Below are 121,896 nucleotides of genomic sequence, written 5' to 3'. Positions count from 1 at the left end.
AGTCAGATTCATCATTCCTTCCTTCATCGGGGCACCCCACAAATACAATAGAATCGTGCCCTTTCCTTGGATAAACTCCTGGGGTCTCGCTGGGGAGACTTTAAAGCTAAAAACGTGCTCTAATGAAAGGCACCGAGAATGAGGGGGCTGTAAAGCGCTTCCCAGCACTTGGAGGAGCTGCCCGGGCTCCAAGCATCGCATCCTCACCAATTAGTGCCTAATGAACAGCACGGCGTTAGCACTGGGGTGGGTTTATCCCTGAAAACCGGGACTGTCCGGAGCTCAGCCGGGGGCGATGCTGGGGCCAGCTCCGGGACCTCCCAGTGTGCCTCCTGATCCACTGCGAGACACAAATTCCCCTGCTGTCCTGCCCTGGGCTCAGTCTGCATCTCCTACTACGTGACCCGAGCAGCTGCTGAGTTTCCCTGCTCCTGGCCGGGCTCTCGGGCATCCCGGTGGGCACAGAGGAGCGGGATGTGGGCACCCAGAGGAGCGGGATGTGGGCACCCAGAGGGAGGAGCGGGATGTGGGCACACAGAGAGGAGCGGGATGTGGGCACAGAGGGGACCGGGATGTCGCTGCTCCTGTGCCTCGGGGGTGCACAGTGTCCCTCTCCTTCTGCTTCCAGCCGCTCCTCCTGCTGGCCCTGGGCTTCCAGCCGCCCCTCCTGCTTGCCGGGGCATCCCTCGGGCGCTGCCTGTGTGCCAGCCCTGAGGACAGCGGGATGCACGCAGGCTCCCAGCCGGGACAGGGATGCGGGACGCGGTGGGGACACAGCCTCATCCCGCTGTCTCCTGGCTCTCTCGGTCTCCTTGCAGAGGTTCCTCAGGGCCATGCTGTCCCTTCGTTGGCGGCTGTTTTATCTCGGTGCTTATCTGCAGATGAAGCCGCAGTTGCTCCGGGCTGAAGCCGGACCGTGCGCTGGGAGCGCTCCGGGAAGGGCCGATGGATGCGGAGCGTGGCTTTGGCTCGGTGTGGGGACACGGGGGACGCTGTGACCCCACAGGATTCCAGAGCCTCTTGCTCTGCGATTTTGGCCTCCCAGGAGCTGACCTTGAAGTGGCAGCAGTTGCTGGTTGTGAAATGGTGACGCTCCTTGGTGACTCGCTGAGCTGTCAGTGAGCTCACGGAGCCGAGTCGCTGGCTGTTCTTAGTGCCATCCACACATTTCATATAAAAATATATCGATGTAGCCTTTAATCTAGACCCAAAGTAGATTATTGAGCATGTTTTACCGATGTGTTTCCCCTTCTGTGCCTCCATAGCAGCCCAAGGCAGCTGGAACATTAATAATGACCATGTGTTGCTCACACACTCCAACCCCAGAGTGCCAGGGTGGAGAGGCAGCCTGGGACCTGTTTCTGCTCTTCTCTGCTCCAGAGACTGGATCTCCTTTCAGTGAAAGCTCTTCTCAAAAGGGAGTCATAGCCCAGTGTCCCCAGTTGGGGTCCAGTAAGGTGGTGAGGGCTGGAGAGACTGTCAGAGTGGGGGGCTGAGGGCAAGGCCGTAGCTGGTGGTTTAATCCACAGAAAATACAAAATTATCCTAACTCACAGCATCCTTGAAGTTTCCTCTCTGTGCTGCTGGCCCCTGGAGCTGTGAAACAACTCAAACCAAAAGTGGTGCTCCTGGGGTAAAAACGTGGAATTACACAGTTCCAATTAAAAGAAGTTTGGCCGGTTTAAAAAAACCTCTTTGGGAAAAGTTGCATCCTTCTTCTGCTGCATTTGTAGGACAAAACTTGCATTTTGGAGTGGTCAGGTGGCTGCTGCTTGATGGAGATCCCTCTGCTTTCCTCATTCTGGAAAACCAGAGGTTAGGGAATGGCAGCAGCTTGGCAAACATGAGTGTCCCTAAGGATCTGAAACTGCCTCAGGTGCTGAGAAAAGGGGATCCTCCTTTCCTGACTGGGTATCCTGGCAGAAAGGCCACAAGCCTTTTCATTTAAATAGACAGAGGACTCTCACATCCTTAATTACATCTATAAACAGAAAATAAAGAATTTCATGGATAAGAGAACACAAAACTGCCATAGATAATCACGTTGCTAGAAGAGGGTTCTTCTATCACATAAAAAACTTGGACGAAAGTGATGGTTGTGCAGCTGAAATTGTTAAATGAGTAATACAAACTCATTCTGTCTCATTCCCAGAGGAGTTGTTTTATCCCTAGATGGAGATACTCTTCACCCTAATTTTGTTTCTACACAAGTTAATATTCTCCTGGGAAAAACATAAAGTCTGTAAAATCAGTGATGAAAAATAATAACCAGCCCACTGCCTTACACACACACAAAGGACCAAGAAAACGCTGAGAACTTGCCCAATGACAATAAAAATCCCAAAATGAAGCTTTGAAGCATCTCAGAAGTAGCTAAAACACACCAGGAAATGATCATTTGGCCTTTGAAATGAACAAACTACCTAAAGCTGCTCCTTTCTGTGGAGCAAAGGGTTCTCAAGTCCATAATCGCATACGCAAATAGAAAATCAGGAACTGTATTGATAAGAGACTTTTTCTTCCTTCCTTTTAACCAGAGAGGTAAAAAAAAAAAATCTCACCTCCAAAATCTTAACTCGCCTTAGAAATAGAGGTTAGGGAGTTGCCACTCTGCCATGAACTCTCCAGTGTGGAGGAAGCAGCTACAACTCCAACTATTCTGTGACTCCAAGACCTGGTTATCTTGAACCATCAGTGTTTGTTTAACTTAATTTAAAGCTTCTTTAAAACCTCAACTGCAAAACATGCCAGGATGAATAACTGTGCTCAACACTTGCGTGGGATGAAGGTTTCCCATCCTCAAGGGATTTGCCCACCTTCATCCTCCTCTTCCTCAAAGCCAGCTGAAGCTGCTCTGCTCTATTCCCAGCCAGGTGTGAGGAATCCTCATTTTCCTCCTCCTGAGGCCCAGGGCAGGCACCAGGTGAGGATCGAGGGTGGTTCCTGCATTTTCCTGTCTCTACCTGAGCCACACGTGCCCCATCCGGCCGTTTTCCACCCTGAGCCTTTCTCTTTCCATCCGGCTGCTTGTCAGACATTCATTCTCACTACTGATGCTTTTCCCTTACTCATTCACAGCACTTTGACAGGAGGAATCCAGGAGTTGCCTTCCAGGCTGAGTTCCTGCCCCTGGGACAGGTTCTACAGTGGCAGGTTTAGAGGAGGCAGGCAGAGATCCCTCCTGAGGAGCCAGCTGTGTTTGATCCCGAGGGGAACTGTCTTTTCCTTCCTTGATGACTTCTTCCCTCCTTTGGCTGAAGGGAGATGTTACTCCCGTTTGGGGCTGGAATTTTCTCTGTCTTGCCAATGACTTTGGTTCTGGTCTTCTCCAGCTGTGACTGGCGGGGGTCGGTCCCCAGCATTTGGGTGTGACCCGAGGCTGACCAAGCCTCGGGGACTTGGGGGGACCCTGTTCCCCCACACGCTTCCCAGTTGCTTGTTGGGAGCCATTCCTGAGGGATGGACCCTACGAGCAGAGCAGTACCACTGTGCGAGGAATCCTTTATTTGGGGATCCGTGGCCGATCACAGACTGCTCTCAGCAAGCCACGGCCACGAGGAGTACGGAGACCACTCGGCGCCCTCGGCGTGCTCCTGGATCACCATCAGCACCCCGATGCCGGCCGCGTGTCCCTGCGCCGCGGCCTGGCCGTGCTGGGCCGCTTTGGGCCCGAGGCGCCCGGGCCGCGCCGCGCTGCCGGAGCAGCGGCAGGCCCGCAGCAGCCTGCGGAACAGGGACAGCCGCTGCCGGCGGCGCGGCGGCTCCGGCTCGCCCGAGGCCGCCCTGGGGGGCAGCGCCGGCGGCTGCGTCTGCGTCTCCCGGTCCATGAACAGCCGCACTTGGGAGACGCGCCGCTCGCGGGCCGGGCTCTCGGTCTGCGCCTCTCGCTCCACGCGTTCGACGCCACCCCAGAGCTCGGGTGCCGCGGGCTCCGTCTGGGTGAACTGGTGGACCACGACCACTTCTGTCTCGATCGGGGCGGGGGTGGAGGGCGTGGAGGGCACTGTCGAGGCGGTGTCCGGCGTGGCCTTGCCCGAGCAGGCCACGCAGCTCCTCAGGCGCCGGCACTGCCCGCGGGCCGCGGCGTTGGCCGGCGGCGGCACGGGGCTGGGCACGGCGGAGCGCTGTCCGCGCCCCGCTTTGGCCGAGCTGGGACGGCTCCTGGAGCTCTGCCGCAGGCGGGAATGCCGTGAGGGCTTGTCCCCACGGGCGGCTGGAGCCGGGCTCTGGGACAGCTGCACCTGGAGGCGAGAGGAGAAAGAGACGCGGGAGGCGTGGGATGGAGTGCTGGCCCAATCCCCGCCTGTCCATTCAGCCCCATCCTTCAGCAGGTGCCTCTTGGACGGCCGAGGGCCGAGCTGGCCCCTCTCCCTGGGCATCTCCATGGCAGCTATCCCGGCGAGCTGCGGCCTCCGGAGCGCGGTGCCCTGCGCTGCGGGAGGGCCCGGCCCGGCATGCTCCTTCCGCAGCCCCGGCAGCCGCAGTGCCGCACGGGCTTGGGGACAGCAGTGTCACAATGGCCCCGTGGCACCGCGGGGCCCCGGCGTCACAGCCGGCCCCTTTGTGGCACAGCCCCGCGCTGTGCCGTCGAGGCTGCAAGGGCAGCTCCCGGGGAGTTTGTCCTGAGGGCAGCGTGTGGGGATCCCGACATCCCCCTTTTGTTTGAGCGTCCCCTCTCCGTTCCTCTCCTTTTCCCAGGAAAAGGGCCGAAATCTCGGCCCGGCTCCGCTCGGCCGTGCCGCCCACGAGGTGGCGCTCTCCGCCCGCCAATAAGGCGCAATTATTATTAATAATTGTTAATTAGTTTCCCCTCCCCACCCCAGCAAGGACTGCCTGGCCCCTTGGCCGCAGGGATGCTTCCAGTCTGAGGATGGGACAGCGCCGAGCCCGGAGGTTTCCAGCCACACGTGAAAGGCTGGAGGCACAGACACGGGGGTGCAAATCACCCTACCACCCCCACATCCGTGAAAGACAGAGACGCTGCTAATTGATTTTTCAACCCTTAATTTAATACTCTATCTACCGATCTATCTTGTCCTCCGGCTCAGATGCTTTGCCCTCTCCTTGCCCTGCCCTAGCAGATCAGGGAGTCTGTCCCTAAAGTCGTGGCACAAGATTCCATGGGTTGGGATGTGGATGCTGAGGGGTTTCTGAGTGCCCAAGGCCTGGCTGTGTGGGCTGAGAAAAACCCCCTCCCCTTTTTTCTGCCTGCAGCAAGGGGCTCCTGAAATCCCTCCTTGGAAACAAGAGTGGTTTGGGAGGGAAATGTGATAGGGGAGCTGATGGTGCCCTTTGCCAGCCGGCATTAAAAATTCATGTGCGTGATGGGCTCTTCCAAATAAGTCCAGGAAGGATGAGTTCCTCCCTCCCTGGACAAGCTGGCAGAGCACTCCGGCTGCCTCCCCGCTCAGGTGGCACCAGGGCCCCGGTGTCTGTGCCTGGGGACAGGCTCTGCTCCCTCGGGCGTGGGATGCAGTTTGGGGTGAGGGACACCGGCTGTCTGGAAAGCTGCGTGTCCCACAGGATGGCGGGGCTGGGCTGGCATGTGCTGGGGGCTGACCTGGAGGGCAGGGAGCCAGGAAACCTGGTGGGAAGGGGTGTGGAGTCCTGCACGGGGAGGGATGCTGGGTGGGATGTGCGGCGCCCCAGCCATGAGGTACGCGGGACAATCTGGGCAGGGAAGGATGGAGGGAGGCGTGCAAGGTGCCCAGGTGCCAAAGTGGGGGTACCCAGTAGGGGAGTGCTGAGGGTAACACAAACTGGAACGTGGGGTGAGGAGAGAGGTGGGATGCTGAGTTCCCGAGGCGGGAGGAATGGGATGCAGAGCTCCCGGGGGGGCCAGGCCGGGATGCTGAGGCGCTGCCGGGGATGCTGAGCCGATGCCGGGGATGCTGAGCTGCCGGGGGCCGGGCCGGGCGGGCCGAGGGGCGGCTCCACGTGGCTCATTAGCGGGAGGCAATTCAATATTTATGAAGTGCTCTTGTTTGAATCCCAAGTCTTCGGCTCCAGTTACAAGGAGCTGCGTCACCCTGCGATCACATGGTAATTGTTGCTATTTCCAGGATCCCAGCCTCGCAGAGTGGCACAAGAGCTCTTTCCCCTTTTCTCGTCCTTTTTCCCCCGCCGCCTTTTCCCTCGTTGGCCGCTGTTTTCGGGGCGGTTTCTGCCGGCCCCTGGGCCGGCTGGGCTGGGCGGGGGGCGATGCCGGGGCCGCTGCCCTGAGCCGGGCGGGCGCAGCCGCTCCCCTGCCCCGGGAGCCGCTCCATGCGAGCGGGACCGGCCCGGCAGCCCCAAAATGACCGAGCTGGAAGGGGACTTCACCAAGCTGCTGCTGCTGAAGGAGGAGCGGATCAAGGAGCTGGAGCGGCGCCTGGGGGAGAAGGACGAGGAGATCCAGGAGCTGCGGCGGCGGCTGCACAAATGCCAGTCCGTGCTGCCGGCCCCCAGCCCGCACATCGGGCCCCGCACCACCCGGGCGCAGGGCATCTCGGCCGAGCCGCAGACCTACCGCTCCTTCCACGACCTCCGCCAGGCTTTCCGCAAGTTCACCAAGGCCGAGAGGTAGGGATGGCACCCCTTTTTTTTCCCCGCTCCCCAGCGGGTTAGCCGGGACGCCGCGTCCCCCCGCCTGGCATCGCCGGCACGGAGCGCGCCCGGGGCGTGGAGCGGCTCGGAGGCGCCGGGAAGGAGCCGTGCGGGGCATCGGACAGCCCGGAGCTCCCTCCCTCCCTGGCTTCGCCGTTCCCTTGCCCGCCGCGGCTCCCGGGGGATGCTCGGCCGGAGCGCGGGGGGGCGGCGGTGCCTCCCCGGCGCTGGGAAAAGTTTGCGGCGGGGCCGGGAAGTTGTTCGGTGGCTGCTCGAGAGCCGCCAGCACCCCCGGCAGCCTCGTTCCGCGGGCAGGTGGTACTCCTCGCCCCGATCCCCCCCATTCTCCCCAAAAACGAGCCCACGCAGCTCCAGCCGTGCTTTGCCTCCCGTTATCCCGGTGGGACTCGCTGGTCATGAAGGGCTTTTCCACATTAATAATTCCGTGTTTCTGTTTCCCCGTGCCGCTGTCAGGCACCCACGAAGAGGTTTTTTTGGGGGAGCATGGGGTCTGCATCACTCAAGCCGGGGTCTCGGGGGTTGTCCTTCTTCCATCCATGTGGGAAAAATGGGGAGCGTGGTGCTGTGCTGGCTGCTGGGGAGGCTGATGTGGTGGAGAAGTTGTGTGTGACCACAGTGTGACCCTGCTTTGGGCAGAAGCTGTGCCTGGTGCTTCTCGAGCAGGGCACGGTCCCGTGTCCCCTGCGAGGAGTGATTTGTTTCGGCAGAGCCATTCCCGAGGGGATCTGTGTGTGGGTGTGAATCCAGAGCTCTCCCCAAATGTGCCCAGACCAAACTCCAGCCCTTTCCTCCTCTCCTGTGCCCTGCCCCTTGTTATTGCTCAAACAGGGAGCACTTGGCTTTGGGCTTTTTTAATTCAGTATTATTCTTTTCCCTGCCTGTGGTGATTTAATAAAGCAAACTGCTGTGCCCAGGGAGCTGACCGTGTCCGTTTGTCCTTCCCTGGGGCAGCACATCCCTGTGCACCAAGGCAGAGGCCAGGTGTTGTGGATGGAGGAGAAACCGCGTCCAACTTTTCCTTTTGCTGTTGATTTTTTTGAGGCACTGATCATCCTGAGCCTCAGGAAGGTGACAGTGACCTGGCACCTGTGGTGAGGGCAGGACCCAGTGTCCCCACCCTGAGTAATCACTTATTGAGAAGTTGTTAAACCTGCTCACGGCTCCAGTGAGGTTTAGTCCTGGCCTGAGGCTTTCCCGTGCTTTTCCCAGTTTGGGCTGGCAGGCCAGCTGCAGGAAAAGCTGTGTCCATGCAATTCAGTGAAGGTCGTTTGGCCCATCCTGCATCATTCCCGTCATCCTCAGATGATGTTTCAGCATGCAGGAAAAACTCCTGGTGGGGCCTGCGGACAGTTCCAGGCTGGAACTCCGTCCCCTGGCATCCCCCATGCCTCAGCCTCGCTCGTGGTAGCCATGACAATGGTAACCAAGCCGGTCTGGGATTGCTTTTGGGTTTTAATTCTTAATTCTTCCTTTAATTCTGCTTAATTCTTCTCCCGTCTCGTTGCTGGGAGAGCGGCGGGCGGCTCCGTGGTGTGCTGAGCACGCTGCACCCACAACCTCCCTTTTCTCCCCGTTTTCCCCCAAATCCCTCCCCGCCACGGGCTAGATGGAGGTGCTTTTTCAAAGGGCAGTGTGTGGGTCCTTGATCCGGCTCCAGGGTGCTGGGCTGGGGTCAGGGAGCACGGGGCTGTGCTACAGAGCTGTGCCAAGGGCATGACGAGCTCTCCCCGCTCCCCATGCTGGCTGGAGGCAGGGATGGCTCTGGTGCCAGCTCCCCTCGGTGTCCCCGGGGCTTTCTCTGCCTCTGGCATCTCAGCACTGCTGACAGCACTTGGCTGATTTATTTATGGGGAGCTCATGCACCTCCAAGAGCCTCCTGCCTGTGCTCCAGTGACAGCAGCAGCTCCCAGCTCTCCATCCCTCGTCCCTGGCAGGCTGAGGATGGGGAACACCTCTTTTCCAAAACCCACAGACAACTTCCAGAGCAGAAAACCCCCAGGGGGATGTTCAGGCCCACCTGTTTTCAGTTGAATGCCAAAAAAAGAAACCTTTTTACCTGGGATCAACCTCCAAGGAGTTCTCCACCCCTAAAGGTGTAGTTATTTACAATATAATTGGATTTGTTTATTATCTGTAACGTACACCGACAAGTAAAACTGTCAAGGAGTTGAAAACAGCGAACTATGGGACAGCAGGAACTCAAACAGGGCTAAATCCCAGCTGAAAGTGGAGAATGGAGTTGGATTAAATATGCTGTGCCTCTTGTAATGCACCCCTGTCACATGCAGCAAGGGCAGAGTTGAAAAGGCTTGCAGAGATCCAAAGAATAGGGATGTGTAAATAGAAAGGTGGTGAAGGATGTGTTATCTTTGGTGTGGAAGTGTGTTTTTATGCTGTTGTTCCTTCTGAAAACATGGAAATATAATTTTTAATGGCAGAAAACATTGTTGTGTAGCTGGCCAGGTGCATAGAGCTATCCATGTATCTATATCCAATCTGTAAATTAGATTTTCTTTCAAACTAGCCGCTTTCTGTGCCTGTCTTCAAAATAATTCTTCCCTCTTGTTCCTTGATCCGTTGCTGCCAGCAGAGATTTGAGTCAAGAGCAGAGCTGCACTTCTTGTAAATGATTCCTTAATTTATTTATGGTCAGTGAGTTTTGATTCACTTTCTCCCACAGCCAGTGAGTGTTTTGGATCACACAAGGCCTCGGGGCTGTCTGATCCAGCACCTGCCAGCCCCTTATGGCAACACAAAGAAGGAAAACCTGTTTGTCCCTGTTTTTCCTGGCAGGATGGGAGCCATCCATGGATAATGCAGCAATCCAGGCACTTTGCTAAAGTGATGCCCAGTTGCTAAGCAAAAGCACTGCAGATGATCAATGATGCAAAAAAGTAAATGCTGAGGTGTGGCAAAGCCAGGACTAAGAGCTGGATCAGCCCTGCCTGTCCCTGCACCCAGAGGTGCTCTGTGTCCTGGGAGCAATCCACCTGAGCCCTGAGCCCATCTCCAGATCATCCTCCCAGGAAATTCCAGCTGCTGCCTGCCTTAATTCTGAGGTGCAATGTCTAATTCCAGCTAAATCCTGCTTGTTTGGGGTGAGAAGCCTCCTTCAAACCAGGGCAGCGTGAAATGACTTTGGGAACTCTGGAATACTTTTGGAACTCTGACTGAATCTTTCCTGAAGCCCTGGCCCTGCAGGCAATTCCACGTCTGGTGTGTGGTTATATCCTCAACTCCCCAAATCCAGCTCAGACAGTGCCATTCCTGGGTATTTCCATGCCTGTTTCAGTCTGACACAGTGCTGTAGGCTCAGCCTCAGCATCATTTAAGACAGATGAGTTTCCTCACTCTGTTCCTGGTAATTTACCCATCCTTCTTGGCTCCCTAACTTTTTCTGCAACTTTTTAATGGATTTTCCCCCTTTTAAACTTTATTTCAGGAATATTTTGCCACAAGATGGCAGTGGGGTCTAACATTTTAGGCGAGGTATTGGGGTGTATTGTGGTTTCAGCCTCCCAGTCCTGGACCAGTCCTCCTGCCTGTGGTTTTCCAGGTAAAATCAGGCATGAATCCTTGTTTCTCCTGCTTCCACCTTCCCTGAGGTGGTGGGAGATACTTTGCTGAGGGCGTGTGTTCACCCAAGGTGTTTAAACTCAGGATTAAAGGCTTTGGGTGGTACTGGGGATGGAGAGTTGGAGTGGACCCTCTTGACTTGATGCTGCAAAAGCATAAAGGGATTGCTCATGATTGGGATAAGCTGATGTTTGCTGATGGCCATGGCAGGATCAGTCCATCTCTGGGGTTTGGGTATTGCTCAGACCAGGACCAGCCATGCCTGGCGTAAAAACTGGGCAGCCTGGGAGGTCTCCAGTCCAAAACTCACCTTCAAAGCTGGACTGGGGCTGTCCCAGGCTGAAGCAGAGATGTCCTGCACAGCCCTGTATCCATCACTATTCCCCCCCGTAACACTTCTGTCTCACATCTCCTCCACCCCTGGAGCTGCTCTGCGGATGGGCTCCAATCCCCTGAGCATGGCAAGGGGGAGCTTCCCCCTCCCTGGAGCCGTGTCCTTCCCCTCTCAGCCCCTTTCTGGGAAGTGAGCTGCGTTAATTTAGCCATGATCTCATCAGCTGCCAGCCACTAAAGCGATATCGATCCTGCGCTCAGCCTGCCCGTGAAAAACAACCCAGCTGCTTCCCCACTACCTGGAACCACCCTCCCTCAGGGCCTGGCCAGCCTGGAAAAGGAGCTTTTGCCTCATTTTTTTTACTGGTGGGAGACCAGTGTGTGACCTGCTGCCTGTGTGTGACACTTCAGCCTTTAAGCTGAGGAAGGGCAGTTTGGGACTGTCCCCGTGCAATGTGTGACACCACTCAGCAGCTGGGTCTGAAGTCGTTCAAGCTTTTGCTGGGCCTGTGGCTGCTGGTTTCTCTCTGTAAGGATCAGCATGGCTTTGCAAAGCTCAGAGGAAGGACAGCAGTGATTTTGCCATTAATTACGACTCTAAAAACGCCTCTCTTCCTCATTTACCCGTCCCCAATCCGGTCCCATCCGCTTCTCATGCACTGCAACAGCAAATTCCTTGGATGCTTCATCCCTGGGTGATCCTCAGCAAAGATCAGAAGGATTTTATTAGCTGGAATTATATTGGCAGAGGAGGAATTAACACTGACCTCATTGCTTGTTGTGTTGGGAGAGCGTGGCTGCTCCAAGGGAGAGAAATACAGAGGGAAGTTTGACAGAGGATTGCTTAAATCTGGGGAGAGCTGGAAAATATTCCAAAATATTCCCAATGAAAGTGGGAGATGGACTCTTTGCTTGGTCCTCTCTGCTCATTTGGATGGAGCAACTTGTGGCATGAAGCAGTGGAGTGAAGATGGGGGGGTACAAAGTGAGTTGTCACTGCAGGCAGAGGTGTGACATCAGCCCCCCGAGAAGCCCAAGGTCAGACAAATAAGCACAGAAGGGTTTTAGAAAGGGAGAGAAGCAAATGTTTATGGTTAATCAATGGAAATAATTTCCTGTCTTTTAATTTTTAATGGGCTGAACTCACTGCTCCCCCCCTTTCCCTGGGCATCGCTTCCCTTTGGTTTACAGGAGACCTGAAAATTGAGCCAGGATGGGGGGAAATTTGGCTCCCAAAAGGCATCAAATGGTGCCTTTCCACTGGGTACATCCTGGCGTCTGTCTGTCTGTCACCAGCAGCTCTGGTCACCCAATCCACCTTTTCCATCCTATCCCTTTGGTGCTTCCTTGTGGGCCAGAGCAGCACAGCAAGAGCAGCTAAACTCAGCTTGCCCTTCCAAAAATAGTACAAAACAGGTATTCATTTATATGCAAACATCTGAAATGAAAAAAAAAAAAAAGGATTAATTTATATATAAACATGCAAAACTTAAAAAATAAAAATTGATTATTTGACGTGATCCCTGGTCCCGGTGAAGAAAGGAAGGGCAAGATGACAGGATTTTTTTTTTAAATTTTAATTATAAAAATGATCATTTTTCTGCACGGTTTGGGATGAAGACTTGGAATCTTTGCAGTGTGTTTCTCAGGTCTGCCCTGAGGAAGGGCACACTCGTGCCAAGGGAATGGGGCAGTGCCCATCCCTGGCTGACGCAGGCTCTGTCCCAGCGGCGTCATCCCAAATTCTTCCTTCAACCTATTTTTAAATGCCTCAAGTCGGGAGGTTTTTGGAGCCTCCCTTGGGGCACCAAACCACAGGCCCAGAGATTTCAGGGCAGCTGCCAGATCTCCATGTCCCCCACCTTCCCTCTGCCTGGAGCTCTGCTTCCCAATCCCTGAAAACCTGGTTGCATGTGGGCTCTAAACCTCAGCTGTGCTCCCAGGCAAAGCCATCAGAAACTGCTTTTCCCTGCTGGATCTTTGGTGTGAGTGGATTTATAAAAATACAAGGGTCTGGGAGCTGGGATTTTCTTGTTTTTCTACTTGTGGACATCTCTTGGTTTGGAGGAGAAAAAGGGTCCTGTGTCCCTCTTGCTGCTGCAGTTTTAAAAGTGGCACGTGGATGTGGTGGTGTAAAAACGCTTGGCCTCACTCATTTGGCTTCTTTATAATTTCTGTCAGGCTTTTTAAAGTGACTTTCTTCAGAATTGTTGTATCCTTTTCTTCAGGATTTTTTGTGTCACTTTTGTCAGAATTGTTCTGTCATTTTTATCACAATCGTCCCTCAGGATGGAAAAGGTAATTCTCCAGCAAAAAAAAAAAAAAAAAATCCCCCTGGATGATGAAATCTTATCAGAGGAAAATGGGATAGAAAGGACAAAAATAAAACCCTGAGTGCCTCTTTCCTAACGAGAAACTTCAGGAAAAATCCTTCCCAAAGTTTCCACTTGGTTGTGGAGCTGCTGGAGGTCCTGGAAAATCTCTGACAGAGCTTTGGCAAGGGGCTTCCTGAAGGGCTTTCCCCTCTGCTGTGACCTCCTGAGTGGAAAAGATGAGGATTGCTTTTTTTTTCAAATAGATTTTTTTTCCTGTGTCCTGCTCATGGGTATTCTCAGAGCATTTTTGTTCCATTAGTAATAAAACCCTGTAGTCACAAATGAGGCAGAAGATGCTAAAAAAGGAGGGAGGGAGGCAGAGCTCAGTCCCATGGGTGGTGGCAGGAGCTGGGATCATCCTGGGGATCCACAAGGATAAAGGATTGAGATAATTTTAAATTCAAAATTCAATTTTTGGGATTTAATTTATGCTGGGGGCTGAGCCTGAGCATAGTGGGAATTGCTACAGGAGAGGGAAAAAGCTTTCCAGTAATGGGATCAAATCTCTTCTGTTTGACTCAAAGGAGTGTAAATAGATTTGGCTGTGATTTTCTTGTTGATTCCTGGTTTTGATACATTTTAAGGTGTAAAATGAGATGAAAATATCCACCTCTTGGCACTAAGTTAATGACAGGCCAGTGGGGTGATGAAAACTCAAACAGCAGCTACAGGGGGGGAAAACAAAGAATTATTTAACTTAAAATACCCAGAAGGAGACTGTGCAGGTGAGAAACAGGTTCAGGAGAAATATCTTAATATTTGGGGTTTCTGGCATGAAGTTTGCACTAAAGGAGGCTGCCCTTGATTGATTGATTGATTGATTGATTGATTGCAGCAAGCACAGCAAATTTGGAATTTTGAGTTGTTTTCATTTGCATCTTTCTTGGGAGTTTCTATAAAATCCTCCCAGGTAAAAATAATCACCAGGATTTTAAGTGACCAATTAGTATAATAATTCTGCTTAAAAAAAATTTTAAAAATATATTGAGCTGTTCGTAGTAGGGGATCAGATCCTATATCTGGGAATTCCACTTTCTATTTATGTATCTGCACTGTATTGTCAATAAAACTCTTTAATCCATCAATTTCTGATGAGCTGTGCTCTGTATTATTTTTCCTGTGGTGTGTGGAGGTGGGAAGGAAAACTAGGAATAATTCCTTGAGACCCCAAAGAACTACACCCAAATCCCCTGAGTGAGACAGAATTTTGGTGCTTGCAATTATTAAGCCAAAATTCAGCTTTTAAAGCCTGGAATTGGTGGGAATAGCAGGAAGCAGTCCCTTCAAAATGCATCCCAAAGGTGGCTTCCAGCTTGGCTGTTTGTAAGGAATCCCAGAGTGACTGTGGGGCAGGGAAAGAAGCAGGGAGAGACACCTGGGGAGTTGCTACACTTCCTAAAAATGGATCTTAAAAAAAAATCAAGAAGCTGGAAGGAATAAATACATCCAGTGTCCCCTCTTGCTCCAGCCCATGGGGGTTTTTTGACATTCAAAAGAAAACAAATCTGTGTTTGTAGAAATACAGAAAGGTTCTGAAGGTTTGGAAAGGCAGAGTGGAGAAAATCTGGAAAGGAATTCTCTGGGAAGGTGGGAAAAACACCAGGAAGTTGCTTCATCTGGGAAAATTTATATAAAATATTATTTTTTTATATTTATTTAAATACCAGGGCTGCATCTCCAAGCTGGTTTTGCTTCTCATCTTCCAGCCCACCCAAGCCAGTCAGGGATTCTGCTTTTTCTGCATTTGATGTTTACTCTTTTCACAAAGCCTTGGGGGCATTTCTGAGGCCATTTCAGCCTGTATGGAGGCAGGGAAAAAAAACAAAAACACCCCAAATCAGCTCTTAGAGGGAAAATTTTCATGGAAGGACACTGAGAGGGTATTTTATCAGCAGACAGCAGCCCCCTCCTCAGCTACTTTATTTCTGTCTGCTCTGCAGTTCAGAAAAGAGCTGTTCAATATTTAAAAAAAAAAAAAACTAAACTGAAAGCAGCATGAAAGGTGGTGGTTGTGGGTTGGTTTTTCTTCTTTCTCCCCCCACTGATTTTCATTCTGCTTTATGAAATCCGTGTCAAGTAAAGGGTGAAATCTCTGCCTTCCCTTTCATGCCACAGTGCAAGGCTGGGCTCTCCCTGCCAGGAGCATGTTTCTCACTTTGATCTGCAGCTTTATTATCCCATGTCCCATCCAGGGAAAAGGCTGCAATGCCTTTTGGGAAGCACACACCAGAACAGTTGGTCTCCCCTGCAGAAACCCTGACATTTTAAATCTTTTCCCCCACATTCCTCAGCACTGCTGGGGCAGAGAGACTTGAAGCTGGATTGAAATTTATCCCTCCCTCTAAAATAATCACCTTGAAAAAAAGAATTTCAAAGTGTTTTATCTTTTGATAGGAGAATGCTCGTGGCAACTTCAGCCAGGAACTTGTTCTTCTGTGGGAACATGCTGGAAAAATATAGGTTGAGCTGGTGGTGTATTATGAATATTAAATTTTTTATTCCATTATTCCGTATGTTTGGAGGCAGAAAAGCAAAAAAGGAAGTGGTGCTGTGGATCAACTGAAGGCTGGTTTTAGGGAACTTTTGGGGTCTGATTAATCTCTCCTGAGTCTGTGCAGTCAAATCCATCCTAAAGCATCAGTGGCAGGGACCATTTGATTTTGGGACAGTTGTGTCTCACACTCCCAGTTCCTGCTGCTCATTGCACCTTTTTGACTGGGTTGACCCCTTAAATTGTCGTTTCTACTCTGAGATTAAAAACAGGTACATCTGATTCCCATCTTTTATGTTGAGCTGGTGGATTTCTGTTTGGGAGCCTTCTCCTTTGTTTTGCTGCCAAATATCCAGTTGTGGTGTTTGTGAGGGTCCCGGGACGAGGGAAGAGATGAATCTGACTGCATTTTCTCAGAAGGCTGATTTATTATACTATGATATTATATTAAAAGAATGCTATACTAAACTATAGAGAAAGGATACATCAGAAAGGTAGAAAAGAATGAATAATAAAAACTCCTCAGAGTCTGACAAACCTGGCTGTGATTGATCATTAAGGAAAACAATTCAATAGAGAAAGGATACATCAGAAAGGTAGAAAAGAATGAATAATAAAAAACTCCTCAGAGTCTGACACACCTGGCTGTGATTGATCATTAAGCAAAAACAATTCACATGGAACCAATCAAACAATCACCACATTCCAAAGCAGCAAAACAGGAGAAACAAATCAAATAATTATTATTTACATTTTTCTTTGAGATTTCTCAGCTTCCCAAGAGAAGAAATCCCGGCGAAGGGATTTTTCAGAAAATATCGCAGTGACATCCAGCAGCTAAAAATCAACTCTCTTTTAAAAAGCTTTCAACCAAATGGGAAACTTCCTATGGAATGATGTCACAAATCTCCCCAGCCAGCGTTTCTGTGATGTCTCCAGCTCAGGCAGCACATGGAAAAGTCCCCTGGAGCTGGTTTCCCCCACGGTGACTCCTCTCCTGACCCTGCTCCCAGCCTGTGATTCCCTGGGAACTGGAAGCAGCAGCTCCTTGCGTGGGTGTTGTGCTCGTGGTGTTCCCATTGTGAGGGAGAACAGGGAGCTGATAAATCCCTGCATCCCTATTCCAGCCTGCTGTGTAACCCAGGGGAAGGGGATTAAAATTGCATTTGTGGGGCTGGGGGATGCTGGGGGGCAGAGGAGGAATGGGAAGTGCTCCAGCTCCTGAGTGGGAATCTCAGGAAGTCAGCTTTGCTCATCCAGTGTTGGAATCCTGGACGCTAAAAATGTTAAACTTTCTGTGCTTAAAGGCACAGACCCACAAGAGAACACCACAACTGACCTAAAGCTGTAGAGAAGACTTCCAAAAATTAATTGTTAGCACTGAGATTACAAGTGTGGAGTTAGTTAGAAGTGTGTAATATCACAAAGTAGAAAACTTGAGTTTAAGGTTTTCGAATACAAAAATAAATATGAAGCAAGATAGAAATTTTAAGATAAAAGCAAGTTATTCTTCTTTGCCTTCTTCATAAGTTGAGTGATGCTTTGTAATTAGACAGAAAAGTCCACACTGCAAGCTTCAAAAGATCAGTTACTAAGTTAAAAAATAAATTTTCTTTCTCAATTAGATAGTTTAGTCTTAAAAGACCTTATAACAAGAGATAGTTATCCATTTTGTGCCTTGCTAATGAAAGACTACCAAACTCACAGTTATAAAGCTGTTTCACTTATAAAAACCAGCAAACACCTAAATCCAAACACAAACTACCATCTCAAATTCCTTCAATCCCAAACTCAGAGATTATCCAGCCCTGTTTGCAGATGTACCCTTGCCCTCCGTGAAGTTTTTTTTTTCCACTGGTGCATTTCTGTCATTAATAAAATCCCGGCTCCAAGCCCTGCCCCGCGAGCTGCAGGGTTGATTAATTGCGCTAATTGCTCTGCTTTCAGTATCCCTTCTACATTTCCAGCCTGGATCTGTCTCAGCCTCCTGGCCCAGCTGCTCATCCTGCCCTGGCTGTTTGCTGTCCTTCCCACGCTTCTCCCAAGCGCTTTTCCCTCACTTTTAACCCTTCCTGTGCCAGGATAAAATCCCCCGGAGCTGGAGATGCTCCCAAGGAGCTCGAGTTTGTGACTCAGCCTCTTCACAGCAGCCTTTTAATTGCATTGCACTGCTTTTTTCAGCCCAGTTTTGGAGGTGCTTTAATAAAGCTCATTCCAGGAGATCTGTTTTCCATAGGGTCCTATGGATTGGCATTGTTGGCTGCTTTAATTTTTCTGGAGGGTTCGCTTTCCAGCCCATGCTGCCTTGGCCAAGCTGTGCTAACACTTCCATTTAATTATACAAAATTTTTTATTTTATTTTATTTTATTTTATTTTATTTTATTTTATTTTATTTTATTTTAAATTCCTTCAATCCCAAACTCAGAGATTATCCAGCCCTGTTTGCAGATGTACCCTTGCCCTCCGTGAAGTTTTTTTTTTCCACTGGTGCATTTCTGTCATTAATAAAATCCCGGCTCCAAGCCCTGCCCCGCGAGCTGCAGGGTTGATTAATTGCGCTAATTGCTCTGCTTTCAGTATCCCTTCTACATTTCCAGCCTGGATCTGTCTCAGCCTCCTGGCCCAGCTGCTCATCCTGCCCTGGCTGTTTGCTGTCCTTCCCACGCTTCTCCCAAGCGCTTTTCCCTCACTTTTAACCCTTCCTGTGCCAGGATAAAATCCCCCGGAGCTGGAGATGCTCCCAAGGAGCTCGAGTTTGTGACTCAGCCTCTTCACAGCAGCCTTTTAATTGCATTGCACTGCTTTTTTCAGCCCAGTTTTGGAGGTGCTTTAATAAAGCTCATTCCAGGAGATCTGTTTTCCATAGGGTCCTATGTATTGGCATTGTTGTCTGCCTTAATTTTTCCAGCAATTAAACGGAGGCTTGAACATCCCAAAGGATGTGCAGGATTTGATGTCAGGCTGACACAATTACATATGAGATTTCATTTACCTGCTAAAATCCTGGTGGAGTGTTCTCTTTCCTCTGGCTCTCCAAAATGTGTTGTTGTTTTTTTTTATTTATTCTAGAACTCAGTGACCCTCTGGCCCACCTTTTAAGGAAAATTAAAAACCTCAGTGTGCAAAGACCTGAACCACTCTATTTTCCAGTATTTTACCTGTCCTTATCATGTCCTGCTCTAGGTTTTATCTGTTCAGGTGCTGACTCATAAGATCATTTTTTAGCCAGGTCTTGCCCAGTATTTTCCGTCCTAAGGCAGCTGTGACCATGAGTTTACTGCCCCATCATGTGTGACTCTTCCTGTCCCCTTCAACTAACAGGAATGAAGTGGGATTTGGGCAATTGTAGTGTGATGTTGATGGGCTGGAGGTTTCTCTTTCCAGCCCATGCTGCCTTGGCCAAGCTGTGCTAACACTTCCATTTAATTATGCAAAATTGATTTTATTTTATTTTATTTTATTTTATTTTATTTTATTTTATTTTATTTTATTTTATCTCAGTCTGAGCTGCCTGGCCCTGTGAACAGGGGTAGTTTTTGGCCTGGAGAACACCAGGATTGCCCCAAGTCTCTTGCTGAGGATGTTCTGGTGAGGTTTCTTCTGCCCTTTTCTCTCTGCTGGTCCCATCCCAAGCATTTCTCTCCCAAATCCTCATCCTAAGGGGCAGATTTAAGGAGCGGGATTTGAGGGAAAAGCTGAGATGCTGTTTCAAGCTGCTCCTGCTCACAGCAAAAGCTGCTTGAGCCTCTCCTAATGAAACCATGGAGGGAATGATTCCCCAGTGTGGGGGAAGCGTTTTCCACTGACATTATCTCAGTTTAGCCTTCAGACCTGACACGAGGATAATGGGATAATTACAGCCCAGTTTGATGTGCTCAGGCATCGCTTTCATTACAGACAAATGTTCCTGGAGACAGGAAATGTCATCTCATTACTGGCTGATCTTTAAAACCTCGAGGTCCTCGCTCACTTTTACCTTCCCAAATCTACTTTCCGCTTGTACACATCCCTAGCCATACCCAGGGTAGTGACTGTGGTTATCAGGCTGATAAAGCAGGCCTGGAGACTCCAAGAAATGAGAATTTACTGGTCTCCAACCAATACAAGTGTCCAGGAGGTTAAACACAGATTTGTCTTTTTAAGTGGGCTTCTCATTCTGGAGCACCGCAGGGAAAAGATCAGGCTGGAAATGAGGAGTGGCGCAGGTTTTTTGGGACTTGGAACTTTGGCATCTTCCCAGTAAGATCAAGCCCTGTGTGGAATTTTATTGCTCTCCACAACCCCCTGACAGGACGGGCAGCCAGGGGGTTCAGGCTCTCCTCCTGGGGAACAGGGACAGGATGAGGAAATGGCCTTAGGTTGCTCCAGAGGGGGTTTTAATGGGATATCAGTGGAAATTCCTTCACCAAAAGGGTGCTCAGGCCTTGGAAGGGGCTGCTCAGGGAAGTGGGGGAGTCACAGCCCTGGGAGTGTGCCCTGGTGGCCAAGAAGGCCAAGGGCTCCTGGCCTGGATCAGGAATGGTGTGGCCAGCAGGAGCAGATCATTCTGCCCCTGTGGCTGGCACTGGTGAGGCCACACCTGCAGTGCTGTGTCCAGCTCTGGCCCCTCAGTTTGGGAAGGACGTTGAGGCGCTGGAGCGCGTCCAGAGGAGGCAATGGGGCTGGAGAGGGGCTGGGAACACAAACCCTGAGAGGAACCACTGAGGGAGCTGGGGGTGCTCAGCCTGGAGAAAAGGAGACTCAGAGGTGACCTTGTCACTCTGTACAGCTCCTGTAAGGTGGCTGTGCTCAGCTGGGGTTGGGCTCTTCTCCAGGCAGCACTGACAGAACCAGGGGACACAGCCTCAAGCTGTGCCAAGGGAAATACAGGGTGGATATTTGGGAAAAGGTTTTTACAGAAAGGGTGATAAAGAACTGGAATGGTCTGCCTGGGGAGGTGGTGGAGTCACCATCCCTGGCTGTGTTTAAAACAGACTGGGTGTGGCACTGGGTGCCAGGGTTTAGTTGAGGTATCAGGGCTGGGTTGGACTCGATGATCTTGGAGGTCTCTTCCAGCCCAACCCAGAGATTCTGTGATTCTGTGAGTGTTCCAAGACTGTGGAGTGGGTGCCAGGGTTTAGTTGAGGTATCAGGGCTGGGTTGGACTCGATGATCTTGGAGGTCTCTTCCAACCCAGCCCAGAGATTCTGTGATTCTTTGAGTGTTCCAAGACTGTGGATGTGGCAGCTGGGGACGTGGGTTAGATGTGACCTTGGCAGTGCTGGGGAATGGTTGGACTTCATCTCAGAGGAGTTTTCCAACCTTCAGGATTCTCTGTGGATCATGAACCCCAACCCCAGCCTGATGCAGGAGATGTGGGTGAGCCTTTCCCAGAGATTTTGTGCACCTGGATATTTGTCCTTGTTCAAAATAGGTGCTTCATTTTTCATATGGATTCACCCATCTTCCAGTTCTTGTAAAGCCTTTTTCTGCTCCTCCTAAAGAGGAGGTAAAAGAACTCCAAACCTGGGCTATTTCTCCTGCTTTTTTTTTTCTTTTTAAATGCCAACCTCTCCCTAATTTTTCAGTTTAAAAGAGCTGGTGGTGCAAGAAAAGAAAGGTTTTGGTACCATGTGGGAGAACCAGGGCTGGATTGGGTTTGGTCAGGGCATTAATGGAAATTCAGTGTAAGGCTGAGCTGATAGATGGATTTTTGCCACCTCCTTCCTGCCCATGGCTTCTGGGAGGGAAAGGAGATCTGGGAGAAAAGTGCAGTTTTAACCCTTGGATTATTTGAGCTTTATCTTCCACATGGCTGGAAATATTTGATGCTTAAGGCAGTGACAGAGCCATATCTTGGGGTAAAACCCTGACAAAATGCAGGGTACTGTGAGAAATAGATCTGTAGAAAATTCTTAAAGTTTGACAGAAGGTTCACATAATGTGTATTTGTATATAAATTTTGAGATAAGAAATATTGACTTAGAAATCTTACAGAATAAGATAGATGTTGTTAAGAGAGAAATAGAATTAGAAATAAGTTTTAAAGGATAGTTTTGTAAAAAAGAGTAGATATTTTGGAGAAATAGGACTGTGAAAAATGTATTGTAGTAAGACCCACGAGGTGTAATTTTAGATTATTAGTTTTAAAGCATTTACAACATAGTGTGGCAAAACCTAATAAGCTAAAAAATGCTTATAGTATATTGTAATTAGGAAATAGTTGGCTTCTGACTGTGATAGTGTCACATTCATATTTTCTGAAAAATCCCTTCACCCAGGATTTTTCTCTTGGGAAGCTGAGAAGCCTCAGAGAAAAAGGAAAACAATATTATCTCATTGCTTCTCCTGTGTTTTGCTGCTTTGGAATGTGTTTGGAGACTGATTATCCAACAGGTGATTGTTTCATTGGTTTCATGTGAATTGTTTTGACTCATTGGCCAATCAGTGCCAAGCTGTGTCAGACTCTGGAGAGAGTCACAAGTTTTCATTATTATCTTTTCAGCATTCTGTAAGTATCCTTTCTGTATTCTTTAGTATAGTATAGTATTCTTTAATATAATATATTAGCATAAAATAATGAATTAGCCTTCTGAGAACATGGAGTCAGATTCATCATTCCTCCCCACAAATACAACATGATAGCGTGAATTATGACATTTATATTGTGTCACCCTTCTCATGAGACTGAAAACAGAATAAAAGTTTTTAAAACACCTCTCAGTTGTCCCATCTCTGAGTCAGAAAAAAGCACAGTCCAGCAGGGGGACAGCCCTTAGTTAAATTCTGGGAAGTGATTAAATAAAGCTCCCAAAAAACTGATGCCAGGGAATAGAGGGAGGGAAAAGCTGCAGAGCCCCCTGGCTTTCCTGGGAATGAAAAAACGCTTTCAGCTCAGCCTCCCCACCCTGTGCCCCGGTGAAGGGCCTCACAGAGCAGAGATGTCTCTGCAGAAGGTTGGAATGAGGGCTGTGCACGGCGCTGCTGCCCTGTGGGTAACCACAGCACCCTCCAGGAGCTGCCCATGGAGCCGGGGCTGGCCCCGCCTGGGGGAGCCTGAAAGGCTGCCCTGTTCCCTCTCCGGGCTTTTGATCAGGAAGGGTGCCTGGGGGGAGGCTGCCAAACCCCCAAACCCAGGGGGAAGGTGGGGAGAAGCCTCTCCTGTGTGCTGGCATCCAGGGCTTGGCGGTGGAAATATTTTGGCACAGCTCTTTGGGGTTGGAGGGGACAGGGGGTGGCAGCAGAGACTGCAGAGGAGATTTGAGGATAAACACACTTGGGGAGGAAAAATCCGGGTGGTTTGGGGGTTTTAGAGCATAAATCTGCTCAGCTGGGGTGGTGATGGGTACTGCTGCAGGTGGAGATGTGGGTGAGCCTTTCCCAGGGATTTTGTGCACCTGGATATTTGTCCTTGTTCAAAATAGGTGCCTCATTTTTCACATGGAAAAATGGATTCACCCATCTTCCAGTTCTTGTAAAGCCTTTTGCTGCTCCTCCAAAAATGCCACTTAACACTGAGCATTTAATAAATTCTAATGTTAATATAATGTAAAATAAGATTTTTATTCTGTTTTTTTTTTTTTTTTTTTTTTTTTTTTTGTTTTTTTTTTTTTTGTTGTTGTTTTTTTTTTTTTCATAAGCCCCCTCTGCCCTTGACAAATACCAGCTCCCAGGTATTTGTTTACCTTCTCCAGCCGCATCCTTTGCCACGGGGGGGATTTTAGCTCTCCAAAAAAGCAGTTCAGCCTCAGCCACCAGGAGTTACAGCTCCTTCTTGGCCTCTGGCTGTATCTTGTCCTTTGAGTTCATGGTTTCCTACTCACACACTGGGCAAACTTCACCCTTGTTGGTTTTTTTTAGTTTTTATGGGGCAACTGAGAGGTGTTTTAAAAGATTTTATTCTGTTACTGGTCTCGATGAATAGCGAGACACCAGAGATGTTAAACCCAACACTGCTCTATCAGAAGCTAGCCTATTTCCTGGTTACAATACTTTACAAATGTTTATTTACCTTATTAACTTTTGCTACATAATGTTGCTATTGCTTCTAACACTTTTTTAAACATGACCTTGCTACAATGTATCTTTCAATGTTAATTTTCTGAAATAGTCTTTTTGCAAGGCTATATTTTGAAACTCGTTTTTGAATTTCTAGTTCAGTCTCTCTGTCAACAATGTTACCTCTATTCTATTCTAAAGATGAAGCAACTGAGAGGTGATTTAAAAGATTTTCTTTTATTATTAGTGTCAATGAATGGTAAAACAAAAGATACAAAACTTAACACCATTCTATCAAAAGCTAACTTATTTCTTAGTTACAATACTTTATAAATATTTTTTGCTTATTAACTTGTACTTTACAAAACCACTATTGCTTCTAACACTAATCACTTATATTTTTTTACATAATCTTACTAAAATACATCTTTCACAGTTTTAATTTTCTAAAATCTTTAATCTTTTTACAAAACTTTGTTTTAAAACTTATTAAAACATTTCTAGCTCAATCTCTCTCTCTCAGCAATGTTATCTCTATTATATTCTAAAGATGAAGGAACTGAGGTGTTTTAAAAGATTTTATTCTAGTATTTGTCTCAATAAAAGGCAAAACACAAAAGATACAAAACTTAACTCCATTCTATTAAAAGCTAACTTATTTCTTTATAAATATACTTCGGCTTACTAACTTTTACCACACAATATCACTATTACTTCTAACACCAATCACTTCTATTTTTACATAATCTTACTAAATACATACTTCATAATTTTAAATTTCTAAAATATTTACTCTTCTTACAAAACTATATTTTAAAACTCATTAAAACTTATTTCTAGCTCAATCTCTCAGCAATGTTATCTCTATTCTATTCTAAAGATGAAGCAACTGAGAGGTGTTTTAAAATATTTTATTCTAGTATTTCTCAATAAATGGTAAAACAAAAAAGGTATAAAACTTAACACCATTCTATCAAAAGCTAACTTATTTTTTTTATAAGTATTTTAGCTTATTACCTTTTACCACAAATATCACTATTACTTCTAACACTAATGACTTCTATTTTTTTACATAATCATACTAAAATACATCTTTCACAATTTAAATTTTCTGAAATATTTAATCTTCTTACAAAACTATAGTTTTAAACTTGTTTCTCACTCAATCTCTCTCAGCAATGTTATCTCTATCCCATAACTTCCCTAAATCAACACACCTCATCCCAGTGCTTACACACAAATATACGAAACCCTATAAACTTTCTGTTAAAAGTTCTTTACACATCCATTCCCACCCACCCTCTGGGTTTGTGTTTTCTTCCCTGAGGCCCCACCAAAGCAGAGGATGGAGGTGGAGAGGCTCTTCCCAGCAGGAGGAGAGCTCCAGCCTGGCTTTTCTGGGGCGGGCACAGGTGCCACTCCTGTTTTTTGGAGGTCCCAATGCCCATTTTGTGGCTGTAGGGTCCTTCCCTACCTAAACCAAGCACCCACCCAGGCAGGAGAGCAAATCATGGCAGAGATTGTAGGGGAGCAATACCTGTGCCTGGCACTGTTCTCCTTTCCAGCACATTCCATCAAGGATCCAAAAGGAAAAGGTGATTTTTTCCCCTCCCCAGATTCCTTTGGTGTCACTGGCATCCCTGATAAATCAAGTACTGGACGTGGGGAGGTTTAAAACACGATTTTTGGTGGCTAAATGCAACCCCAGCCCATTTTCCCTGCTGTGAGTCCCGGGATAAAGCTGAGCTGGGCACGGTGGGGCAGGGCTTGGCTCTGCCTGCCAGGTCCAATCCTGGCACCGACTGCCTTCTGAAGAGCTCCAGGCCATAAATAATTAATACCTGCTGAATTATTCAGCCTGGGTGTGCAGCAGATGAATGCAGGGAGCTGACCAGGCTAGGAATGAGTAATTATGTTAATTAACCCGTGCAGCTCACTGGAGGTGCAATTAAGTTCATCCTTCGGGCTGCTGTGATTTTTCAGGCACAGAAATGAGATAAAAATGAAACAAACTAAAGCTGCAGATCCAAGAGACGGGTTAAACCATGTGGTTTCAATGATCAGCAGACGAGCTGTGCTCTAATTCAGGTGGATTTATGTTCCAGCAGCCCTCTTTTCCTTCAGGGGGGGATCAGGTACATTTTTTAAAGCTTTAATCACTGCTCTCTGCAAGAACTTGAAGATGTTTCTGCAGACTTAGCAGTGTGATATGCCAGTCTCTTCTTTTTATTTCCTGTGTGTTGCTGAAGAGAAAGAAAGAAAAATGAAAGAAAAAAAAAAATTAAAACCCATTAACATAATGAAATGAGTCCTAATAATGCCCTACAAGTGGAAAGCTTAATTTTGCAAACACATCACTTGCCATTCAGTGGCCAGAAAAACCTGAGTTCATGATTAAAGTTTTTTATGATAAAAAGAAATAAAGAATTTAGTTACAAGCAGAGAATATTCCTATTTCTCCCCTGCCCTTGGGTTGATAATAAACATTACTTAGGGTTGCACTGTGAAGAACTGGAATAACCCTGCTGGAATTGGGTTCATGAGAGAGAAGTTTAAGGAATGCCTGAGATTTTTCCCAAGCTGACATGGAAAGGGTTTGCACCGACCTTTGCCTCTCATCAAGGAATTACCCAGGTGAGGTGAATTCTCCACTGAAGAGCTCCAAATCTGCTCCAGCTGTGGGAGATTTGGTGAAACCTTTAAATAGGAGGAGTGAGGGGATAAAATCCATAGTTTTACCTTCTTTTGGAAGAGTTGAGCTGGCAAAATGTGGTTCATCCATAGGCTGGAATTTGGATTTGGGGTTCCCACCTCCAATTTCACCTCCTCATAGGGATTTTATGCTACTAAAGAATTGGGTACTGGGAGGTTTCTCCTGAGTGATTTATTGGATTGAATATTGGAATTTATTGGGTTTGAGGACTTATATATTTTCCTGAATCACTTAATCTGCTTGGGTTTTATTTGCCTTTTACAAACTTTATTTACCCCCTGTCCTGGGTGTCTCCTACAAAAATATAGAGAAGCTTGAGGGATAAAAAACCACATTTACTTAAATTCCCTATCCTGTAGGGCTCCTGGATTGATTTTTCTCCCATAATTTACCCCTCCATGCTCAGCATTTGCTGTTCTGCTGCCCAATCAATACTGATCCTGCCTGGAAATTGCATTCATGGTTTTTAAAATCAGAGTTCGCTCGCAAAACTTGATTTTATCTGTAGATCTGAGCAGTTTGGGAAGTCAGGGTTTGTTGTGAGGTTCTGGGGAGGTGACGGATTAGCTGCAATTGCAGTGAAATATTTGTGGTATTAGCATGAGCTATTTAAATTTAATTGACTTTTCTGGGAGTTTACAAGAGAATATAAATGGAGAGTAAAAAGAGCCAGACTTCTGAAAATGGAATAATTTAAAATGCAAAGAAATGAGACAAAGCTGTGGCATGTATAGAGGAAATAAACGCCCTTCATTTTGTTCAGATTGGTCATTAATACTAAACAATAGGGATGGTTTGGGTCTGTGTGTCCTGAATTTTGTGTGCACACTCAGAGTGGTTGGGAGTTGAGCCAGGAATGGGTGCAAATCAATGCTTTAATGTCCATTACTGCATCAAATCATTGCTTCCAGCTCACACCAGATCAATCTTTTGCCTCTCTTTAAGGGGGAGCAAAGAGATGGCAATATTTAAGTCTGGTATGATTTACCCTACCACAGGAATGGAAAAGAAAACCTACCCAAAATGTGGTGTCTGCAGGCAGAGCTGTTACAGCTCTGAAATAATTTGTTTATTGGGCAAAATGAATATTAAGCAGAAACAGGCTGTGAGTTTGATTGCTGTAAGGGACCTACAGGCTGTGCTGTGGGTTTATAAATGCCCATTTTTATCTAAATAAGCTCCTTAAGATGCCACGTGTTCACTTTTTGGAGAGTTGTAGTGGGTAAGTAAAAAAAACTTGATTAAAAACTTGTGGTAGCCCCTTGCAGAGAAACCCAATAAATTACTGTATTAAAGCTGGGCTTGAGCAATAGTATTGCTATTTTTTTTAATCCAATGACTATTTTTTTATATTCTATGTTGCATTTTGGTTGCTTTGGGGATGTTTTTTTTTTTTTCAGTAGCTGTTCTGTTTTGTTGGGGTTTTTCTTGTGTTGCCGCTTGCCCAATGTTTGGCGCAGGGCAGCAGAGGGCGGCCTTACTCCTTGTGTTTGTGTTGTCTCCTGCCGAGGGAAACGGGGATAAAAAGCAGGGAAAAAGGGAAGAATGCGGGGAATGCTGTGCCTGCCCGAGCTGCGGGCCATGTAAGGGAGCGGAGGTGGCACGGGAGCCGCGGCATGCCCAAAGCTGCAAAATCTCTTTGCTGATAGCCCTGCCTGGGAAGCAACAGGAAAAAAAGGAAACGGAGTGCAAAGCAAAAACAAAGTGAATTTTGTGTGCGTGGAAAGGAGCAGGGGTGGTTTGGAAGCAATCAGAAGCCAACTATTTCTTAATTACAATACATTATAATAGTTTTTTAACCTATCAACTTTAACCACACCATAGGATAAATAATAATAAACTTTAAAACCAATAATCTAAAATTGCCCCTAGGTAAACCCTACTACAATACATCTTTCATAATTTTATTTCTCTAAAATACCTAGTCTTTTTTTACAAAGCTACCTTTTAAAACTTTCTTTTAGTTCTATTTCTCTCTCAACAATGCCTGTTCTATTCCATGGCATTTCTAAGTCAACATTTCTTATCTCAAAGTTTACATACAGATGCACGCTATGTAAGCCTTCTGTCAAGCTTTAAAAATTTTCTCCAAATCCATTTCCCAAAGTTTGGAAGCAGGCTGTGAGTTTGCTCTCCTGCTCAGAGTGCAGGGGTCTGGAATGTGTTGTCCTCCTGCTGCCTATGCAGGGTTTGTGCCTGATATTGATCCTTCCTCTTCTGCCAGACTCTGGAGATGGGTTTGGACGTGGGGCTTTGTGTGTTGGGATTGCAGAAATTTGGGAAGGGGGAAAGGGCCCTGTTGCCTGGGCCAGGTTACTCAAGGAAAGCAGAGGAGATAAAGCTGCAGCACAAAGGGTTCTTGCAGAGAAATCACCTGGGCCCAGCACAGGAGGGACCTGGAGCTGCTGGAGAGAGCCCAGGGAGGCACCAGGATGAGCAGAGGGATGGAGCAGCTCTGCTGGAGGAAAGGCTGGGACAGCTGGGGGTGTTCAGCTGGAGAGGAGAAGCTTTGGGGAGACCAAATTGTGGCCTTCCAGTGCCTGAAGGGGCTACAGAAAAGAGAGGGAGGGACTTGGGACAAGGGATGGAGGGACAGGACTGGCTTCCCACTGGGCATGATGGGGCAGGGCTTAGCTCTGCCTGCCAGGTCCAGTCCTGGACATTGGAAGGATGGATGGGATATTGGGAATTAGGAATTGTTCCCTGGCAGGGTGGGCAGGCCCTGGCACAGGGTGCCCAGAGCAGCTGTGGCTGCCCCTGGATCCCTGGCAGTGCCCAAGGCCAGGCTGGACAGGGCTTGGAGCAGTGGAAGGTGTCCCTGTCCGTGGCAGGGGTGGCACTGGATGAGCTTTCAAGTCCCTTTGGACCAAAACACTTCTGTGGTCATATAAAAGATCAATACCAGCTAGGAATCTCTTTCCCAGCCACAGAGAAGCAGACCCAGAACACTTTGCCTTTGCAGCAGCATCACTTGCAGGAGATTTTTCCCCTTAGGTTTAAGGAAGCTCCCAGTAGTTGGTATCACAATTCCCCAGAAGTGACAACTGTGCTGTTTTCCATGCAAACCAAAGACTGGGAGCTGGGGGGAAGAGGTGCATGGGTGAACTTTGCTGGCATGTTTGAATTCTCTGCCATGCAGAGGGGTTAAAGTCAGAGCAAAAGCAGCTGGGAATGGAACTGGAGTGAGGACCACCAGGGCAGGTGAGGAGGTGGAGCAGCGCCAGCCAGGAGGGAGCCCTGCACCTCAGCCAGGGGTTTGGCAGCTGATCTGCACCAGCAGTGGAAGAAAGGAGAGGATAAAAGCTCTGCCCACCCCTGACTCACCCAGGGCACTCAGCTGAGAGATGTTGGCGGTGCTGAGGAAATCAGGCGAGTGCTGGTCTCTAATGCTCTGATGAGTAGAGCAATCAGTCCCTGCAAACACTGACAGAGAAAACGGTGAATATAAACATTTTACACACTCTGAGAGCCCAACCTGATGGAGTTCCCCCAAGCATAAATAAGAAATCGCTGCAGAAGTCAGTGGAGCGCTGTAAAACCTTTGTGAGGCCTGATGTGAGCCCTGTTTGCAGACTGTGCCTGGGTGATTCATGGATATTTCCTTGGTACTGTAACAAGCCTGGCCCTCTGTGGGGTGCAGCCATTGGTTCTGAGCCTTAAATGATCACAGGGCTCAGCTCCTCTGGGCAGAGCTTTTTGGGAAATGTTTTCTGAGAGGAAGGGTTTAGCACTGCTGGAATTGTGGCCATAAACACCTGTAGATCCCTAAATAAGTCTGGTGCTCCAATGAAATATTTCTAGTTGCTCGGGACATGCAAATGTCAAAGACCTCAGGATAATTTCTGCCACAAATCTGTTTTTAAAAAAGAAGGCAAATCTCAGTGCAACTTAAAGAAACACCAGCCTGCTCTCCAGGCATGTAAACCCCACATTTAAAATCTGTGGTTTGTGTTTATTATTATAAATACCTGAAACAGCCAAATGATATTTTTTAATGAGCAGGGGAATTAAACTGATTGTATAAAGAGGCAGAGCACTTGTTCTCAATGCATCATGAAATAATGGCAACACACTGGCTATTTTCATATCGGGGGAGCGGAATTTGTGTTTATTTCTAATCCAATTTCAAATATAAATGAATTGTTTTGAAGGCTGGATAAATCAACCCAACAGACCAAGGCAATTATGGGAGGTGAGTGGCACATTACTGGTGAGGAGAGATAAGAAAACTGCAGGGTCTGAAGGGGTGAGCAGAGGGAGCACCCAGAATTGCAAATGCTCAGGGCTGCTGAGAGGTTTGTCACTGTGAAACCCCCAAAGTGAAGGAATGGCATCAAACAGCCTCAAAATGAGGCTGGAGAAATGAGCTGCTAGCAATTAATATAATTTGGGGCAGGGGGGTGGAGAATGAGCTTCTTGCTGTTCTCACCTTCCTGAGGGTTTTGCTTTCCACCTCTTGCAGCCAGAGCACCGTGACTAAAACAATGAGCGAGGTGCAGGTCAGAGAGGGGAAAAGCTGAAACTGAGGAGTTCAGCTGTCGTGGTGTTGTGTTTTAAAGGGAAACAGAAGAATTGCAGCTGTCTTATGGAAGAAATCTCTTTTTTGGTGAGCCCAAGTTTTTTGCAGCATCTGACAAAGACCAGTGCTCTGGCAGAGTTGGGATTGTTGAGCCTGGAGAGGAGAAGCTTTGGGGTGACCTCACTGTGGTCTTCCAGTGCCTGAAGGAGCTACAGGAAGCAGAAAGAGAGACTCTGTACAAGGGATGGAGTGACAGGACACAGAGAATGGCTTCCCACTGCCAGAGGGCAGGGATGGATGGGATATTGGGAAGGAATTGTTCCCTGGCAGGGTGGGCAGGCCCTGGCACAGGGTGCCCAGAGCAGCTGGGGCTGCCCCTGGATCCCTGGCAGTGCCCAAGGCCAGGCTGGGCAGGGCTTGGAGCAGCCTGGGACAGTGGAAGGTGTCCCTGCCCATGGCAGGGGGGGGAATGAGCTGAGATTTAAGGTCCCTTTGACCCCAAACCCTTCTGTGGTTCCAAGGGTGCCCTGGGAGTGATTGTTGCTTGTTGGAGTCCCAGATGAAGACAAGCCCAGAGGTGATTTAACATGGAGAAGGTGTAGAAAATATGCACTCCAAGGAGGAATGTGTGGGGGCAGTGAATGTCACAGGGTCACTGAGCACGGGCTGTCCCCACCGTGCAGCTCTGGCTGATGAGAAGTGGAAGGAAGCTGGCCTGGCTATCCCTGTGGAAACCAGACCCAGCACATGGCTCCCACCTTCCTTCAACTGTTCCAGCTTCCCCCAGTCCAGCAGAGATGTGTGTGGGAGCAGAATGAACCTGTTTTCCCAGCAACATCAACTGAGTTGATGTTTTTTACAGACTTCACCTCCGTTGCATCCTGGATCCTGTGGCTCCACGACTAAATCTGCTTCCCTGTATTTCATTTAATTGGTCCCTGGGTTCATTTGCTGGTTGCTTATGGCTGAAAGCAAATGGAAATCTGCATTTCCAGGGCCTGCCTTGTCTAAATACTGCTTTTTGCTCTACATAGTCAGTGCCCTGGGACTGCTGGAAGAAGCAGGGCATGGCCAGTGTCTGATTGTGGTAACTACAAAGAGCACTGAGTGTTTATTTTGGCAGCTTACAGAAGAAATTTCTGCTTAATCCGAGCCTAAGGAGACTTCTTAAGGCAGCTGAATTGTTTAGAACTGGTTTCTGGCTTAAATCAGCCCAGAGGAAGAAGTGTTTAAGCTCTGCCCGTGTCTGATCTTGCTGGGCAGTCCAGCCTTTTTTGGAACGTGGGGAAAATGAACCAGTCACTTGAGGTGTGTCTGGCCAGCAGGGATCAGGATCGTGGCACTGGTTCCTACAGGAGGGGCTGGGATCATGTGTGGGGTCCTTCCTGGAGAAAGCCTGGCCCCAAGGAAGTCATTCAGGCTGAGGATGTGAGAAATGCTCCCAGGAATCCCACAGCATTCCCATAACCCTGAAGGGGACAGACAGCCACCATGTGCACCCAGCTGGAGGGGCGAGCTGCTGAAAATCCAATTTTCTGTGTGGTCATGGGAGAAAATCTTCCTGCTTTTGGGGGCCAGAGGTTTCTGTAGATGTGTGGCCAGAGATGGTGGCAATAGAGTCTTGTCAGCGGGGAGAAGTCAGAGGGATGGTTTTGGTTGTTCTGATGGAAGGAACAAGCTTTGGAGGGCTTGTTGAACTTGTGGCTACTGAGAATGATTTTCTGATGCCATTTTTCTGTAGAGCTTGTAATGAGACGAGTGATTCTCGTGTTGTTTCAGCTCTGCAGCCCACCCGGCAGGAAGCACAGCCCAGGCTTTGCTCCAGCCTGCAAAAACAATGAGGGGAGGCAGATCTCTCACCTTGTACTGACAGGAGGTGTCTTGTGCCATCCATGTCTTCCTACCAGGCCAAGAACCCACACAGGAGAATTTAAATCTTCCATGTGATAAGACATGTTCTTGAAACCACTGTGTTCCTGGAGAATCCTCTGCTATTCCATGCTCCCAATGTCTCCTCCTTCAGCTTTGCATGGCACAAACATTCATTTTGGTGTTCTGTGTGTCCCTAATGTGATATAAAAAGCTAAATGCATTATAACTGCAGAACAGCACATTGTTATTTTTTCCTTCAGCTTCTTCTGCAGCGAGCAATTTTTTGTTCCATTAATAAGCCTTGTGGTATTTTTCTTTTCCTTCTCGTGCTCTCTACCCCAAATTCATCCTGAGAGGATTTCCTGGAATGGCTGCATGCTCTTCACACTTCTCAATATTTCTTACTGAGCGTGGAAAGAACTGATGCCCTAAAGGAAAGTCATCAGGATAATCCAGTTCAGGTGCTGCTTTGACTTCCACCATGCAGGAATCAATGGGGTTTGAATGACAGTGCTCAGAGCTGGACACCTCCACCCCTTTGTGGGCAGGAACAAATGGCTTTCCGTTTTGTTTTAGGGGCTCTGGAAAGGATCAAAATAGGGAGGAAGAACATCCAGTGTCATGAAAAAATAGGTCTTGTTTTCCTAGAGAAAAGAGGCTGAAGCACTCCCCAGATGTTCAATTCCTTCTCCTTGATCTTGGCAAGGCTGCTTTGACACAGTAACTTCAGCTACATCCCCATTCCTGGGGGCTGAATTAGTTCCCAGGTACCCCCTATAAATCTGTAGGGCCCTGTGACCTCAGAAGGAGCTGCCAGAGGTGCTTCAGGGCAAAAGGAATGGCCAGATGTGCCTTAGGGAGGAGCCAGGTGTGCCCGTGTTTCAGTAGGTGGCACTCCTTGCTCTGCCTTGGGGACTCTGTGGATTTTGGGGATGTGGTGGAATAGCAGGTGGCATCCCATGGATGAGATGTGGCAAGTCCCAGGTGTGACCACGCCTTGAGGTGCTTTTTGCAAGGGTTCAGCTGCTGTGCTGCCTCCCTCGACATTTTCCTGTATTTTTGTACTTCCTTCTCATCATAAAGGTGCTGCTGTGACTGTGCAGGTAGGGAAGGAATTTGGTTGTGCAGGTCACAGACCTTCCCAAACCTGCACAAAGCAGGATAATCCAGCACAAAATCCAGCTGGTTCAACTTTCTGCCATGGGCTGATCTGCTCCTGCAGATCTTTTGGGAAAAGAGTAGAGTGGATTAGGCAGAGAACAAACACCACATCCAGGGGGAGGAAGATGTTTATGTATGTGGTCAGTGGTGCATGTCCAGCCTCTCTGTCCCTGCTGTCCTGGCTGGCTGGAGCAAGGTGACATTTTCCTGTCAGGGATCGTGCCAGTTCCCTCAGCCTTGTCTCGGGAATCCGGGAGGTGTTTGCAGGATAGGCAGTGTTCAAATACAATCTCAGCTTGAAAAATGGCAGCTGAGTGGGTGCATTTGGTGACAGATGATCCCTGAAAAGGTTCAGAAGCAGAAGGTATCAAAACCCCGGAGCTGTGCAGAGAGGAAATACTGTGAGTGCAGCAGAGAGGAGAAACATCCCTGCTCCGTGTGATTCCCACCAGCCAGCCCTGGTGTGCCGTGCTCTGGGGCAGATCTCTGCAGATGCTCTTTTTTTGGCTTCCCACTCGACATCCAGGCACATTCTGGCAGTGGAGGGAGCAGGATAAAGCTCGGGGAAGTTCATAGCTGAAGGTTTTCTTAAGCTGTGAGCAGCTTCACCCAACACCAAGCCAGTCGGTGCATTCCTGCCATTCTTCTCCCCAAAGCTGTTTCTTTCCATTCCCTGGATCAAGCAGACAAAGCAGCTGCTCTGTTGAGCCTGGGATTTATTTATTTATTTTATTGGGAGCTTTAATTTAAAGGAATGGGACCAGAGGATTTATTTTTATTGGAGCGGGGTGGTGCCGTGGGATCCCCGAGATCTGTGCTGGCCTCGTGGTTTCTGTATTCTGGTTTCTTTGGGAGAGCAGGAATAGCCAGGAAGAGGCAACTGCAGGCCGTCTCCCCATGGCAGAGCTCTGCTGTTGGCTTGTGAAGCCCTTTGGGCTGCTTTGGCCTCATCTTTAAACCAGGGAACACTGGCCTTGGGCTTGACAGCTGCTGGTTATGGTCCCAAATCTAAACCTGGGCCATAAAAATCTCTATTGAGACTCCCAGGGGTGTAATGAAAATCTGCTTCCTACCTGGAAATAAATATATATTTTAGGTACACTCAGCTAAATTCCTTGACAGCTTTATGTGCCATAATTTCTCATGGTTTTCTGTGAATCCTTTCTGTTCTGGGGCACTGTTGTCTCAGTCCTGGATCGTGCCCCTTTCACATGTTATTTTGCTGCTTGTCACTGAGAAATTATGCACCAGTTTTCCCCAGGGGCTTGATTCTTTTGAAGCCTGGTGGGCTTCAGGTAACTGTATCACCTCTCCCTCCTGCAGATTTCACTTCTGCAGGGAGAAAAGCAATAAAACTTACAGCGTGTTGGCTGAATGCTGTTAAAATATTTTATTTATCACTGATTCCCAGTTTGTAGGCAGCAGGAATGCATCTGTTTAATGCCTGTTGTCTTTAAAATGGAAATGTTCAGCAGATATCTGGTACTTTTGTTCCCAGTGAGTTATGTGAGATGGAAATAGGGGGAATAGACAGTTAAAAATGCTGTCTGGACTTAAACCTGTGGAAACAACTGGGGGACTTTGCTTTGTGCCTGGCACAAATGTATCAAGGGGACTGAAAACTAAAGAATTTTGCATAGCCCAGATTTTTCCCCCCTTTTCACATGCATCTCAAAAAATGCAGATCAAATGCATGAAAAACCTGCAAAGCCTCAATGTCTGTGAGCAGAGGCCAGGCCCTTTCCAGCAACAGTGTGGAGCAGGGAGCAGTTGTAATTCCTCATCTTTTATAAATTTATTTTATAAAGACCAGCTGCAGGTTGAAAGCTGGAGCCAGTGTGTAACAAAGGAAAAAAAAAAAAAAGGCAAGACCAAAGGAGCTCAGCCCCACACTTAGGAGCTGGATGTCTGGCACTCCCAGCTCATGCCTGGTGTGGGAGTTCTAGACACAAACACGTAGGTGCCACCCACCTCCAAAAAACACACTCAGGGCTGCATCCTCCTCCTCCAATCAAACTTCCAAGAGGGAACAGAAACAGCTGCTGAAAACCTCTGAGCATGAAACCCTGCCAGTGCCCCAGTGCTGCGGAATCTTTGGTGAGGTTCCTACGCTCTGAGGCTTTCACCACTGGCTCTTCCAGGCTGGATGATTTTTTCCAGGAGCCCCCAAAACAGCCCAGAGCCCCTTGTTTCTTCCCCGGAGAGCCACGGCTGGAGCTGTGCTCTCAGGGTGGGCATTGCTGATCCTTCAGCGCCTGGCAAATGGAAGAACCCAGAATCATTTGGCACCGAGGACTTGGCCACTGTGGCACATTTATTTGATTTTGTTATTTCTGTGCTGCAGCCCCGTGGGCTGCATGGCAGAGGTAGGGCCACACAGAAAACCTGAGCGCATGAAGGAAAACCCTGCACTCTGGGGAAGTCTGATCGGTTTGGTACAGCAGAAACTTGGGCTTTCACACGGATATTTGGGCCAGGCAGAAAATCTCCCAGATTTTAAGTTAAGGCAGTTTTTTTTTCAGTGTTCTGAAAGCCAGATGCCCTGCCTCCAGGCTTTTCCAGTGCAGACATACTTGACCGATATTCCCGTGAAAATCTGGGTTTTTGGAGCCCGGAGCTTGCTGAGGCTTGAGGAGGAGCCATGCCAGACGCAGGCTTGTGCTTCCACTCGGAGAAGACAACAAAACCCGGCTCTTTAAAGGCAAAGTAAAGGGGGCACAAGTTCTTCAAGGAGAAGCGGAGCAGAAGGAGGGAGGGCGAGCAGCACGGCTCGGACCCGTGTGCTGGCCCCCAGCAGAAAGGCTGGGAGGGCAGGCACCGGGAGCTGCTCCGGGCCGGCCCCCTCCCTGCCGGGCAGCCCGCGGGGCGTGGGCGGCGCGGGGCGCGGCGGGGCCGGCGGGAGGGAGCGGGGCGAGCATGTGCATCCTCCCCGCCGCCCCTGCCTCCCTCCCGCCGCCGCCTCCCCTCCCTCCCCGCTCGCCGCCGCGGGTGTATGTGTGTGTCTCGGCTGCCTCGCCAGCCCGGCCTGACGCAGGCGGATCCACATCGCCCGTGACAACACCCCGGCTCCGGAGCGCCGTGCCGGGGGTCCGGCTGCGGCGGCGGCCCCGCGGGGCCGGGCCGAGCCCAGGGGGGCGGCGGGGGCCGGGGTGGCCCGAGCGCGGCGAGGCGGCCCCGGGCGGGGAAAGTTGCCCGGAGCGGCGAGGGGCGAGCGCGGCGGCAGGACCATGGGCACTTTGCGGGATTTACAGTACGCGCTGCAGGAGAAGATCGAGGAGCTGCGGCAGCGGGATGCGCTCATCGACGAGCTGGAGCTGGAGTTGGACCAGAAGGACGAACTGATCCAGAAGCTGCAGAACGAGCTGGACAAGTACCGCTCGGTGATCCGGCCCGCCACGCAGCAGGCGCAGCAGCAAAGCGCCGGCACCTTGCAGGGCGAGCAGCGGACCAAGCGCCAGGCGATCTCGGCCGAGCCCACCGCTTTCGATATCCAGGATCTCAGCCACGTCACCCTCCCCTTCTACCCCAAGAGCCCGCAGTAAGCAGGGGGTCGCCCCGCCGCTCAGCCTCCCCTCTCTCCCTCGCCCCGCTCCATCCCCGGCCTCGCCGCCGCCCGCCGGGCAGGGACCGGAGCTCGGCATTCCCGCATCCCGCATCCTCCCCGGGTGGCCCCGCGGGGTGGGAAAGTTGCGAGCGCTGGTGGGGGAAGAGCGGCAGGAGTGAGCGCCGAGGTGCCAGCAGAGCCCGAGTCCCGGACAGCCCGTCCCGGCCGCTCCATCCCTCCGGGGGACGGGGACAGCGGGGGGAACGCTGCTGCGGGCGGGTTGAACCGGAGGCGTCCTGGGCATCGCTGCGGGAAGGCAGCGGGAGAACCCCGGGGCTCGCTGCGGGACCCCGCAGGGAGACATTCCCAGCTGGGAAACTTGGAGCCCGGCGGGGTGCGGTGCCCGGCTCTCCGGGAGGGGGCTGGTGTTTTGGGGAGAGGGTTCGGCAGCAGCAGGAGCTTATTGCAGTGTCCTGGTGCGCCCGAGGGCGTGCGGGGGACAGGGAAAGTTGCGGGGATCCTCAGGTGCCGGCGCGCCGGGGGATGCGCTGCCCCGCTCTCACACCTGCCGCAGGTTAGGGAAATTAGAGCGCCTTAACGGGGAAACGGAGCCCTCCCTCCCTCGCTCAGTGCCTTTTCCCGGCCGTACATGGCCGTGCCTTGGGTTCGGCGCTCCTCAAGGGATAAGAACGGAGGAGGGAAGAGGTGATGAGCGGATGCTCGCGGGGCCGGGGCGCAACCTCCCCGTCGATGGGCAAACACGCCTCTCCTCCGCGGCCGGCATCTTCCTCCTATGAGGAATTCCTCGGGATGATAACGGGGAGCGCTGGCGGACGCCCGGAGCCATCCCGGTAGCGGGCAGCGTGTGCGCCGGGCGGGCTGCGGGGACGGCGCGGACGGTGCCCGGGCGGCGGTGCCGGGGCACGGGGATGGTTCCCGGGGAGGGGTGCAGGGCTACGGGGGCCCTGCCGGGGCACGGGGACCCTGCCGGAGTGTCCCCTGAGGGGCCGGGCCGGGGCCGGCCCGCTCCCCGCGCAGCCTCAGCCCTTTCCCGCCGCCATGGCGGGCCCCGCCGTCTCCAGGCAACTGCCCTCCCTCAGGGCGGCCGCCATGGCCGGACCCCGCCGGGCCGGGCCGGGCCGCGGGTGCTCCTCCTGCCGCTCCCCATTCCCGCCACGCTCCCATTCCCACATCGCCGTTCCCGCCCCCCATTCCCACCGCCACAGATATTTTGTCCTTTTAAGGCGTCTGGCCGCGCGTTCCGGAGGGATGTCAGGGGAGGAACGGCGGTGGCGCGTGAAATGCCTCCCCTCCAGCCCCAAAACGAGTAAAACACCACCCAAAAAAAGTGGGCTGAGGGTGCAGGGGGTGGCTGAGGCCCGGTCTGTGAAATCCCTGGGGTGCGTGGTAACCATCCGAGGTGGGATAAGGCATCCCGCGGTGTTAATTTCCTCTGTGTTAATTTCCTCTGGGAATGCAGAGCCCCACACGTGTGCTCCCCATTCCCGCCACGCTCCCATTCCCACATCGCCGTTCCCGCCCCCCATTCCCACCGCCACAGATATTTTGTCCTTTTAAGGCGTCTGGCCGCGCGTTCCGGAGGGATGTCAGGGGAGGAACGGCGGTGGCGCGTGAAATGCCTCCCCTCCAGCCCCAAAACGAGTAAAACACCACCCAAAAAAAGTGGGCTGAGGGTGCAGGGGGTGGCTGAGGCCCGGTCTGTGAAATCCCTGGGGTGCGTGGTAACCATCCGAGGTGGGATAAGGCATCCCGCGGTGTTAATTTCCTCTGTGTTAATTCCCTCTGGGAATGCAGAGCCCCACACGTGTCGCTTTCCTTGTCAGTGTCACTTTCCTTGTCAGTGTCGGTGCCCCCTCGGCGCTCCTGAAGTGCGAGTGGAGCTCCCAGAACTCCGGGAAGAGCCACAGGTTCCAGCAGAGCGAGTCCGCAGCCTCTGCCGCGTCCCGTGGAATATGTAGGAAGCCCGGCAAAGTCTTGGATGAACGTTTTCCAGCTGGAATTTTAATTGCTCCTTGTGTAAATGCCGCCCTGCAGTCTGGTGTAATGCCCAGCTCCTCTGGGGGGTTGTTTCATATTGATCATCCGTGGCAAATATTCCTAATATTATTTATAATATTGAAGTCAACTCGTGGCTGCAGGTTGTAATTGCTCAGGTGGTGCATTCCAGTGGGATAGTGGAAGGTGTCCCTGCCCAAGGCAGGAGGATGGAATGAGAGAAGCTTTAGGGTTCCTTCCAACCCAAACCAGTCTGTGATTACAGGAAAAGATCCTTGGTAATGGTTTCAGGAGTGTATGTGGCTCTGGGAGGAGTTGAGTGCTCTGTGTCAGCCCTAAAAGCCCAGTGGCCAAGATAACTCATGGTGGTGCTGAGAGTTAAGGTGGTGAGGACCTGGGAATAATAAAAATCTGCACAAAAGGGTTGTTTTTTTCCCCCTGTTCATGCTGAACCTCAGTGACTCTTGAGATGATGGCACCCAGCCTTTGGTTTTGTCAAGCCACCAGGCTTTGTCAAAAGACAGGTGGATGTGGCACTTGTGGATGTTGGTTAGCGGTGGCCTTGGCAGTGCTTGGACTTGATGATTTTAGAGGGGTTTTCCAACCAAGATGACTCTAAAGTAGCCTCTGGGGGTGTTTTTTGTAGGTAGGTGGTGCTGGATTTGCTCTCCTGATCTGGCAGAGGTGGCTGGAGATTGGTAGGATCAATAGCAGCAGAAAATCTGTTGTAATTGAATTGTCATGAGGATCACGTAGATAGTTGAGGGTCTGTGGTGGTGGAAGCTGCTGTGATGGCACACAGAAGATTCTGGGTTATAGAGTGGCTGAACTCTGAATGAGTGTAAGGGAGCTGGAGAGGGACTTGGGACAGGACACAGGGAATGGCTTCCTGCTGGCAGAGGGCAGGAATGGATGGGATTTTGGGAAGGAATTGTTCCCTGGCAGGGTGGGCAGGCCCTGGCACAGGGTGCCCAGAGCAGCTGTGGCTGCCCCTGGATCCCTGGCAGTGCCCAAGGCCAGGCTGGACCCTGGGGCTGGGAGCAGCCTGGGACAGTGGAAGGTGTCCCTGCCCATGGCAGGGGTGGCACTGGATGGGCTTTAAGATCTCTTCCAACCCAAACCAAACCATTCTGGGATTCTATGAATGGTTTTCAAAGTGTGAAAGCAAATTTAATTTCCTTGTGTGGACAAATACCATTAAATCTGCAGGATCTTCCTTTACACACACATCCTCCCTCCAGTTAAGGATGCATATGGTTAAATAAAATTGCTTTTTCAGAGCTGTAAGAGTTTGAGTTGCTGTTGGAGGCTTGGGCTTGTTTTGCCTCTACAATGTTTTTAAAAGTGAAACAGGACTTTGTGGGCTGACATGAGGAGCTAAAATCCATGGAGGAACACGTCCAGCCATTCAGCCATTTTCTTCTGAGTTATGAGTGAGAGGAGTGGGGCATTAGCATATTTATCAGTCCCCTTGCTCAAGCAACTAGAAGCCAGTTATTTAAAATAAGTGACTTTTTTCTTCCCTCTCCCTCTCAAAGAACATAACTTGCCAGAAGTGCCCGAGTAAGAGGGCACAGACTGGGGAGGAAGCTGGCTGGTTTTCCGCAGCAGAAAAAATGCAGTGACAGATCGTTCTCTCCTCTTCGTCTTCCCAAATTGCTGCTCGTGTTTGTTTTTCCACACCTTTGACCTCTTGCAGGGTATATCCTGGCTGCTAACAGCCTGTCAGCACCGAGGGAATACTGGGAGACCGAGTTTGTACCAACTGCCTTTGCAGTTAAAACTCTACAGAGCAGCCAAGCAAAGAGAAGCCTTTTCAACCAGCAAAGCTGCAACTCTTCCCTTCCCCTGCCTCCTTCTTGCCATGGGAAAATACCCAGGACTTTAATTTTAACAGGCTGCTTTGTTCAGGGATCTGCAACAGCTGTTTGCCTTTTTGGAAGCTCTGTAATCAGCATGTTTTCCTTTCCAGAAGGGAGAAAAAAAGAAATGTAGAAGTAGAACACAGAATAAAGCGTGGAGCTCGTGAGTGCGAAGGGCCTGATCTTTTGGCTGAGGTGGTACGAGCTCTGTTTTTAACAGAGACAGCAGCAAAGTGCTGTGTCATTTGTAAGAAATGTTGAGTAAAACGAAAAATAACTTGGTTTGGGGAGTTAGCAGACTTTTGGGGAATCTGCCAAAATCCCAGAGACTCGTTTGTGAGGGGAGGAGCAGCCTGTGAGTTGTATTTAAGAGGTCTGGTTTAAGAAATATAAAATACTTGGTTGCGTAGCCTTAGGGAAAGTACAACAACCGTACAAGAGGTTTAACAAATCCCTGCAACGGCCAGATTGGTTCTTTGAAGGAGAATGTGCACGTCCTCTGAGGGCTAGAGGCGTATTTGAAGTGATCATAATAGTCATAAAACCCCCAGAAATACTTGAAAACACTTTCTATTTAGGATGTTGGTACAAAATGCTCTTCTGGTGTTTATCAGTGCTATGTATGCTGCAGTTTCATCTAAAAACCCCTGAAATTACCCAAACCCCTCTCCCTTCACTCTCTCCTCTTCCTACAGGAATTTGGGGGGGTGGTTGATACATGGTGAAACCACTGGGAACTGGTGATTGAGGTGATGGGGGAGGAACTGAGGTGTTGATGTGTTCGTGGGTCCCAGGACAAGGGAAGAGATGAATCTGACTCTGTATTTCTTAGAAGGCTGATTTATTATATTATGATATTATATTAAAAATGCTATACTAAACTATATAGAGAAAGGAATACATCAGAAGGCTGGGAAAGGAATGAATAATAAAAACTTGTGACAGTCCGAAACAGCTGGACTGCAATTGGTCATTAAGTCAAAACAATCCACATGAGACCAAAGATGCACCTGTTGGTGAACAACCTCCAGACCACGTTCCACAGCCATCAGGTAGTTATTGTCTACATTTATTTTCTGAGGCTTCTCAGGAGAAAATCCTAGTGAAAGGATTTTCATAAAATACCACAGTGACACTGAGGCACGCTCCTGCAGTGATGGATTGCTGGAATGTGGGGCAGGGACTGGGGTGGCGGTGGCCTCTTGAGTCCTGTCACTTTCTGGTGAAGCATCTTGCCCCGAGCAGTCAGCAGAGATGAGTGTAGTGCTGCAACCTTCTTTTTTTTTTTTTTTTGCCGTCAGTCCACTCTGATGTGTCCAGCGAGCAATTAATTGAACTGCATTTACCATTTGTGAGAGCTGTTAAATGCTGTGGTTGCTTTCATGTGCTGCAATGTCGAATCCATCTGAGCGTGGTTTAAGCAGATGCTTGATGGACAAAAATCCATTAATGTCACTGGGGTTTTTCGGTGCACCTGAAGGGTCAGGGTTTAGGGGCAGGATTTTGGGGCTGTGCTGTGAGGGGTGATGCTCTCCCTGGCAGAGCTGTGAGCACGGGAAGGGGAGTGCTGGAGCGAGGCAGCCGAGCGTGATTTCGCCGTGTTTTGACAGGTCTGGCTCGGCGGTGGTGGCAGTGATGGGGCTCCCCTCTGTGCACTCGTGTGACTCACGCTGCCAGTGCTTTAATGCCTTGGCAAGTGACAAGGGGACATTGTGACAGCTCAGCTCCTTGTGTAATACATTACAGCCCTCTGAGGTTTGGGTTACTCGCAGTAGTAAGGGGTGGCTGAGTGGTGTTAGGCTGTTAAGCACAGAACTATGATTTTTCTCTACTGAAGCAATGTTTTGGGTCATTTTTCAACACGCTTGTTCAGGCTGGTGATGTCTGCGCCGAGTGTAAGCTCCAGAGGGGTTTGACTCAAAGGAAGGTAAAAAACAAATCTCCCAATAAAGCTATTAAAGCCACGTAGTTGTTTTGTCATCTTCTGACTGGTTCTTGCTGAGATGAGTTTAATTGCAAGATAAAACATCGCCGCAATGTCACTTATTCTTAGTTCTGTTCAACAAGCAACACAGACTTCTCTGGGTTTTTCTGCTGCTTTTGGAGATTAATTTTAGCAGTGTGGTGTCAGTAAACTGTGTTTTAAAGCAAAGTAGTTCTTTTCAGAAACTACAGTGACATTTTCTCGGTGGTTATATGCAAAACAACACTGTTCAGCAAGTACAGTAGCTCTGAGCACACTAACAGCTGGTAATTAACATAGAGACTCTTTTTAAAATTGTAATACAGCTCCATAATTTCATTTTCTGCAGAACTAACTTTTTTTCCCTTTTATCTGTACCACTGGAATAATTACCTATACTCGTCTGAGCTGTTTTACATTCATCCTTAGCTGTATGAATGCTGTAGGTGGAGAGTTTTAAAGTGCTTCAACACAAAATGAGGTCCCCAGGCCACGGACACGAATTCCTTCTCTCCAGACTCCTCTGTGAAAGCATTTCTGAACTTTGGCATCCCACGTTCCTAAACACAGGATGTGTCTTCTGTTTCTGAAATTAACAATAATAATAAAAAAGCTGGGTCAGAGTTCTGAAACTGAACAGAAATGGACATAGTAGCATGGAATTTAGCCCGGCCAGCTGCCTCTGGAAGGAGCGAGGACTCAGTGAGTCCTGAACTTGCTGAGCACCAGATGGAAAATAGGAGTCAAGGGGAAAATTTGTTTCTTTCGAGAGTTAAAAAGGATACAGTGAATTGTTACATATCAGTTTCTGTGGTTATCCTGCTTGAGCTAGATGCTGTAGGATGATAAGAGTTACTGAATACAAACATCTTCCTGAGGGAAGGGGTCCAGGAAAGCTGAGCTGGAGGTGGATTAAACATCACTTGCTGCCATCAGTGACAGTCCTTGCTGCCCATGCTGCTGGTCTTTGCTTTTGCCTTTTCGTGGGGCCCAAATCTTTGCACATACATCAGGAAGAAGCCTAAATATTTCTGTAAATGTTTTTCATCTGCTGCTCTGCCGTTTCTAGCGGGTACGTGCAGGCAGAGAAGTGCCTGACATTCGCCTTTTGTGTTGCTTGCCTTTGTTTTGAAGGGCAGAGAGAACAGGAAAAAACAAAAGTATTTGTTGCTACACTGGAGCCTGAACCATGACAATAATACCTTTCTCCTCTCAGCAGCTACAGAAAGTGGTTTGGTTGAAGTGTGCAGCCACTCAGGTATGTTCTGTGCATCCTGACATCCTGAACGCCTGGAATTGCATCCAGGGGCTCTGGAAACGCTGCTAAAGCCCCTCCTGGCAGGGCTGGTGTCAGGGGAAGCTCCTGCACAGGGTGCTCCGAGCAGGAGCACAGGACCGGCGTTTTGCAAGGCTCTTGCAGCCACTGGTTTCCTTGGAAACCAGAGCCTGAGCAAGGAGAGCCAAACTTCAACAGCAGTGCCTGCTTTCCAAGTCGAAAATGGGCTGTCAGACTTTCTGAAGTCTGGGGTCTTTGGGCTGTGTTTGGACCTTGCTCATTAGGAGAAAACTTGAAGTAGGGTATCAGTGAAAAAAAGCTCCTTGTCAGGCTGCAACAGTTCCTGCTTGGAGCAGTGATTCTTTCCCCAAATTCCCTTCTTTGATTCGGTTTGTGAGCACATTTATTGGAGGTGTTTCCTGTCAAACACCCCAGCTGTGTCAGGAAAGCTGCACAGCAGCTCTGTGACTTGGGCTTGACATGAATTTAGAAACTGCCCAGGCCAGGCCAGCTCATTTTATTCGCTTACTTAATGTTCTCTGAGGTGGTGGCTGTGGGTGACGTGAACAAAGAGGAGAAATCATAATGGAGCTGCCTGGCTTGATGGAAAATTGAATTGCAGTCTCGTAAGTGCACACATACTTTGTGTTGGATGTGAACAGAAATATATATATATGTAATGACATGTATGTGCACTCTTGTGTTTAGCATGTGTAGGGGAGTATTGCATTCATGCAAATTTACTTTTATTAGGAGGGAAAACAGTCAGGCTTTAAGTTCAGTGGACAGGAGGCAATTTTGTACAGAACCAGCAGGACTGTGGGAAGGCATCCTGGTCTAGTGGAAGGTGTCACTGCCCATGAACGAGGTGATTTTTAAGGTCCCTTCAAATCCAAATGTGGAAAAGCTTTTGGTTTCTGTGACCGCAGAGTATCATTGAGATTCAGGAGTAAATAACATGGGTGTGATGGAAATGGAGAGCCAGTGTTCCCTGCCCCCAGTGGAAGTGGGTCCCTGGGCTGTGTCAGTGCTTGTTAGGATTTAAACTGCCTATTTGATGTCATTTGTGTCCAGAGATCCGGCGGCTGAGGGGAATTCATTACTGCTCTTGGAGTCCACAGGCTAAATGAGGAAAATAACCTTCTTGGTGGGTGATATTTCTGGTGAATAGAGGAAATCAATGGCCCTGGGACTGCCAGCAGCACATCAGGGCAGTGGCCAAGCACTTCAGGAAAGTGTAGATAAAGCAAATGTGATGCAAATAGTGCCACTCAGCTGTACCTTAAGGCTTGTTGGAAATGATACCCGGCTTCAGCTATAGAGGCTTTCCAAATCTGCCTCTTACACTCCTGAGAAATTCCTGCAGGTGAAATGGAAGATCAGGCATTCTGGAAATGCAGAGTTAGCCTCCAGCTCTTTGCCTTCAGATTGCAGTATTGCCCAAGTGAGTAAAGGTAGGGGGTTCTGTGAAGCTTTAGGGTGGGCATGGTCATCTGGAGGAGATGAACATCCTTCAGCAGCTCCTGTGTTCTGTGGCGTGGAGCACCATCCTGAGACCTTTGTTACTTCCCTGGATGTCTTGTTCCTGCTCCTCCTTCTGCCCAAGATTTTTCTCTCTTCCCATGGATGCTGTTTATTCTCTTCCCTGACAATCCCGAAGCTCTTCCTCTACACAGCTGTGCTATCCAGCAGGGTCCAGACTTTGCATCTCTGTCAAAAATCAGCCTTGTTTCCTGTGCGCATCTGGAGGCAGAGAACCTCCAGTGACTGCAGCACAAGATCCCACAGGAGGCTGGATTTTCCTGCCAGTCCAGCTTTTCTGGTGTGCCAAGGCCTTTTCTGCTCCTCACCTGCCCCACCAGCCAGCAGGCAGGGGCTACACAAGAAATAGGGAGGGGACAGAGCCAGCTGATCCCAACTGCCCAAGGAGGATTGCACAGGATGGAACCCCACATTCCTGGGAATGGCTGAACACCCCCCTGCCCATGGAAAACACAGAATGCATTCCTCGTGGCTTTTGCTTTACCTCTTCAACTGCCTTCATATCAACCCATGAGTTTTTTCCCTTTTGCCCTTCTGACTGTCTCCCCCATCCCAGCTGGGCTGTGAGTGGGTGGTGGTGCTGGGCTTCCACCTCCAGCAGGAACATCTCAAAGTGTCTGTACCTCCAAAGGGATTGGGGCCTGAGGAGAGATCCCAGAGCAGGAACACCTTGAGGCATCAGGAGACCATAGATAAGCTCATGGCACAGCAGGGTAAGATCCATATTGGAGCGGGTTTCATTCCTGCAGGGGCTGTGGATAAATCCATGCTGGAGCAGGTTGATTCCTGGAGCAGGTTCATTCCTGCAGGGGCTGTGGGTAAATCCATGCTGAAACAGATTCCTTCCTGGAGCAGATTCATTCCTGCAGAGCCTGTGGCTCCTAGAGAAGGCCATGCAGGAACAGGAACACCTCAGAGTAAGTGTGGCTGTGGATAAATACACCACAGCAGGTAAACCCCTGGAGACACTGGCTGGTGGATAAGTTTCCAGCTGGAGCAGGTACATCCCTAAGGGTGTCTGGATAGGTCTGGACATGTTGTTCAGGTGTCCACAAATACCAGTTTTTGTTGTCACAATGGCATCCTGGGCACCTCCATGCCCTGCCCCAGCTCCAGAGACTCCGTGTTTGGCATTGCTTGTCTTTATAACAGTCCTGCCTGTGGACCAAACAACAGCCAGGTGTCACTGCTGGGGAATATCCAGGGATAAATCCATTAGAAATGTGGGATTGGGTGTGTGCCTCTGTACACAGCTCGTGTCTGAGTCCTGGAAAAGGACACAAATAGGGCAGATACCTACAAACTAACCAGGGGGTTTGTATAATACCTGTTGTACTGGGGGTGTGTAATTCCTGTTGTACTGGGTATGTATGTGTAGTACCTGTTGTTGCTCCTTACACCTCCTTGCACATTTAATCACTGTTCAGACAGTGACTGCACAAAGGGGAGAACATCTCTTGCCATCAGATCCATGATTTCTTTCTGTTCTCTTGGTGGAATCTGAGCTCTGTGAGGCACAGGAGGGAAACTGTGGAGTTTTTGTGGGTTTTTTTGTTAAGGTTGGGATTAAATGCGTGAGATAGCTTTTTTTTGTGCTTGGGTTTAGATGTTTATTCATTTTTATTTATATTATAGTTTTATAATATTTTATTTTAATAAATATGAAGTTGTGTTTTTTAATAATGTTTGTTAAGGATAAATTGTTCAATTAAGAAATGATATTGAAATTATTTTTAATTTTAATTGAATAACTAATTATTTGTGGTCTGTAATGCATATTTTTTTAACATTATATAATACTATTTAAATTTGTGAAGAAGGAGGACTAGCTTTTGTTTTAAATTTTTTTATTTTGTTATGTATCCATCTCATCTCCCTCCATTCCTGTGCTGGCTTTGATACTGTGCCTGCAGGGGGGTTTCCAGCAAGATGGGACACCTGGGCACAGTGACTGCCAGCACAGGAGTGTTCTGTGTGCCAGAGCTGTGTGTTGGCATCTGGCACTGGGAAAAGTGATCTGGGGCTCTGTGGGGTGACAGACCTGGGCTCTCTGTGGGGTGACAGACCTGGGCTCTCTGTGGGGTGACAGACCTGAGCTCTGTGGTGTGACAGACCTGGGCTCTCTGTGAGGTGACAGACCTGGGCTCTCTGTGAGGTGACAGACCTGGGCTCTCTGTGAGGTGACACACCTGGGCTCTCTGTGAGGTGACACACCTGGGCTCCGTGGGGTGACAGACCTGAGCTCCGTAGGGTGACACACCTGGGCTCTCTGTGAGGTGACACATCTGGGCTCTGTGGGGTGACACACCTGGGCTCTGTGAGGTGACAGACCTGGGCTCTCTGTGGGGGGACAGACCTGGGCTCTCTGTGGGGTGACACACCTGGGCTCTCTGTGGGGTGACAGACCTGGGCTCCGTGGGGTGACAGACCTGACCACTGCCTGCTTCACCCTCTGTTCACCTTCACCACTGTTATTTTCTCCCCAACCACCCTGCCAGGTGCTTCATGCCTTGTCCATGGCTGGGAACAAATGATCCCTTCCTCCATAAATCCCCAAGTTTTCCCCTTTGGACTTTGTGCAAGGATGATGTTAGTGTGATCTACGTAGGCAGAGCTGCTCCAAAAGGGAGATCATCAAACAAATCTCAGCTTTGGGTTTGTGCTGTTACTCTTGCACAGACAAAACAGATGTTGGGAATCTTCTGAAATGGTTTCTTAACTTGAAAGCCAAAAAGAACTCAAATGGGAACCCACTGGTATGGTGCTAAGAGCATCATTTGGGCTGTACAAATCTGGGTTAAGAATTATCCCACTGTTTGGGATAATTCTTGGATGGAGAAGCTTCCCTAGGGATTGAGGCTGTTTGGTGAGGCCAAACACATGGGAGACCTGCTGGAGATGGGGCAGAGCCAGGGACATGTCACAGGTCACCTCTGGAGCACAGTGGCTCTCCACCTTCTCCTTGTCCAGCTGTGAGCTATAAAGGACTTGTTCAGTGGCAGGCTTACTCTATAGCCACGTATTTTTTCCATGTTTTTCACCACAAAAGATTCTTGCTGTGCTCTGTGATGGGCAAGTGTTGTAAGCTGGAGTCAAATTATTTGTTTAAGCTGGCTGGGCACAAACATTTTGGCTGTAGGGTTTTGAAGGAGGCTCCTGTTTAATAAATACAGCTGAGCAACGTTCAGAGCATTGTGGCAGAGTTGTTATTGATGGAAAATCCATGAATATGTAGCAACCAAATGGTAAAGCTCAGCAAAGCTGTGCTGGCAGGGTGAAGGATTGGGAAGGGTGACTTGGGACGGCTGCCTTGGGCACTGGAGCAAAGCAGAAGCGTTGTGGAAAATATGGATGCTTGTGGAATGTACCCAGAATGGGATCTTCACAGGGATTTGGAGTTTTAATATATGCTGGAGGAGCCTTCTGAGGCTTAGGTGCTTCCTGGGGAGCCTTGAGCTCTGTTACCTATCCTGATTTCCTTGGTCAGCAGCTGGAATATTTTGTGCCTTTGCTCATGCTGAAGAAATGATCTATCACGGCGAGATAATATTGCATGCTTATTGCAAGCTTCTTAATGGAATTTTTATCAGTTCCTCTGAAGAATAGGATGCACAAAAAAGCTGCCTGGCTGTCAGGCTGTTTGCTCTGTGGCTCCTTTAGAGCTGCCTTGGCTCTCTCCGTGTGGCTTCCCAGTAAAATGATGAGAGGGACCTTCCCACCTTAAATTCCACGTTTGCAACCACCAGGTGACATCAAATCCCTTGGACACTGAGGGACGGGCAGGACTGCAGGATGAAGACCCTGAACATCCCTTGCTGATGCTTCAGACCCATCATGGCCATCTCTCACTGCTCAACAGCAGGGTGTTTTTTTCCTTCCACCAATATCTGCTAATTTTAAACCTATCTTGTGCTCAGTGGTTTCAGAAGACTTAAAAGCTGTTTTTTTTGTTTTGTTTTTTAATCAGTTTGGGCTGGGGAGCCTGAGATGGCTCAGCCACAGCCACTCGGTGCCTTGACACCATTTTCTCTGGCATTGCTTTGTCGACTCAAGTGCACTTTGCTGCAATACAAACATTGAGGATAAAAGGCAGCCACCTCAGCAAATTAGCGTGAAAGCATTGCAGAGGAATTGTAGATGTGTATTTTGGTGTTTTGGTCTTTATTTTAGAGTGAAGATCTCTCCTTCTGCCCGTGGCCTGTGCTTTTTAAGGAGCATCTGTTGTGCAGGGAGGGCTTTTAGAAGTTAAATTAATTGTCTGTTTGTGGACTCATCTGAAGAGTAAATCAGATGCTGCATTGACAGGGATCTGTGTGCGTGGTAAAACTTCAGGCAAGGTTGCATTTAAGTGAGTCTGGAAAAAAAAAAATCAGTCATGGATCATTTGAAACCTCTCCTTGGATGAAAGGCAGGGAGAGCTGGGGATTTAGCCTGGAGAAGGAGGCTCTGGGTAGACCTTAGAGCCCCTTCCAGTGCCTCAGACGGTGCCAAGACAGCTGGAGAGGCACTGGGGACAAGGGGATGGAGGGACAGGACACAGGGAATGGCTTCCCACTGCCAGAGGGCAGGGATGGATGGGATATTGGGAAGGAATTGTTCCCTGGCAGGGTGGGCAGGCCCTGGCACAGGGTGCCCAGAGCAGCTGTGACTGCCCCTGGATCCCTGGCAGTGCCCAAGGCCAGGCTGGACTTTGGACCTTGGAGCAGCCTGGGACAGTGGAAGGTGTCCCTGCCATGGCAGGGGTGGAATGAGATGGGATTTAAGGTCTCTTCCAACCCAAACCATTCTGGGGTTCTATGATTTCATTCTAATTTTCATAATGGAAAAAGTTTTCCTCTACATGCTACAGGTGTCCAGGTGTGCAGTCCTATTACAAAAAAAAAAAAAAAAGTAACAAAGGCAAAATAACCCCTGAAAATGCTCTGAAGGGTTATAATGCTTTTTAAACAAGAATCTCAAAATGCCCAATCTTATTTTTGGTTACTGTCCACGAAGGCTTTTCTGAGCAGCAGGCTCCACTCTGAATGCAGCTGGTTGAGAAACCTCTCTTTTAGCAGCAACTGGGTTGTGTGGAGTGAATTAATTAACCTGGTGTGGAATGAGAGAACTTAATAAACCTGGTGTAGAATGAAATAATTAATCAGCCTGTGGCCAGCCTGGAAGAGCAGCCACCTGATGTGTCCTGTTTGATTATCAGGGGCTTGATTCCCAGCCAGGCATGGCTGAGCTGAGCTCCTTTGTCTAAGGCTGAGGTGAAAAGCTCCTTCTGCTGAAACTGGGGCTTTAGTAGAAAACTGAATTTTCATACCCAAGACCCAGGAGAGTGGTCAGGGGCACGTAGTGGCAGAAATTTCTGCTGAGGGACAAAAGCAAATTCCTCATCAGAGAATGTAATCAACTGGTGATGCTGCAGCTGGTTCCTTGCAGCCTCTGCACGCAGACAAAATAGCAATGTAGTAGAGAGAAAATGTTTGCTGAGTTAACTGGGCTATATTTAGGTGCCAAATAAACAGATTGCTGCTTTTGACCCTCCCCCTCACACCCTCAAAACTGCTTCTCGGGCTGTCTGCAAACGTCTTGGCTGTTGGTGGCTTCTGTTCCCTGCAAGAAGAGTGATGGGGAGCAGCAGGGGAGGGACATCTGTCCCTGCTGGACATGGGAAAGGTGAGTGCTGGGCACACAGTCCCCATCTCCAGCCTTGTTCCCTCCTCTGTCCTTCCTTAGCACTGTCTGCACAGGCTGGCTCAGGTACAAAACCCTGAAGTGCTGGGCACACAGTCCCCATCTCCAGCCTTGTTCCCTCCTCTGTCTTTCCTTAGCACTGTCTGCACAAAAGGTGCAGGTTCAGGTACAAAACCCTGAGCCCCCCAAACTCTTCCTCATGGGGGCCCTTGGGAATCCCATGGGTTCAACCAGGCCAGGTGCTGGTGCTGCCCCTGGGTCAGGGCAACTCCCAGCATCAATCCAGGCTGGGGATGAGCAGCTGGAGCAGCCCTGGAGAAGGCCCTGGGGGTGCTGGGGGTGAGAGCTGGGAGCCAGAAGCCCCCCGTGCCCTGGGCTGAGCCCCAGCCTGGGCAGCAGGGCAGGGGGGATTCTGCCCCTGTGCTCAGCTGAGACCCCACCTGCAGAGCTGCCCCAGCCCTGGGCCCAGCACAGGAGGGACCTGGAGCTGCTGGAGAGAGCCCAGGGAGGCACCAGGATGAGCAGAGGGATGGAGCAGCTCTGCTGGGAGGAGAAGCTTTGGGGTGACCAAATTGTGGCCTTGCAGTGTCTGAAGGGGCTACAGGAAAGATGGAGAGAGACTATGGACAGGGGATGGAGGGACAGGACACAGGGAATGGCTTCCTACTGGCAGAGGGCAGGGATGGATGGGATATTGGGAAGGAATTGTTCCCTGGGAGGGTGGGCAGGCCCTGGCACAGGGTGCCCAGAGCAGCTGTGGCTGCCCCTGGATCCCTGGCAGTGCCCAAGGCCAGGCTGGACAGGGCTTGGAGCAGCCTGGGACAGTGGAAGGTGTCCCTGCCATGGCAGGGGTGGCACTGGATGGGACCCTTCCAATGGGTCCCTTCCAACCCAAACCCTTCTGGAATTCTATGATCACTGTGGTCTTTTTGATCCAGATAAATCAGGAGCTGAAAAACCAGCATCTTCCCTTCCATGCTGCATTTTGCATCCCATTTTTCCCTTGCAGCAGGCTCTTTTCCTGGCACTGCTCTTGGGACTGATTGTACAGTTAGCCCTTTATTCATGTGTGCATAAATTTGACTTCTTTTAAAGGAAGCAGCTCCTGTAATCGCCTTGCCAGAACAGATTAGGAGAGGGAGTGTGCAGATCACAACACTCCTCTGCTGCCTTTGACAAGGAGGATTTCATCAGCCTGCTTCAAGTGCTGCTTGCAGCCTCAGGGGTGGCCAGAGAGCAGTAGGAAGTTCATTTTTTCCTTTATTTTCTCCTCTTCAGTTGTATTTATGCTGTTCATGTGTTTTTGTCTCCTAATTTATGATATGTTTGGGAGTTTGGGGTGTTGGACCTGAGGAGGAGAGAGTTGTGGTCAGCACAAGGTTTGCTCTGCCCATCACTGCAGGCTTTCATCTGTCTGGCTTTTAGTGCTGATGAGTTTTTCTATCCCAGAGAATGCCTTAACTGTAATTGCTTCATAAGCACGGGCACTTGGTGATTAGAAATTACTTTTCATTCCTGATTAAATAGCAAGGCACGGTCTTTAACGAAAACAGGACACTTAAAATTCCAGTGTTCTCATTTCAGGGACATTGATTTTCACAGGCAGAAAAGCTTTCCTCAAATTTCCACCTAAAGAACAAACATTAATGCAGCTATAGGTTAATTACAGGTTTGTTTAAGGCTTTCTTTTCCTAGTAACCCGAGACTAAACCACACAGCAATCTTTAAAATTGGGTTTATGTCTATTAGAAGTGTGCTAATGATGTGAAGAATTTGGAATAGTTAAAGTTCAGATTAGAAACTTTAAGTGGGGGGGTTTTTGGTTTGTTTTTCTTTTGTTAATCTAAAGGGAGTGCAGTTAATCTTTGTGGAGCCCAGCTTGATTGTCGTGGGGCAGAGCTGGTCACCTGGGGTTTCTGCTGCTGAGCTTCCAGCTGGCAGTGCTGGGCATATCTGTCCAGAAAAATGGAATTGGAGCACCTGCAGGGAGTAATTCTGCCTGGCACTTCTTTGTCCTGCCTTTACAGACTTCTCTGAGCTGCTCTGGGGGAGAATATGATAACCAGCCTGGGGAGGTCCCTTGCTCAGCTCTGTTTTGTTTGTGCCTGTGTTCTTTGATGTTGGCTTGGTGACACAGGACAGCCCTCAGCTCTCAGCCACCCACCAGCCCACGGTGGAGATCACCAAACACAAAATGCCATCAGGAATTCAGGTTCCTGTGCAGGTCCAGCTGAGGAATGTCTCCTGTGCTGTGCTTTCAGTGCAAGGCACAGCGTTCAGCTGGGAATGCTATGATTGGGATGGGCTTAGGTGGGATTTCTGAGTTTGCTCCTTGGTTTGCTGTGCTCCTGGGGGCCTGCCTGGCCTTTGTGCAGTGCCAGCAGCTCCACAGGTACTGCTACCTTGGATTTAAGCAGTCTGCCCCATTTTGCTGTACCATAATCACCACTCTGACCACTAAAAACCTGTTTATTTGCAATTGTTGTTAAGCGGATAAAGATTAATCCAGTGTGGTTTAATCACAGAACTAAGGAAGATTTGAGCACTGGCAGCTCTTGAATCCTTGTCTGACCTGATGTGAAATTCATGTGGAAGTCCCAGTGCCCCAGGACATCATTCCAGTACAGGAAGATGGCAGAGATCTGTCCAAAGGCAACACTTTTGTCCAGGTTAAGCCTCTTAAACCTTGTGTAACCCACCTCAGCCCCAATCCCCTTTGCTGTTCCTGGCAGCTTTTCTCTCTGCCAGGCTTTTTCCTAGCATGACAGCCGAGCAGGATTTATGGCTGTGCCTTATCCAAACAACCTGTAAAAGTGTTGTAGAGTGTTTAAAAAATAATAGTTGTTATAATTCAAGTGAAGAACAAACAAACACTTGCATTTTCCTCTGAGTGCACAGACCTTAACTCAGAATGGAGGGGGGAAGAGATATTAGTGGGAGAAATTTCTTTTTCTCTCTGAAAGGGGCTGTTTAAATGAAATATTCTGTTTTAATAACACAGAGTGCTAAGGCTCCACAGACTGCACACAATTTACTTGACCTTTATAAATAGAACAGCCTTGTCTCTCTATTGGAAAACAAAAAAAACCCCTGAAAGCAGCATGCAGATTTATTAACCAGCACAGAGAGGAATTGTTAGACTTTATTCCTTGAGCAGGAAGGCAAATTATCCAAGTAGGATTTGGAGAGAATAGCTTCACATATACCAGCTTTTTGGGATGACTGCCAAAAAAAAATAATGAAAAGCAGATCTATGAAACTGGCAGGTGGAAAATCTTGTATTCCTGAGGTCTCCTGCAAGAGTTACAGTTTGGGAGGAACGAAATGCTGGCATGGTTGAGCACCTTGTGAAGTTGGCCTCAAACTGTGCCGGGGGAGGTTTAGATTGGATAAAGGAAAAACTTCTCCATGGAAACGGTGGTCAGGCATTGGAAGGGGTTGCTTGGGGGGGTGGTGGAGTCCCTGTCCCTGGAGGTGTCCAAGGAAGGCGTGGATGTGGCACTTGGGGACATTGGCTGAATGTGGTGTGTGGGGTTTGCTGGTTGGACTCAGTCTTGGAGGGCTTTTCCAGCCTCAGTGGTGCTGTGGTGGGAAGTGAAAGCTGCCAGCTGCTGGAATCACAGGCTGGAGAGGGAAAAGAAGGGGAATTTAAACCTTAATGTTGCTTTTAGCACTCATTTGGAACTGCTGCACCTAAAGGACATTTATCAATTATCAAACTCCTGGTAATTTTATTCTTGGAATAGATGGGGAAAATCATGGAATTCCTCAGGTTGGAAGGGATCTGAAAGCTTATCCAATTCCTCCCCATGCCATGGACCAGGACACCTCCCACTGTCCCAGGCTGCTCCAACCTGGCCTTGGGCACTGCCAGGGATCCAGGGGCAGCCACAGCTGCTCTGGGCACCCTGTGCCAGGGCCTGCCCACCCTGCCAGGGAACAATTCCTTCCCAATATCCCATCCATCCCTGCCCTCTGGCACTGGGAAGCCATTCCCCCTAGTCCTGGCATTACAAATTGGGTCCAAGCAAGCAGAATGTCCCAGTTCCCCGAGCTGGAAGAGATGGATTCCTGTTCTTAGTGCTCCATAATGGAGAATCCCAAGAGTTCTCATTGCTGGAGGGAAACTGTCTCATAGGGACACAGTTAAAATACTTTTCCAAAATCTGCCTGTGCAACACAGCTGCTGAAAGGCTTTGTTAGGTGAGGAGAGGTGTTTCATTTCAGATAAGGTGGATCTTTGTGGGTGCAATAGGGTAAATAAACTGAATTCCAGTGAAAAGAAAGGACCTTTCAAACCTGCTGTACAAGGAGGTGTGCAAGTGCAGGCCTCAGGGTGAACACAACCCACACAGGGTTTGGCTGCTTTTCTTTGGGTTTGAGTCTTCCATTCAGCTCTGGCTGCTGTTGCTCTTTGGAAGAACAGGCTGGATTTAGATTTTGAAAAAGAATGCTCAAAGTTGTGCTGATTTCTCACTGACTTGAAAAGCTGGATTTTTTTTTTTTTCTTAAACTCACTAAAGGAAGGTGTGTTTTCCAAGAATTCCAGTGCCAGTTAATTTCATTTTCCAGTATTTAACACAGGCTTGGACTAATCTTTCCAATCACCTGCACTCCTGAATATATGGGATATTAGCATTTATGCAAACAGCTAGTGCCTGCTTTTGACTTTAATAAATGTCATCTTTAAAATGCACTTAAATTTTAAATGACACTTTTTGGGCCTGTTGGGATTAAACTGGATTTGAATTATTTCAGTTCCCTCCAGTAGTTCCTGTTTCCTCCACGGAAATAACTCTGCTCCTTGGCAGGCACGTTTTCTCCATCTCGTTTTAGCTCTTTCTGTGTATTCCTTCATGTAAATATTTCCTCAACACAGCCTGCGGAGCATGGAACAGACTCAGAACATGAGGAAGAGTTGGAGCAGTGCTTTCCAGAAAGTGAACAAGGTTTCTTTGCTAGTCCTGTGAAACATTTGGGACAGAGGAAAGGAGCCGTTTCCCTAGAACCCACATGTGCTGTATTGGAAGAAATGCTGTTTCTGTCTCTTTGTGAGGCTCCTGTTCTGCTTTTTTTGTGGGATTTTTTTTCTTCATTGTCATGGAATCCCAGAAGGGTTTGGGCTGGAAGGGACCTTAAAGCCCATCCAGTGCCACCCCTGCCATGGGCAGGGACACCTTCCACTATCCCAGGCTGCTCCAAGCCCTGTCCAGCCTGGCCTTGGGCATTGCCAGGGATCCAGGGGCAGCCACAGCTGCTCTGGGCACCCTGTGCCAGGGCCTGTCCACCCTGCCAGGGAACAATTCCTTCCCAATATTCCACCTAAATCTCATCCAAGGCACATCTGCTGTTTCCTTCTTCCTTTTCTCTTCTGCCACATTAAACCCTTGGGGTCCTTCCAGCTCCTTGCAGCCCCATTCCTACCTGAGTGTTTCTCCTGGCCTGGGGCTCAGCTTTCTCATTTGTTTTGCTGCTATTTGCTCAGCTACCCCATGAGAGCAGTGAAGCAGCAAGGGGCAGGAACCTGCAGGAGGGGAGAAAGCGTTTGGGAGGATGGTGGAAGGAAGGGAAAGAGAAATCCGTGGTGCTCTGCACTAGGAATGTCAAATGAGGCACTCAGACGAAAAAGGAACACGAGCCAGAGTTGCTGCGATGGGAGCAAGAATTTTGGAGTTGGGAGATGGTGTGGGAAGGTGATGAGACATGAGGGAGGTGGAAAAGGAGAGAGTTAAGTGCAGGATAGTAGTGCAAGGGAAGGAGAGCAGTCCCAGCAGTACATTATGGGAGCAAACTTCATTTTCTCATGTGCTCATGTGATGCAGATAAAGGTAACTTAATTCTCTGCCCTCCTCTGCCTTGTTTTTTTCTGTCACAGTTTTCAGCCTTGAGATGTGGTTGGTTCTTGTCTCTGGTGCCCTGTGTGGAGCTTTCCTGTGAACCAAATGTTTTCTGTTGAGGACCTGGGCAGCAGCATGGCAGCACATTTGAACTGTAAATTTTGGGACTTTCCTGGCTTGCTGAGGGAGGCAGAAGGGCTGTGTGCCTTAATGCCTGTTGCTGCCTGTCCTCAGAAACAAGTGCTGCTCCTGATTCTCCTTGGAATGGCCATGTTTGTAAAGGGGAGAGCCTTTCCTTGGGAATACCTCAGCAGATCCCACACTGGGATTCTGGCTTGCCAGGCTCCAGGAGGTCACAGTGCCTCCTAAAGACCAGAGTGGGTGACCTCCAAAACTTGATCAGAGTCTGGAACATGAACCCTCTGAAGCCTTCTGACCTGGTGAGGTGTTACTGTGTAGGGGGTGAAGATTTTTGATACTGTCTGTGATATTCTGTGTGTCCTGGCTGTCTCAGCTGTGACGTGTGCTGTGACAGGCACTCAGTGCTCTGGGCTGGGGACGAGGGGGGCATTGGGCACAGCTTGTACTGGATGATCCTGGAGGGCTTTTCCAGCCCAACTGGTTCTGTGATTTCAGACTCTCCATGCCATTCCTTAGCTTTCCTTGGGCAGCACCTTTCGTGTTGCTGCATCCTTCTTTTACCTCAGTATGTCCATTCCCATTAGCATTCCCTGAGGATGAGTGATGCCATGAAGTGTGAGGTTACTACTTGGTCAAAAATATCTTCCCATTTCCCACAAATAGGACAGTTGCCCTTCAGTATCTTTCCAGGCTGAAATTCCTGGAAACATTCAGTGCCTCTGGAGGATAGTTACTTTGATCAAAGAAAAGGGCTGTTTCCTAAAGTCCTTCAAATTCAAAGCTCTTCATCTTTTCCTTGCCTTCTATCAGAATTGGTGCCTGCTTTTTCCTAGCACATTTGTCACAATTATTGTTCAAAACATTTCCTTTAAGTTCTCTCTGTCTTGTGCTTACATGCAGCTGCATGATTGCAGGTATCCCTGGAATTTGTCTCATATGGTTTATGGGAATTAGGGAAATTTCTCTGAATTCCCAACCCACCACCCATTGCCCCCTGCAGATTGTTCTTTACAATCCAAGATTTTATGAAGACTTGAAAAGCCCTGAGACTGGAGCTATCCATGCCTGGGGTTGTGTGGTTTTTTTTTTTTTTTTTTAAGAGGGTTTTTCTGGAGGTGTTTGCCTTGTGCTGCTCTCAATCCTTCTGTGCTGGGCATCCTTCTGTGGCTGTGGGATCTCCCCTCCATGAGGACAGTGCTGAGGGCTGTGTGCTCCTGCTTCAGAGTTGGGGTTTTTTTTTGGTTACAGCCAAAGGCAACATCAGAACCAGGGGATTCGGAGTGGAACTCCTAAAACAGGATGAGCGAGAGCATTTCTGAGCAAAACCCTGTTTTGTTTTAGTACCACAGAGTTGTCAAGGTTGAGAAAGATCTCCAGGGTCGTTGAGTTCCCCACCTTGTCCCCTGATGCCTTGAGAAGGCTGGCCTAGAGCAGAGGGTGGACAGAATTAAAGAATAAATCAGGGATTTATTGAAAGGATCTCCTCCATGGATCCACCTTGGGCAGCACAAGAGCCCAGCCAGGGCTGCACCCAAGGTGAACCAAAATGGTCACAAAACGGACACCCGGTGACGGGGTCTGTCACTATGATCAGTTCTGCTCCATTTGCATACTGAAGCTAATTGTCCAATTATAGCTTTAGATTATGAAGTCCCATAATTTTGTTTTTCTCTTTTCAGTCCACCATTGTTTATGCTCTTGGGCCTGAAATTTGGTTGCCAGGGCTGCACCCAAGGTGAACCAAAATGGTCACAAAATGGACACCCGGTGATGGGGTCTGTCACTGTGATCAGTTCTGCTCCATTTGCATACTGAAGCTAATTGTCCAATTATAGCTTTAGATTATGAAGTCCCATAATTTTGTTTTTCTCTTTTCAGTCCACCATTGTTTATCTCCTGTCCCTGTTGTTCCCTGGATTTAGGAGTTGTGCAGAGCAGTTGTTGTTGGCATATTCTTCAAAATTCAGTGGCATTGTCACGGTCAGTGCTCATGCAGTAGAAATAGGAATGAGAAAATAATATTTGGGATGTGCCAACCTCTCCCCCACCTGCCTTTGGGCGGAAGGAAAGCAGCAGCACTGCCCTGCTCCCAGCCCCATCCCCCTGCTTTTCCTCAGACACCTCCTGAGCTTCCTGCTGCTGCTCTTTCTCCAGTTAAACGTTATCAAGTTGTGTGGCTGCTCAAGAGTTCATCTTGCTGGCCACAAGGTGCTTGTCCAGCTCTAATCTGGTTTATTGGCAGGCTAGACAGAGCCTGCAGGATGTGCTCCCACGGCTGTATCCCAGAGTGACCCTTCTGGGAGGAGGCACATCTTGCCCTTCTGTCTCCCCTGTCTGCTCCTTGGTGCTTGTCAGTGGGGAGTTATTTGGATGATGCCACACATTTTGCAAATATTTATGTCCCAAAGCTTCCCTGCAAATGTCAGGCCTCCCGCTGACTCGTGAAGTAGGAAGAAATAGTTCTCCCTAAAATCCTCGGGAATATTTATTGGAAGACTGAGGCTCCAAGCAGCGTCTGCATTCCACTGCCACACGCCTATGGCATTTCAGCCAGGGACTTCTCCAGGCTGGAGAGAGCTGATGGAACTTCCCTGGTGACAGTCCCATCCATCACGAGCGCTGGGTGAATCAGAGTGAGGGATGTGAAATCTCTGTCGCTGTTCTCCCCTCCCCATCCATCACAAATCCTGTGAATCCCCCTCCTGAACTTTCACTGGGGCAGCTCTATATTTCCCTGGCTGTGACAGCATTCCCTGTGGATGTGTTTTGTCAGGGAGGAGCAAAGTGTTTTTGCAGAGCACATCCATCTCTCCTGGCCCACGGTGCACTTGGAGGAGCTCCTGACGTGTTCTCAGCCTCTAATCCAGGAGAGCAGAGTGAGCTGTCTCTGCTCAGAGGATCTCTAATTGGATTTCTGCATCTGTGTAAATTAGGTTATCATCCCCTTGGCAGATTTCCTGCCCGTTGCACCAGGGTGAAGCCATCTCCCTGGTGGCCATCAGTACCTCCCTTCTCCAGTGAATCTGGGTGCAGCTCACTGCCCACACCTTCATTTATCCCCAGGGAGCCACACAGGCCTCCAAAGGCACTGACAAACTTGGGGCAACTTTGGAGCTGCCATTTAGCTCCACTCCTCATGCCTGCCTCCAGTCAGGGGTCGCTGCTTGGAGCTGCCAGGACTGGAAGCCCACATGGACAATGGTTTGATGGATGGAGAAATTCCTGCATTTCAACTCCATGGTTCTTTCCAAGATGGATCATCATGACCTTCAGGATGTGTTGTCTGGGTCTCTGTGACTCTGTCTTGCTCACCAAGCTCCTTCTGGAGGAAGTTGGGTTGTTTCTGGGTTCCTGGGTGTGGAGACATATGGGGGCATGTGTTTTCTCTGCTATTTTTGTAGGTGCAAGAAGGCTCCAGCACAGCTGTGCTGGATGTGAGTGCTGAAACTCTGAAATGCACGGGGTAACACCCCTTAGAAGTCTGCTTGGTTTTGGCCAGGCATCTCTGAGAGACACCCATCCCCCTCTACCATGACTTTGCTACATGTTCTGGAAAAATTCTGGAATAATTTCTGCATGGAAAGGGTGCTCAGGCCTTGGCAGGGGCTGCCCAGGGAGCTTGGCAGTGCCCATCCCTGCAGGTGTCCCCTGCAGGTGGCACTGAGTGCTCTGGGCTGGGGACAAGGTGGGCACTGGGCACAGTTGGCACTCCATGGCCTTGGAGATCTTTTCCAGCCCAAATGTTTCTCTGATTTTGTGTTTTCACCTCTCATTAGCTGCCCAAAGCTTCTGCTGTTTGCTTCAGGTAATCAAGGAGCTGCTTAATCCTGCTCCGAGGGCTTGGTAGTGGTTTCTCCAAATGCAGCTCATGTGGGAGTTCCTCAGAGCTGTCAGAGAGTGCAGGAGGAGGCAAATTGTGTTGGCAAGAGCCAACTTCTTCTCCTGCCTGAGCCTGCCAACATTTCTGGTATCTAAACCTGGGGCTTTGTAGGATGGAAAATAGGAGCCTAAAAAAGGGCGGTAAATTAAGATCTGTGGGGTGAGACATGTTAAAATGCAAGTTAACCAACTCTTGCCTACAGTATTTTTGTACCAACAACAATTTTCAGCGTAGGTGAAAGGGGATTTGAATATTTTTTTTGCTGAAATGATTTTTCTTTTTAAATGTCGAATGCCAAAATATGATATAATGAACAGCAGTGTACTGATATATTTAGAAATCCTAAGTGGAGCTGTCTGAGCAACATTCTCTGCAGAGGAACTCGGTTCTGCAACTCTAAGTTGTACTGAAGTGCAGGAAAACCTGGAAATGTGGAAGCTATTTTCCTGGCTTACAGGTTTAGATCAGGGCAGAGTTGCTTAACCTCTTTTTAAATCGGCATTTTGGTTAAAAATTTGAGTGGACTCTTGTGAGGAACATTCTTCCATCCAGCTTTTCAGGAGCAGCTACGCTGGAGATGCTTAAGATCCTGCTCAGAAATTTCCCCTAAAAGCTGAAGATGGATTGTGTGTTGTGGGAATGGGAAACCTTGTAAAGAAAATCCACAAGTGTATTTAAAGGCCTTCATGTTACTCGGTCCCAGACTTGAATCCTACTCCTATTCCCAGTTACTGAGACAAGAATAGCTCTCTGGAGTTATATTTAAAATTCCCTTGAAGGAACATCCAGAGTGGGCTTTATCCAGAGCCAAAACAAACAGCTAATGCACAGTTATCAGCTATTAATGGTACTGGAGCTCAAACAAGCCCCAGACCTTACCCAAAGGTCTGAGCTTTCCTCTCCTGCTCTGCTCCTGAGAGTGAGTTATGAAGAGATCCATTTGTTCCCTTGCAGGTTTTGGGATTTGAAGGCATTGTCCAGCGTTTCACCCTTCAGGAATGCCCTGTGCTGGGGGTTTGTTCCTGCTCTGGGAGCTTTGGCACTCAAGGCCCTCAGGGAGGACCCTCCGCCTTGCCTTGCCACCAAGAATTTCACTTTGCTTGCAAAAGCAGCTTTGCTGAAGGGTGTGGGCTTCAGGCTGGTGGTCGAGGGATTGAATAATCATCCTGGAAGTTCTGCTTCTTACCTCTGGTTCTTAGATGGGAACCTAGGAGCTGACAGCAACCCTGGGAAGGGTTATGCTGGGAAGGGAGGAGTGCTGGGAACAGGTTTGGACTGCTGTCTCTTGCTGGTGCTTTTTTTGGTATCACTGAAGGTTTTGTGGTTCTCAGCTGCCAGTTTGGGACCTCTGGATGTGTGGCCAGGCCACAGGAGATGAGTTCTGCAGATACTTCAGTGTAAGGAGGATGTGAAGCTGTTGGAGCAACTCCTGAAATTGCTGAGGGGACTGGAGCACCTTCCGTGTGGAGCCAGGCTGGGAGAGCTGGGAATGCTCAGCCTAGAGAAGGGAAGGGTGTGTGGAGACCTCACAGTCCTTCCAGGGCCTGAAGGGACACATGGGAGCTGGAGAAGGACCCTGCATCAGTAACTTGAGTGCCAGGACACAGGGAATGGGTTCAGAGTACCAGAGGGGAAATTCAGTTTCCATAGACAGAATAAACTCTTCCCTGTGAGGGTGGGCAGGCCCTGGCACAGAAGCTGTGGCTGCCCCTGGATCCCTGGAAGTGTCCAAGGCCAGTTTGGACAGTGGAAGGTGTTTGGGACAGCCCAAAGGGGATGGAAGGAGGTGATTTCTAAGGTCCTTTCCAACCCAAACCACTCTGGGGTTCTACTGCAGAGCTGAGTGTGTGTTTTAGTGTTGCCTACTCTTTGAACTGCACAAGGGCTTAAAACAGAGTTAGAAGCTCACTAAGGTGAGCTTTGAGCAAAAAGCTTCCCCATCCCTGCTGGAAACGTTGCTTTTTGGGCACCCCCTTTGGAAAGGGAGACACAGCTGGAGACTGCTTAAAAAAAAAAAATCTAACACTTTGTGCTGTCCTGCTGTATGGTCTCTGGAAAGCTGGAGCAGGCACAATCCTTGGCTGTGTTATCCCTTTTTAAGGAAGATTTGTTTTTTTTTTTAATTCTTTTTCCATGGCCACATTCTGTAGAAGTAAACACTTTTAAACATTTCACGGTGTGGATTTTAAACAATTGTCAGGATTGCCTGGACTCTCATATCCCTTCTCAGATTCGGGGGCAGAGGCTGCACATTTTCTTCCACAATTTTCATCTCTGAAGTCAACTTAATTCCTTGGGCTGGGATTTGGAAGGTCCCAAAACCCAGTGCTTTTGGGCACGAGTTTCTACAAATAATTTGGGTTTGTACAGCAGTGATGACCCAGCCAAAAAAGGTGGCACTGGTTGTGGTAGCTTTGAGCAGGGTTTATTGTATGAGTAAGTAAGAAGTTCTCCTCTCCCAGGACCCTGTGTTTTTACTTCTGTAAACTTGAACTCTCTCTGTCTGCTTGGTCAAGTTCCTGTGGGTGTTTCCCTCCTAAATATGGAGATTTAGGTTATTAGTAGTAGTTGTTAATTCCTGATGGGGGAAACATCAGAAAAAAATACTCCTTCCTCCCATTAGTATTGGCATGTTGAAAAGTTTTGAGATGAAAACAGCTAAAGAAATTCTCTTGCTTATTTTTGTCACTCCAAAGTGTGTTCTTTATTCTTTTATTTTTTCAGGCATCTTTCAGCCTGTCCAACTATGCTTTTCATTTTCCTTACTGGTAGTTTCAAGTGGTTTTGCTTCAAAGCTGTGGTGTTAAACACCCTAAAATTCAGAATTGTGTCTCTAGTCTTTAAATTGAACTCTTAATTTCTTATATTTTTCCGGACCAACCTCTGTTTAACCAGTTCTTGCCAGCAGCAGATTCCCTGGGAGGTGATTCCTGGGTAGCTCCCCTTGACCCTCAGGTTCCTGCAGGCTCCAAACTGGGGCTGCACCAGTACAGGGTCTGGTGGGAGGGCTTTGGTTTTTGGAAGCATCCCTGGAGGGGTCTGTCAGAAGCTTTTCCATCTGCTCCTAAATTTTTCCCTTCCTTAAAAGCCAGCAAGTGGCTTTTCCTCATTGAAACAAGCCCTTTAGGTATGAAGAATAACTTTGTGTTCTAATATTTATTGTACATGCCAGAAGGTACAAACCCAGCGTGGAGACCATGGCTGTTTTTGCTCTGAGGGAAGAGCCTGGGACGAGCATTTCTTGTGTTCCTTGGAAAATGGGAATTGCTGTCAGGATAACAACAGCCTGTGCTGCAGGGTTGGCTGTTTTACTGCAGGCACTGCAAAGCATCCCAGAAAGGATTGGGCTGGAAGGGACATCAAAGCCCATCCAGTGCCACCCCTGCCATGGGCAGGGACACCTTCCACTGTCCCAGGCTGCTCCAAGCCCTGTCCAGCCTGGCCTTGGGCACTGCCAGGGATCCAGGGGCAGCCACAGCTGCTCTGGGAATTCCATCCCCTCACCACTCTGCCAGGGAACAATTCCTAATTCCCAATATCCCATCCATCCCTGCCCTCTGGCACTGGGAAGCCATTCTCCATGTCCTGTCTCTCTGTCCCTTGTCCCCAGTCCCTCTCCAGCTCTCCTGGATCCCCTTCAGGCCCTGGCAGGGGCTCTGAGCTCTCCCTGGAGCCTTCTCCTCCCCCAGCTGTCCCAGCCTTTCCTCCCAGCAGAGCTGCTCCATCCCTCTGCTCATCCTGGTGCCTCCCTGGGCTCTCTCCAGCAGCTCCAGGTCCTCTTGTGCTGGGCCCAGGGCTGGGGCAGGTCTGCAGGTGGGGTCTCAGCTGGGCACAGAGGCAGAATTCCCCCTCTCTTAAGCTCCCCACCCTGCTGGGGATGAATCTCAGGGGTTTTATTTCCCATCTGTTACAAACCAGAATTTTTATTTATTTCCTGCCTTTGTGCCAGTGGATGTTCATAGCAGGGTTTGAAATTCAGCATTTTGTGGCCACTGCAAACCTTTTAACATAAGGCTTTCCACAGCTTAACACAGCTTCTGTGCACAGGGACAAAAAACTAAATTTCTTTGGCTTGTTGGGGATGCTGGTGACTGGCTCTGGTCGGGCTGGGGGAGCAGAGCACCCCAGTACAGCACTGGGAGGGGTGGATGGACACCCCCTGTGTGCTTTGCTCCTAAGAGACAGCACAAACAGGTTTTTATGCATTAAATGTATTTGTAGCAAACTTGTTAAGGTTCTTTTTGCATGACTTCTGCAAATTCGAATGCAATTAGCTTCTTCCTCCTGTTGCCTTATTAATTACCGTGATGGACCTAAACTGATTTGGGACAGGATGTATCACAGAGGATTGTGCCCTCTTTTTAAACTCTTCATCAAGTCTCCAGCATATTTGGTCATTAATCTTTCAGGAAAACAGGGATGGCTTGGTGCCAGGCTGCTTTCTCTGGAGAGGAAAGATGGCAATAACTGCTTTCTACTCTGAGTGACCCTCTGAAGGCAGAGACATCCACTCCAGGGCTAAGTAAATATTCATGGAAATCCTCCTCCTTCAGACAAGCTCATTTGGAAACAGTCCTGCTGCCTTACAAATATTGTGGGTTATTTTGTTTTGTGTTGTTCCTATTAGAAACCTGAACCAGAAAGCACAGAAGAAATGCTGTTGGAAAATAAGAGGTAATGGAACAGCTGTATCTTGTTTAAAGCACTTACTTGCCGTGGCAGGAGTGTGATTTTTTAACCATTTAAAATAGTTTTTGTTCTGTATTACTGGTAGATTCCTGTACTCACATGTGTGGGATAGCTGCAGTATCGAAATAATGGTGATGCTTAAGGAATGGTGTTGTTTGGAGAAGCATTTGTTATTTATAACAAATTATTCAAATTTTTATTTGAATAATTGGGAACTAGGGGTTCATTCATGTGCTCTGAGGTTCATGTGTTTCTGGGCTGGTGACAAGTTGGGGATTGGGCACAGGCTGGACTTGATGGTCTGGGAGGGCTTGTCCCACCTGGGATTGGACATAAGAATAAACACAACAGAAAAAAGCCTGTTTATTTGAAATGGCTCCTGTGAATTACAGGGAGAGCAAAGATAATAATAATAATAAAATAACGTGGAAGTTGCTGAAAGCCTGGCATGTGTGAGTGTGTGGGACTGGCAAGCCACAGTGCATGAATAATTTTTCTGAATTATTAAGAGTGATGAAAATTCTCTCACAGGGAACAATAGAGGAGCTCTGCTTGTAGCTCTAACGTTGTATTTTTAGGACCAACTCATTTTTAAGTGTGTCAAACTCTGCTTTTTTTCTTACTCTATTCTGAAAGATGGATGGAATATTTCCTGCTGGAAGGGTTTGGAGCTCTCAGGCTATGGAGGATGGTTCAGTCTGTGGTGGCAGGGGTGGAAGGAGATGATTTTTAAGGTTTTTTCCAACCCAAAACAGTCTGGGGTTTTATGAAATCCTCTCATAAATAAGCAGCTGCCTTGCGAGGTGGTTTTGTTCCTCCAGCCAGCACTGTTTAAGGGCAGCTGGAGGTGCTTTTCTCACAGGCTTTGTAGTCCAAGCCTCATCTTAACCAATTATCCCTACTAATAAAGCCTATTTTGCTCACATTCAAGCATGACTGAGTTATTACCCAGCCCTTTCCTTCTGGGTATTTAATTTTAGGATGCTCAGATGTGGCAGAGATGAAGCTGTGTTTCCTTGATGGCACAGCCAATGTGTTTTCCTTCACAATGATGTATTTTGTGGGGTGGTTAAAAGGTTTGGATGACCTGGGGCTCCCTGAGCTTGCTGTGATTGTTCCTGTGTTGAGGACAGAGACTGAATCAGGTGGTTCAGATGTTCTCTTGCACATCTGAAATAATATTCTATTATTATTAATAGAATATTGATAATACATTAAGCTCTTGAATTCCATAAATTTGTTCACATTGGGTCTGTTTTGCTGCTTCTCCCCCAACTAGAATCATAAAGGTTGAAAAAGACCTTTATGCTCATTGAGTCCAACTGAGTTTTCCTGTTCCTTTGCTGTTGTTTGGACCAAATTTCCCAACTCCTCCTCAAATCCTTTGCCGTGTTCAATTCCAACAAGGAGAGCATTGTTTTGTGCTGAGCATCTCTACATCCAGAGGGAAGTTTGACTTGGGCCAGGAATTCCCCACAGTCTTTCTGGGTCTTTTGACTTTTGCAGCAGCTCCACTTGAAATCCCGACTCTATCAAGGAGAAATGAAATAAATTTGGAGCTTTGGAATGAAATAAAAGCCAGGAATTGGAATGCAGGTTGACATGATGAACACAAAAGCTCCAATTAGGCTTTCTCTGGTGGCCAGTTGGGCAAGAGCAATAAGGAGCTCGTTGTTAGGAAGATTTGGGGTGGCTGACAGGAGAGCAGTCAGGAGCTGAATCAAGCACAGCATCTGGCAAATGGAGGAATTGGGGTTGTGCAGTGCCTGGTCAGCCTCACAAATCCCCAGCTTTGATGAAAGGAAGGCATGCCCTGGGTGCAGGTTTACTTGGGGGTCCTTATTTGCACACAGGAGGGGCTGGAGAGGCAGCCAGGGATGGGTGTGAGGGCAGATTCCGACTCCCAGGAATGGTTTTGTGGCACCCTGAGACTGCCACATCCTTGGGCAGCCTGGTCCTGTCCCCTCCTGCCCTTCAGCAGGGTCACTTCTGGTGGCCTCTGGTGTCCAGTGGAATGAGCTGTGTTGAAATAACCTCCAAACTATCAAAGGAATAAAAAGAATCTTAAATATCACCGAGCCGGCAGCGTGGTGGGTGGAACCCTGAGCTGCTCTGACCCTGTGCAAGGACTTTGGTATTTTATTTGTGGGGATTTTCATGGTAGGAAGGAACGGATGATGAATTTGATTCTATGTTTTCAGAAGGCAAATTTATTATTTTATGATACTATATTATATTAATACTAAACTGTACTATACTAAATAATACAGAAAGGATACTTAGAGGAGGCAAAAGAGATAATGATGACTCTTTCCAGAGTCCAACACAGCTTGGCACTCATTGGCTATTGAGTCAAAACAACTCACAGCTGAAACCAATGAAACAATCTCCAACTACATTCTAAAGAAGCAAAACACAGGAGAAGCAAATGAGATACTATTGTTTTCCTTTTTCTCTGAGGCTTCTCAGCTTCCCAGGAGAAAAATCCTGGGTGAAGGGATTTTTCAGAAAATGTGAATGTGACACTGTGGTGGTTTGGTGTCAGATTAAACTCTTTTTGGATTTAGAGATGGGGTAACTGAGAGCTGTTTTAAAAAAACTTTTATTCTGTTTTCAGTCTTAGGAGAAGGGTGAGACAATACAGGTGTTATAGTTAATGTTATTACAATCAGAAGCCAACTGTTTTTAATTATAATACACTATAATACATTTTTCATAGTTCTATTTCTCCAAAGTATCTAGTCTTATTTGTAAGGCCCTCTGTTGAAACTTGTTCCATTTCTCTCTCAACAATGTCTGTCCTATTCCATGGCATTTCTGAGTCAGCATTTCTTATCTCAAAGTTTGCACAGAGATGCACAAACACACACTATGTAAACCTGTCAGGCTTTGAGAATTCTCTACAAATTCATTCCCCACAGTTTGGGTCTCCCAAGTCCCACTTTGGCTCTTTTTCGAGAAGACACGGCCCATTAAAGTGTTTTTCTTTGAAAACTTTGCTTTGTATTCATCTTTCCAACAGTTTAATCCCTCCTGGTTGCTCAGGCTCTGCAGGGAACAGTTCAGCCCCCAGGGTGAGGAGTGAAGGGCTGAGGAGCTGCTGTCCAGCCTGGAGGTGTTTTAGGAGCTTCAGTTTTGGTCTAGATCAGGATTTAACATTCTCAGTTGTCCATCTGCACAAGTGGATTTAGGGATTTTGTGCCAAATGCTTCTTGTAGTGATTATAATATAAATACTCAGAGAATCCATGCGGTGTCACACTTGGTGTGCTCCAGTTTGTGTAATTAATAGAAAATGTAATAAACCAAGTAATAAATCCCTTACCTTCTTGTTTGTGCTTCCTTTCAGTTTTGTGTATGGACGATATTCTAAGTAGCTGTGTTACTGTAGACATGGAACTTGTAGCTAAAAGAGGATTTTGCAATTCCACAAGATCTATTTTTATTGCAATGCTGGACGTGTCTAAAGCTTATTTACAAAAAACAATTGCAAGTTCACATTTCTGTAATTTTTTTCTTTGACATCTCTGCACATTTTTAGGGAAAATTCTGATTTTTTTTTTTTTTTCATTTGTGCCCCAGGTCCAAGGAGCTAATAAAGGAAGCGATCCTTGACAATGACTTCATGAAGAACCTGGAATTGTCCCAGATCCAGGAGATTGTGGATTGTATGTACCCCGTGGAGTATGGCAAGGACAGCTGCATCATCAAGGAGGGAGATGTGGGTTCCCTGGTCTATGTCATGGAAGGTAGGGTTGGGAAATGATTTATTTATTCCTTTTTTTTTTTTTTTTTTTTTCCCCAACACTTAGAGACAAAACCTTTCGTGGGAAAAACGGTTTCAGAGAAAGAGGTTGTCTAAATATGGTTGCTTAAAAGTTGTGTGGACTGCTTTTGCCTGGAAAATTCTGCCTGGATTTGTGTGCCTGCCTGGCTAAAGAAAGGAGGTGAAAGCTGTTAACCCTGCACTGGAACAAATCTCCCCTAAGCAGAGTTCTGTGCTTGGAGGTGATAAATGAGGATTTTAACAGAAGGAATGGAGATGGGAAGTGGCTGTGGAGCAGGGAGAAGGTGCTCACAGCCTCCTCCCAGGTGGAAATGTGGGCACAGCACATGGGGTTCTCCACAGGAGCTGTGCTTGGGAGGATGGAAAATGGTTTTGGTGCATCCTGGGCACAAAGGAAGAGCAGCACCTGTGCTCTAGCACATGTGCTGTGTCCCAGGATGTGCTGGGGTTTCTCATTCAGCTTTGTAAAAATCTTCTAGCAGATGTTGCCAATGCTCTGCCTTTCCAAAATCCCAGCTCCTTGTGTTTGGTCTTGTCTGTTTTCCAGGTTGTCTTACTCTCCACGTGTCAAACTGAACATATTTTGTGTATATTTGTGCTTTTTATTGTTAAGGAAGTGCATGTCAGCTGTCAGAGTTACTGAGCTGGATCAAGGCTCGTGTGCATCCAGAGTGGCTGATCCTGAGTTCTCAGGGAATTACCCCTGTTTTCCTTCCTGCTGTGATTTGGTGCCACAATAGATACAAGCTTATCAAATTCTTCTTGCTCCTCACCAGAACTATCTGGTGGACTCAAACATTTTGGCCAGATAACACCTTTTCACTTGCTCATCTATATTTTAATATCTTAAATTGTTCTTTTAAACAAAAATCTTTCCAAGGCAGTAAGCCATCCTTTAAACAAGCTTTCCTGCCAAATTCCTCATGCTGTATAGTTGCAAATACTCCTCACTGGTTTCCCAAAACAACTTGAAGCTTCTGTCCTTTTAAGGTTAAGTCCTTTCTCAAGGCACAGGTTTAATTCCTCTGGTTTTTCATAGTTTTGAATTTTGCACATTGAAATGGTTTTTCTTTGAATTATGTGTTTCCACCCCCAGCACTGCATGGGAAGATTTAAGGTTTGCATGGAAAGATTTAGGGTTTGCACGGAGAGATTTAAGTTTTTCAGTCCTCTGAATACAGAGACTACTTTGAGGTGAACAATCTGTTCTGTTGATGATAAAAAAAAACTGCTTTAAAATAATCCTTGAATAGTATTTTCTTCCTAGTGGAAATGTGGAGGATTTGCCCTGTGCAGTTCTGTGCTCGCTTCCCAAATTCCCCCCACGCAGAGGTTTGCTCATGGGGTTTTTGCTGCCTGGCTGCTCTTGGGATGTTGTGTTCAATGCTATCCCTTGAAAAAAAACCTCAAAGAACAGGACATGTTGGAATCAAGGTGTGTTTATTTCCTGCTCAGCCTCTTCCCACTCCCTGGAGAGGATTTGTGAGAGATTTTAGAGGCAGAACTGTTTCCAGCATGGTTTGGGGTATTGAGGATGAGCACTCTTTACTGCTGATAGTAAATCACTCTTTACTGCTGATAGTAAATCATCATCAACAGAACTGTTTCCAGCATGGTTTGGGGTATTGAGGATGAGCACTCTTTACTGCTGATAGATTTTATCATCTTTATGGTTATTATTTAGCCTTGTGGTGATGAGTGTGCAACCAATGTGTATCAAAACCAGATTTTGTGTTTTTTGGGCACTTGAGGTTTTCCATGTTCTCCTGGCAGCCCTGTGTGTGTGAGGGCACGACTTGGCTCTTCCCTTGGCTTTGTAACTTAATTTAAGATTATTTAGATAGCTCCCTAAATATGCATAATGCTTTGCAAACTCAATTATGGAGAGTTTATAGTCTGTGTTTAGACATAATGCAATGAGTGATGATGAAGTCATGGAAATGGGAGAGGACATTATCAAATAGGTTATGAGAGCTCATTTTGGTTCATCATTCTATGTCAATTATTAACACAATCAACCCAAATAAAAACTCTGTTCTTTGCAAAACTCTACTGGAGAGACCCATCTTTCAGTATTACTGAGAGGTGTTTTCTCAGAAATCAAATAAATTCTGTCCTTCTTCCCTCATTCCATTAATTCCTTTTCCCTTCCTCACTTGGGCTCTTGCTCTTCTTTGAGCTGGTAGTGACAAAAACCAGAGCTTTGAGTCAGGAGCTGAAGCTGAAATTTCTCAGCAAGCAGAATCCTGAATTTAGAGCTTCTTTGCTTTTAATAAGTCTAATAAGGCTGTTGGTGTTGTGTTTTTTGTTTGTATTCTGGAGTGACTTTAGCCACAGTCTGTGTCTTGCTGGCCAAATTCCCACCTCTAGGGATACGAGGGTCTCTGGTTCAGGCTTTCAGGTGCTGGCCCCACCACATCCCATTCTTTAAAACACTTTATTTCCCTGGCTTCACGCTCTCTGTTCTGTTCCTTTAGCCCTCTGAGAACAGCCCTTGATTCCCTTGTGTTCAAAAAGTAGCAAGAAACCCCCTCAACTTTTCCTTATTAACTGAAATGGGTCAAGAGATGCCCTAAACCTTGAGCAACACCAAAAAATTTCCCTTACAGCTGTGCTTTGAATGTGGGAATGAATGTATTTGTGATGTGACAAGTACCCATCAGGGGCTGAAATTGCTGGCAGCATTAAACATCCCTGCTGTGCCCACCTCCAGCAGGAATATTCCTCCAGGCTGTGAGACTGGGAATGAAAAAAAGGGGATGAGAGATGCTCTGCCTTAAACTACTCTGCACTGGAACTTTTGGCTCTGCAGGGAAAACAGTTGTGAGAGGAAAATAAATTTATTTATTGGATATATTCCCTTTCCTGGGAAAATTTTGCTGCTCTGAGAGGGGCTCAATGGATTATTTGTCTTCAAATTGAGGGTTTTTAGCGCCAAAAAAGGTTATTGTTAATTAACCGTAGATGAGTCTGCTACCTCCCTTTTTTTTCTTTAAGGGAAAAAACCCTAAACATTTCCCAGGATGTGTTTAAAAACAGAATGGATGTGGCACTGGGTGCCAGGGTTTAGTTGAAGTGTTGGGGCTGGGTTGGACTTGATGATTTTGGAGGTCTCTTCCAACCCTGTGATTCTGTGAATTTTCCAAGTGGTGCTTTTGCAGGTTTGCATTTGCTGACTTTGCAACATTCCTAACATTTTGCTGAAAGCATTTTAAAATGTGGCAGCCTGGAGAGGTGTTTTCAGAGAGCTCCACCTCAGATCTGGGCGGTGTTGACAGGCTGGAGCTGTGCGTGGGTGCTGCCTCACACTGATGAGGATAAATGTGATATCCCACCTCTGACCCCAAATGTTTCCTCTGGCTGAGCCACCCAGCTGCAGGCTGTCAGGTTGGATTAGGGCAGGAAGATCCTGTGGAGAAATCAGGTGGCAGTGCCCAGGTTTGAGGCTCTCCTGTGAATAAAAGGATATTTTTAGAATAAAATTTAGAATATAATAGTTTTTTTAGACACTTTAGTCATAGGTGTAAAGAGTCCTCCCTTTAAGGTTGGTGCCATTCCCATGAAGCATGGAAGAAATAATTCAGTGACAGAGGGGGAAAGGGGAATTCCTTGGATTAACTCTTTTGTGGTTCATGGTTTTGTGTTTTCAGTGGGTGCTGCACGTGAGTTCTGAGGCTGCAGCTCTGCACACCCCTGGAGAACCTGAGGGAAGAAATATCCCCTGTGTGCTCCTGCTTCTACAGGCATGGAGAGGGAAGAAGCAGCTTTTTGAGAACCATCCCCTGTTTTAGTAATTTTCCCTCTCAAATTTCCTTTTATTTGTGTCTTCAGTTGTGGGGATTTGCATTTTATTTTTAAAGGTGACTTTGTCTCTTGCTTCCCTCTTGGAAGCTCCCCCAAAGGAAGGATCTAACTTTGATTTCCCATGGGAATATGGGTTTCTGGGAGTCTTGGGAAGCAGTGTGTTTCTACAAACTGTGGGATGTGCTGGGACATGGAGCTGGGGGTTGATAAGGGAACACAAACAAGGTCTGTGGGGCTGTTTGAAATACAGAGACAAATGGGAGTCCTTCCATGGGGTGAAATGCTCCTCTGGGAGGCTCTGGGGTTTTTCCTGTTGAATCTAAAGCAAAGCAGGCACATGGGTGTTGTCTGTGTTCCCCCAGGCATCACCTCAGTGCCCGCACAGCCTCTGCCCCAAGGATTCAGGCACTGACTTCCCACATCTCCCTTTTCCCTCCTGCTGGCTTGCCCACCTGGGCAGTTCCCTGCTTTCCCCCAGGGTCACTTCAGGCTCTGGGGTGCTCTGTGCAGTCATCTCTTTGTCACGCCTTTGTGTCACCTCCCTGTGACCCTTCTCTCCTCTCTTTTTGTGGATCTGATTTAACAGGACTAATTCCCTTGGAGGGGCTCGTGAGTCAGATCCTCCTCCTCTCAGGGAAAGGGCTTGGTGGGATTGATACTTTAAAAGGAACAAATTGTGGAGAACAGGGACTTGTTTTGGATTTAAGGAGCATAAATGATCTGAGGGATGGAGCAGCTCTGCTGGGAGGAAAGGTTGGGAGAGCTGAGATTGTTCAGCCTGGAGAAGGGAAAGGCTCCAGGGAGAGCTCAGAGCCCCTTCCAGTGCCTGAAGGGGCTCCAGGAGAGCTGGAGAGGGACTGGGGACAAGGGATGGAGGGACAGGACACAGGGAATGGCTCCCACTGCCAGAGGGCAGGGATGGATGGGACATTGGGAAGGAATTGTTCCCTGGCAGGGTGGGCAGGCTCTGGCACAGATTTGGCTGAACTCTGCTTGGGGTGTTTGGGGTCACTGTCATGCTCTGGGATCACACCTGGAGAGATGGAGATGAGCCCCTGCAGTGGGATTTTTCACAGTATGGTTTGTCCTGTGTGCCCAAATACTGTCCTTGCTAGGCGTCCTCTGGGAAATTCCTTCCTTTCTGGTGTGGGGCCAGGCAGTTTTGAGTGCTTTCTCCAAGTATATTCCTGATAACATCGCTACTTCCCACCTCTCTGCATCTCCCAGGGGCACTGTAGAAGGTGATAACAACAGCATCCATTGCAGTCAGGGCTTTTCCAACACAGTCGAGGCCGTTCTGCTTCCAGGACTTGTTCTGCCTCTCAGAGCAGCTGTTTTGGGCCCTGCCTGAGCCTCCAAACCTCCTCTGGAGGGGTCTGGATCTGCTGTCCCAAACAGATGTCCAAGACAGCATCTCACTGCACAGGTGGTGGCTCTGGAGACTGGGGAGCATTCACTCAGTGTCCAGGGGAGCTCGGTGTCTGGGTTTGAAAGACAGGTGTCTGCTAAGGAAGGCAGGAGCCTCCCTTGAAATGGAAAATGTAAACCCCTCCCTCCCAAATATTATAACTTTGAAATTAAGGGGCTCTCGGGCAAGGATATGGGAATAGGAATAACAGGAAATTAAATTAGGAATTATCAGGAAAATTAAAATATAAATGCAGTGTGGGGACAGAGTACACAGCCCCATTTCCAACCTCAGACAGAAATGTGCCAAGGAATCAGTTAGAAATTATGGCAACGTGGGAATTTCTGCACAGCCTGCCAACAAATCATTGTTCTCCAAGGGGCCTGCTTTTCCCAGGACTTCCCATGCGGTTTGAGAGAATGCCCTCTGGCAGCAGCTTCTTCTTTGCTCTCCTGTTTCATGCTTTCATCTGCTTTTGTTCTATGCATTTTTGTTTCCTTCATCCTGGTATTGCAGGCTTGGGCAGGAGTCAGATCAGGGTTTTTTCCTCTGCAGGCTTCATGGCTTTCCTGCCTTTTGGAGAAATTGGGTTTTCCTGTCATACCCCAGGCAATGGAATGCAAATCTTCCACTGTTATCAGCTCATTATTTTAATTTTATGGTGTCTTAATAATTAACTCTTCCAAGAGTATTATTTACCCATATTAGTGATGGAGAATTAAACATTTCTTGTACTTATTTCATGAAACGTTCATAAGATGAAATGGGATATGAAAGGATGATTGGGCTTGTGACAGATGTGGTTTGATATTCTGGATAGAGCAGTTATTTTTAAAGCTGCAGAAATAAACCTTAGCACTTAAAATGCAATCATAAATAATGGTGAAGTCATCCCTTCTCAGCAAGGAAAACCCAATCTTTGGTTAACTAAGCCAATATTTGGTAGGGAGGAGAAGAAAATGGGATCCAAGCTGGGACTGATGACTTCAGAGTTCCCAAATATGTGAAGGTGTTGCCGGACCAGCAGAGGAGAGGAGTGACTGGAGGGTATTTGATGATTTATACAGATAGAAATCCCCCAAAGAGTGAAGTCTGGTGTCTCTGTCCTCAGCCAAGCCCTGCTGCCAGCACAAATTCCTGTTGGAACTGGATGAGAGGGGCCTGCTGGCAGGTTCTTCTGCAGGGCTGTAAAAGTTTGAGTGTCGAGCTGACCTGAGAATTCCTTTCATTTTCCCAGTGAATGCTCGGCTTTCTTTGGGATCTGCTCCTATTCACAGTGATTTACTCCTCTTGCCATTCCTCTAATCATTACTGAGCCTCTCTGAGTCTTTCTGCAGTGTGGTACTGACACAAAACTGGGGCAGCCTTGGCAAAAGCTGAAAGAATTCATCGCTGGGGAGGAGAACTCTGAGTTTATCAAACAGATAAATCATTCTGTAAATGCTTTCCTACAACCTGCTTCATCCCCAGGCAGTCAGATATCCATCTTCTCTCCAGGGAAAACAGTGGATAGGTGGAGCCTCTTCCAAAAGAGTTCCCACTGGATGAGAAACATAATTATAATGGATTTTTCCCCCACATAAGATCATAGCTGATGTGCCATTTATTTTTGTACTGCTCAGCAGTTATTTGAAGGCTGCTTTGTGGTGAAGGGGATTTTATTTACCAAAGAAATTGGGGAGATAAAGCCTCATTCATTTTATTAATAATAGCAGCTGGAAAGGGAGGCACAAATGTCTTTCTTGTCCCCCCCACTGTCCCATGACTCCCTTTTGTTGCGGCTCCCACATGTGAAATGTGAAATAAAAGAAGTTTTCAGCTCAGCAGTGAACATGGGAGAGCCTGGATTCTGACCTTTGGCTGTGCCCCTTCAACTCCAGGGCTCTGTAACTCAGGCTGTGTGTGCAGATAGAAAGATTCCAGTGTTAGAATCCAAGCTATTGTTAAAGGACCAGTAAAGGGAAGGCTCCCTTTGGGTGGGCTCCACTGGCTTTGGATTCCTTGTTTGCTTGGAGAACTCATCTACAAAAATAATCAGACCATGGGAGCTCAGTGCCCTTTGTTCCTACTCTTGGTTGTGGGGAGAGAGCTCAAAATCACCAATTTTGGGAAGGGGAAGGAGAGGGAGGCTGGGTCAGAATTGTACAAATACAGAATAGCCTGAGCTGGAGGTGATCCCATCAGGATCAGCTCCTGCTTCTTCTGGAATCCTCATCCCAAAGAGCTTTTGAGTAGTGAGTTCATCATTGCTATTCCAGGCACGAATGGGTGAAATGGGGGAAACCATTCCTCTTGGTCCTAGGGAGCTTTTCAATGTTCCTTAAACACTTCACCTTGGTTGAACATCTCTTCACCTCAGGGAAAGCTCATGAGAACATTTCCTGCATTTTCTTCTCCACTGAGGTTTCTTCTCCTTTTTTTTTTTGGTGGGAAAAACCTCCCATGGATTTCTGCATTTTGGATTTTTGGCCAAGGCTTTGTGCAGCCCAGAAGTTTTAACAGAGACAGGTCTGAGAATAAATCCAAACAAAAGGATAAAACTGGGATGGGGGGGTGGAGATGTTTGCATTGCATTATTTGGCAAAGTTTTCTGATTTTTCCTGTGCTTTGATGTGGAGGGGTCCTGATCTGCAACTTCTTTGCAGCCCTGGCAGATGGGTTTGGGGGAAAAATGAGAATTCTGCTCTCAGGAAACAAATCAAAATGTCAGATCAATGTTTGCACTGTATTTATCTAAAATAATGGAAATTACAGTGTATCCCAGCAGCTGCTGCTCCTCGCACATCCAGGCACAGATGATAATTAAATGCAATCAGAACACGTTGCATTTAAGATGGAAAAACTAATAAAAATAAGATGTTTGCCATCCTTGTGCTAAATATTTTCATAGCCTCTCAGTTCTGACTGCAAAAGCTATTTTGTGGAGCTACCAGAACATGAAATAACAGTGGGGGAGCTTTCTCATATTCTAAATAGCAGCAGAGCCGGGATTTGAGATGCTGCAGATCTGGAAAAGCAATAATTCTGGGGTGGTTCTGGAGCTCCACAAGGGACTCTTTATCACTGCTGAAACTCTGTAAACTCTTATCTTGGAGTAGGAAGTAACTTGAAGTCATTTTATGCCTGGATTGTGAGGCTTTTAAAAAAAATTTTACTGGTAGTGACATGGAACTTCACAGGCTTCCAGAAGTTAATTGTATTTTTTGTTGCTTGTTGTTCTTCTGCTCCCAGCTCTTCTCATTACATTTTTGGGGGGATGGAGAGGCGCAGGAGCTTTTGTTGATAACTATGTGAAATCTGACTGAAGTCAGGGTATTTTTCCACCAGAGTTTTCAGCCCAAAACACCATGTTCTACTGCCCTGTTCTCTTGTGGCAGTTATTCCCCTCAGAACAGGGAAGTCCAGTTGTAATGTGGATTAAAGATGTGCAGTGGGGAGTGAGGAACTGCTATGGCCAAGCCCTTAAGGTCTTGGGACAAATCAGAGTGGAAGGGACATCTGGTGCCACATTCCTGCTCCAGCGGGGTCATCCCAGAGCACCTGGCACACGATTGTGTCCACTGAAAATGGTGAATAACTTGGGAATTTACTGCAGAACTCCCTGCAAAAAATGTTCCTAAGGGTTATGGAACCATTTGTGCCCCTAAACCTGTAACCCATGGCAGGGGGGGGAATGAGGTGAGCTTTCAAGTTCCTCCCAACCCAAAGTTTAGGATTTATTTGGCAGAAGTAAGATGGAAAACTGACATCACCGCTGAAGTTTTAGTTTTCTAGTGATCCCTGGAGGTTTGTAGTAACCCATGGGGAAAAAATTCCACAGTGGCTGAGGAAAATCCCCAAGTATCAGGTCCCAGGCAAGAGTTTTTTTAGAGCAAACTGGTCAATGTGGCCTGAAAGGAGAACCAGCTCCAGAGATCTCCATTTAACACTGTGCTCCTGTGTTCAAATTTGGACTGAATAAACTCATGGAAGATCTTTTTTTTTTTGTTTTTTTTGGTAAAGCAAGGAATGTTTTTGTTCCTGGTTGGTACAAGATAAGAGAAGGAGATGTCCTTGGGAATGTTCATCTGGAGGGAACAAGTGGACCTGCTGCATGATGAATGAAAAGAAAGGAAGTTTATTTTCTGCTTTCCACCAGCAGCCTCTGCTTATTATCATTTGTCAGCTCTCTCTAGGACATTGCTTTCCTTCTTGGAAAAACCAGGCCTTTTTCACAGACCCCACTTGGCTGAACATATTTAACACTGCAGAACATATTTAACACTGCAGAATTCTGCTCATCATTGCTGCTGGGAGGATAATTTATTTCCTGCTCTTGTGCTGTGTCGACTGGAACAAAAAGCATTTGGGTTTCCTCATGAGCTTTGGGTGGTAGTTGGGAAGATCAAGGGAATGGGGAGTGCTGAGAAGCCCCAACAGCTTCTTGTGCTGCTTTCCCTTTTAAATATTAATATCAATCTCAGTTTTCTGTCTTACTTTGGCAAAAGAAATCCTAGATGCCAGAATGGTTTGGGCTAGGAGGGACCTTAAAGAACATTTCATTCCCTGCCATGGGCAGAGACAGCTTCACTGTCCCAGATTGCTCCAACCTGCCCTTGAACACTTCCAGGGAAGCCTCTGATTTTGCTGACAAAAAAAGCAAGGTTGGTGCTCTTTATCCCTGTTCCTGTCCCCAGATTTCCTTCCCAGTTCCGCAGCTGGGTGATTTCCATGTGTTAGCATTCCGAGCCAGGTCCTTGGGTGACACAAACCAGCACAGCCCCATCTGTCACCGAGCTGCTGTCTCCATGCTCTGTTTAATGTTGTTATTTGCCAGAGGAAGATGAGCAGTAAGTGAAACCTTGCCTTCGTGCTCTGGCCTCCAACAAGGCAGGCTGAAAAAGAGGATGAGAGCTGGGGCCAAAGCAGAACATAAAATCTCACAGTAAATGAAAGCTGATGGGAGGCAATGGAGTGTGGAATGGGATATGGATTTTGGGACTTCCACTGAGGACTGTTCAGAGCTGATCGGGCCAAGGCAGGAAGGAGTGTGGGAAGGGACCTCAAAGGGACACCTTCCACTGTCCCAGGCTGCTCCAAGCCCTGTCCAGCCTGGCCTTGGGCAGTGCCAGGGATCCAGGGGCAGCCACAGCTGCTCTGGGCACCCTGTGCCAGGGCCTGCCCACCCTCCCAGGGAACAATTCCTTCCCTATATCCCATCTATCCCTGCCCTCTGGCAGTGGGAAACCATTGCCTGTGTCCTCCTCCTCCATCCTTTGTACAGAGTCTCTCTCCATGTTTCCTGCAGCCCCTTCAGGCCCTGCAAGGCCACAATTTGGTCACCCCAAAGCTTCTCCTCTCCAGGCTGAACAATCCCAGCTCTCCCAGCCTTTCCTCCCAGCAGAGCTGCTCCATCCCTCTGCTCATCCTGGTGCCTCCCTGGGCTCTCTCCAGCAGCTCCAGGCCCCATGGAATGGATAAATCCCATTCCTTAGGGTTACTGATGTCTAAACAGGTTAAGGGTTAAAAACTCTTGCTGGGCTTTTGTTCCCCCTGAGTAAGTGATGAAAATGATCTGTTTCCTAATACAGTTTTAATTTTCTGAACCCTGCAAGTCAGAATTGGCACTCAGGAGGCGTTTCCAGAGCTGTGCATTGTGCTGTAGCACACAGCAAAAAGAGGTGCTGGAGATTTATTTCCCTGTCTGGAGATGAGTTATAAGTACATTCACCACATTATGCAGATCAGCTGTCAGACTGTGGGATATCTGCATTAGGAATGGCTCTGATGCCAGAATAGAAATCAGGGAGTATTCACTCCAATATTACAAATTAGTGATTTTAAGAGCTCCACAAGGAGTGGAAAGAATCACGGTTTTTAAAAGCTCAGAATAAACAAGTTAATGCAATGACAGTGCTGTGGGAGTGACGAGCTTCAGTGTTAGGGTTTCTCAGAGTCCTGTCAGCCTGATTTGGGTTGTCCTGGGTTTATTCAGGATGTTATTCCCCATAATGGGGAGGTCCTGACTGGCACAGGTTGCCAGAGAAATTGTGGATTCCCAGTCCCTGGAAGTGTCCAAGGCCAGGACAAGGCTTTAAAGCTCATCCAGTTCCTCCTCCTGCCATGGGCAGGGACAGCTTCCACCAGAGCAGGTTCCTCTGTACTGTGGAGAAGGGGAACAGGGAATGGAAACATGCCAGGGGTGAGGGGGTTTGCACCATCTGGGAATTAGGAGTCACCCACAGACCCAAACAGGCAACAAGTCCTAAGAGCAAAAAAAGCTTTTTTTTTTTTGCCTTTTTTTTCCCCCCCAGTGGTAAAAGACAGGATACGAATTTGACAATTCCTTAGGAAATGTAGACAGTTTTACATTTCAAATATGATTCCCTTCCTAAGGGAATGTGTAATTTTGTTAATTTGACTTAGCTATTTCCTTCCATGGCATTTGTTCTGTGAGCTTTGCTATCTGCAGGATATTTGGAATATGTCCCTGGTGGCCTGTGAGACCTTGTGCTTGCTCATCCCTGGATGTCCTTCCTGATCCCTGGAAAGATTTGAAGCATGGAAAAGGTATCTTTTAAAGAACCAGAAGGGTTCATCCACTCTTGGTGTGCATTAACAGCTACCATGTTTCTTTGGAAAGAAATGCTTTCCCAGCATCCCTGCTCTGGTTCAGCCTGGTGATTACCACAAAAACCTGGCCAGAACAGGTTGGGAGCAGCTGCAAATGGAACTGTTCAACATCACAGATTCATATCAGGCTCTAATGAGGCAAAAATTAGCTCTCCCCATGGCAGATGATTGCTAATGTGCTGGAATATTGCTGCTGCTGCTGCCTCCAGCCTGCTTGGAATTCTGACATCATCCCCTCACACTGGGAGCTGGGAGCACACCCTGCTTCTCCTTGTGAGGCTCAAGTTCTTCAAGACATCAAAGTCAGGCAAAGAGAACTGGTGTGTTAAATGACTGAATTTTCCCCAAATCAGGCACTGCTGCCTCGTGTCACAGCTCCAGTGGTTCAGTCCAATTCCCTGAGTGCTTTAACAGGGAATTGCACCTTCCCTGTTCCCAGTGGTGAGCTGGGCACAAAGGTTTGCCGGGGTGCTTTGGTGCTGCCTGGAGGAATGGACACCACAGCTCCTCCTCAGGGCTTTCCATCACAAAAGCAGCCTGAAAACAGGTCTGTGCTGGGAGAAAACAGCACCTACATTTATTATCTGATGAAGAAATTAAACTTTAACGATTGGTTTGTTAATGAAGGTGATTAAAGCAGTGTCTCAGCTTTTTCCTTGCTTGTTCTGTGCTGGGACGGGATGTTCAGGTAGAACATCTGGCTGGGAAAGCCTCCAGTCATCCAGAAGGAAAGCCGAGTGATTTTTCTTCCAGCTCACATTGGATAGGGCTAAAAGTCCCAGTCACAGGGAGTCTGGAGAGTTGCTGATAGAGTACTGAGAACACTTGCACCCCTCAGGCCCCACACCCCTGTGGCTGACTAATGGCAGCATAAAAAACCAAAAGGAAACAACTGGGACACAAGGGATCTTCCTGGTAAATGGGAATATAAACACTGTGCTTCTGTTACACTCTTGGACAGAAATGGTTCACTGTGTTCTTTTTTAACAGAACTTTCCCCCTTCAGTGCATTATTTAGGATTTGAGATTAAAGCATTGTGCTTTCCAGAGCTAGGGGCCACTTCTTGAAGCATAAGAAGTGCTTGCAGCTTGTTTTTGCTGTGGGAAGTTAACTGGAGGGACTCTGCCAGTTAAAAATATTGATAATGGAGCCATTAGCAAGGCTAAGTGCATTTGAAAATCCAAATGTGCCAGGCTGCTGTCCTGGAGCAAGCCTGGGTGGAACCACCTCCAGCTCAACCACCACTGGGCACTTTCTTCTCTTTGGCTAAATGATCTCTCTGTGTCTTTGAAAAGATCTGTATTTTTGCCCTGCAGCTTTCCTGATCACAGTTTGCCACACTTCCTGTGTGGTTTGTCTTGATCTCAAGATAACATCCCAAATTTCTTCATGTGATCAGGCATTGCTTTGTTAAGGACTTTCCCTGTACAATAACCCAAGTACTGCATGTGGAAATGAAATTATTTTAGCTGACAAAATGAGGGTTTTTTTTGTGGTCTTTACCAAAGTCAAACCTAATTCTTACAGGGGAAGAGCAGCCAGATTCTGTTGTTGACAAGCTTTAACAAAGGTCTTGCAGGAGGCTTTTTTTCCTAATCCTTCCAATTTTCTTCCTTCTGTCATTGTTACAAGTCACCCCCTGAGCTGTTGTTGCTAAGCTGCCCTAAGAATTTGCATTCCCAGGCAGTCTGAAACTCTCCTAATTTCAAGAATAACCTCAGCAAGAAGCAATTCCATAACCTAAAACGTGGGTTGAAAACAGCCCCCGGTGTGTTTGGCCTATTATTCATGCCAGGGAACAGCTCCTTGGGCTGCTGTGCAATCCAGAGGAATCTGTTTCAGAAGATGTGTGGAATTCTCCCCTCAGCTCCCCTGTGCAGGTTGATAACCTCAAAAATGGTTTTGTTTCACAGCCAACACCACCAAGGCTCCCAGGGAGGGAAGAGGAAGGGAATGCTGGCCTCAGGAAAAGGCAGTTTAGGTTTGTCTTTCAAAAGATATCGATTCCTGCACTGTGGGAACCTGGGGAATGGAGTAACAGCTTGTGGGATTTGTGTCTCAGTGAATGGGGAAAAACGATCAGCAAACAGATAAAGCCATTGAGGAAAAGCAGCACAGACAGACAGAAAGGATTTTATTGACGGCAGGAATGGAATGGCAGACTGGCCATGCTAATAAAGTCATTTTACCTGCTTGGGGCAGACATGAAGGCAGGGCTTGGAGGAGGAGAAACTCCCTGTTTAGAGGGAGCATGGGGATGGAGTCTGTGCTCCGTGTGGATGCCCAGCCTTGGGATGAGTTGTAAACCTGCTCAACCCATGGAGTAAACCCTGAGCAGGGTGAAAGAGGAGCACTCAGTGCTGTAAACAAGCCAGTATCATCTTGGCAAGCAGGATGAGGCTGAGTCTCCGAGGCAGGGTCCGACGGGATTCGGCAAAATGATGGAATCTGAGGGATTCTATTTTTTTTTGTGGGTCTCCCCAATACTCTTAGCCTGGAAAAGCACAGCACATTCCTAAAGAGCTGGGTTTCACCTCCAAAGGAGCAAAACAAACCGCAATTGTCCTGGCTGGGAAGAGACATTTATTTTTAGAAGCCCTCAGGTTCCATGGAGACATTAATTACGAATTAATCTGCTCAGGTGATCAGTATTCAAAGCAGCTGTTCCCAGCAGGTTGCACACCAACAATTAGGCAGTGGCTCCCTTTGTTGAATATTCCTAAGTGAATCCATATTGGCCAATTCCATAATCATCAGTAATCCAAGGAAAAAACATCCTGTTTGGTTTGGTGTCCTTTACTGACCGAACCCGGCAGAAGGGACCAGTGGCTAAAGGTTTTGTTGTACTTCCAAGTCTGATTTGCTTGGAAAGAAATCCCATTTTCTGCTCTGAACTTGCACTCCATCATCTTGGATTCCTTTTCTGTGTGAGGGAGTGTGGGCCAGGTGGTGTTTGTAGGACATTTGGGTGCTGGAACACCCCTCTGACAGTGTCATGCATTTCTCCTTCATCCTTCCTTCCCTTCTAATTCCCTCATGGCTCTGCACCTGCACCTGCTGGGTCTCACCTGCAGTGTAATTCCTGAGGAGATGCAGCTTCTGGTTTTCCACAGCACACAAGCAGATGCCAACATCTGCTTGGATACACCAATATTTCACATGATTGCTGCTCCAAGCTCAGGGAGATCGCTCAGAACCTCATTTATTTCGGACTCGGTCTGCCATCCCCTCCTCAGATGAATTACATTTGCCCACAGGAGTCCCTTTTCCCTCAGCCTGAAAACATTTCTGTCATTCTTGATCTGTTTCATAATTTTCAGTGGGTCATGAAACAACCCTTTCATTTAGGGGGAGAAAATACAGGTGCAGAAAGACATTTTCTCTTCTCCCAGCTATTTGGAGGCGATACAGGCTTTGAAAATATTGGCAGGCTTAAAAATGCCTCCATCTTTCATGTGTAGGAAAGAAAACCTGTCTGTGACCTTTTAAGAGCCTTTGTTTACTTTTTGGAAGGTACTTCAAAGAAAAAGCAAGATTTAAGAGGAATTTGCTACTTAATGGGTCGATAAAATATCCGGTAAGGTGAGACTGCTGCTTTCCCAGCCCAAAATAAATCACAGCACACACCAGCCTTGCACCTGAAAAGCTCTGGAGAGCACCTATGAAAAAATATGTCTTGGTGGGTGATTGTTTTGGGCCGTCTGGTGACGTCCCCAAGTCATGACTGTGTCCTTTCAAGCATGGCAGCCACGTCACTGCTGTGATTCATCCCAGAGCCTCCAATGTTTCTGGCTAACATGGACATGGCTTGTTTTCCCGACATCAGGGTAATTTGTAGAGGTGTTTAATAGCTGATTCAGTTCTGATTTGGCAGCAATTCCAGCCTTTCAGACGTTCAGGATTGCTGGGTTTGTGTCCTTTCAACAAAAAATGCCCTGAACAAAACCAACCCCCCAAAACTTGTGGCAAGAGTGTTTATGAGCTGTTGTTTTTAAATAGATTTGTGTATTGAATGTGATCTAGCAGAAAATCCGTGCTTTGCTTGTGTGTGATGGAGATAAAGCAGTCAGGCATTTCTGGGCTGTTTATTATGGGTTTGTTTTTCTGGAAGATGCTCATTTTCAGCTTCTCAGAAACCACGGTCTCCTGTCTTGCGTATCAACTGAAAGCGAGTGGATTTTTGCTGCCAGCAGGGAGGCTGCTGAGCTGCCTGCAGGCCTGGGGGGAGAGATGGCAAACATCTCATCCTTGTGGAGATCACTTTGGCTGGAGGTCCTTGAGGAGGGCAGATGAAGCTGAGATAATGTTTGTACAGTGAAATCCTTATCCCCTTTCTTCTTTATTACTCTTAAATATCCATGACTTTGGAAGCATCATTTGGAGAAATACTTGGCTACTGAGCTGGACATGAGGCAAGAAGGTCAGCATTCCTGCCAGACAGCTTCCCAGCATCCCTCAAAAAGGGAGGAGCTGGCATTTCCTGCAGCACTTTGGATGTGTGTCCTGTCTGGAGATCCTGATGGCATCTCCAGGCTGTGCTGGGTGTCTCTAGGCTCTGGGGAAGGGCTAGGGCAGCACAGCTGCACATCCCAGACATGGAGAACTCACTGCCTCTGGATCCCTGGAAGTGTCCAAGGCCAGGTTGGACAGGGCTTGGAGTAACCTGGGATAATGGAAGATGTCCCTGCCTATGGCAGGGCTAGGGACAGGTTGGACTTTGAAATCCCTTTCAACCCAAACCATTCTGGGATTTTCTCCTAATTGTATCATTCTGTATCAGGTTGGTAAAAAGTGACTGGAATTTGGAAAGAGGGGTGTCAGGAATGCATCTGGGGCAAACAGCCTGAGTACGGTCAGAATGTGCTGAGTTCATTAGCAGTGCTGGGCACTTGGCAAACCTTGGCTTTGCCAGGAATGAAATCCAAGCTTTTGTACAGGAGCAGAGCAGGGAGCTCTCTGATCATGCTGATTGTGCCAACTTCTATTTTAACTTCCCTCTGAGTTATCCCAAGTGCTGATGGAACCAGGCGTTGTCACCCGAAGTCGTGCTGGGACACTTGTGCCAGGTGCCTTTGCTGCACCCAGGGACAAGTGTGGGTTTTGGATCGTCCTCTCACTGCTGTGAATAACACCTCCTGTGTTAAATCATATTTCACACTGTACTTGTGAAACCTCAGAGTTTCCAAACTTTGTGGCCAAGGCATCCAAGGAGCAATTTCTCCTTCCTTCTTGCTGTTCCTAGCGGCTCTTGGGCATATCAGCCGACATCCCCTGAGCCAGCCAGCCCTTAACATGCAGGGCCAGCAGTCGTGGCTGGAAATTGGTGTGTTCTTCACTCCTCACAGCACTCAAGACAATGATCTCATCAAGCTCTGCGAGGATGGATGAGGCAGTGTGGAGAGATGGAGGCCAAAATAGCATCTTCATCCACAAGGACACTTGGGAACTGATAACCCTGGAGTGGGGAGAGCGGGGAGCCAAGCAGCTGGAGAGCTGCAGTGCAGAGGCTTTGTGCTGATGGAAGTCTCACCCATTCAGACTTACTTGGAGAGAAATTAGAGCTTTACTAACTGCCTGAAGTCCAGGTATGCTGGACAGTGCCCAGACAGAAAAGGACCTGGGGGTGCTGATCCACAGTGGCTGAACATGAGCCAGCAGTGTGCCCTGGTGGCCAAGAAGCCCAATGGCTCCAGGCCTGGATCAGGAATGGTGTGGCCAGCAGGAGCAGGGAGGTCATTCTGCCCCTGTGGCTGGCACTGGTGAGGCCACACCTGGAGTGCTGTGTCCAGCTCTGGCCCCTCAGTTTGGGAAGGACGTTGAGGCGCTGGAGCGCGTCCAGAGGAGGCAACGGGGCTGGAGAGGGGCTGGGAACACAAACCCTGAGAGGAACCACTGAGGGAGCTGGGGGTGCTCAGCCTGGAGGAAAGGAGACTCAGGGGTGACCTTATCACTCTGTACAGCTCCTGAAGGGTGGCTGTGCTCAGCTGGGGTTGGGCTCTTCTCCAGGCAGCACTGACAGAACCAGGGGACACAGCCTCAAGCTGCAGCAAGGGAAATACACGTTGGATTTTAGGAAAAAGTTTTTTACAGAAAGGGTGATAAAGAACTGGAATGGTCTGCTTGGGGAGGTGGTGGAGTCACCATCCCTGGATGTGTTTAAAACAGACTGGATGTGGCACTGGGTGCCAGGGTTTAGTTGAGGTGTTGGGGCTGGGTTGGACTCGATGATCTTGGAGGTCTCTTCCAGCCCAATCCAGTGACTCGGTGAATTCTGTGAAGTGTTCCCAGTGAAAGGTGCACAGAAATTCCCTCTGTGGAGCACAGAGACAGTTTTGTAACTGGGATAAAAGCCAGGAGAGCCAAGGCATGGCCCCAGTCTTACATTTCACACCAGGTGTCTGGTGAAACTTTCCATTAAATATTTAGTTCCTGATTATTTTGTAAAGCAGGCCTTTTGAAATCTCTGCCATCGCGATTTGAACCAGGTTACTCAGTTTTTTGTCTGGTCTGACATCTCTTCTAATGAATTTTTTGTTGTAACTTGGTGTCCATGTGTTCAGTTTCATTGTCTTTGCATCAACCCGCTGGTATTTGCATTTGAATTGCTTTCCCAGGTCTGTCCAAAGTTTCTAATTTTCAATTTCCCAATTCTTTTGCAGTAAAAGCTAGTCACATGAATAAAAGATGAAAAATTTCCTGGCTGTTTCCTACCCTTAGAAATACAGCATTTCTGAGTACTCAAAGAAAGGTCAGCAGTGCTCATGCACCTTCATTTGTGCTCTTCAAACAACCCCAGGGTCCAGAAATGACAGGACAAGGCACAAAGTAATGGCCAGTGCTGAGGACAGCTGGGACCACCTAAGGAAAATCAGGAATTTGAGGGCAAGGATCACTCTTCTGTCTGTGGAGTGTTGTGTCCCACACAAACCTGAGTCAAACAGCCTCTGCTTCTCTTAAGTTCCAGAGGGTTTGAATGACACAAGCTCTTTTGTTCCATTCCATTATGATCCTGTCAAACTTGGAGGAGGAAAGCCAAGGGAAGATATTGGTTGTGCTGAGTGAAAACATTTGTGCCACACTGCTTTGGTGCTTAGAGCTTCACTCAGGAGTGAAGCTTCACTGGATGCTCCAAGTGGGTATTTTGGTAATCTGTAGGAGAAATGTTGGTTTACTTGGAGAAACGAGACTACAACACATCCTGGGAGACAAAAGAGGCTCTGCTGCCATCCTTCCCTGCCCAGGAAAGGCTGCGGGAGCCGGGGCTGCTCAGGCTGGAGAGGAGCCCCAGCTGAGAGGGGCCCTCAGGCCTGGCTGTCCCTGGCTGCAGGAGGGGCAGAGCAGGGCCCAGGCTCTGCTCCGGGGCCCAGCAATGGCACCAGAGCCACGGGCAGGGCCTGAGCCCAGCAATTGCCCTGCCCAGGAGGCACAACTTCTTCCCTGGGCAGTGCCCAGCCCTGAGCACATTGCCCACACAGCCTGGGGGCTCTCCTCCCTGGGGCTGTGGCAGAGCTGTGTGCACACCATGCTGTGCCCTGTGCTCTGGGATGGCCCTGCTGGAGCAGGGAGGTGACACCAGCTGCCCACTCAGCTCCTTCAGCCTCAGCCACCCGGGATCCTGTGACTGTGTTAATGCCAGGCTTTGCCAGCTGGGCAGCTCTGGGAATTTCCAGGCAATCCAGCCCAGCAGTCAGTAATTGAGGTGGTTAAGGAGCACTAATGGGGTCTCCAATGGCCAGAGGGGCTGTTTGGTGAAGGAACTTTATGGATATGTCTCCCTCAAAGCTCCCATTACTTCTTGTATTGTTACCCTTCATTCCAAATAACTTCTCATCTGACTTCCTTAAGTAAATGTGGGTTGATTTAATCACCTCCTCCCTGTCTCCACCTTCTGCACCAACTGAGGTTATCTGTTACAGTCCTATTAAGTTCTTTTTAGAGCCTGTGTATCCTACTTGGTTCTGCTGAGGCAAAGCTCAGTAATTCACAACTTAGAAGCTTCTTTCCCTTTCATGGAAGATTTAATTTGGAAATTAGGGAAAAGTTCTTCCCCCAGAGGGTGATGGGCACTGCCCAGGCTCCCTAGGGAATGGCCACAGCCCTGAGGCTGCAAGAGCTCCAGGAACCTTTGGACTCTGCTCCATGGATGCCCAGGGTGGGGCTGTTGGGGTGTTTGTGCAGGAGTGGGGTTGGATGATCACTGGGAGTCCCTTCCAGTGCAGGATATTCTGTGATTCCATAACCAGAAGAAAGCACAGGAAGGAACAGAAAGAAACTCTATATCCTTACTTGAGTTTTTAAAAAGCTTTCAGATCCTCAGGTTCTGGTTATGGTATTGTGGCTGCAGTTTTTTTCCTCTTTAAGATTGGTGTCCTATAGGTAAATTTTATTTACGCGGGGGATTTGCTTTTTCTAGGCTCTGGAATTTGTGAAAGGTGTGATTCCATGCAGTATGGATGGAACATCCATGGATGGAACATCCTTTTTACCTCTCCAGTTACCTTGTCCTGGAGAACTGGAGGGAAACCTGATGCACATCAATCAGTGCCTGCATTTTTGGTTTTGGATTGGCATTTGGATTTTCCCCAGGAATAAATGGAATAACCTTTGGGCTGCGAGTGGTTTTCTTTCTGAAATGAAAGCAGGCTCATTTTCCACAGGACCTAAAATCATTTCCCCACGAGTTCTAATTAAGCAGTGTTTGCACTTGAAATCAGGACTGTTGATAGGAAATTAATGTTTTCAAATGTGATTAAAAAGCAAATAGTTGAATATAATCTCTGCAAACTAATGAAAAAGAATAAAGCAGAATGGTTTAAACCAGCTTTGTTTACACTCCAGGATCACTCTGTGTGCACATTCACTGCTGGCTACACTTTTCCAAATCTAATTGCTCCTTTTTTTCCTGCTGGAATAGCTGATAATCAGATTTACGTGTGAAGAAACAGAATGTTTTATATAAAACCCCCAAATCGTTTTATTTAAAAGAAGAGTATCACCATGATGTTGTATCACTGAGTGTTTTAAGGGAAGCTGAGTGATTTCCACTTCCCCTGAAGCTCAGCCAGCTGCCTGAATCTCCATCCCAGCACTTGTCTTAGCAGGGTTAATGTTCCAAAACCTCGCAAAGAAACTCTGCTCTTTCCCTCACTCATTTTTTCCCTTCCTGGAACAGAAGGAACAGCACTTTGGCCTCTTGCAGGGTGAAACCAGAGCCCTGCTGTTTTCCTGCAGCTGATATTTTTGTCTGGGGAAGGGGTCACAGACCTCCAGTGTTTGCTGTGCTCCTCATCCCTCTGTTTTTGTTTTTTTTTTTCACCTCCTGGCAAAGCCCAAGCCTCAAATCTGAGGTGGATGGGGCCAATGAGCTCAATGGCTCAGATTTTTAGGGGAATCTGGGGCACAGAATTATGCCTTTATTATGTTAGGTTTATTTGTTGGAGTGTGCAACATTCTCTGTCCTTGGGAGTGAGGGTTATGGTTGCTGGAAAAGGCAAGAACAATCCTTGAGTGATATTGGTTACGGCAGGGTTTCCTTGCTGAGAGTTCATTTTCCTCCACGAAAGGAGTTTAATTCTCTCTCTTTGAAACCAGTCTGCACTTGATGCCTCTTAGTGGAAAAAGGGAAGCAGCCAGCAGTGGGAAGATGGTATAGCTCCAGTGGTAATACAGAGAAAATGGGCTTTTTTGGGGGAATTGGCAGAGAGTTGTGTTTTCTTCTGGATTTAAATAAAGCAGGATAGGCCCCAGCAAGATGCTGCAGGTCCCCTGCAATTCTTACAATAACAGTGACCATCTGTGAGCTGTAAGGTTCCATAACAATAAATAATTAACTCCAGCAAATTAGCTCAAATTCTCATTCATCAGAACTACAGGGAAGAGAAGGGTTATTGAATAATCCTGAAATCAATGTTTTCCAGTATCCTTTGTGCAGGGGCATATTGTGAATTTGTTGTCTTTGATATTGAAGCACAAAAAACCCCTTAAGTTTCCAAGCTCTAAAGGAAAAGTTGTTTTTGTTTCTTGCTTGCCCGGGGTGTGTGTGCCAGGTCATCAGGCACTGCTCTTCTCATCATCTCATTGAATCAGTCCTTCCTGGAAAGGATTCATTGCACTCAGTTTTGGCTGGACTAATTCTCTGCTCCTCAGGATGTCTCTGTGCTGCCTCCTGAGTGCTGAGCAAAAGAAATGGCACATGAGAGAGAGTCACTGACTCTGGGAAGCAGGCAGCAGCCAGAGAGCTCCATCCTGTTGGGATGTGCAGATCACAGAATCCCAGAATGGTTTGGGTGGGAGGGGACTTAAATCCCATCCAGTGCCACCCCTGCCATGGGCAGGGACACCTTCCACTGTCCCAGGCTGCTCCAAGCACATTGCCTTGGACACTGCCAGTGATCCAGGGGCAGCAATAGCTGATCTGGGAAATCCATTCCAGGGCCTGCCCACCCTGCCAGGGAACAATTCCTTCCCAATATCCCATCCATCCCTGCCCTCTGGCAGTGGAAGCCATTCCCTGTGTCCAGGCACCCCATCCCTTGTCCCAAGTCTCTCTCCATCTTTTCTGTAGCCTCTTCAGGCACTGGAAGGCCACAATTTGGTCACCCCAAGGCTTCCCCTCCCCAGGGTGAACAACCAGGATTGTTGCAAGGCCGGGTTGGACGTTGGGGCTTGGAGCAGCCTGGGAGGGTGGAAGGTGTCCCTGCCATGGCAGGGATGTCTGGATGACTTTAAGGTCCCTTCCCACCCAAACCATTCTGGGATTTCCTCTGCTGGTTCTTCATTAAGAAGTAATCTCTAAGTGCAGGTGGGAAAAAGGAAAAGATAATTTAAAAAAGAAAAAAAGACAAGAAAAACAAGCAAAAATTTCTTCTTCCAGAATTACAGGAGTGTTGGGATGTGTGTGGCAGAGAGAGCAAGAGCCAGGATTGGGTTGGAGGAGCAGGGGACACTTGGCTGAAGGGTGTGCAGGAAGGATGGCTGCTGCCCACAGAGGAGAGGCAGTGCTGGGGAAATGTTTTTTGGGCAGGCAATTTCTGCTGGGATGGCTGCTCTGGAATTCCTGCAGCCCCAGTGCCTGCCACAGTGATGTTTCCCAGAGCCCCAAGACTTGTTTGAACAGAGCAGGAGTATTTCCTGTGGGATTGATCTGGGAATGCTCAGGCAGCAAAGGGACTGCTCTGCTTAGAGGTTTGCAGTCCTTCTGTTGGTTTTTTGGGGAAAAGCAAGGAGGAGCTGGACATACTCAGGCTGTGCCTGTGCTTTTCTGCCCAGTCCAGGCATCATTTTGGCAGCACAACTTCTGATTACCCTCCTATATATCAGAATAATTAATTGCAGGTAAAATAATATTGGGGGAAATACTCAGCTCTTCTATTAAGAAACTCCCAGGGCTTGCTCTGCTTACAGCTCAGGAAAGTCAGAAACCCAACAGGAATTGTGGCATTTCAGATGATGATTGTGTCTGGATTGTACCAAATGGCAGCTTTAATTTCCTTGGATTTCTGCTTACTCCAGGTATTAGATAGCATGAGAATTTGGATGTTTGCAAGTAGGGTTTGACTTTGGAATTTTCTTCATGGCTTTTTCTGTCTTGGAGTTGGAGGTCTGGTAATCTTTTCTTTAGTGGGGGCAAAGATTTGAAAACCAGACCTGGCAATTGCGTGTGGTTTCTGACTGGGGGGATGAGGCAGCTCTGGAGAAATGATGTGAGCATTGTATGGTGCCTTTTTGCCCTCTTTTCCTGGATAAGGAGCATTCTGTTGTGCTGTCAGGATAAGAGATGTCCTGTGTAGGTGGTGGAATTGTTTGCTCTTGATTTGTGCAGCACTTCTAGAAATAAATATTAAAAATGTAATATTTTTTTCCACTGCTGCTGTGTACTATGAAATCCATGAAGTTCATTTTTCCCAGTGTCATCTTCTAACTAGAAATTAAACTGCTCTGTAGTACTGGGATGTTACAAGGTTGCTAGGATGTATTTTTAGAAATTTATGCTTATATCTTCCTGTGTGACAGGGGGCTGCTGCTAATACCAGAAATGAAGAACCCAGCCCAATGTTTTCATTTGCACTGTGAGAGTAACACTGATGTTTTCAGAGGTAATCACTTTTTCCCAAGGAGCTCTTTCCTGAGCCATCCTGACTCCAAACCCAGCCTGTGCCAGCTCTTGTGAAGAAAGGAGCCCTATCCCAGTGCAAACCAGAGCAGTGGGAGCAACCTGAGAGCTCCTTGGGAAATGCTGATTTCTTTAGAGCAGGAGGAGTTGGGGAGCTGCAAACAAAAACTTCTCACCAGGCAGCTCAGGTATGGGGGAACTCAGCTCCCTTTGTGTCTGCAGGATCTTCTCAGGCCCCGTGGGGTGGCACTGGTGGCACCAGGCCTGTTCCTGAAGTGCCCCTTGCTCCTGGGAATGCTTCACTGCCATGGGCTGGGCTCCCATTTTGAGTTCCAGGCTTTTTCTGGCCATGAGAACCCTCAGGGCTGAGCTGGTGCTGCTGTCCCTGATGTCACAAAGAGGGTGACACCGGCGTGAGGCAGGGCTGTGATGTCACACGGTGTCCTGGTCCCAGCACTGTGATGTCACTGGGCCATCCCCATCCAAGCTGGGCCCACAGAAGTTCCTGCTGTGTCTGGAAAGTGGGCAAGAAGAGGGTGATCACTGCTGGCATGGGATGGGCTGGGAAGATGTTGATGGTCACCTCACAAACAGGGACAGAGACCAGGCTCAGGTGTCCAATGCATTCTTTGCCTCCAACTCTCATCCCTGCATTCCCAGTGGAAAACATGGATTGTCCCATGGGATGCTGCAGAGTCCTTGAGGAGGGCAAGCCCCACTCAGCAGCAACCAAACCACCCATGTGTGATCCATAGCACTGGATGCACAGCTCTTCTTGTATTTTCTGAGACCTCCATTTTTGGAAGGAAAGGAAGGAATCTGACTCCATGTTCTTAGAAGGCTAATTTATTATTACATTAGATTAGATTATGTTAGATTATGCTATACTAAAACTATACTGAAAAATACAGAAAGGATACAGACAGAAAGCTAAGAGATGATAATGAAAAACTCGGGACACTCTCCAGAATCTGACATAGCTTGCTGTAATTGGCCAATAAGTAAAAACAATTCACATGAAACCAGTGGAACAATCACCTGTTGGTAAACCATGTCCAAACCACATTCCAAAGCAGCAAAACACAGGAGAAGCAAATCAGATAATTACTGTTTTCCTTTTTCTCTGAGGCTTCTCAGCTTCCCAGGAGAAAAACCTGGGTGAGGGGATTTTTCAGAAAATATGATGGTGACACAGCTCTGCCAGGGTATTTTGCAGTCACAGAATCCACTGCAGCCTGTCCCCACGATGTGCAGTTCCCAGACAGAGGTTAGGACAGCAATGGGTAAAGGGCAGAGTATTTGTGTTCCCTTGCTGTCCCTCGGGGCCCTGGGTGCAGGGATTTGCTGTGACAAGCCCAGCTAGTTTATTCAGTGTATTGCTGTTAGGATGAATTTTAGCTGGATTTTAGCCTTGGTTCCTGCCTGGCTCAGGGAGCTCTCCTGTTTGGGGTGAGCTGGGAGTTACACAAAGTGGTTGAGACAGGATGCGAAATGTCCAATAGTTTCCAAAGCAGTATAAGTTTCTGCTCTTCTTGCTGTCTTTTTCTAGCCACCAAGTGAGGTTTGAGTAGCAGCTGCCTGGAAATAGGTGAGTTCAGGTAGCCTGGAGGTCTGCAGACCTTAAGGGACTCGAGGCTGTGGGCGAGGCAGAGGCCTCTACAGGATCTGAAACTGCTTGCAGGCTCAGGCAGGATGGATGTGGCTGTAGTGCAGTGTTGGGAGAGCTCTGCAGAGGAGATACTTCCAGAGGTTTCCATGTTTACCGGGACTGGAGTGTCCACGGTGGTGGCTCCATTGATGCCTTGTGAAGGCTGACCTAGATCAGAGGCCAAACAGAGTTAAAGAATAAAGCAGGAATTTATTAAAAGTACTCCATGGATCCACTTTGGGCAGCACAAGAGCCCAGCCAGGACTGCACTCAAGATGAACCAAGATGGTCACAAAATGCACGACCACTCACGGGGTCTCTCACTTTTATAAGTTCTGCTTCATTTGCATATGGGAGTTAATATTCTAATTACAGCTTTACCTTATGGAGTCCCATCCTTCTTGTTTTCTCTCTTCAGTCCACGTTGGTTATGCTCCTGGGGCCTGAAATTTGGATCATTTGTCCTTGGTCCCCAGCTAGAGAAGGAATTATTTTGTTTCCCTACTCTGTGAAGAGACCTCACCATCCCTTAATGTGAAGGTCAGAACTACACACTGAAGCAGCACAGAATCTGAAAAATATAAAAGCTAAAACTTGAGGCATCACCATGGTCAGCATTGCACCTCACTCCACAGAATCCCAAGGTGGCTGAGGCTGAGGGAGCTGAGTGGGCAGCTGGTGTCACCTCCCTGCTCCAGCAGGGCCATCCCAGAGCACAGGGCACAGCATGGTGTGCACACAGCTCTGCCACAGCCCCAGGGAGGAGAGCCCCCAGGCTGTGTGGGCAATGTGCTCAGGGCTGGGCACTGCCCAGGGAAGAAGTTGTGCCTCCTGGGCAGGGCAATTGCTGGGCTCAGGCCCTGCCCGTGGCTCTGGTGCCATTGCTGGGCCCCGGAGCAGAGCCTGGGCCCTGCTCTGCCCCTCCTGCAGCCAGGGACAGCCAGGCCTGAGGGCCCCTCTCAGCTGGGGCTCCTCTCCAGCCTGAGCAGCCCCGGCTCCCGCAGCCTTTCCTGGGCACCCAGAGGCTCCAGGCCCTTGCTCAGCTCCAGCAGCTCCTGGCCCTGCTGTGCTGAGGAGCCCAGTCTGTCTGGTTTGGGCTCAGCACAGGCACCCTGCTTCTAGATCTAGCCCCAGGATTAACCTCCTCTTTCTAATCCTTTCAATTGCTGAGCTATTACCAGACTTCAGGAGCTGGACTTCATTTTTATTGACCTGACTTAGCCTAAGCCAGGCCTGAATTCCCAGAGGACACAGTAAATATCAAACTCGAGGTCGGTCAGAGTAAGCCTTGCTTTGCCTCATGGTTGGATGGGCTGGCTCAGCCTGTCCTAAATCTGTTCCAGTTTGTGTAAATATTTGCAGGCAGACCTCCCCTTCCACCCACTGCAATCCCGTGTCTCACTAATATGTGTCACCTTCGGCTCTGTGCTGCTGATCCCTGTTGTTTTTTCTGATATTTAAAAGCTCAGCTGGAGCAGAGTGACCTTCAGCCAGCACCACTCAGAGATGACCTTCCTTACACTTCCCTTTCTACTTGCAGTGAAGTATATAATTTGATTTTTTTTTTGTGTGTGTGTGTGTATGTCAAGTGATCTTTTTAGGAAGAATCCTGCAAATGAAAATTCTGAGAAGGAGATGATTAGATTTTCAAACAGCAAATAATTAACTTGAAATCTGAGAGCAGATAAAATATAAGGTTCTGCTCTGGCCCTCACTTGCAGTAGCCCAGGGCGGTGGTGGAATCTCCATCCTTGGAAGGGTTCAAAAATTGTTCCTATTCCCAGTGCCTCTGTCCCAGGCCTGCTTAAAGAATTACAGGTGAAGAAAAAAACCCAAACCTTAACCATTATCATGAAGTGTTTTCAGAAAGGTGGAAAAAAACTTAATTCAGGATAAACATGTGTTGTACAATAAAGTTTCAGCACCAAGTGGTACAAAAATGCCTTTTGGAGCCTGCTAAAATGAGCAGTAGGGTTTCCCATCAGAAACAACATTTTTATTAAACATTCTCTACTCTGGTGCTGTGATGCTGCACTTCCCATGCTCAGTTCTAAAAGGGTCAAAGAAAACTTCAAGTCCAAAGTTCTGATTTTTCTGTCCCTCTTTTGGAAAGAAAAGCTACTGTAAATACAGTAGGCTGTGACACACAACCAGTTTGAAATATCCTGTTCTTCTTTAGGTCTCGTTTCCAGTTAAATACTTTTATCCCAAGACATGAAGTATTCCCTAAGTGACTCTTGTTCTTAAAATACACTTCAGCAAAGGTCATCTTAGCCCCTCTCAGCACCATTTTAGAGGAGAACATGACCATGCATTTTTCAGCTTGTCTTCCCAAATCCATCTGGAAGCCCCTCCATGCAGATCATCGGCCAAACAAGTGAAAATATGTCCCAAGGTTCCCTGAGGATTTTAACTGAGGCACTGAAACAGGGAAAAAAATTGTTGGCTTGGTCTACAGCTGATAGAAATCAGCCTGGATTCCTCTGCTCCAGCCCAGCTCCTTGGATTTATTCTAGCTGGGAATGCAGGGGATGTGGAGGAAGTTATTTCACAGAATTGACTGCTTTGTCAAAAAGATTAACCTGAAACATTTCCACCATTTCAGAGCAAATCTCTGTTGCCAGCACTGGAAAGGGTTTCATTCATCAGGACATGATTAATGAGTGCTGGCAGCTCCACACAGGAATTGATTTTTTTTTTTGGGTACAAATCTGATATGATTTAAGTTGGGCTGAGTTTTATACACAGGTTTTGGGAGCTGAGAGCACTATGAGTAACTAATTCCTTCAGCTGGAGATTGCCTCTTGGAGTTTATGATGGGGCAGGTTTAACCTGAGCATTGTTATGGATTGCACTGGAGAATAAATAAACACAAGGTAATAGATTTAAAAAGCTGTGGAGTTGCAGGAGGGTGAGGGAGTGTTGGGAATATGAATAATGGGATTGGATGGTCCTTAAGGTCCCTTCCCACCCAAACTGTCCTGTGACTCCATGATCAGTGAAATAAAATCAAAAACCTTGCAGCAAAATAGAAATTCACTATTTGAGTTCAGCTTTTTAGGGCCTTTTCCCCCCTGTAATATTTTATGGTTCTGGATGGTTTTCATTCAACAATAAGTGGAGGGAGAATCGATTTTGCCTTCATTTATGTAGCAGGAGCTGTTTGTTCATATGATTCCTTCATGTGCTTTCTGGCATGCCATATGTGCTCCTGCAAGCCAGCAAGAAGTGCAGGGTTTTTAGCTGTTTAAAAAAAGATTTGAAGCTATCTCAGCTGTATCTCAGCATTTGTAAAGGAACTGCTTAAATGTACAGGTTAGAAATGTGTATTTTCTGCTTGTAATTGATTTCCTCTTGACTTGTGCCTATTTATCAGCTGAAAGGGAACATTTTTTTTCCTGTTAGCAGGAATCAGTCCGGGCTTGGTGCTGTCTCTGTCAAGCACTGAGTGGGAGGGGAATGGGGACACAGTTTGTGAAATGTCACCGGTGTAAACACATCCTCCTGAGCCTCAGGCACAGGAGCAGCCAGCACATGGATTTTCTTCAAGCAGGGGGAGGCTGGCAGGTACTTCTTATAGAATTATCCACCCAGAAGAGTGTTTACAATCCAGAGAGGCCAAAACATGGCAATATTTTCTTAAATTTGTAGCCATGTCTGGTTTGTCTTGACTATTTAGCCACAGTTTGTTCTCCTGAATGTAATGCTGGTGACTTCTGACCCTTCATGAAGTGCTTTAAATCCAGGCTTTCACTGGCTTCTTCAACCTTGGCTTGTTTGACTCTTTCCTTGCTCTTACTTTAAACTTTTGAAGTTTTTGGGTCACTTCAGTCCTGTTGCAAGCTCAGAGGGTTCAGTGAGGCTGCTCAGGGTGGGCTGAGAAGATGCTCACATTACAATGCCAGATATTTTGCTTTACCTATCAGCAAACAAAACACAGGTGGAAGAAGTGAGTGGTTTCAGCTTCTGCTGAGAGGTGGAAAACACTCAGAATTTTACAAGCAAAGAAAGGAGAAGCTGAGCTGGTTTCACAGCAGAATAAAATTGGAAAGCACAGAGGAAGAAGCAGCAGAAGTTGGAGGTTCACATCTTCAAAAGCCACCAAGCAGATTGCAGCACGAGAGTTTGGATTTGTTAAGGATTGTGTGAGGCTCTGGGAATTGTCTCTGCTTTAGACATTTGATATTTCTCTCAATATCATGTTAATGAAGCTGGGAAAGTGCCCATTTCAAGGCTACTTTTCTTCAAAAGGGCTAAATAAAAGTCACCATCTGCTACCAAATCACTGCAGAAAAACAAGTCTCCCTCTAATCTCCATTCCTCTCTGAGCCTTGAGGTCATGCTGGTAATTGCTGACATTCCCTGAGCTCCTGTGTAAATTTTACCATAATTTCAGCAGAACTTGTCCAAAATCCCTTGCCATGAGAAGGTGGTTGAGGAGTTTAGCAGTGGGGGCACAGAGTGCTTTTACCTAAGGAAATCTCTTTTTGGGGAGGAAAATCCCTTTACTGAAAGCTGAGCAGAGGAATAAGCTGTTCATCTGGGAGCAGGAATTGTGTGGCAGCTGTAGAGCTGGGGCATCACAAGCATTCCAGGCCTTCCTGATGGAGTTTGTGACAATTTCCTGGAGCTCCTCTGCACTTTGGATTTTGGTGACGTCAAATCTCTCAGCCCCTGTCTTGGAGCACATTGAAACCCATCTTGGCTTGGGTTTTGACACAATTTTTCGGTATTTCCTGGTGCCTGCTGACCTTTCTCAGGGCTGCTTGGGATGGGAAGTCAATCCTGTCCCTCTCTGCAAGAAAATTAAATGGTTGTTTGCCTTAACTGGCAGGGATTTGCAGCTGGCACCGGGAGCCTGCCCGCTGCACGCAGATGATTTTTGCTGCTTCCCTGCTGGAAAGCAACTGGGTAACTGTCATCTCCTTAAACTCCTCCGTGCTTTGGAGAGCTGCTGTGCCAGCTGCCAAAGCCTGACTGGTGGTTTTAATGGAATACTCTTTCCCTGGCATCCAGATCGATGCAGAAGCAGGGCAGCAGCAGCGCCTCAAAAACACAGCAGCGTGAAAGCAAAGCTCTGTCCACTGCTGAGGCTTGAGACGGTAAAACCACAGCCTTTCCACTGTGAAAATCCCATTTTGGTTGAGTTTTCGGCTGTTTTCTGAGCCAGTTGCGGATCCATAGCAGAGCAGCTGTGGTGAGGAGCCTGCTTGAAGGGAGCAGAAGGAGTAATTTTGATGTGTCTGATATCACTGAAACACTGTGGGATGACTGCAGCAGCTCATGGAGATGACACATCCCGTTGCTCTTTCAAAATGATGTTTATTAGTGCTGGAGAAGGGGAAGGGACAGCCCCTGGGAGTCTCAGAGCAGGCCCTGTCTGGGGTGCAGACGGTTCTGAGGGATGTGGGAGAGGAAATCATCAGCACGTTGGGATGGTGGGAAGGGGCTGCTGAGCTCTGAGAAAATCCACGGCAGCCTAGAGGTTTTCCTTTTGTTAATTTTAGATTCTGTGTCTGTGTTTGTAGTCCTAAGGTTTCTTTTTTTATGTTTCACTCGAACTGGGAGTGATTCAGAGTCGTTGGTGAGCTTAGACTGAAGGAGGCTTTAGATAGAGACAAGAAATAATGAGGGATTTCCCCCTCTGTCCTTGCTAGGAGGCGTTGCTGTTGTGCCAAACTCCTGGGGTAACTTGAGGAAAGGCTTGGACTCCCAATATCTCCAGTGTCTGTCATCCATCCCGGACAAGGGGAAGAAAAATTCCTTCTCCTTCATCCCTTCAACCCTAGTACATCTCTGGTCCCCATGGTCACTAATTAGTCGAAAGACAAATGAGGATCGGCCAAGTCAAGCAAGGCAAGGTGGATTTCCATCCCTTGCTCCCTGGGTTCTTACTTCAGGCACAACCAGAGCAGGGATGCTTGGAGAGGCTGTGGGCTCTCCATCCCAGGAGTTTTCCAGGATTTAGCAGCTCAAAGCCAGCCCAAGTGAGGTGGTGTGTAAAGAAGGAGAGTTTTGGGCCAGGGTGGGGGAAAAACCCTGGAGTGCTACTTTGGGAAGCACCTGTCAACTGAAGGGCTCCATTTCCTGCTTCCTGCCTGTGGGAAATGGATTTGGATTCTTCATAGTTTGGATTTTTCATAGTTCTGTTTCTCCAAAGCATCTAGTCTTATTTGCAAAGCCGTCCTTTGAAACTTGTTTCTAGTTCCATTTTTCTCTCAACAATATCTGTCCTATTCCATGCCATTTCCAAGTCAGCATTTCTTATCTCAAAATGTACATACAAATGTACACACTAGTGAACCTTCTATCAAACTTTAAGAATTCTCCACAAATCCATTTCCCACACCTGCCCAAACTCCTTTGGAAGTTGGCATTCAGACACAGACTTGGATAAAACATCACTGGTTCCCCATTCCATGGGGAATGCTGCAGAAGCTGGACAAACCCTCCAAAAGTAAATATGGCTGTATTATATTTCAGGGTTTCTTGGGAATGTATTACGAGAGACAGGAAAAAATTACGTTCAGGGTGGGAATTTTTTCCACTTCTCCTCTGTTGACATTTCGTCCAAAGTTTGGGTACTGCTAAGATCAGCAGTTTCCTATGGGAAAAAATGGGAACAGAACATGGCTCTTGCATAAGAAAGAAAAATAAAGCACTTTTCAGAAGAACTTCTTTTACTTGTTACTTACTGCCTATGAAAGTGATTAGTGAGGGAGTACAAATCCAGAAAATAAATGTTCTGGTGCCTCCACAACTGAACTTAATTCAGACTGATTTAGGAATTCAGTGTAGTAGTTTCCGCACCAGAAATCAAATATTCCACAGGAGTTTTGTCCCTGAGCTGAATTTACTGAGCACAATGTATTAAAAAGCTCTAGTCCAAGCATTATCTCACTCTCTGAGAAAAAAGCCTCCTATTCTCACTCTGTGCCTCCAAGGACCCCTTGCTTCAGTTCATTTTTAAGGTCACTGAGATTAATTCATTTGCATTCCCAGTCAGAAATGCCATAAATTGTTTGATCAAAACCCTGCTTTTTTATTTTTTGTCAGTCTTCCCACTCGTTTTATGTAATCTCAATTTGGTATTTTTGGAAACCAGGCCTGCCTGGCCGTGTCTTGCACTGATATCATCTCACGGTGGAAGTCTCCAGGGATTCAGGGTCTCAGAAACCCAAACAGGCAGAGCCAGTGTCCCTAAAGGAACAATTTTTGTGTAGGGAGTGTCCCTATTTCTCTAAAGGTTACAGATTTTGATGCTAATTACCAGTCTTAGAGAAAGGCATTTGGGAATATTTCCTGCTGATGTCCCTGCCAGATCCCTTTCCCAGCAAAATGTGTGTTTTCCTGCAAACCTCAGAGACTGGGATTGGAAAAGAATTACTTCAGTAATGGCTTTGCCCAGCACTGCCTGAAAGATTATTGTAAATAATGTTGGTGTAACAAATTTTGTGAGGAGAAAAAAATCTCCTCAGAGGTCTGCAGTTGGAACAGAACTGCTGATAGTAAAGGTTATGGAATGATGGAATTGTGGAATGGTTTGGGTTGGGAGAGACCTTAAAGCCCATCCAGTTGCAACCATGGGCAGGGACAGCTTCCATAGACCAGGCTGTTCCTGGTCCAGCCTGGCCTTGGACACTGCCAGGGATCCAAGAGCAGAAACAACTTCTCTGGGAAATCCATTCCAGGGCCTGCCCACCCTCCCAGGGAACAATTCCTTCCCAATATCCCATCCAGGCCTGCCCTCTGGCAGTGGAAGCCATTCCCTGTGTCCTTTCCCTCCAGGTCCTCATCTACAGTCCCTCTTTATCTTCCTTGTAGGCTCCCTTCAGACACTCCTTTCTCCTCCTGTTTGGTATCCTAAAACCCTCATCCTGAGAGGACTCAATCCCTAGGAATCCCAGGTCTGGGTAATTGTAGAGGCAGAGAAAAGCAGGGCTGAGCTGCACAGCTGCTGGAACCATGGAAATCACCCCAGGAAATGCAGCCCTCCTCCCCAGAAAGGCAGCAGGAGCACAAGGAGGTGCTGAAGAAGGGCTGAAGCTCTCATGTTTTCAGGCTCACACAGTGAAGGACAGGCTTCAGAGTTGGGCTACAAATCCCAGGCACTGGGATGTATTTAGGAATAGTGGTGTTGCTTTTCTCCATGCAGATCTGAAAAGTGTGGTCTTGTGCTGCAGTCAGGAGACAATGGTTCATTCTCTCTTTTGTTTTGATGATGGAAGACTTGTCTGCAGTGGGAGCTGGCTGAGAGCAGGCTCTGCTCCTCCCCTGTGGCCTCTGGCTCTTGGCTATTTTCTTTTATTACTTGTGGAGAGAAAAATCACAGTGGCCTTTTCAGTGAGAGTGAGGGCAGAACTCACTGCAGCCTTTCAGGGCCTGGAAAAACAGCAGGGGCACTTCTTACATGGCACAGAGAGACAGGACAGGGTTTTCAACTAAAGAGGGGAGATTTAGGTGAGATATGGGAAGGAATTGTTCCCTGGCAGGGTGGGCAGGCCCTGGCACAGGGTGCCCAGAGCAGCTGTGGCTGCCCCTGGATCTCTGGCAGTGCCCAAGGTCAGGCTGGACAGGGCTTGGAGCAGCCTGGGACAGTGGAAGGTGTCCCTGCCCATGGCAGGGGTGGCACTGGGTGGGTTTTACGTCCCTTTCATCCCAAACCAGTGTGGGATTCTGTGCCTGCAGATTCCAGAAGGAGCAGCAGAGCCCCACCCCAAAATCTCACCCCCAAATCCAGTGTAATTAGAAATTAAAGGCAATCTCCTGCTCGAGGAGTGAGTGACACTCAGCCAGTGACTGCTGGAAGTGCCCAGGATTCACTTCCAAGACCCCAGGCTTGTTTTATCTTGTTTTATCTCTCAGGATGTTGTTTTTGAAGCTCCCAGCCCGTGAAGGGAGCTGGGTAACCTTGGGCCATCCCTTCCCTGAGCAGTGTCACAGCAAACACGGCTGCTCCCATTGCTGGGGCTCAACTAGCTCTTGTTTCTCCATTAAAGTTTAATAACAGTGTGATTTAAGCAGGATTTCACCATGGATGTCTCAGCTGTCCTTGCCTCCTCTGCTTTTATATGGAATTTTTTTCCCGTGACTTGTCCAGGGGAAGAACAGTTTGTCTGCAATGTGAATCCAGAGAAGATTTTTGGCAGGCAGCTCTGTGAAAAGGGCATTTGAAAACCTGATGCACTGGAAGCCTTTAGGTATGCAGCTTTTTAAAGTGATGGAACAGGTTGAGTAACAACTTCTACTTGGTGGTTTCTTGGCTTAAAACCAAATATTTTAAGCAAACTGCTTCAGAGATGATACTTTATTCTTGATTTTGCTCTCTTTTTTTTGAGAAGAAATGATAGAATTTATTGTGCATTTATCTGGTGAATTCTTTTGTCCTTAGCTGGTGTATTTCTAAATCTTGCCTTTCTTCTTATATTTCATATGGAAGAATTCTCAGTTTGGAAGGAGGGCTATATATGGAATATACTCACCAAAAGGAAAATAAACCCAAACTGAAAATCCTTTTGGCTCCATGTTGAAAAAGTTTAAGGTCTGGATCCAAGAGATACACAGCAGTTTCTGTATGAAAGGACTGCTGTAATGTGAATAATATAATCAATATAACATAACATACACATCTGGGGTTGCCTGGAGGATTTCTGCTGCAGAGGAGCTCTAATGACAGACACATGTTTTACCCCAAGTTCTTTCAGATCTGGTTCAAAAGCTGAGTTTCCATTGTTGCTTTTCCTTCCCTGAACCAACAGAAATGTGTTTTAGTGTGGTGCCAAAACTGGTTTCAAAGGCTGCTGGCAGCTCCCAGGAGTCAGATTCCATTTGGCAATGACCTGTACACTTGCCATGATATTTTTCACTGCCATGAAAGGATTTTTCTTATTTTTGATATAATCCCCTTGTAACCTCTCCTTTAAGGGTGTGTGAAATGGGATATTTTACATAAATGTGTGGGGTTTTCATCCAGCAGAGGTGCAGATGGCAGTGTCAGACTGCAGCTGAGGGTGTGAGTAGAACCACAGAATATCCTGAGCTGGAAGGGATTCACAGGGATCACTGATCCCACTCCTGATCCCACCAATCCCACCCTGGGCATCCCTGGAGCAGTGTCCAAGCCCTCCTGGAGCTCTGGCAGCCTCGGGGCTGTGCCCATTCCCTGGGGAGCCTGGGCAGTGCCCAGCACCTCTGGGAGAAGAACCTTTCCTGATCTCCAACCTAAACTCTCCTGGCACAGCTCCACGAGCAGAGAGCACTCGTTTGTGAAGTCCTTGTGCTGGAGAAACAGAGAAAAAAAATGCAGTGGCTCATTAAAACCCAGCACTGGGATTGTTGGGTTTTATCAGGGCAGTGTTTCCCACCTGGGATTAACTCGCTGGGAGAAGATACAGGAGGAATAAAAGAAACTGGCAGCTCTCACAGGCGTGATTTTGAGGCTGCTTATGCAGTCTGAGACCTTCAGTGCAAAATCAATTATGGAGAAAAGAACCAGGCACGGAGCAAGGCAAACATTATTGCTTTAGAGCTGTTTCATTATGGATCGATTGCCCAACGTCTCTGCTGTCATCCTTTTCCTCCTCATACCCTGCTCTGATGAACACAGAGAAATCCAGGAAGATTTCTGTGCCTGCTGGCAAGCTGGAATTTGCCTGGTTAAATCAAATTTATAATTAGAATACAGGATTGTCAATGGAGTTTTCTGCCATATCATAGAATTTTGTTTTTAAATAACAAAAACACCATTGTACCTTCATGGAGCTCTTGCTCTGTTCATTATTTGGGAATAATTTCAGATATTTAGCTGTTCCCTAAACCTTCAGGGAGGAGGACTCAAGGGCAGAGTTTTGTGTCCCACATCTGGATGGCTAAAGTGAATTTGCTTTAATTTGCCTGGATGATTTTAATGTTGACATTTCAACCAACAGAATTATTCCTGTCAAAGCCTCTCTGAGGATCAGGGAATCTGCACCAAAGAGTTTGTGTGGAATTCTTTTGACTGGAGGTTCTCAGGGAAAAGCCCAAATATTTTGGCTTGTTATTTCCAAGGGTTGGCTTTGAGGTAGCTGCCCTCACCTTTTGGGTTTGGCTTTTATTTCACTGGGAATCTCTTAATATAAAACGACTTTAAGAAGAAACTTAAGGCTGGGTTAAGAGGTTCGGGTTTGTAGAAACATCCATTGATCTTTTAGATGGCTGAAGAGGAAATTGATTGGGGAAGGCACCAGAGAGACTCTTTCAATATTGGAGGGTTTTAAGAAGTCTCCTTCTGGGTGTTTTCAGAAGGGGACATGCTGAAAATCCGATTAATTTGGGAAGTCTTGGCACGAGCAGAGCATGGGACAGCAGAGCACCTTGGGACTTGCCTGGTTTTCCCTGCTGCACGATGCCTTCAAGGCTTTTGGGGTTTATTCAGAAATCCAGTTCCATCCTTCTCCTCCAGCCTGTTGTTTTTCACTTTCCATGGCATGTTGGAATGTCTTGTTGCTTTAATAAATTGCCTCAGCACAAAAGCAAGCCCTGCTTGGGTATTTCTGTTATCATTTCTCTGTGCTTCAGCAAACACTTGCTTTAGTCCAAAAAATACGAGGCAATTGGCAAATACACTGAGAAATGCTATAAAAAGTGTTTATTTGTGTGACAGATATGAATGGTTTGGACAATCTGGTTCCTCATCATGGTGGTAGGAAATGACTTCCTCGCATTTTATTGAAATAATTAAATACAGTTTTCCACAGGAAGTGTGGATGAGTCTCCCCTGCGAAGGTATTGACGTTTTTAATGTGTCTTTATGGTCCTAAGAATGCAGCAAACAGGGATAAAAACCCTCTCTTTAGTGTCTTTTGCATTCTGTGGAGGTAATTGAAAGAGTTGGAGAACTCTGGTTTTCATTAGAAAGGAAAGAAATTCCAATTTATTGAATCATTTCTGTTTGCAGGTTTATGAAATAGCTTATTTGTTCAGGCAAATGCCAAGAGGCATCTGCAGCTCTGATAACCCGAGACATTAACTCTGCTCAGACATTATTTTTGCTTACAGTCAGGAGAATAGAAAGTTGACAGGGAAATAATGTGTTTTAATGAAGTATTCATCGCTTCTCCCCATTTTTCATCATTAAAACATCCATTTCAATTTAGAAATGGACCTGGGAAGTCATGAAATCTCTCATGCAGAACAGATGGTTTGCAGTGCAGATTCAAGCTGTTCCTAAACATCAGTCTGTGTATTTTGAGCAATTAACTGCTTTTTTCTGGAGGTACAATGGGTCAGCTCCTTTTTTCTTTTGGCATGGCAGAGGTGAGTTGCCCAGAGTGATTAAGCTCATATTTTGTTTTCAACCAGCTAAATGAAGCTCATATTTAAAATAGTACATTTGATTAAACACAAGGGGTGTTATTTTAGTAGATTTCAAGGTAGGTCAGAAGGATTTCAGGGCATTTTTGTGGTTCTATTTCCTAACTAATGAGGGCTTCTCAAGGTTCCTTTGTGGGCCACAGTCACAATGGAGTTTTCCAAGTCTTCTGTTTCTCTGGATGAGATTCTCCTCCTACTTCCTCTGGAGGTGGGAGGACAGTGTGTGATTGCTCAGTGTCTCTGCGCTGGTGTTAATTAGCTCGTTAATTTGTCGGGATGCTCGTTGTAGTTGCATTTAACATATGGCTGTGTTTGGCAGGGTGTTGACCTGGAGGAGCTGGTGTCTATGTATATCTATATTATCTATATTTATATTTATTGCTTTTTTATCCAACTCCTCTGATGGAGCACTTGAGGGTCACTAATGAGATTTTGTGAGGTGGAGAGGGGATTTTAAATGAGCCAATAGTGACAGGAGAAGGGGGAATGGTTTTAAACAGAGGATTGGATGGGATATTGGGAAGGAATTGTTCCCTGGCAGGGTGGGCAGACCCTGGCACAGGGTGCCCAGAGAAGCTGTAGCTGCCCCTGGATCCCTGGCAGTGTCCCAAAGCCCAAAGCAGGGACTGCCTGCGCAAAATGAGATTTTCATGGAACTGGAGCAGGTGCCAGCCACTGGATTTGCTCCTGATTGGAGCTTTTAGAGGTGGGATTCCCTTTTCTCTTCGTGTGCTTGCTGTGGTCCAGCACACACCCTGGGAAACATTCAGCAATGCATTTGATTCTCCAAGAGAATCCTTTCAGGAGCATTCCTAAACTTTCCTGTGAGGCTTTTATAGCTTCCTAATAATGTAGAATCATTAATTTCTAGGAGGGTTTGGGTTGGAAGGAACCTCAAAGTCCATCCAGTGCCACCCCTGCCATGGGCAGGGACACCTTCCACTGTCCCAGGCTGCTCCAAGCCTCAATGTCCACCCTGGCCTTGGGCACTGCCAGGGATCCAGGGGCAGCCACAGCTGCTCTGGGCACCCTGTGCCAGGGCCTGCCCACCCTCACAGGGAACAATTCCTAATTCCCAATATCCCATCCATCCCTGCCCTCTGGGAAGCTGTTCCCCGTGTCCTGGTGGGTCCTTTTGAAAAGTCCCTCTCCAGCCTTCTTGTGAACCCCCTTTAGGTACTGGAGGGATCTGAGCTGCCTGGGATCTCCTTGGAATCTTTACATTTGTGAGATCTTTAGATTTTTGATCTGTGACACCTTTTAAATTTGCCACACTGCAGGAGTGGCTTCACCTGATGTGTGGGTGAAACTTCATCATCGCATCCAGGATGGGATTTGGCCCAAGATGGATAAAATCCTGTATTTTGGGAGCACTGGGGATCAGCTTCCAGCTTTCAAAGCTTTACATGGTGGATGCTGCGGACAGAGCGATTTCAAAGCTTCCAACTCTGATGATTTTTGAATCGAAAACCTCCAGAGATGCTTTACATTCCATGTCCATCAGTTCCCAGGAGATTAAATATGTTTGTGGAGTCTTGCAGACAGTGTGACCTCACAGGACTGCAAGATCCAGCTCGGGTGCAATATTGAACAGGGCGATGCCTTTGCTGCAGGCAGGAGCACCTTCCTGTGGATAAACCATGGGTAAACCATGGATAAACTATGGCTAAACCATGGATAAATGCTGGTGCTGTGTTCTCCCATTGTCTGGATGGGATCGACCCTGCTCCAGCCACCTCTGAGAGCAGACACAGGGATGTGGCTTCAAAAGGAAGTTGTCTTGACATCCAGCTCTTCCCAAAAAGACCAAACAGCTCCCTGTGAAATCTGAAGTTTAGGCAGGCTAGTACCATTTTACTGAAGAAAAGCCAATATTTCCCATGGTTTATTAGCCTTGTGTCTTTTCCCAGCACTGCTTCTGTCTGACAGGCTCCAAATTCAGGAGATTGCAAAGGATTTCTGCCAGCTCCTCCCTCAGCAGTGCCCCCCAGGCATGATCAGGGTGGGGGCTCCCAAAGGGGGCTGCTCCCAGTGCTTCCCTTCTTTCCTCTCAGGACCCCCAACATTTCCAGAATCTACACCTGAGTAAGTTAATAAATTTAAAAAGGCATATTAAATGAGGTTTTGTGTTTGGTCCAGAGCTGTGGGACCTGTACTGAGTGAAATTAAAAACATTAAGGAGCTCTAACCACAACAGAATCATGGAATGGTTTGGGTTGGAAGGGCCATGGGCAGGGATGGTGCTCACTAAATCAGGCGGCTCCAAGCCCCATCCAGCTTGTCTGTGAACACTTCCAGGGAAAAGACATCCCCAGCCTTTCTGGACAACATCTTAGAGCAGTACCTGGTATCCCAGAAGAAAAACAAAGGCCATTTGAAGTGTTTTTCAATTGTACACAGAGAAATGTGAATGTGGGGAGAGTGTCAGATCAGATATTCCCATTCTGCTGGTGGAGGGAAGGAGCCCTTAAATTCCTGCACATGTCACATGTAATAAGTACAACAGTCAGAAATATCAGTGTGGACAGTGCTCACAGCTCAGGAGGAAAATCAAATTCAGCCTCTCCTTGGATTTTCAGCTTCCTGAACACCAGTGAGGCTTCTAAGCAAGAAAATGATGGATTGTTGGTTTAGTTGACACATTGCTGGGATTATTTCAGGTGATTTTCTGGGAAGGTGATGTTTTTTGTCCTTGGCTTTGAGCATTTTGCTGAATTCTTGGGCTGGAAGAAGAGGCCTTGATGAAGAAGAGCTGAAAATATAGCTGAAGAAGAGCTGAAAAATCTCTGTAAAGATTGGACACGCTGGTGTGGCATCTCAGCAATTAGTCATGACCCAAATGAAATAAATACCAAATCCAAACCAGCCAGAAATAGGCAGCAGGTAAAAAGTCACATTCACATTCCGTTCCCATTCTTTAAATTGCTCCAAGGGGATTAAAAAAATTCCTGGGAGCATTAAGGAGAAGGGCCAGAGAGAGGCAGGAATGTCACATAATTTTTGGATATTTCTGTGCCAATCAGCCTTGATAGCTGAAATATTATCCCAGTACATCAAATATCCATTTCCCAGCTAAGGAAAAAAGGCATCTGCACAACTTGGCTGCTGTCACCTTGTAGATTTTGATAAACAGATATAGAACAATCAGAAAAGTGTGAGCACCAAACCGCCTTCTTTACTTACTGCACCCAGAATTTCCAAATGTATCTCACTTTTTTAAGAAATACTTAAATGAATTTTATATATTCCCCTGGTGGCTTCAAACTGCGCAGGGAAATGGTGGAGCCACCATCCCTGGATGTGTCCCAAAGCTGTGGGGGTGTGGCACTTGAGGACATGGTTTAGTGGTGGTGGTGGTGGTTAGACTTCATGATCTTGGAGGTCTTTTCCAACCTTAACAATTCTGGGATTCTTTGCAGTTATGTTTAATATTTTTACCTGGCAACCTAAAGCATTTCCACATTTTTCTTGGAAAATAACCATGAATTCAGAAATCACTGGACTCGCAAAAATAATTTGCTTTTTGAAGTCCAAAGCTTACTAAATTACTCCCAAAGTGGTATTTCATGAGGGGCTGTACTGAACACAGAGACACTGAGCTGTCCTTTTCCATCCCTTCTTCTCCATGAGCTCCTGGCTTGGATGTTCCTCCAAGGACTAGAGTTTTGCCTCAAGACCTCAATCCTAAAAGTCATTATTAATGGCGGAATGTCCATGGATGTTAAAGCTCAAAAATACACACATATGCTCAAAAATAAACACATAAATAGATACATAAAGCTCAATAATACACGCCAAAAACGCACAAAATACAAATTGCAGAACTCATGGAGGGTGCAGACTGTGAGGTGGGAGAAGGTCCATCCCCGTTGGGTCATGGCTTTTTGGGCTCCTGCATGTTCCTGCTGTGCTTTTCTGCTCCTTTCTGATGGAACATTCCAGCTGCCTGAAGGGATTTCTGGTTTGGATGCAGCATTTCCAGCCTCAGGGAAGGTGGGACAGCAGGAGCTCTGTTCTGTGGTCAGGAAGGTTTGAAATCAGAGCTTGGAATGGAGAGAGACAGAGAGGGATGGCAGCAATGCCAGCAGCAGCCCCACACACATGAACGTGAGAGAAAATAAGGTGAATTTTAAGTATTTTTGGGCCCTCTGGCCAAAAGTATAAGGTGAATTTTATGTATTTTCTGGCCTTCAGTGACAGAGTTCAGCAAAGATGAGGCAAACCCCAGCTGGCACAGCAGAGCCAAGAGGACATTTCAAAGTGGTGAGGGGTTTATTAAATTGTGGAGCCATTGAAGGAACAATGTTTGCACATCCCCAGTGGGATTAGTTTCTTCAGATAAAAAAGGCAGTTTAAATAGCAAAAATTACAGGAATATTTTTTTTTAGTAGTGAACTTTCTGGGTTAAAAAGTCTTTATTTGTGTTGCATCTAAACACCCCTGCTATGAACACCTCCCTAATTAAAGCCTGAGAGAAGGGCAGTGTTCTCACTGAGGAGAGGTGACAGGGACAGGGATAGCTTTGGGGTAAATTCAGCAGCTTTGGCTACCTGCTGCCTGTCTGTGTTGCCCCCAGGCTGTGCCAGCTCCCAGTGACACCCACCAGCTGAGATATCTATCATTCCCATTAATGTGTTGACCCACACTGAGTATAGAACAGTAGAAAATGATAAAAATGATATTTTTAATATATTTGAAATTGCTTTTTGTGTTGCCAGTTCCTGCTCCTGCAGGGCAGCTCTGAGAAGGTGATTTTCTGCCAGGGTCAGGTTTGGGTTTCTTCATTCCAGATATATACCTGATGAGTTTTGTGTCTTCTGGTGCAAAAGCAGGGCTGAGCCCCACATGACAAAATCATAGAATTCCAGCCTGGTTTGGGCTGGAAGGGACCCTAAATGCCATTCAGTGTCACCCCCGCCATGGCAGGGACACCTTCCACTGTCCCAGGCTGCTCCAAGTCTCAAAGTCCAGCCTGGCCTTGGGCACTGCCAGGGATCCAGGGGCAGCCACAGCTGCTCTGGGCACCTCACCATCCTCCCAGGGAACATTTTCTCCCCAAAATCCCATCTGACCCTCCCATCGGGCAGTGGGAGCCATTCCCTGTGTCCTGTCCCTCCATCCCTTGTCCCCAGTCCCTCTCCAGCTCTCCTGGAGCCCCTTCAGGCCCTGGCAGGGGCTCTGAGCTCTCCCTGGAGCCTTCTCTCCTCCAGGTGAGCACCCCCAGCTCTCCCAGCCTTCCCTGCTCCTGGTGACTCCAGACAAATCCCATCTTGGAGGTGTGGGAAGTGCCTCAGCACTCGGAATCTGGCTGGGGTTTCATCCCCTGCTCTGTGCAGAGGTGCTGGGTGCTCACACCCAGCTCATCCTCCTACCCCTGGAGATACTTGGATTCCCCTCTCCACCCCTTCCTGGAGAACTGGACTGGGACACAAATTTCCTCCCTGCTCTGGAATGGGTGGAGGTTCTCCACTGTTGAACCCTGAAGTTCCAAGGGTGTCTCTGGCCTTCTGAGCCCATGGGTGACATTAATTAATGTGACACTGGGGCCTGCTGTCCCCATCAGTGCTTTCAGAGGGTTGGTGGCTGCAGGGAGGAACCAGCAGAGCCTTTCCTAAGTTCTCCTCGCTGGGAGCCCTTATTTCAGGAGCACATGGAGTCCTGGCAGCAGAAATCGTATTGCAGAGGAGAATTCCTCTCATTTTCAAGCCTGTTCTGCAAGTTTGGAAATGTTGATGCACAACATCTTGGTTTAACCCTCTGTGGTGCAGCAGCAGCCCGGGTTGTAGTGCCCGAGGGTGGCTCTGGGCTTAGCATCAAATATTTACTTCTCACTCCTGTTTGATCTGAAGGTGTGAGCCTGTGCAAGGTCACCATCCTCGGACTGAGCTAATCCCTGTGCTCTTGGCTGCTTTAAGGAGGTTAAGCCCTGCTTCTTACCAGCTTTTCCTATAAGATCATTGTGCAAAGGAATGTTTTTTCTGTGTATTTTGTGTGTCCGAGCTGACTCCGAGTTGAATTCCTCCCTTGAAATTGTTCCTGTGTCTTGTTTTATTGGTGGAAATAAAAAGCAATATGCTGTTTACACCTTGGCAAAAAATTTAGAAATAGAGGAAATCTTGCAGGAAAGCTTTTTCTCTTAGGGTTTCCAGTCTGGGGTGGAGATCAAAGGAGCCTTGAGCTCTTGGATGCTCATCCGTATGAAACTGGACCTCTGAACCAGTTGAGATTTTCAGAACACTGCTTCACAGGAAATATTTATTGTTCTAAGGGGGAAAAAAATCCCCAGGACTTCCACACTGAGGCATGAATTTCTTGGTTTTTCCCATCTTCTTCTCAACCCCCCAGAGGCCTCATGAGCCAGTTACACACATATTTTTCCTTCCTTTAAAAGCTTTGCTAAAACCCAGGGTATTGTTGGGATGGGTATGAGCTGGAGTTGGCTCTGGTAGTGAAAATTTGACTGGTTTTCTTTTGTTGTCTTTAAAAAGCACTGAGAGCTGCAAGTTGCCTCCTCCCCTGCTGTGTTCCCTGGAGGGACATGATGGTCCCAGATAAAGAATCAGAGACTCCCAAACTGGGACTGGAAGGATCTTAAAGCCCATCCAGTGCCACCGTTGCCATGGGCAGGGACACCTCCCACTGTCCCAGGCTGCTCCAAGCCCCAAAGTCCAAGCTGGCCTTGGGCACTGCCAGGGATGGGAATCACCCACCTTGGCTGAGTTGAGGGGTCAGGATGGCTCTTGGAAGTGTGACGAGTTCCAGATGCTGTCTGGGAGAGCAGAACAGTGCAGCTGATAAAGATGATGCTGATAAGGATGTCCTCTGCTCCCCAGTCCCAGGATAAGGGAGAAAATCCTGTGGGTCCCTCTTGATGTTGATCGGGAGCTCGGTACCCTCGCTCTGCTCACCTTCACTCTGAAACTCTGATTAAGTTATAAACTTGTGGAGGCAGGGAAGCTCAGGCAGGTGTTTAGATCTGACGGAGATTTTCACCTCTTGGGTTCCCTGCCCCGTGGCAATCCTGGCAGCTTTTCCCTGGCATCCCTGTGTGCCCATATGTGGAGCAGAGCCTTTGATCCACACCGCTGGCAGAACATACGTGCACGAAATTCTTCATTTCCCTTCTCCTCCCAGAAAAACAAGAACCAGAAGCAAAGAGCTGGCCTTGGGCTGCTTAGGGATTTGAAGATATCAGACAGGATATGAATTTTCACACAGGCAGTTTGCTGGAAGCTAGTGAAAGTGAGACAGGAGCATTAAATGCTGGAGCTCAGCTCCTCCTCTCTTTGGCAAACTGCTGGAAATGAGTCCCTAGAAACATGTTTGTATTTTTGTCCATTGGAGATGAGGAGTTGAGGTCCTGTTTTGAAAATGTCCAAATGGTCTGGGAGAGTGGGGGACTTCTTAAAACCCATTCTGTGTGTCAGGGATCTTGTGGGGTGCAGGCAGCCCCTCCTGGGATTTGTCACAGCTGCTGATTCCCAGAGGATGGGGGAATCCTTCCTTATGGGAACTGTGGTTTGCTTTTCCTATCAGTGCTGGCTCCCTGGGCTTTTTTAGGGCATGGAGCCTACTGTATGGCCAGCAAATGGAGGTTGATTTCTTTCTGAAGTGTTTGAAGTTGGATTGATTTGGATTACAGCCCTGGGATGGCTCAAGTCTTACAGGTTTCTGTGCTGTGACCTAACATGTATGATTATGTTGAGTTCATAATTCAAGACACATCTCAAAGGACTAAAGTGCTTGTGGGGAAGCCTTTTCAGGCTCAAACAAGACTCACTTGGTCCATCTGAAATTTTTTTCCACAGAGCTTGCTGTGGTTCATGCTCTCTGGTTCTTCCAAGCTGCATGAGGTGACACCAGGCTGAGAAGTCGTGCAAGTGTTTTAGTGGAAAACTTGGGTTCTTGCAACTTCAGCCATGTGGTGTTTCTTAGGGATACTTCAGGCTGACCTGGGCAGATTCATCTGAGGGAGAACTGAGAGAATCCCCTAGAAGTGTCTTTGGGAAATGCCTGGTAATGCTGCAGGAACATGGGGCAGGAAGGGAGCAGTGAGCATGGAAACAATCTTTGGAATGAGTTTAACACAAAACCAATGGCAAACAGCTCAGATGTCAGGATGTCTAATTGAATAAATACCTGGCAGCTGCACAGGGAGCATCCCTTGGAACAGACCTGAGTATTTCAGGGTAAACTTTTGAAAGCTCATTAATGCACATAGGGTAGGAGTGTCCCAGGAGAAGGCTGCTCCTGTGGATTCAGCTTTTCTTGCCATGAATATGCATAGCCATGGAGTCAGCTCTGCCAAGAGGTCCTCCCTAGGCAGCTCCCCAAGGTTCCTGGGCTGGAATTGCACCTTTCTGCCTGTGCTCCCTGGAGTTGCTGAGTGCAGGAGTCTCCCTGGCTGGGATTTTGGCAAGGGGGGGAACTGGAGCAAGTGGAGTGTCTGGCTGTGCTGTTGCGCTTTCATTGCCTGTTTGTGCCATGATTTTCTGTGCCATTGCCACATTGTGGGGGTGTGTTGGAGTCCTGGACCTGAGAATTTTAAACTTTCTGTGCTGAAAGGCACAGACCCTCAAGAGAATACTACATTCACCTGAGGCTGTGGAGAAGGCTTCCAAAGTTGATCGATAACACTGGGATTACAGGTGTGTAATTTGAATAAAAGTGTGTAATACCATGTGGTAGAAAACTTAGAATTGAAGGTTTTAGAATATAGTAATATCTCTAAAGCTAAGATAGAAGTTTTAAGGCAGTGGCTGGTCCCTCTTCTCCACCTTCTTCTTCATGAGTTTGGGTAGTGTTTTGTTATTAGACAGAAAAGTCCACATTGTGGGACACTAAAAATTGGTTATTGAGTTAAAAGTGAAAATAATTTAGGTGTAATTTCTTAATTAGATAGTTTAGCCTTAAAAGACCTTGTAGAGAAAGATAGTTAGCCATTTTGTAGCTTGTTAGTGAAATGCTGTAGAACTCATGACTTGTAAGACTTTAATATAAATAAGAAAAAATACACATTTAAGCCCAAACGTGTCTCTAGCACTTCAATCCCAACCTTAGCAGATGCAGAAAAGAAGATAAAGAATCAACAGGGGTGGAATGTGGGTGGGATATTCCTTCCCACATCAGCAGCAAGGCGAGGCTTGTAGTGCTTCTACTGCCTTCAGCTCAGTTGTCCCAAATACTTCTGACAAATTGCCCAGATTTGCCACGTGTCACCCCTTCCCGAGCTCATTAAAGCAATTCCCTTCCCTAAGCTGGAAATCTGCCCCAAAAGGTGCCCCAAGGCTTTGTTTCTACACTTGGGGACATTCCCAGCAGCGTGTGAGGGAGATGTGTGGGATGAGCCTGGAAGTGTTGCTGAGCTGATGAAGCAGTGACAGCCTGGGGTGGTGGCAGCAGCTCCAGGGGTGCTCCAGCTCCTCACTGGACCCCACCTCACCCCTGCCAGCTCGTGGGTGTCCTGGAAAGGTGTAAGGATGGTTGTGTTTGATGGGCTTTTATTCCTGTGAGAGGCAGAGCCAAATGTGTCTTGAGGCAAACGTGTGGAAGAGCTGTGGCAGGTTTCTCCAGCAGGCTGGATGTGGGGTCAGCAGTGTCCTGCAGACAGAGGGACATCCCTGTCCTGGGGGTGGTTTGGGCACCACAGTACAGAAAAGATCTAAAATTGTCCTTTCAGAGTGTCCAAAGGAGGGACACAGGGGTGGGGAAGGGTCTGGAGGGGCTGCAGGAGGAGCAGCTGGGGCACTGGGGTTGTTCACTGCAGGAGACTGAGGGCAGAGCTCACCTGGGGCAGAGCTCCCATCTCTGCTCTCTGGGACAGGGACAGCACCCAGGGAATGGCTGGAGCTGGGCCAGGGCAGGTTTGGGTTGGATTTTGGGGAAAGGTTCTTCCCCCAGAGGTGCTGGGCACTGCCCAGGCTCCCCAGGGAATGGGCACAGCCCTGAGGCTGCCAGAGCTCCAGGAGGGTTTGGACACTGCTCCAGGGATGCCAGGGTGGGATTGATGGGGTGTCTGGGCAGGGACACGAGATGGATCCATGATCCCTGTAAGTCCTTTCTAGCTCAGGCTATCCCATAATTTTCCACGTGTGACCCTCCAAAACATCAGTGTCTGCTGAGCCTGTGCCCCCTTGATGCCTGGAGAAGGGCACAATCCATGTGGGCACAGCTGCCAGTCCTTTCCATGGTGCTGTGTTAACTTCTCGGGTCAGAAAAGTAAAATAATAATTCCATGTGGAGCTTTTTTTTTTTACCATCTCACACGTTTAATCCTAACCTTACAGAAAAACCCCAACAAAACAAAACAAAAATCCCCAAAAGACCACAAAAACAAAAAATCCACATCCTACCAGTTGGATTGCTGGAGTATTCTGCTCTACTCCAGAGTCAGAATCCATGCCAAGTTAGGATTAGATGTGTGAGATGGTATTTTTTGTTTGGATTTAGATGTTTATTAGTTTTTATTTCTATTGTAGTTTTATAATGAGTGAGTTGTATATTATTTTATTTTAATAAGTTTAAAATACTGTTATATTTTATAAGGTTTTTTAAGGGTAAATTGTTGAATTAAGAAATTATACTTATTATTATTATTTTAATTTAAAAACTAATTATTTGTGATTTGTACTGTGGATTTTTTATGTAATTATATAATATTATTTAAACTTATGAAGAAAAAGGTGAAGAAGAAGGATTTGTTTTGTTGTAAAATTTTTATTTTGTTTTATATATATATAAAACATATATTTATATTAATATAAATATATAATCTATAATTATAGTAATAAATAATAATAAATAATATATGCTTATAATATTATATATTGCATATAATGTATTATTATATATTATATAATTATATAATTTATTTATTCATATATTATATAAATACATAATATTATATATTATATATTACATATTATAATATTATATATTATATATTATATATTACATATTATATTTTAAAATTTTAAATGCAAATGTTTTATTATATATTATATTTGATATATATTTTATATATATTAAATATGTATATTTGATACTATATTTTTTTATTTAAATTATGTACTTATAGTTTTAGCTTTATTATTTAATTTTGGAAGGTTTTTTAATGGTTTTAGGTTATATGTAGGGTTTTTTGGGGGGGTTAGTGTTTGTTAGTATAGAAAGTTTCAAATTTTCAGTTTCCACCAGGGTTCCAGCAGTAGGAGATGACAGCAGGAATATTTACCAAGGTGGGGATGTGTCTGTGCACACAGAGGCTCTGTCCTAGGGCTGGCAGGGAATTGCATTTTGGATTTCACGGAGCTCTTCCCTTTTCTTTTCTCCTCAGGAAATAGCGAATTGCAATGCAAATTGCCTGGCAATTGATTCTCAGCCAAATCAATTTCTGAAGGGAATTTTGTTATTCTAACAGCCTCTAATGCACAGACAGTATTAAAGGTTAAGAACTTGAGGGAAAAAAGAAAAAAACAGGAAAATTGAGACCAGAACTCCATTACTGAAGTATTCACCTCCTTCCGAGCAGGAAAAGCACAAGGCCTAAAGCTTTCACAAGGAGCTGTTGATGATTTCCAGTAGATCAGAGTGTAATTAAATCAATTTTCTATTAATGTGCTTTAATCGTTAAGAAAAGCTCATTAGGCAGCTTTTCATCCTGTGTCAGCAGCATCTTGTTTGGGGTAAGACCCGAGGATCCAAGGCTTACAACAGATGATGATAATCAGCCTGTAATCCAGCTCGGAGCTGTGTTAAGGTATTGATTTGTTACAAAAACAACCCCAAAACATGTTCTACAGTTGAAACATCGACACTATTGGCTGCAATTGCTGAAACAGAGCTCCTGTTAAAAAAAAAAAAAAAACAACAACAAACTGAGCTCCCCAGGCTGCTCCTGGATCCTTCGTGCCACAGCTCCTCTTGCAGATGTTTTTGGCCCTGGCATGATGCTGAGTGACTCAGGATCAGTGAGACGGGATGGTCATGGTGGCCTGGGGGTGAAAACAGCCTTTTACTAAATATTCCCTTTCTCTGAAGGGTTGGTGTGTAGAAATTCAGTGTGAAAATGGTTTCTTTTGGCTGGGAATGGCTGATTTTCCACTCTGCCGTGGGGTGGTTTGCTCTGTGCCTCTGGATTAGGGCTGATTTTTAAGGAGGTTTAAGAGTTAATGACCCAGTCCCAAGGAAATTTGGGAGGGGAGATTTCGGCAAAGTCCACGTGGACCTGGAATTGTAAAAAGAAATCTTTAGAGCTTGATTTAGTAGATTTTAGTAATGTTCCAGTACAAATTTGCCAGGTTGAAAGCAGCTGTTGTGTGGCTGAGGAGTGGCTTTGGGGCAGGACAGGCACGATGGAGCTGTTTCCCTGAAAAGATGGAGAGGAGGGGGATAAACCACACGTGGAAAGGGAAAACAAACCAGATGGAGCTGCTGGAACTGGAGCAGCAGCCTGGGAAGACTGGGACACTGCTGGGGAATCAGGAATAGCCTCAGGGTTTTTGGAGCAGGGACACCATGAGCAACAGGAGAATGGGGATGTGGGGCAGGCTGGGAAAAGAGGCTCCTCAGTTAATTAAAGTTGGAGGTGACAAGGCAATATTTTCATCTCTCCTTGCCTCTGCAGGTCTGACTTCAGAGGGGAGTGTCCAAAGGAGAACTCTCCGTGCATATTCTGCAGAAATGAATTCACTGGGAACTCTTTGTTCAGGGAAAAAGGAAGGGACAGGGCACAAGGGAATAGATTTCAAATGAGAAAATGCAAAGAGCCATTTCAGCAGGACAGGCAGGTGGCCAGAGGACAGTCAGAGCTCTGCCTGGGTGCCCCCAGCCACCTCGGGGTACAAAAGCCCCTCTGAGCTGGACAGGTCGCAGGCTGGCTGCAGACACACAAAAGAAGGTCCTGAGTTACCTGTGCCAGCAAGAATCACTGGATTTAATACAAAATAAGCTCTGCAGTGAGCTCATGAGAAGGGAGCAGGGAAGGCAGAGAACACAGGATCAGCAGGAGGCTTTAATTACCCTCTGTGTGCTGCGGGGAGAGGGCACATTTGGGATTAATCACAGCAAGAGGGAATAGTGTGGGTTGGAAAGGAGCTGGAGAGCTCCCCAAGGCAGGACAGGGAGGAGCTCTGCTGCTCACTGCTGCCCCAAGCAGGGTGGTGGTCACCTGAGGCACAGTTTCTCTCTGGAATTTTGAGAATCTCCTCACTAAGAGTGCTGGGGGGAAGTTTGAGCACTGTTGGAATCCTGGATGCTGAGAATTTTAGACTTTCTGTGCTGACAGGCACTGATCCCCAAGAGAACGCTGCATTTGACCTGAGGCTGTGGAGAAGGCATCCAAAATAGAATTATAGAATTCAATTCTATCTGAATGAATGGTAGAATTCAGTTCTACCCATAATCTGGGATTGTGGATGTGGAGTTTGAATAGAAGACTGTGATATCACAGGGGGGGAAATGTAAGAGTTTAAGAATTTAGAATATAGTCATATATATATAAACAAGATGGAGGTTTTAGGGCCATGGCTGATCCTTCTTCTCCACCTTCTTCTCCATGGGTTTGGGTGGTTTTGTGTAATTGGATACAAAAGCCCACATTGCAGGCCATGGGTGGTTGGTTATTGGGTTAAAAGTGAAAATAATTCAGGTGTCATTAACTGGACAATTTATCCTTGAAAGGCCTTGTAGAGAGAGGGATGGGGCTCCCTTTTGTAGCACCAGAGTAAAAAGGAGATCAGCATGTGCCAGAGAGTGACCAGAGAGGGACACGGGGTGGGGAAGGGTCTGGAGGGGCCACAGGAGGAGTGGCTGAGGGCACTGGGTTGGCAGCACTCATGGGGGGACACTTCGGGACTTGGTGATTGGAATTTACTCTCAGCACAAAATGTTTTGTGTTGGAGGCCTAGAAAGTGAGAATTTTAGACATTTTGTGCTGACAAACACTGACCCCCAAGAGAAAACTGCATTTGGCCTGAGGCCGTGGAGAAGGCTTCCAAAATGAAATGATAGAATTCAATTCTATCTGAATGAATGGTAGAATTAAATTCTGCCCATAATCTGGGATTGTGGGTGTGGAGTTTGAATACAAGTGTGTGATATCACATGGTGGGAAAC

General features: G+C 47.5%; 1 protein-coding gene across 3 annotated transcripts; it reads left to right on the top strand.

Moving 5' to 3' along the window:
- Nucleotides 1–4,808: 4,808 nt before the first annotated feature.
- Nucleotides 4,809–97,235, top strand: LOC120499713 (cGMP-dependent protein kinase 1-like). Of its 3 annotated transcripts, none has more exons than XM_039703734.1 (3): nucleotides 4,809–6,561; nucleotides 69,638–69,804; nucleotides 97,017–97,235. In XM_039703734.1, exons 1-3 carry the CDS (start codon nucleotides 6,296–6,298, stop codon nucleotides 97,064–97,066), a joined length of 483 nt encoding a protein of 160 aa, XP_039559668.1. In that variant the 5' UTR covers nucleotides 4,809–6,295; the 3' UTR covers nucleotides 97,067–97,235. The 3 variants fall into 3 exon arrangements, with proteins under 3 accessions (XP_039559668.1, XP_039559667.1, XP_039559666.1); XM_039703733.1 differs by lacking the exons at nucleotides 4,809–6,561; nucleotides 97,017–97,235 and adding exons at nucleotides 36,605–37,162; nucleotides 81,506–82,807; XM_039703732.1 differs by lacking the exons at nucleotides 4,809–6,561; nucleotides 97,017–97,235 and adding exons at nucleotides 36,605–37,162; nucleotides 81,491–82,807.
- The last annotated feature ends 24,661 nt before the right edge of the window (nucleotides 97,236–121,896 follow it).

The sequence above is a fragment of the Passer montanus genome, unplaced genomic scaffold, assembly GCF_014805655.1.
Source record: "Passer montanus isolate IOZ18808 unplaced genomic scaffold, ASM1480565v1 scaffold167, whole genome shotgun sequence".
NCBI lineage: Eukaryota > Metazoa > Chordata > Aves > Passeriformes > Passeridae > Passer > Passer montanus.
The sequence above is the reverse complement of the archived record's forward strand: the minus strand, read 5'-3'. Positions and strand labels throughout refer to the sequence as shown.

Excerpts from the sequence above, each read along its gene's own strand:
- LOC120499713 (XM_039703732.1), top strand. The coding sequence starts at position 36,852 with ATGGGCACTTTGCGGGATTTACAGTACGCGCTGCAGGAGAAGATCGAG. Across the intron at positions 37,163-69,637 it reads TTCTACCCCAAGAGCCCGCA|GTCCAAGGAGCTAATAAAGG; the intron begins GTAAGCAGGGGG and ends TTTGTGCCCCAG. Across the intron at positions 69,805-81,490 it reads CCTGGTCTATGTCATGGAAG|CTTTGCTATCTGCAGGATAT; the intron begins GTAGGGTTGGGA and ends TTGTTCTGTGAG.